Below are 128245 nucleotides of genomic sequence, written 5' to 3'. Positions count from 1 at the left end.
CGATGCTTTGCGATGGGTTATCGATGAAAATGAGGCATTTTGGTGGCAATGCATGGCAGTAACGGCCACTCCGGAGAGTATGGCGAGGTATTGTCTATGTCGTTCATTCATAGTTAGTTGTTGCAGCTCCTCATATCGCTGAACAAGCCGATTCGCGATTTGCATGTGCGGCCGCAGTTAGGGCAGGTTGTTCCTCCTGGAAGAGTTGGTCTGCTTGGGGCTTGCTGCCTTGCTTTTCGGGCCTGTCTCTTTCGAACAGCATCGTCTATACGTTCGGATTCAAAGGTCTCGACTATTTTGGCTGTTGCCCGGCGCCAGGAGGAGCGGTCTGAGGTGAGACTTTCAAAGTCATTTGGCTCGACTTTTCCTTTTTTGAGTTATAATTTCAGAGTGTCTTTGTATCTCTTCTTTTGACCTCCCTGAGAGCAAGTTCCCACCTCAAGCTCTCCAAAGAAGATTTGTTTCGGGAGACGTGTGTCATCCATTCTGGCACAGTGCCCTGCCCAGCATAGCTGGTTCTTCATGACCATGGATTCAATGCTGGTACTCTTTGCTTCTTCCAGCATGCTGACATTTGTCCAATAGTCTTTCCAGGAGATCCCAAGAATTCTTCGTAGGGAGCGTTGGTGAAATTGCTCCAGGGTTTTGAGGTGTCTGCATGGCAATGCATGGCAATATACAGGTGAACTAAAAGTCTTGGTCACACAATAGGTGAACACTTGACTGTCACGCCTTTGCACACTTGAGCCTGGTGCAGCTTGAGCGGCCGCGTGCACTCACGGAGCATGTTGTGAACATGCTTGGGACCCAGTCATCATGGAGAATACCTGATACTGATTTGAGCGTAATCACCATGCACAGACATGGAAGCTGTTTTCACAGAGGCTTTGCGAAGTATTATCATTATCACTGTCTCGTTTGTTTCTAGCCATGTTTATAACTGTTTTAAATACTCTGCTTTCTGTTTTTCTTTTGAAAAAAAAAATTGTAAGATAGCTCTGGACACTTACAGTAATGCATTTATGCCTGAGGACTACAGTTGACTTGCTAACTTTAGGACTGCAGTTGTCATGAACAGTTTTGCACTCAAGTTTCCATCAATGAATAGTTTATAACCTCAACAAAGCAGACTTCATGTTAAAACTGTAATGAAGTTCCTGGTTACACAGTTATACTGTGTGATTATATAGGACACAGTTATAGAAGTGAATTATTTATAATCCCGCTATCTGTTATCACCCAGATGAGGATGGGTTCCCTTTTGAGTCTGGTTCCTCTCGAGGTTTCTTCCTCGCATCATCGCCATAGGCTTCCTCACTGGGGATAAATTAGGGATAAAATTAGCTCACGTTTAAAGTCTTTAATTTTCTGTAAAGCTGCTTTGCAACAGTGTCTGTTGTTAAAAGTGCTATACAAATAAACTTGACTTGACTTAAATATCATACCTGCTAATCAACACTTCCTGCACTTAGATCCGTCTACTTCCATCTGTCTTGTAGTGTCCTGATCCCCAGCTCTTTAATCCAGCCACATATAAAAAGTTGTATGCCCTCCATGCTCTTCCAGATTTTCATCTGTTTATCCATGTAGAACTATGTCTGCAGCACCAGGTAGTTTGAGATGTTGGGGAAATCAATAGATGGATAATTTTCCAACTCGTAGGAAAAATCCTTCTTTGTTAGTGTGTAAGGATCTATCCCATTGAGTGGTTTCTATATCCACTTCTTTTGAGTGTACTTCTTGGTTTTAATAATTTGCTTGTTTTCTGTACACAAACATGACACTAAGTTCTTGTGTCGATGGACCAGACTCCACTTTTGGGTTATTAATCCCTTTTGATTGAGAATGCCCTGCATGCATGTTTTTATGTTGGCTTCTGAAACATCCATGCAGTTTTAATAAATATGTACAATTTTAAATACCTACAATTAAAAACAGTCAATTTGTATTGCATTTATTTAATTCCTGGGCTCCCATCTGTAACAGGGAGTGATGTTGCATCCGATTAAAACACATTACAATAGATTATTAGATTCTAATAGAATAGATAAGCCAAGATAATTGGGGATCTTTTTTTAATGGGCCCTGACTTGTTACAAGTATGAATACTGTAGGTGGACCTTGAGGCAGAAAAGGTTGAGAATCCCTGCCTTAATCAATGCCATTTCCATGTTCAATTGCCATTTCAATTAATTCACTACTTCTCCATATTTTTAAAACATTAAAAGCTGATAGGGATAAGGAAGGAACATCAATTTTACAATACAGCCCCACTCTATAATTTTATAAGACCAGTTTATTGTAGATTTTATAGCTTGTGTTTCAGTGTAAATTAAGGCAGGTTTCTTTATTTTCTTTGAAATGCTGTCATGTCTTAAAACCCTCTACAGGACTTTAAAGAAGAACCTCAGACCACTCGAAAAATCCCACATGTGGAAGCCAGTGAGCATCGGGAAAATAATGTGTACAGGAAGCCTAGACAACAGCTCACGCAGAACAAGAGCTTAGATCCGTCTTTGACATGGAAGATCCTCGGCATGACATCCCCTCAGAAGTGAGTGACAGTCCCCACTGTATTTATTTATTTATTTCTTCCTGTCTGTCTATTTGCCTTTCTTTCTTTCTTTCTTTCTTTCTTTCTTTCTTTCTTTCTTTCTTTCTTTCTTTCTTTCTTTCTTTCTTTCTTTCTTTCTTTCTTCCATCCATCCATCTCGTGACATTCATACTTATTGACATCCTCTGTGTGTGTGTGTGTGTGTGTGTGTGTGTGTGTGTGTGTGTGTGTGTGTAACAGGAGTCTAGGTGGAGGAACAGGAACTGAAGGCTTTAGTGTGAGCTCCTCTGAGAGTGAGGATGATGAACAGACTGAGAGACAAGGGGAGAACCGCACTGACGTTCCCTCTGAGTACTGGCACATTCAGAAACTAGTCAAATACCTCAAGGTGTATACACACACACACACACACACCTCCTTTAAAGCAAATTTAATGTCTGTAAACCACACTTTTTTCCTTGTACAAAGCAACAATCATTATGTTGCTTGACCATGTGTTTTCGAACCATACCTGATCCAAAAGGCCATAAAGTGATGGAAAATCAATAAGATCAGCCGATTTTCACGGAATCTGCCGAGAGTGATCCGGAAGGTCCGAAAGGGGTGTGTGATGTCGCACGTGTAACAAAGATCCTGGTATCAATTTCGTTCATGTGCACAGCAGTGGTTAGACCAGTCTTGATATGGAATCACGTTTTGGAGAGAATTTTGACAGTGATTGGGATTCTTATATGTCGGATGAAGGGGCAGAAGGTTATCAAGGATATTCGAGAGAAAATGGTTATCTTTTCAAGCCCCCAAGATGAGAAACTGCCAGTTCGCTCAGTTCACAACAGTCCCACTCACCGCCAATAGTGCACCACCAGCCAGAGAGAATTGGAAACACAGATTGGTTTGTGGATTTTTATTCTAAGCTGGCCACTGCAAAATATAGGGAAAATATTTATCTGGACAGTACCTCGATAAATGCAGAAATATAATCTTTAAAAAGTACATTTAATCAGTGTAATTACTGAAAGAAAAAATGAAGTGGGTGATAATAGGGGAATCAACAAACTGTCCAAATGTCAGATCAAATGTCATTTATTAAACAAGTGTTGCCAGGCAAAACAAACCTCGCCTGGTAGCACTTATGATGAATATGAAGGAAGATATTGTGAAAAAAAAATTGGTACCTTATGGGTACATGTGGCTACTGCTTATAAATAAAATTGTTTTCTGATACCATGTCCATACAGTAAATATAGCATATATATTTACTCTATGAGGCAGTAGCCACGAAAAATGAAGCGTAATCCAAAAATGAACAATTTAAAAATCACAGAAGTAAAATATACCAAGTGTCTGTACTTTATATTATTCTACTCTTACCTCTTACAGTTTTCGAAACTGAAATCCGAACCAAGGCTGACATACACACGCTGTCGCCATGACTGAAACTCTTATTTCCCGGAAATGGCCCGGTGCTAGAGCTCAGTGGAACGCACTTTGCCTCTGTAATAAGCATAAACATGTCTGAAAGCGATTTCTTTTGTCCATTTATTTCAAATGGTGAACCAAATTGTATACACTCACCAGCTATTTTAATCAGAACACGTGTATGTGCATGCGCAGTGCGCAACTGTTACACTTTTACAGCACAATGACATAGTGGCTAGCACCTCTATATGAGGAAGTAGCCACAACAAAAATGATTTTGACCTTTCTGGTGACCTTGACCGGATGACCCTCAAAATGTTGGAGGTTCTATTTGAGATCAATGTCCATATATCCTGAAAGTTTCATGAAGATTGGTCGAGCTGTTTTCCTGTATATCATTAACAAAAAAACAAAGAAACCAGACCGAAAACAATACCTTGCCCCCTGGTGGACTCTGTCCCGGGTGAGGTAATAAATGGGTTTCTTTTTTGCTCCAGTAATTCCTATGTGGTCGTTCTAGTGGTGATGAACACTTGACGAATCAGATTTATTATTAGTAGGTGACACGAAATCTGCCCGCTTTGTTTGCACAAACCTCACCCACTGTCGCTTTATATTAGTGTCATTTCTTGGAAATTCGTGAACTGAATGCCCTGTTGTATATGGATTTGAACATCCAAACAGCACAGCGCTTTCCCATTGTTATTTTTGTAAGATTCCAACAATAATATCCAATTTCAATGAGTAAATAAGCATAGAGTCATATGAATGGAAATTACCTAGATAACCGGGGTTCCACGTGTGACGTAATGCAAGATTAGCCCTGAGGCAAGGCTGCCTTTTTCTGGCATCTGGATGCTGCAATTTATCGATAGTTTTGTGCTTGATAATAAAATAACAAAGAATTTATATTATTTTCCCCTTGCTTTATTAATCCATTTTGGTTGTTACTAATGATGTGTATTCATTTTAAAGCATTACAATACGGCATTACATACACTTTAACCCGGTAAAATAACAAACCCAGTTCACTTCATCATGTGAAAAAGCCCATGTAAAGGCTTGAGTGCCGTGAGCTGATTGTATGTGACATATTTCCTTTTAAAACAAGAAGTCAGGAAGGGAGCATTGAAGTTACTCTCATTACTCAACAAGTTCTTATGTCACTTGCAGTTTGTCTCTTGTGGGCGTGGTCTGTTTAGCTCTTAGTGAACACTGCAGTGTACAGTTGGGTCAAGGAATTCACTGGAGTGTTTACATCTTGTTAGGGTTTTGCTGGGATTCGAACCTAGTTCGTTGGTGTGATGATCCAGCAAACCCCCACTAGGCCACCAGGGGAATGACTCAAATGCAGAGGCGTGAGGCGGAAGTAGAAAAAGTAACAAAAGGTTTATTTATACTATGTACACTATATACAATCCAGGGCAAAACAAAAAAAACAAAAACAAAGAGTATAATTCAAAAAGAAAAAGGCAAAAATGCAAAAGCTCAGAAGATCCACAAAACACAGTACAAAGGAAACTGGAGATAAACATAACAGCACAAAGACTCCGTGACAAGAGGACTGAACTCAGGGGTATAAATACACAAACTAATTAAGGACACAGGTGAAGATAATTAGGACTAACAGGCAATTAACAAAAAAAAAACACAAAACACAGGAACAGTGGCGGCCTCTAGAGGCCAAAATAAATATGACACGAAAAGGAAATAACAGCGGCCTCTAGAGGCCAAAACAGTCCAAGTCCTAACAGGACCCCCCCCCTCTAGGAGCGTCTCCTGACGTTCCCAGGGCGATCCGGATGGGCCGAATGGAAGTCCCGACACAGTTCTTTATCCAGGACATCCCGAGCAGGAACCCAGCAGCGCTCCTCAGGACCATAGCCCTCCCAGTCCACCAGATATTGCAACCCGCCGCGGACCCGGCAGGAGTCAAGCAGGCGATGCACAGTGAACACAGTCTGCCCCTGGAAGATGCGGGGGGGTGGGGGGTTCCTAGGGGCAGGGGCATACGTAGACGTCAGTACAGGCCGCAACAGGAAAACATGGAAAGTGGGGTTGATCCTCAGAGTCCGGGGCAACTGGAGCCGGTAGGAGACAGGGTTCACCCTGCGCACCACCTTGAAGGGGCCAATGTAGCGAGGAGCAAGCTTGCGGTTCTCCACCCGCAGCGGAAGGTCCTTAGTGGACAGCCAAACCCGCTGCCCAGGGCGGAAAGTGTGTGCAGGTCTTCTATGGCGGTTGGCCTGAGTCTGGTTGGTTCTGGAGGTCTGTATGAGGGTCTTCCTGACCTTGCTCCAGGTCTTGCGACACCGTCTCACATATTGGTTGACCGAGGGCACCCCCGCGTCCTCCTCCTGGTCCGGGAACAGAGGTGGCTGGAACCCGAATTGGCACTGGAATGGCGACAGCTTGGTGGCCGATGACTGCAGGGTGTTGTGGGCGTACTCTGCCCATGGCAGCCAGGTGCTCCACGATGTCGGGTTATCCATAGCCAGGCCTCGCAGGGTGGTTTCCAGGTCCTGGTTGAGCCTCTCCGTCTGACCATTGGACTGTGGGTGAAACCCAGAGGAGAGGCTGGCAGTGGCTCCGATGACCTTGCAGAACCCGTGCCACACTCGGGAGGAGAACTGGGGCCCTCGGTCTGAGACGATGTCCTGTGGAAGACCAAAGACTCGGAAGACATGATTAAATATAAGTTTCGCTGTTTCAAGAGCAGAGGGGAGTTTGCACAGAGGTATGAAGTGGCAGGCCTTGGAGAATCTGTCAACAATGACCAAAATGACCATGTTACCTTGTGACTCAGGGAGACCCGTGATGAAGTCGACTGCCACGTGGGACCAGGGACGCCGGGGAATGGTCAGAGGATGCAGGAGACCCTGGGGACACTGTCGTGGGTTCTTGGTTCTGGTGCAAACCTCACAGGACAGGACAAATGACCTTACTTCCTGCTCCATGTTAGGCCACCAGAAGCGTCTTTTCAGGAAGTCCAGGGTCCTCCGAGCTCCCGGGTGGGCGGTGAGAGGGGAAGAGTGACCCCACTGGAGAACCTTGGCCCGGGCTTGATGTGGGACGTACAAGAGGCCCGGTGGCCCCGTCCCAGGACCGGGGTCCTGGCGTTGGGCTCGTCGAACAGCCTCCTCAATACCCCAGCGGACAGGGGCCACAATCCGGGACACCGGGATAATAGGCCCGACTTCATTCTCCCTGTTAGTGGCAGAGAACAGCCTGGACAGTGCGTCAGGTTTGGTGTTCTTGGAGCCGGGACGGTACGAGAGGGTGAAGTCAAACTGACTGAAAAGCAGGGCCCACCTAGCCTGTCGAGGGTTCAGTCTCTTGGCTTGCTGGAGGTACTCCAGGTTCTTGTGGTCAGTCCAAACCAGGAATGGATGTTGCGCTCCCTCCAGCCAGTGCCTCCACTCCTCAAGGGCCAGTTTGACCGCTAGCAGTTCTCGATCCCCCACATCGTACCGGGACTCCGCAGGACTCAGGCGGTGGGAGAAGTAAGCGCAGGGGTGCAGCTTTCCTTCCGAACGTTGAGAGAGTACCGCGCCGACACCACTGTTCGAGGCGTCCACCTCCACGATGAATGGTTGGGAGGTGTCCGGGAGGACCAGAATGGGTGCCGTGCAGAAGCGGGCCTTGAGGTCTTTGAACGCCTTTTCTGCCTGAGGAGACCAGCCATAAGATCCACCTGTCCCTTTGGTGAGGTCTGACATGGGTGCTGCCACAGAACTGAAGTTCCTGATGAACTTGCGGTAGAAGTTAGCGAATCCTAAGAACCGCTGAACCTCCTTATCGGACTTGGGAGTAGGCCAGTCCCGGACGGCCAGGGTCTTGGCAGGGTCCATTTGGAGTTGGCCTGTCCGTACAATAAATCCCAGAAAGGAGACCTCGGGAACATGAAATTCGCATTTCTGGGCCTTGGCGAACAGATTGTTCTGTAGCAGCCTCTGGAGAACCTGGCGGACATGGTGGCGGTGCTCCTGCACGGTCTTGGAAAAGATAAGGATGTCATCGAGGTAGACAAAGACGTACAGGTTAATCATGTCCCTTAAGACGTCGTTGATTAGGGCCTGAAAAACAGCTGGTGTGTTGGTGAGTCCGAAGGGCATCACCTGGTATTCGTAGTGCCCAGACGGGGTGTTAAAGGCAGTCTTCCACTCGTCTCCCTGTCGGATACGGATGAGGTGGTATGCGTTCCGTAGGTCCAACTTGGTGAAGACGGTGGCGCCTTGGAGCAGGTCGAAAGCAGTGGACATCAGCGGAAGGGGATATCGGTTGCGCACAGTGATCTTGTTCAGGCCCCTGTAGTCAATACATGGTCGAAGCCCCCCATCCTTCTTGCCGACAAAGAAGAAGCCGGCACCAGCAGGTGAGGTGGAGGGTCGAATGAACCCAGAGACCAGGGCATCTTTGAGGTATTCCTCCATAGCCTTGCGTTCTGGCTGAGAGAGGGAAAACAGTCTGCCAAGAGGAGGGGTAGTCCCAGGGAGCACGTCGATGGCACAGTCGTAGGCCCGGTGCGGAGGAAGAACGGCAGCCCTGCTCTTGCTGAATACCTCCTTGAGATCCCAGTACTCTGTGGGAACTTGAGATAACTCGGTGAGATCAGGGGGCTCGGCAGGAGACACAGGAGAGCTAGAGAGCAGACAAGAGGCATGGCATGCAGGGCCCCATTCCACAACCTGGCTTGTTACCCAGTCTATGCGAGGGTTGTGGCGAGTAAGTCAAGGAAGGCCTAGAATAACTGGGAACTCAGGTGAAGGAATCAGGTGCAGGGATATTTCTTCCTTGTGACCTTGAGACTGGAGGAAGACTGGAGAAGTAACTTGAGTGACTCTTCCATCACCTAACGCTTGGCCATCGAGGGCAGACACAGACAGAGGGACTTCAAGAGGTGCAGTAGGTATATTGATGCTTTGGGCGAAGTGAATATCCATAAAGTTCCCAGCCGCCCCTGAGTCTATCAAAGCTTGACAAGAGTGGACAGACTCACCCCAGGAGATGGAGACCGGGATGTAGATTCCTTGGCCAGGGAGTCCGGGAGAGAGGGTAGGCCCCGTCACAACCCTCCCTCGGCTGGACGGGGCGGTCCTTTTCCCAAGAGTTCGGGACATGATGCTCGGAAGTGACCAGGCTTGCCACAGTAGATGCAGCACTTGTCCCTCCTTCTGTGCTCCCTCTCAGATGCGGAGAGGCGAGTACGACCCACTTGCATGGGTTCTGGACAGTCACTGAAGGAGGTAGACGGTCTCCAGGTAGAGGTAGGGAGGCTGGGGGGCCTCAAGGCTTGGTGGCGTTCTCTCATCCTGTTGTCCAGACGAATAGCATGTGAGATGAGGGTTTCGAGGTCACTTGGGCATCCAATAGAGGCCAGACCGTCCTTGATGGGGTCAGACAGACCATGGTGGAAGGCTGACACCAGGGCAGTCTCGTTCCATCCACTTACTGCTGCGAGTGTTCGGAACGAGATGGCGTAATCTGCGACGCTTCCTCCTTGCCGGATGGACATGAGCTTTCGGGCTGCGTCGGTACTGATGTCTGCCTGATCGAAGACCCGAAGCATCTCTTCAGAGAACAGCTGGAAATCAAAGCACTCAGGTCCCTGTCTTTGCCAGATAGCAGTAGCCCAGGCTCGCGCCTTACCAGCTAATAAGGTGATCACAAAGGCAATCTTGCGGCGATCCGTAGTGTAGGTGGTAGGCTGAAGCTCAAAGGTGAGTTGACACTGGGTAAGGAACTCTCGGCACTCACTGTGCTTGCTGTCATACCTCTGTGGTGCAGGAAGGCTGGGTTCGCGAGGTGAAGAAGGCAGCATGGCAGGAGGCACTGGAGCAGGAACTGGATCAGGAGATGCAGGCAGAGATGTCAGCTGTGCCAGGGTTTTCCCAATTTGCTGAAGCAGTTCCTCGTGGCGAGCAAGGGCCTCACGTTGGCTGGTGAGCGTACGTCCATGAGCGTCCATGGTCGCTCCGAAGCGTGTCAAAGCTGCCAAAATTCCCTGAAGGTTGGCCGGGTAGACAGTTGAAGCAGCCTCTGCTGAGTCGGTCATGACGGAGTCTTTCTGTTAGGGTTTTGCTGGGATTCGAACCTGGTTCGTTGGTGTGATGATCCAGCAAACCCCCACTAGGCCACCAGGGGAATGACTCAAATGCAGAGGCGTGAGGCGGAAGTAGAAAAAGTAACAAAAGGTTTATTTATACTATGTACACTATATACAATCCAGGGCAAAACAAAAAAAAAAACAAAAACAAAGAGTATAATTCAAAAAGAAAAAGGCAAAAATGCAAAAGCTCAGAAGATCCACAAAACACAGTACAAAGGAAACTGGAGATAAACATAACAGCACAAAGACTCCGTGACAAGAGGACTGAACTCAGGGGTATAAATACACAAACTAATTAAGGACACAGGTGAAGATAATTAGGACTAACAGGCAATTAACAAAAAAAACCCACAAAACACAGGAACAGTGGCGGCCTCTAGAGGCCAAAATAAATATGACACGAAAAGGAAATAACAGCGGCCTCTAGAGGCCAAAACAGTCCAAGTCCTAACACATCTGTCACTTTACCACATCATATCTCATTTGAAGAAACTTCAAAATCAAATATGTCACCATTCTAAGAATCTCAAATGATTGCCTTTCTCTTGCTCATGTCAATGTAGGCCAATGGATCCAGTAAAGTGACCCGTAAAGAACCTGTTTGTAAGGGCGTTGGAAATGTAACATCATAAATAACTACAATAACGTGAAGGACCTCCATTGCACTTTAAGACTTAAAAAAACCCTTAAAATTCCAAACAAGGCAATTGTTAAAAATACAAGACAAACCCAGAGAACAAAAACAGAGGATTTAGCGTGGCATGCAGGCAAAGGGCAAAGCGCTAACACCAACAAGACCTCACAAAGAAATGGAGAGACCATTTCTGTGTGTATATATATATATATATATATATATATATATATATATATATATACACAGCCTAATTACAAACAAGACTTGGGTGAAGCTAACAAGACACGGGTGCAAAGTATTACAGACTCTAACAGCAAGCCGGAGCACAGTGCAGCAGCCATGTTTTATTACACTGTGCACTGTCTCGTGCTGAGTCAGGATTTTTGTCCATATTGAGGTGCTGAGAATGACCTCATTGTGCCTGCGTGTTTAGTGTGTACAGATATTCCTGACAGGAAAGAGTAAAAAAAAAAACTACCCACATCACTTCTCCAACCCCAATTCCAAAAAAAAGTTGGGACACTGTATAATCACATTAAGGGTTTAAACTGAAGCTGTATCATTTTAAGAAAAAAAATTAGGCAATTTTGAATTTGATGGCAACAACATGTCTCAAAAAAGTTGGGACAAGGCAAAGTTTACTACTGTGTAGCATCCCCTCTTCTTTTAACAACTGTCCGTAAACATCTGGGAACTAAGGAGACCTGGAGTTTTGGGACAGGAATGTTGTCCCATTCTTGCCTGATATAGGGTTCCGGCTGCTCAACAGTCCTGGGTCGTCTTTGTCGTATTTTTAATTTCATGATGCACCAAATGTTTTCAATTGGTGAAAGGTCTGGTCTGCGGGCAGGCCACTTCAGCAACCTTACTCTTCTACTAGGTCAAGGTCTCAAGGTCAAGGCTTTTTTTATTTGTCATTTCAACCATATACTGTTGGTACAGTACATAGTTAAAATGAAATAACATTTCTCTAGGACCATGGTGCTACATTAACCATCACAGGACTACAATCTACAATACTACATAAAGGGCAAGAGTGCAACAAGAGAAACACTGCAGACAATAAACTACACAAACAACATAAAGTGCAGACACAAAGTGCAGAGTTGAGTGTGAATATTGAGGTAGTATATGAAAAGGGAATAAATAAATAAATAAATGTAAACCTTGTAAATGTGAAATACATTGTAAACATTGTAAAGTAATAGTATTATTGTCCACTGTGCAAAGATTGCAGTGTGAGTGGTGTGTTCAAAAGTCAGTGTGTATCAGTCCAGTTCCTCAGAGTTGGAGTCCGATGGCATATGGAAAGAAACTGTTACAGAGCCTGGCTGTGAAGGCCCAAATGCTTTAGTACCTTTTTCCAGATGGCAGGAGAGTGAAGAGATTGTGTGAAGGGTATGTAGGGTTGGCCACAATGCTCATAGCTTTCTGGATACAGTGTGTGGTGTAAGTGTCCATGATGGAGGGAAGAGAGACTCCAATGATCTTCTCCGCTGTCCTCACAATCCACTGTAGGGTCTTGCAATCTGAGACAGTGCCATTCCCAAACCAGACTGTGATGCAGCTGCTCAGAATGCTCTCAATAGTCCCTCTGTAGAATATAGTGAGTATGGGTGATGGGAGATGGGTTTTCATCAGCCTCTGGAAGTAGAGATGCTGCTGGGCTTTCTTGGCTACGGAGCTCTTGTTGAGGGACCAGGTGGGGTTCTCTGCCAGATGAACACCAAGGAATTTAGTGTTCTTGACATTCTCCATGAGTGAGCTGTCAGTGTACACTGGAGAGTGGTCACTCTGTGTTCTTCTGAAGTCAACAACCATCTCTTTTGTTTTGTCCACATTCAGATACAGGTTGTTGACTCTGCACCAGTCCAATAGCCGTTGCACCTCCTCTCTGTATGCTGACTCATTGTTCTTACTGATGAGACCAACCGCAATTGTGTCATTAGCAAACTTCATGTGGTTCGAGCTGTGAGTTGCTGCACAGTTGTGAGTCAGCAGAGTGAACAGCAGTGGACTGAGCACACAGCCCGGGGGGGGGGGGGGGGCAGTGCTCAGTATGGTAGTGCTGAAAGTTCTGCTCCCAATTCGGATTGACTGAGGTCTCTCAGTCAGGAAATCCAGAATCCAGTTGAAGAGGTAGGTGTTCAGGCCCAGCAGGCTCTGCTTTCCAGTTAGCTGCTGAGGGATGATTGTGTTGAATGCTGAACTGAAGTCTATGAACAGCATTCAAACATATGTGTCCTTCTTGTCCAGGTGGCTAAGGAGTTTGCATGTTCTCCCCGTGTCTGCGTGGGCTTCCTCCAGGTGCTCCGGTTTCCCCCACAGTCCAAACCTGTATATACCTTTCAGCATTGATGGTGCCTTTCCAGATGTGCAAGCTGTCCATGCCACAGGCACTAATGCACCGTCATACCATCAGAGATGTAGGCTTTTGAACCGAACGCTGATAACAAGGCAGATGGTTCCTCTCCTCTTTAGTCTGGAGGACGGGCGGCATCCATGGTTTCCAAAAAGAATTTCAAATTTCAGTTCATCTGACCACAGAGGTTTTCCACTTTGCCTCAGTCCATTTTAAATGAGCTTTGGCCCAGAGAAGATGGTGGCATTTCTGGATCATGTTCACATATGGCTTCTTCTTTTGCATGATAGAGCTTGAACCTGCATTTGTGGATGGCACAGAGAACTGTGTTCACAGAAAGTGATTTCTGGAAGTGTTCCTGAGCCCATGCAGTGATTTCCATTGGAGAATCATGCCTGCTTTTAATGCAGTACCGCCTGAGGGCCCAAAGATCATGGGCATCCAATATTGATTTTTGGCCTTGTTCCTTGTGCACAGAGGTTTCTCCAGATTTTTGGAATCTTTTGATTATGTTATGTTCTGTAGATGATGAGATATTCAAAGTCTTTGCAATTTTACATTGAGGAGCATCCCAACTTTTTTGGAATTGGGGTTGTCGTTTTATAGCTTATTTTATACCACACCTTTGTGTTGTTGAATTCTCAATTCTGATTGGTCAGTAATTTTCCATTACAGTAGCACAGACAGTAGTGCAGCTATGAATCACAGGCTTCTATCAATACCCTTGGTCTATATTAATACATTGTCATTTTAAATAATATAGTTACGGCTTGTTTAAAAAATCGTTAACATGATCAAGTTTTCTGTAAGAAGTGTGTTTATTTACCATTGATGGAAGGAGTCTCTAGTGTTGGCACTTTGTAACATTCAGAGGTAAAGAAAGCAACTGTTTATAGCTGCTATAATGTAAGAAAGAATAGGAACTAACTTGTTTTAAGGACTTACTACAATAAGCATGTAACGATATTTGACTTGACAAACCGCGATACAAATTTATGACGATTTGGATCAATAAAATAAAAAAAATGAATTGCGATTATTATCAGACTGATTAACCTTAATTTTTCCTAGGTTTAAATTTTTGTTCAGACATCAGAGGGCGCAGTAACATACAATAGAGGGAATACATATGACTTCACTGTAGGCAGAAGTATATCATATTTTGGCATCCTTCCGTCTATAGGAGACGATAGTGTAGCATCCAGAAATGTTTTTATCTGCATATACGCAAGTGGCTGTGCAGTCCAATTTGTGTTGAGTTGCCTGGTGCAGAATTTGTGGCCTACCTTTTGAGATGGCTTTCTGAGCTCCACGCACCCAATGGAGCAAGCAGGCCATGGCAGGACAGCACCTTACTGGCTGGGGGCTGCCCAGCTTGAGGCGGGCGGTAGCTGTCCAGTGGGATGCGATGATCCCTCCCACTGTCAGAAGTGACCCCTGGCACTCATTTCCTTTGCCAATCGGATGAGCTTAGAACTGGTATCTGCCACTTCCTGTGTTGTGTCAACATCTTGCGATGATGCTGGAGTATCCTCTCCAGTGGAGCTACAAGGCCTGGACAGGATAATATGGAGGATCAGCTGTTGCCCATGCAGCAGGGCCCCCCCATCTCCATGCAGCCTCTGTGGTCCAAAGGAAAGGCAGAAGCCATTGCAGTTTGGCAATGGCAGCGCCACAGGAGTTGCTGGAAGCACTGAAGTTCAGCATCAGACTACCTTAGGGACTCCAGCTACGGAAAAATTAAAAACCAGAGTTTTCCTTCTCGATGGGCTACCCTCCCAGGTTAATGAACCCCATCTGCCCAAAGCACCAGTTTAAGGTGCCAGTTACCCGCCTTCACCCCTTCTCCTATCAGTAGTAGCAGTTCTGCCAGGCTTATATCTAAGCCACATGTGCAGGCTAGGAGCTGGACTTGGTTGTCAGAGGCTATTTGAGACGCACGCCATGAGGAGCTTTTTTTATAGACAGTGGGAGCTTATCCCCATGGCCATCCCTCGGCTATGACAACCTTGGAAGTAAGCAGAAGTACCGCAAATCTAATGCAGCAGAAACACAAAAAACAAAGAGGGAAAGAGCTGCTGTGCGATTGACTGTACAAATGCATTTAGCAAGAAATCAGAGCTCTCTTTTTACAGACTGCTGAAAGATAAAGAAAAGAGAAGGAAATGGAGGAAGTACAAATGTTCATAAAAGTTGATTAAGAAAACGACCATTTGTTATTAACTTTTTCATTTTTAATAAAAGGAATATTATAGTTAATAGGCTAATATATTTTACTCCAACCTTTACAAGCATGGGTAAATAATTAATGTTGGTTATTAAGCAAATAAACAATGTTTTTTTTTTAATTTTATTAAAGAAATATTTAATTCGATAAAGACCAGGAAAATAAATGTTATATTTTTTCGTAATAAAACTTTCTTCATTTAATTTTTTTAAGATCATGACTCAAGTTGAATTGTGAACCAAATATCATGAATTGAATTGAATTGAATTGAATTGGGTGAATTGTTACGTGCCTATTTGATTCTACAACATTATTCCATCCATCCATTATCACTTGTCCTGTGCAGGGTTACAGGCAAGCTGGAGCCTATCCCAGCTGACTATGGGCAAGAGGCAGGGTACACCCTGGACAAGTCATCAGATCATCGCAGGGCAAACACAGACACACAACAATTCACACTCACATTCATACCTATGGTCAATTTAGAGCCACCAGTTAGCCTAACCTGCATGTCTTTGGACTGTGGGGGAAACTGAAGCACCCAGAAGAAACACGCAGAGAACATGTAAACTCCACACAGAAAGGCCCCCATCGGCCACTGGGCTCAAACCCAGAACCTTTTTGCTGTGAGGTGCACCACCGTGCCACCACAGGAGTTTATTTCCAAACTTAAATCAGACATAAGGGGGAAAAGTTTATGGACATATAATATCTGAATTATTTCCTAGCCTCCTAAAATGTCCAGATAAAACTGTGGCATTAAAGCAGATAAAGCAAAGCAGAAGTGTTGTTTTAAGCACCATAAGCACATCCTGTGTGTGTGCATGCATTTCAAGTGGACCTTTAGCAGGATCATCTCCAGTACAACGAGCATTGAATCATTTGAAAGAATGACTCCAGGTATTCCGTATTGCCAGGCAGAGTTTTGTCATAGATATGTTTAGCTGAGCAGAATCTCCGTGTAATGAATGTACATTGCCCACGATGTTCCATTTATCATGTGGGTTTAATGAGCACTGCGGTTAGTCTCAGATAAGCATCTGCAAAGGATTATTTGGGTAAAAATGTGAAGTCTGATCTATTTAAATGATGCACTGATTATTCTGGTGTGTTCATAAAGCAATCTATCTGTCTGGAAACTCCAGAGTTCTTTATTTATTATGTTTATCCAGTAGCACACTTATTATGTCCTTATGATCAGAAGGTAAAACACAACTTTGCCAAAGTAAACATCTCTCTCAATCTGACCTCAGTCTCAATCCCTCTCATTATCTGACCTGTGTGTTAGTATTTAGTAACGGCACCCATTCACGTGTAAAGAAGTTCATTAATTTTGCTGACTCCGTCTGTTCATGCAAATATTTTCACAGCAGTATATTAGCCTTAAATTTACAAATGACACCTCTTAATCCACTTATAACACACTACACAACATGCATTTGTTGTACCGGTGGCTCAGGGAGCAAGGTTTGAAATGTAAATACACACAAACACACACACACACACACAGCTCCATAACCACATGCGTATACATACAGTAGAGGAAACCACAGTCTATTGTCATTACTGTCCATAAAACGAACGGGAATTGTTTCAGTTCTGTGGATATTTCAGAGGAGAATTATTGTAAACTCTAGAAGTTATTATGATTGAAATGTGCAGCTTGTGAAGATGAAAAATGACAGCACTAAAGATTAATAAGTGAGTCTGCCAGGCTGTGAGCTTACCTGTGAACTGTCATGCATTTTAATCCCCTCTCCTGGTCAGACTGAGTACTGCAGCTTTCAGTGGCTTCACTACCTCTTAGATTAGATTAGATTAGATTAGATTAGATTAGATTAGATTAGATTAGATTAGATTCAACTTTGTCACTGTACATGTCACAGGTACAAGGTAACGAAATGCAGATTGCATCTAATCAGAAGTGCATAGCAATAAATGTACAGAAATTACAGGATATGGAATGGTATCATGATATGATGTAGCTATTTACAGTATGTACAAATGTACGATATGAATGTACTATAATGTATGATATGATAAAGATATTTGCCGTAAATACTAAATGTGGTATGAATAAACAATAGTAAAAATGATGATAGTGCAGTAATAGTAATAGTGCAGTGAAGTCAGTTCAAGTCAATTCAGTTTGGTCGGGAGGGTTGGTGAGTGTGTGTGTGTGAGGGGGAGCGGAGTTCAGCAGTGAAACAGCTGAAGGAAAAAAACTGTAACTGAACGTGGTGGTTCTTGAACATTTCTACATTTTGTAGGTGTTAAAACCTGGAACTGAAATGGGATTATGTCATGATACTCCATGATATTGAAGGGGGGGGGGGGGGGGGGGGGGAATATAGTAAATATAATAATATACTATGCAGAATTATTTACAAATTGGCTCCCAGCACAGTGCCAAAATGTATTTCAGAGGACCAAGATGGAAAAAAAAATACTGTATCAGATTTGATGAGGGGACAACACTTGATTCAAGTTTTCACTGAGGTTTCTGTTGCAGATCCTCTGTTGTTGCCAAACACATGCATTTGTCAATTATTTAGCTGAAGGCAATTTTGACATGATTTTACATAGATTTTGAGTCACTTTTGATAAGTTTATGATGATGTAGAGGTGATTTTGAAACTTGTAGAGGATTATGTATGGGTGATTTTTGAGACTTTTGAGGTTATTTTTGAGACCTTTGAGGTGATTTTTGAGACCTTAATTATGTTATGCATGTATACACACATACAATACATATACAGTGGTGCTTGAAAGTTTGTGAACCCTTTAGAATTTTCTATATTTCTGCATAAATATGACCTAAAAAATCATCAGATTTTCACACAAGTCCTAAAAGTAGATAAAGAGAACCCAGTTAAACAAATGAGACAAAAATATTATACTTGGTCATTTATTTATTGAGGAAAATGATCCAATATTACATGTCTGTGAGTGGCAAAAGTATGTGAACCTCTAGGATTAGCAGTTAATTTGAAGGTGAAATTAGAGTCAGGTGTTTTCAATCAATGGGATGACAATCAGGTGTGAGTGGGCACCCTGTTTTATTTAAAGAACAGGGATCTATCAAAGTCTGATCTTCACAACACATGTTTGTGGAAGTGTATCATGGGACGAACAAAGGAGATTTCTGAGGACCTCAGAAAAAGCGTTGTTGGTGCTCATCAGGTTGGAAAAGGTTACAAAACCATCTCTAAAGAGTTTGGACTCCACCAATCCACAGTCAGACAGATTGTGTACAAATGGAAGAAATTCAAGACAATTGTTACCCTCCCCAGGAGTGGTCGACCAACAAAGATCACTCCAAGAGCAAGGCGTGTAATAGTCTGCGAGGTCACAAAGGACCCCAGGGTAACTTCTAAACAACTGAAGGCCTCTCTCACATTGGCTGATGTTAATGTTCATGAGTCCACCATCAGGAGAACACTGAACAACAATGGTGTGCATGGCAGGGCTGCAAGGAGAAAGCCACTGCTCTCCAAAAAGAACATTGCTGCTCATCTGCAGTTTGCTAAAGATCACATGGACAAGCCAGAAGGCTATTGGAAAAATGTTTTGTGGACGGATGAGACCAAAATAGAACATTTTGGTTTAAATGAGAAGAGTTATGTTTGGAGAAAGGAAAACACTGCATTCCAGCATAAGAACCTTATCCCATTTGTGAAACATGGTGGTGGTAGTATCATGGTTTGGGGCTGTTTTGCTGCATCTGGGCCAGGACGGCTTGCCATCATTGATGGAACAATGAATTCTGAATTATACCAGCGCATTCTAAAGGAAAATGTCAGGACATCTGTCCATGAACTGAATCTCAAGAGAAGGTGGGTCATGCAGCAAGACAACGACCCTAAGCACACAAGTCGTTCTACCAAAGAATGGTTAAAGAAGAATAAAGTTAATGTTTTGGAATGACCAAGTCAAACTCCTGACCTTAATCCAATCAAAATGTTGTGGAAGGACCTGAAGCGAGCAGTTCATGTGAGGAAACCCACCAACATCCCAGAGTTGAAGTTGTTCTGTAAGGAGGAACGGGCTAAAATTCCTCCAAGCTGGTGTGCAGGACTGATCAACAGTTACCGGAAATGTTTAGTTGCAGTTATTGCTGCACAAGGGGGTTACACCCGATACTAAAAGCAAAGGTTCACATACTTCTGCCACTCACAGATATGTAATATTGGATCATTTTCCTCAATAAATAAATGACCAAGTATAATATTTTTGTCTCCTTTGTTTAACTGGGTTCTCTTTATCTACTTTTAGGACTTGTGTGAAAATCCGATGATGTTTTAGGTCATATTTATGCAGAAATATAGAAAATTCTAAAGGGTTCACAAACTTTCAAGCACCACTGTATACAGTACGTACATATACACATATATACCTATACTATACACATCCATACGTACACAGACACCCATATCATAATTATGCATGTTATGCTTATATATTATATACAATTATATATATATATATATATATGCGTGTGTGTGTATATATATATATATATATATATATATATATATGGGCGGCACGGTGGTGTAGTGGTTAGCGCTGTCGCCTCACAGCAAGAAGGTCCTGGGTTCGAGCCCCGGGGCCGGCGAGGGCCTTTCTGTGTGGAGTTTGCATGTTCTCCCCGTGTCCGCGTGGGTTTCCTCCGGGTGCTCCGGTTTCCCCCACAGTCCAAAGACATGCAGGTTAGGTTAACTGGTGACTCTAAATTGACCGTAGGTGTGAATGTGAGTGTGAATGGTTGTTTGTGTCTATGTGTCAGCCCTGTGATGACCTGGCGACTTGTCCAGGGTGTACCCCGCCTTTCGCCCGTAGTCAGCTGGGATGGGCTCCAGCTTGCCTGCGACCCTGTAGAAGGATAAAGCGGCTTGAGATAATGAGATGAGATATATATATATATATACACTCACATTTTATATAATATATATATATATATATATATCCGTATGTACCCATACCCACATATCGACACTTATATTATCAATAGAATGTTATTGTCATTCCTCCTCCCTATACCTCATAAGATCTGTTCCTTATACCTTTTTTTGAACTGGTTTATAGTTATACATTTCATGAGCCCCACATTCAAACTGTTCCTTAGCTTTACTCCACAAATAGAAATACTGAACATTTTTAACGTTGTCCTAGCACTGCGAATTTTAAATTTCAATTTCCCCTTAAAATTATAGCCCCCCCCCCCCCCCCCCCCATCCGAGAACATTGTTTGGATATTCCTTGGTACTTTATAATTCCTTACTTTGTACATTATTAAGGCAGTTTTATATTCTATAATATCCCTGAATTTTAAACATTTTGAATTTAAGAATAGTGAATTAGTATGATCTTGGTAACCAGCACTATGAATTATTTTTGTAGCTCTTTTTTGAAGTATAGTTATTGCATGAAGTGAACATTTATACGTATTTCCTCACACCACTGAGCAGTAATTTAAGTACGGTAAGACCAGGGAACAGTAAAGAATGCGGAGTGAATTATAGTCCAGGAAGTGCTTAGCTATACTCAACACAGATATGCTTCTTGATAGTTTAATTAGTATGTATTTTATATGTGATTTCCAATTAATTCTATCGTCTATTATTACCCCAAGAAATTTATTATTAGAAACTCTTTCAATATCAACACCATCTACTTGTACATTTATTGCCCTATTTATTTTATAATTATTAAATAACATGATTTTTGTTATAGACAGGTTTAATAATAATTTATTTCGATCAAACCAACTTTTTAACTTTCACAATTCTGAAGAGATTATGTTTTCTAACTCATGTAAATTTGTTCCAGAACAAAACATATTTATGTCATCTGCAAATAATACCATCTTTAATATCTTTGATACATTGCACATATCATTTATATAAAGAATAAACAGTTTAGGACCCAATACTGACCCCTGGGCGACACCACAATCAATATTCAAATGAGTTGAGACAGAGTCACCCAACTTCACAAATTGTGTCCTGTTGCTCAAATAACTTCTTATCCAATTTAATACAACTCCCCTTATCCTATATTGTTCCATCGTATTAATTAATATATCATGATTAATAGTATCAAAAGCTTTTTGAAGATCAATAAATATCCCAATGACATATTTCTTGTCATCTATAGAGTTACTGATTTCTTCAATTGATTCCATTAGTGCCATCTCTGTTGATCTATTTGCTCTAAATCCATATTGACTATCACTGAGTAGTTTGTATTTTTCAATGAATTTATCTAATCTGTTATTGAATAGTTTTTCAAGAATTTTGGAGAATTGAGGAAGTAAAGAAACAGGTCTGTAATTTGTGAAGTTGTGTTTGTCCCCAGATTTATACAATGGAATTACTTTTGCTATTTTCATATTGCTTGGAAATGTACCGGTTTGAAATGACAAGTTACAGATGTATGTTAATGGTTTAGAAATCCCCCCCAATAATAGTTTTCACTAGTTTCATATCAATATCATTACAATCTGTGGATATTTTATTACTACATTTATTAACTCTATCAATAATTTCCTTCTCATCTACTGGTGTAAGAAACATAGAACAAAAATTCCTCTTTATAATATTATCTATACAATCATCATTTGTTACCGGATCAGAGATATTTTGAGCTAATCTTGGTCCAAAATTAACAAAAAAATTATTAAAACTATTAGCAACTACATCCATGTTATAATTTTCAATACTTTTGTCATTAAAGTATTTAGGGTAATGTATTTGTCCAGAGCAATCTTTAATAATGCTATTTAATATATTCCATATTCCTTTAATATTATTTTTGCTATTATGTATTAATTTACCATAATAAGCCTTCCTACATCTCCTTATGACACTCGTTAACTTGTTTTTATATTTTTTATATTTATTTTCTGCCTCTGGTTGGTCATTATAGTTTTGTTTTGTACTATATTGCTTCAGTGGGCAATTTTTATCATATAATAATTTGAATATACTTAAAAAGTTATCATATGCTCTATCAATGCTATTCTCTATATAAACTGATTCCCAGTCTTGCATTAATAAATCATTATTTAATGCAAACATGGCTTCCTCAGTCCTAACTCTTCTATACTTAAGTTTATGGTCTGTCACATTTCTCTTATGATTACAGTCATAAATTGTAAAAACTGGTAGATGATCACTAATATCATTGATTAATATTCCACTTATAATGTTATTATCTATATTATTGGTAAATTTTTGAGACATTGAGTTGATTTTGAGACCTTTGAGTCAATTTTGAGGTGATTTTGAGACCTTTGAGTTGATTTTGAAACCTTTGAAGTGATTTTTGAGACCTTTGAGGTAATTTTAAAGTGATTTTGAGACCTTTGATTCTATTCTGAGGTGATTTTGAGACCTTTGAGGTGATTTTGAGGTGATTTTGAGACCTTGAGTTAATTTTGAGACCTTTGAGGCAATTTTGAGGTGATTTTGAGACCTTGAATTGATTTTGAGACCTTTGAGGCAATTTTGAGGTGATAATTGAGACTTTGAGTTGATTTTTGAAACCTTTGAAGTGATTTTTGAGACCTTTCAGGTAATTTTAAAGTGATTTTGTGACATTAGATTAAATTTTGAGGTGATTTTTGAGACTTTTGAGGCAATTTTGAGGTGATTTTTGAGACCTTGAGTTCATTTTGAAACTTTTGAGGCAATTTTGAGGTGAATTTGAGACCTTTGGTTCGATTTTGAGGTGATTTTGAGACCTTTGAGTTGATTTTAAGGTGATTTTTGAGAATTTGAGTTGATTTTGAAACCTTTGAAGTGATTTTGAGACCTTTGAGGTAATTTTAAAGTGATTTTGAGATCTTTGAGGCAATTTTGAGGTGATTTTGAGGTGATTTTTGAGACCTTCGAGTTGATTTTGAGACCTTTGAGGCAATTTTGAGGTGCTTTTTGAGACCTTCGTGTTGATTTTGAGACCTTTGAGGCAATTTTGAGGTGCTTTTGAGATGTTTGAGGTGATTTTGAGAGCACTTTGATGCAGTTTTCAAATTGTCTTATTTACAGCATATTCTCAAATGAACCATTAATGGTTAAGTGTTAAAACTTAACTATTGTCAATGTTCATTCATGTCATTCACTTACCCAGACCTCTGTACATAAGGAATTTTATGCAACTGGACCTTCACCAACCCCTATAATGGATGTGGTATCACAGATCCCATTACTGTACACTGCAAAAAATGGCCTTTCAAAAATAAGAAATAAAAGATTAAAACAAAGCGTATTTGCTTGAATCAGGTGAAAAAAATCTGCCAATGGAACTAGTCAAATTTGACTTGGTAAGATTTCTTAAAGTAAGATGAAAAATCTAACCTGTTTTTAGATGAAATAATTCCAAAATAAGATTGGGGAACTTATTATGCGAGATCTGATTAACTCAAAATAATCAAAATTGTTCTTATAACAAGATCGTACTTCTTACATTTAGCCATTCAAGTCATTTTTATTTATTTCATTTTAAGGGTATTTCACTTAAATTCATGACAAAGTCTTAGCAGTAAAAACTGAATTCAAGATAAATATACTAATATTAGGATTGTTAAATTCTACAACTAAACATTGCTAGCTTAAAAGACTCTCCTTTTGTGACCTGTAATTAGTAAAATACTCTCGATATGAGACCAGAGACTATCTTGAATCAAGTTGACGACACGTGTAGCATTGCAACAAGTTTTTTTTTCCCATTTCAACATTCAAACATTAAAACATCTCTTAAGATTCCACTTCCCCAGGACCTCAGGCACCAAAAAAAAAAAAAAATTTTTTTTTAAAGTCTATGCATTTTGACTTACAGTGCTTACACAATACCAAAGCAACAGTGCAGTGTACGAGGGGTTTACAAGATCAGGCACAAAAAAAAAGTCTACGCATTTTGACTTACAGTGCTTACACAATGCCAAAGCAACAGTGCATTTTGGGGGCACTGATATGTTTTGAAATGTATGAATTGTAATGAAAGATTCAAAGATTTCAGTAAAGTTCATTTATTCCCAAAAACAAGCATCCTTTGTTTTTGTTTTTCTTGAAACAAGATGAACCGCATTTGACAAATGTCCAAAATGTACTTACTTGTTTAAAAAAAAACCTTGTTTTATTTTCAAAGGTGCTCCAAATAAGACTTTTTCAAGACATTTTGTCTATACAAGATTTTCAAAATGGACTGTCTAAAAACTAGCCTTTCTAGCTAAATGAGGTTTTGCTTGTTGGGCAATTATGTCTTATAATAAGGGTGGCTATGTTAGGGTTTTGCTGGGATTCAAACCAGGTTCACTGGTGTGATAATCCAGCAAACCCCCCACTAGGCCACCAGGGGGATGACTCAAATACAGAGGCGTGAGGCGGAAGTAGAAAAGTATCAAAAAGGTTTATTTACAATATTTACAGTCCAACAAGTATAATCCAAAAAACTCAGAAGATGAAGGGAAAAATAAGAAATAACCAAAGTACAAAACAAAAACCAGAAAAGAAAAGGCAAAAATACCAACGTTCAGAAGATCCAAAAACACAGTAAATACTAGGTCCAAAAAGAAAAGAAAAGTGCAAAACCAAAAAGACAACACGGTACAGAGGAAACTGGAGCTAAACATAACAGCACAAAGACTCCGTGACAAGAGGACTGAACTCGGGGGTATAAATACACAAACTAATTAAGGACAGGGCGGGGCAGGAAACAGGCAATAAGACAAAAACAAAACACAGAACACAGTGGTGACCTCTAGAGGCCAAAACAAACATGACCAGAAAAGGAAATAACAGCGGCCTCTAGAGGCCAAAACAGTCCCAGTCCTAACAGGACCCCCCCCCCCCCCCCCCCAGGAGCATCTCCTGACATTCCCAGGACGATCAGGATGGGCCGAATGGAAGTCCCGACAAAGTTCTTTGTCTAGTATGTCCCAAGCTGGGACCCAGCAGCGCACCTCAGGGCCATAGTCCTCCCAGTCCACAAGATATTGGAGACCCCCGCGAACCCAGCGGGAATCCAGCAGGCGGCGCACAGTGAAAACAGTCTGACCCTGGAAGATGCGGGGGGGCGGGGGGTTCCTAGGTGCAGGGACATACGTGGACGTCAGTACGGGCCGCAACAGGGAAACATGGAATGTGGGGTTAATCCTTAGCGTACGTGGTAACTGGAGCCGGTAGGAGACAGGGTTAACTCTGCGTACAACCTTGAAGGGGCCAATGTAGTGAGGAGCAAGCTTGCGGTTCTCCACCCGCAGCGGAAGGTCCTTGGTGGACAACCAAACCCGCTGCCCAGGGCAGAAAGTGTGGGCAGGTCTCCTATGGCGGTTGGCCTGAGTCTGGTTGGTACTGGAGGTCTGGATGAGTGTCCTCCTGACCTTGCTCCAGGTCTTACGACACCGTCTCATGTATTGGTTGACCGAGGGCACCCCAGCGTCCTCCTCCTGGTCCGGGAACAGAGGTGGCTGGAACCCGAATTGGCACTGGAACGGCGACAGCTTGGTGTCAGATGACTGCAGGGTGTTGTGGGCGTACTCAGCCCATGGCAGCCAGGTGCTCCACGATGTCAGGTTATCCATAGCCAGGCCTCGCAGGGTGGTTTCCAGGTCTTGGTTGAGCCTCTCCGTCTGGCCATTGGACTGGGGGTGGAACCCAGAGGAGAGGCTGGCAGTGTCCCCGATGAGCTTGCAGAACCCGTGCCACACTCGGGAGGAGAACTGGGCCCCCGGTCAGAGAAGATGTCCTGTGGAAGACCAAAGACTCGGAAGACATGATTAAATAGCAATTTAGCAGTGTCAAGGGCAGAAGGGAGTTTGCACAGTGGTATAAAGCGGCAGGCCTTGGAGAATCTGTCCACAATGACCAAAATGACAGTGTTACCTTGAGACTCAGGGAGACCCGTGATGAAGTCGACCGCCACGTGGGACCAGGGATGCCGGGGAATAGGCAGAGGATGCAGGAGACCCTGGGGACGCTGTCGCGGGTTCTTGGTTCTGGTGCAGACCTCACAGGACAGGACGAATGACCTTACTTCCTTCTCCATGTTAGGCCACCAGAAGCGTCTTTTCAGGAAGTCCGGGGTCCTCCGAGCTCCCGGGTGGGCGGTGAGAAGGGAAGAGTGACCCCACTGGAGAACCTTGGCCCGGGCTTGACGAGGGACATACAGGAGGCCCGGTGGCCCCGTCTCAGGATCAGGGTCCCGGCGTTGAGCTTGTCGAACGGTCTCCTCGACACCCCAGCGGACAGGGGCCACAATCCAGGACACAGGGATAATCGGCCCAACTTCACTCTCCCTGTTGGTGGCAGAGAACAGCCTGGAAAGCGCGTCAGGTTTGGTGTTCTTAGAGCCTGGGCGGTATGATAGGGTGAAATTGAAACGGCTGAAAAACAAAGCCCACCTAGCCTGTCGTGGGTTCAGCCTCTTGGCTTGCTGGAGGTACTCCAGGTTCTTATGGTCCGTCCACACCAGGAATGGATGTTGTGCTCCCTCCAGCCAGTGCCTCCACTCCTCAAGGGCTCGTTTAACTGCTAGCAGTTCCCGATCCCCCACATCATAGCGGGACTCCGCAGGGCTCAGGCGGTGGGTAAGCGCAGGGGTGCAGCTTCCCTTCTGAGCGTTGAGAGAGCACCACGCCGACACCACTGTCCGAGGCGTCCACCTCCACGATGAATGGTTGGGAGGTGTCTGGGAGAACCAGAATAGGTGCCGTGCAAAAGCGGTGTTTGAGGTCTTTGAAAGCCTTTTCCACCTGAGGGACCAGACATAAGATCCACCTGTCCCTTTGGTGAGGTCCGACATGGGTGCTGCTACATAACTAAAGTTCCTGATAAACTTGCGGTAGAAGTTAGCAAATCCTAAGAACCGCTGAACCTCTTTGACGGACTTGGGAGTGGGCCAGTCCCGGACGGCCAGGGTCTTGGCTGGGTCCATTTGGAGTTGGCCTGTCCGTACAATAAAACCCAGAAAGGAGACCTCAGGAACATGAAATTCGCATTTCTGGGCCTTGGCAAACAGATTGTTCTGTAGCAGCCTCTGGAGAACCTGGCGGACATGGTGGCGGTGCTCCTGCACGGTCTTGGAAAAGATAAGGATGTCGTCGAGGTAGACAAAAAAGTACAGGTGAATCATGTCCCTCAAGACGTCATTGATTAGGGTCTGAAAAACAGCTGGTGCGTTGGTGAGTCCGAAGGGCATCACCTGGTATTCGTAGTGCCCAGACGGGGTGTTAAAGGCAGTCTTCCACTCGTCTCCCTGTCGGATACGGATGAGGTGGTATGCGTTCCGTAGGTCCAACTTGGTGAAGACGGTGGCGCCTTGGAGCAGGTCGAATGCTGTGGACATCAGCGGAAGGGGATAGCAGTTGCGCACAGTGATCTTGTTCAGGCCCCTATAATCAATACATGGCTGGAGCCCCCCATCCTTCTTGCCGACAAAGAAGAAGCCGGCACCAGCGGGTGAGGTGGAGGGTCGAATGAACCCAGAGGCCAAGGCCTCCTTGATGTACTCCTCCATGGCCTTGCGTTCTGGCTGAGAGAGGGAAAACAGTCTGCCACGAGGAGGGGTAGTCCCAGGGAGCAAGTTGATGGCACAGTCATAGGCACGGTGCGGAGGGAGAACGGCGGCCCTGCTCTTACTGAAAACTTCCTTGAGATCCCAGTACTCTGTGGGAACTTGAGATAACTCGGTGAGATCAGGGGGCTCGGCAGGAGACACAGGAGAGCTAGAGAGCAGACAAGAGGCATAGCAAGCAGGACCCCACTCCACAACCTGGCTAGTGACCCAGTCTATACGAGGGTTGTGGCGGGTAAGCCAAGGAAGACCTAGAATAACTGGGAACTCAGGTGAAGGAATCAGGTGCAGGGATATTTCTTCCTTGTGACCTTGAGACTGGAGGAAGACTGGAGAACTAACTTGGGTGACTCTTCCATCACCTAACGCTTGGCCATCGAGGGCAGACACAGACAGTGGGACTTCAAGAGGCGCAGTCAGGACATTGATGCTTTGGGCGAAGTTGATATCCATAAAGTTTCCAGCCGCCCCTGAGTCTAACAAGGCTTGACAAGAGTGGATGGACTCACCCCAGGAGATGGAGACCGGGATGTAGATTCCTTGGCCAGGGAGTCCGGGAGAGAGGGTAGGCCCCGTCACAACCCTCCCTCGGCTGGACAGGGCGGTCCTTTTCCCAAGTGCTCGGGACATGATGCTCGGAAGTGATCAGGCTTGCCACAGTAGATGCAGCACTTGTCCCTCCTTCTGCGCTCCCTCTAGGCTATGGAGAGACGAGTACGGCCAACTTGCATGGGCTCTGGACAGTCACTGGAAGAGGTAGACGGGCTCCAGGTAGAGGCAGGGAGGCCGGGGAGGCTCAGGACTTGGCGGCATTCTCTCATCCTGTTGTCAAGGCGAGTAGAATGTGAGATCAGAGTTTCGAGGTCACTTGGGCATCTGATAGAAGCCAGACCATCTTTGATGGGGTCAGACAGACCATGATGGAAGGCTGACACCAGGGCAGTCTCGTTCCATCCACTTACTGCTGCGAGGGTCCGGAACGAGATGGCGTAGTCTGCAACGCTTCCCTCCTGTCGGACAGACACGAGCTTCCTGGCTGCATCTTTACTGATGTCTGCCTGATCGAAGACCTGAAGCATCTCCTCCGTAAATAGCTTGAAGTCAGAACACTCGGGTCCCTGTCTTTGCCAGATGGCCTCGTGCCTTACCAGCTAACAAGGTTATCACAAAGGCAATCTTGCAGCGATCCGTAGTGTAGGTGGTAGGCTGGAGCTCAAAGGTGAGTTGGCACTGGGTAAGGAACTCCCGGCACTCACCGTGCTTGCCGTCATACCTCTGTGGTGCAGGAAGGCTGGGTTCGCGAGGTGAAGGAGACAGCGTGGCGGGAGGCACTGGAGCAGGAGCAGGAGCCAGATCAGGATGAGGAGATGCAGGCAGAGGTGTCAGCTGTGCCATGGTTTTCCCAATTTGCTGGAGCAGTTCCTCGTGGCGAGCAAGGGCCTCACGTTGGCTGGTGAGCGTACGTCCATGAGCGTTCTGAAGCGTGTCGGAGCTGCCATAATTCCCTGAAGGTTGGCCGGGTAGACAGTTGAAGCAGCCTCTGCTGAGTCAGTCATGACAGAGTCTTTCTGTTAGGGTTTTGCTGGGATTCGAACCTGGTTCGCTGGTGTGATAATCCAGCAAACCCCCACTAGGCCACCAGGGGGATGACTCAAGTGCAGAGGCGTGAGGCGGAAGTAGAAAAGTATCAAAAAGGTTTTTTTACAATATTTACAGTCCAACAAGTATCATCCAAAAAACTCAGAAGATGAAGGGAAAAATAAGAAATAACCAAAGTACAAAACAAAAGCCAAAAAAACAGAAAAGAAAAGGCAAAAATACCAACGCTCAGAAGATCCAAAAACACAGTAAATACTAGGTCCAAAAAGAAAAGCAAAGTGCAAAACCAAAAAGACAAGGAACATGGTACAGAGGAAACTGGAGCTAAACATAACAGCACAAAGACTCCGTGACAAGAGGACTGAACTCAGGGGTATAAATACACAAACTAATTAAGGACAGGGCAGGGCAGGAAACAGGCAATAAGACAAAAACAAAACACAGAACACAGTGGTGACCTCTGGAGGCCAAAACAAACATGACCAGAAAAGGAAATAACAGCGGCCTCTAGAGGCCAAAACAGTCCCAGTCCTAATAGGCTCGATGTTTTGACTTGAAAATAGACAAATAAACTTCCTAAGAGTTTTATTTTTTGCAGTGTAGACGTCATATACCGTAATTAGTTGAACAGAGTGTTTAATAAGCCTGTGTGTGATTAAAAGTGTCCTGTGATCTCAGTATAAATACACTTGTGGTTATAATCTGCTCATAAACAGGTGATTAGCCAGAGAAGCCACCAAGCAGTTATGTGAAAAGTAGAACTTTAGAGTAAACTTTAGAGTAGGCCTGTTTGCACCGTGGGTCAGAGAGGACTGAAATTTCATCTGTGCTGTTTGTCGAGCAAGATATGTTAGTAAAACCACATGGATGCTGCTGTTTTGGATCAGCTCTATCTACTCTGTCTCTCTGGTCTGGTTTCGATTTCTCTCTCTCTCTCTCTCTCTGTTGCTCTCTTCTTTTCATTCTCTCTCTCTCTCTCTCTCTCTCTCTCTCTCTGTGTATACAGGAGCTTTTATCTCACACAGGAGAGTTGGAAGCTGTATAATTGAGGATAAATAATGAGCTCTTCTCTAAATCACCATCATAAGCAAGCTTTAATGCAAGTGCTGTGTCACCGTCAGCTCGCTTTAAATGCCAAGAGCAGCTTTCTCTTCTTTCTTTTTCTTCTTCTGAATCTTTAGCTCTGCCTCTCATGTTCCTTTTTGTCTTTCTTTTTCGCCTTTACCCTCACACTGTCATTACAATTATAGAATAAAGATAAAGATAGAGGGAATAGACTGATCAGCCTGATTCATCTCCATCTTTATACATGCCATGCCTGATTCCTGTCTGTCTGTCTCTCTCACTCTCTCACTGACTTTCACTTTCTAACTGTTCACCTCACAATGAATGTGAGGTGATCTTGAGACTGTATTGAGGCGATATTTGAAAAAGGTGATTTGAGACTATATTGAGGCAATATTGAGACTATATTGATCTGTATTGAGGCAATTTTGGGACTGTTGACTGTATTGAGGCAATATTGAGGCGATTTGTGACTGAAGGGATTTGAGACTGTATTGATGTGATTTGAGACTGTATTGAGATTGTATTGGGGCGATTTTGAGACTGCTGAAATGGTTTTGAGGTTCTTTGAGGCCATGCTGAAATTATTTTGATGAGTGAGGTTATTTTAAGACAAACTTGAGATTATTTTCAGCAATTTAACCCCTTCAATGCCCTTGGACAAGTCACGTACATCATGAAATATTTTACCGCTGTGCCTTATGACGTATGCTACTCGTCATAAACACTTCCTTTTATGTACCTTACATGGCACATTACTTTTAGTTCACAGTGGCATATTACTATGAGTTGGCCTAGTGGTTAGTGTGTCTGTCTCTCAATCGTGAGTTCTGTTCACGGTCAGGTCATACCAAAGGCCATCATAAAAATGGTACCCAGTTACTTGGTGTACATTATGTTTTCAAGTACTAGTAATTCATGTTTATGGACAGGTTCTCATTGACAAGACCCGTTGTCTTGGTTTTTTTTTTTTTTTGGTTGTTTTTGATTACTAAAGTTATATTCACTCTACAACTGTTTTTTTGTGATTTTTCTATACAAATATTAAAAATATAAAGTTCTGAACAAGTTAGAGAAAGATTATCAAAATATCCCAATTTTGACCTATTTTTGCCCTATATACCCACACATTACAATTAACTATGTGTGGCAGCCAAGGGGTTAAAACTGGTTAGGTGATTTTGAGACAATTTCAATTGTGAGATGATTTGAGACAAGATTTTGAAGTGACAATGTGAAGGTGATTTTGAGATTTGTGAGACAATTTGAGTATGTTGATTATGCTGGGTTTTTTTTGTAAATATCATTCAAATACATTTAAAATATGAATTTTGCTTTTAGAACCTAGAATACCCTCCCACCCCACACTGTCCATCAAGTACAAGCTGGCAGTATTGGCTGTAAACCGAGCACTATTTTGAACCCCGCCGACAGTAGTCGGAGGGGTTATTATTTTCACCTGCGTCAGTCTGTGTGTGTGTGTATCTGTCTGTCTGTCTGTCTGTCTGTCTGTCTGTCTGTCTGTGTGTCTGCAAGATATCTCAAGAACCAATGGATCGATTTGGACCAAATTTTGTACATGTGTTGCCAATCACCCAGGAAGGAAACCATTAAATTTTGGAGGTCAAAGGTCAAGGTCATGGCAGAACTTCGAAATTTTCGCCCAATGTATTTTAATAGGGAAAAGGCGGGGTTTGCACTCGTTAGAGTGTCCCTGTCTAGTTAGAAGTTTGTGATGTGAACACTGAAGAAGGAGAGAATGGCACAGCGGATTCACTGCTACTACTGGTTCACATTTACTCCAGGATCATAATATGGACAACACATGCTCCATCTTTCTCTCTCTCTCTCTCTCTCTCCGTTTTATTTCTCTCCCTATGTCCTTCCATTACAGTAAGCACATCTCAACATATCAGCTCCTCTCATCTCACTGCAGGGGCGGAGCTAAGTGGTGGCCGGGGGGGGGGCGTGGCCACCCCAGGGCCGGACAATAAAATTTATAAAACCGATATGTCCCACGAAATGTTAGTTCCGCCTGCTGGATTTTTCTTCCGCCTATTTGGTTTCTGCAGGGATGCATATTACCATAGCACATAAACATTTCGCGCGTTCAAGCAGCAGGTAGTATCAGATAGTCATGCTCTAGTCCGATAACACAACAACCTACGAACTACGTGAACATGCGATTAATTTGGGATGTAAGTTATTCATCTCTTATACTCTCTTCAAGTTTTCTCACTTTGTAGACATACAGTTACAATTCTGTCCTCAGACAATTCAGAGTTTCCAGAAATCTCCCGAGTTTCCAGAAGTCTCCACTTTGCCCGTGGTTTTCGAAAGTATCCGTTTTCAGTGACTGAAACCTTCGTTTACATGTAAATGCAACCGTATAGATAAATATGCGTCTTTATAGATATCCGGCTACAGTGGGATTTGTGCTGTGTGCACATATAGATAGATACTAGATAGATAGAAAACAAAACGTTGGTGGTTTTCGATTGTACGACCCAAAAGAGAAAATTACATCGGCAAGTTAGCTGTCTGTGAATCACTTTGCTCACTCTAACCACGGAATACAACTTTTAAAGTTAATGTTTGTTACATGAAAATATAGAGATGTTGTGTGTTACTGGTGGGAGTACACATTGATTAATAATTGTCACACTCATACATACACAACACTCATGCATTCTCTCAACACACACTCTCCCCCTACCCCTCTCATGCACCACATTTCTATATTTACGTGTAACACACTCACTCATACACAACACTTATGCACTCTCTTAACACACTGTCTATCTCACTCTCACACACACGCACACAATTTGTGCACTACATTTCTATATTTACATGTAACATTCGTACACTCTCAACACAGACACACAACTCATGCACTAAATTTTTATATTTAAATGTAACACTCATGCACTGTCTTAACTCTCTCTCTCTCTCTCTCACTCATATATGAACACATACAGTTTGAAATGCTTGTATGTTATGTCTTGTGTTTAGTGTGGAATGTTTGTATGTTATGTGTGTCCAAGATGTTTGGGTGTTTTGTATGAGCAGAGATCACTTGACTGCAAACCAAATCTACCTTTGGGTACTAATAAAGTCAACTAACTAACTAACTAACTAACTAACTAACTAACTAACTAACTAACTAACTAACTAACTAACTACTTCATTCTCAACACACACTATGTCTTTCTCTCACTCACTATAAGATACAACTCATGCACTCTCAACACACACCCTCTCTTACACACACACACACCACTCATGCATGATGCACTACATTTCTATATTTACATGTAACATACTCACTGGTATACACAACACTCGTGCACTCTCAACACACACCACTCATGCACTCTGAACACACACTCACCCACACACCACCCATGCACTACATTTCTATATTCACATATAACACACACAACACTCATGCACTCTGAACATACACTCTCTCTCACACACACACACAACTTATGCACTTCATTTTTGTATTTACATTTAACATATCTTCACACACACACAATTCATACTACAGCTCATCTATATCTACATGCAGTGCACATACTTTCCCCCTCTCTCTCTCACACACACACTACTCATGCACTACACCTCATCTATGTCATGTGTTACATCAGTGTAACACTTTCACTCACTCACACACGCACACAAACAAACACATTTTGTAACTCAACACATTTAGTTTGTACAGTACTTACAATGGACAATATCACAACATGTTGTAAGTGTTTACATATGTTGTATGTATGAGTTAAGTATCCAAGTATTTTCCTTTTCCTGAGCAAAGCACTCTTTTTTCAAGCCTGACTAATATCCTTACTACTTCCCAGGTGCCTGGGACAGGTGATCTTTTATTTTTTACTTTTGCATTTTAGTAGTGATCATTAAAATCCTGATGCTTAACTAGAGCAAACAAGTTGGATGGTTTCTTTGTTTTGCAGATGCTTTATGTTATATAAATAAATTAATACATTAATTTCTGACCTCTTGGCTCACATAGGTTTTGTTCATGAGTTAGGCACCAAATATGCCACCAGATACATCAGAATACAGGAAATCAAATCTAGCTAATTCAAAATTTCCTGGGGGAGGACCCCCGGAACCCCCCCATTTAGTCACAGCATGGCCACCCCTTGTATATCCTTGGCGCCCCTTTGGCCACCCCATGTAAAAAATCCTGGCTACGCCACTGTCTCACTGTCTCTTATTATACCTCCACTCCTCACTTATCTCTGCACACCTTCTTCTGCTTCTAACCTACCATTATCTCATTTCACCAAGATGTTCCTTTTTGTCCTTTTTTCCTTTTCTTCGTGTGTGTGTGTGTGTCCGTCCCTTGGCTTGCTGATTCAGTGTGGGATGGAGCTCATTTGTCTCCTGTTGTGTGTGTCTTCCATGCTCTGCTTTATCAGTCCATCATTAGGAGAGAGAGGGAACAACGGATAGAAGGGGAGGGAGACAGACAGATGGAGAGAGTCAGAGAGAAAGAGAGAGAGAGAGAGAGAGAGAGAGAGACAGAGTGATTGTTTACTCACCAGTGGATTTAATGAGAGGATTGTAGAGTCACATTTCAAAACTCCACTTATGTTGCTGATATTCTAAAAGCTCAGTCCACACTGTACACTGTATCCAGCTTGGGTCTGACTGAGAGCTACTCGTGTGAAATGTGCAGATGTTCCAGCTCAGCACATCTGTCTGCTTTTCTCCTGCACAACACAGCTGGCTGAAGCAAGGGTCAGAAACAGGCCCAAATAAACAACAAAACTGTTTGTTTATTACAGCAAAAGTTTCATGATTTTGAGTCACTGCTTACTAATTGCACACATGCCTTCACACACACACACACACACACACACACACACACACACACACACACACACACTTTTGAAGGTGTGTGTGAGGACATGTGTGCATGTGCCTTCATACACAGTTTCATACACACCCTTTTTTCTCTTTTTCTCTATATCCATTTCTTTCTTTCTTATTATTTAATATTTATTAATTCTGTTTTTGTGTGTGTGTGTGTGTGTGTGTGTGTGTGTGTGTGTGTGTGTACAGGAAGGTAATCAGACAGTCACAGTGCTTGCTCTGTGCTTAATGCGAGACTGTAACCTGGCTCAGGAGGTGTGTCAGCTGGTCATCAGAGACCTGGGGGGGCTGGAGATCCTCCTCAATCTGCTGGACACCGACGAGGTCAAGTGTAAAGTGGGTTTTTATAGGGAATAAAAAGCACCAGAGAGTTTAGTTTTAATGATGACTCGTTCTGCTCAGTGTGACCTTTCTTATGTCTCAGATCGGTTCCCTGAAGATCCTGAAGGAAATCAGTTGCAACTCTCAGATCAGACAAGCCATTGCTGATTTAAGGGGACTGCAGAGCATGGTGTCCATCCTGGACTCTCCTGATAAACAACTGAAAAGCCTGGCAGCTGAAACCATCGCTAATGTAGCCAAGTTCAGACGAGCACGCCGGACTGTGAGGCAGTACGGTGGCATCCAAAGACTGGTGAGTGGCAACCCAATAGGGCGACAGTGAGGGGTGCATAAATAAACATCGCGCCCGCACACACACACACACACACACACACACTACAATGGTATAGAATTCACGCACCTGTTTCTGCACACACTAACCACCCCGCTTACATTAAAGGTCAGGCTCTTCAGGCAAAAAAGATCAAATGTTGGGTCGCCCCTCAGCTTAACACGCGTGTTTATTTGATTTTTTTATTTTATTTATTTGCACATGATAAAAGAAATTTACAAAAAAAACCATAAATGGAACAAAAACAGAAAACTTGCTGGGGGAAGAAGAAAAGCCTCGATGGCTTTGTTCTAAGTCTTCCCCCATTTAAATTAACAAGTAATTAATACAAATATAACAAATTAGAGAATAACAATATTAACAATAGTAAATAATAACAAATAATAACAAATAATGATAACAATAATAATATGATGTTGATAACATGAAATTATACATTAAACTATAACTGATATCATAACTGAAATAACATATATAAACAAAATATCAATTGCAGATAACAAAATATAAATTAATGAGTGAAAATAAGAAATGAATAAAATGTAACCTAGGATCTATACATAAAATAAAAAAAAGTATAATTAATTGATTTCAAATGGTGAAAAAATATTGTACTAATAACAGAAGCCTGGTGCATGGTGTAGTGTAATATTTTACAATTTGATTCAAGACTGAACTTTAATTAAAGATAAAGGTCAAGTGTGGCTGGGGAATGAAAATAGGTGGTTTTTTGAGATTATGTTTAAAACTAATCATGGATGTAAAACTTTTAAGGTGGAGGGCGAGGTTATTCCATTCAATTACACATTTGTATTGTACACTCTTTTGGCCTAGGGATGTTCGCACTAGGGGGATATGTAGTTGGTCGCTTTGTCGAGTTTGATAAGCATGAAATTGGGAATTAAGATTTAGAAAACTATCAAACGTGTCTGGAAGAGAATTTCTAAGAAATTGGAAAGTGAAGATATTTAACTGAAGTCTATTGATCTCATCTCATCTCATTATCTCTAGCCGCTTTATCCTTCTACAGGGTCGCAGGCAAGCTGGAGCCTATCCCAATCTGACTACGGGCGAATGGCGGGGTACACCCTGGACAAGTCGCCAGGTCATCACAGGGCTGACACATAGACACAAAGTCTATTGATATCAAAAATATTTAAAATCTTAAGCTTCGTAAATAGAGGTAAAGAATGGGCATAAAAACTGGATCCACTGGCCATACGAACAAATCTTTTTTGGAGTAGTATTAGGGGCTGTAGTGTAGTCTTGTAGGCACATCCCCAAACAATATTTCCATAGGTCAGATATGGGTATATTAAGCTATTATATATGGTGATAATGGTTTGTTGAGTAAGAAGATGTTTGATTTTTCCCATAAGTCCGATAGTTTTAGATATTTTTTTTACATAACATGGCTATATGTGGTTTCCAGGTCAGTTTTTCATCTATTATTACGCCTAAGAATTTAGCTTGACACTCTTGAGAAAGGGACATACTTTTTAGTAAGATTTTTGCAGTATTTCTATTGTAGGTTTTATTTTTAATACAGAAAATAAGGAAGTATGTTTTTTTTGGTATTGATAGATAATTTGTTAACCTCGAACCAGATAAAAACTTTTTCTAATTCTTGATTAGCTAATTTTATTAAAGTATTAAAATTTGAGTGCGAAAGGAAAAGATTGGAGTCATCTGCAAATAAGATAAAGAAGATGATTGTGGAAGCTTGTGCAAGGTCATTGATGTAAATTAGAAATAGTAAAGGTCCTAAAATTGATCCCTGTGGTACTCCGCATTGTACTGTTTTAAGTGTAGATTTAGTGTTGTTGATTGTTACACATTGTTGTCTGTCAGACAGATAAGAAGAGAACCAATTTAATGCAGAGTCACTTATGCCATATCGTTTTAGTTTGCTTAGTAGAATAGAATGATTTACTGTGTCGAATGCTTTAGATAAATCGAGAAAAATCCCTATGGTGTACTCTGTTGTTTATAGCTGAGGACATTTTGTCCATTAACTGAATCAGTGCCATAGAGGTGGAATAGCCCTTTCTGAAGCCATATTGGTGTTTGTATAGGATGTTATTATGATCTAAATGTTTCAGAAGATGGTTATATATTAGTTTTTCAAGAACTTTAGATATACAGGGGAGGACAGATATGGGTCGATAATTGTTGATATTAAGTGGATCACTACTTTTAAAGATGGGAGTAACCTTTGCAACTTTTAGTGAGTGAGGAACAACTCCATTTTGCAAGGAAAGAGTAAGAATGTGTGTAAGAGGGGCAATGATATAGGGCAGGGAAAGTTTTAGAACTTTAGCGCTTATTTCACCATGCCCAGCAGCTGAATCTTTTAGGTTTTTGACGATGTCTGTGATTTCAGCATTAGTTGGTGGTATAAAGGTCGATAAATTAGATTCTACTTGTAAGGTAATGTAGTTCAGAGGGTCCTGTGGTCCTTTTTGTATTTTGCTTTCTAATGAAGGCCCAATATTGACCAAAAAAAATCATTGAATTCATCACATAGTTCTTTATTTTCAATAGTTTTACTTCCAATTTGAATTTTGTTTGGACCGGGTGTTTTCATTTTATCACGATTTAAGATGTCATTTATCATTCTCAATGTTTGTTTTATATTGGAAGTGGCTTCAGTAAACTTTCTGTGATAATATTCTTTCTTTGTAGTTCTAAGGAGATGATTTAGCTGATTTCAGTACTTTTTGTAAACACTGTGGTTAAGGGGTGTAGGGTTCTTGACGTACTTAGCATAAAGTTTGTTTTTTCTGCGTATTGACTTTAATAGTCCACTACTTAACTAAGTTTTTTTCCGAGAATGGTTGAAAATTTTTGCGCTTTTCTTAGGAAAACATTTTTCAGATAAAGATCCGTATGTTTCAAGAAACTGATTGTAAGCTTTCTCTGTGTCCGCCTCGCTAAGTATGTTGTCCCAAACTATACCTGATAGGGATTCTGTAAATTTCTGGATGTTTGTCATGTTAATGAGATGGTAAGATATTTTGTCTGTCTTCCTAGTTGGTTCCACTAAATCAGATATAAGAAATATCGGAAAGTGATCCAATATGTCTGTTACCATAATCCCAGCCGTGTAGTCGATGTTAAGTGTGTTTGTGTATATGTTATCAATTAGGGTAGCAGAGTGTAGGGTAATCCTGGTAGGCTTGTATACAAGAGGGAAAAAGGAGTTAGAGAAAATGTTATTAATGTGATCACTAGTAGGGGAATGTGAGATTTTAAATAAGTCTATGTTATAGTCTCCAAGAATGTAGCAAGTACTCTTTTCTTTGTTGATGTTATTCAGGCATTCTGTCAATTGGTTATTAAACTGTTGGATGTCTGTATTAAGAGGACGATATACGCAGCCAATGACGACTTTTTTCCCCTCATTACCATTTGAAAACAGTTCAACAAAAATACACTGTGTGCCCAATTCATCGATTTCAAATTCCAAGTCATTTCTTTCTATACAAGATAAATCATTTCTTATGTATACAGAACCCCCCCCCCCACCTACCTTGTTCAGCCTACAGTGATGAATGCTTTTATAATTGTGGACTATATTTTCAGTTAGCCAAGACTCTGTGAGAGCAATTACTGAGAACCTATGTTTTATAGAGTATAGGTATTCATTGAGCTCCTCGAAGTGGCGCGGAAGGCTCCTTACATTTAAATGAAACATAGAGAGAGAATTGCTTTTTCTCGATTTACATGTATTGATGAATGAGTCAGTGTTGTAATACTGTGAAGTGCTCTTAGAAGAATTATAGTAGTTATTAAAGAAATTTAAATCAGGGTCGAGAAATGAAAAGTGTGATTCACAAACATTTTCATTTAAGTCAAAGGGGTTAAAAACTAAAGTACTTAAGTCACTGTTACTTGTTTTTGAAAGTAGAGATGGCTGTTGTTCAGTAGTGGAGTTCATGAGGTTTGATTACTGGCGATGACTTAGTCGAGTCTGGTTTCTTCATGTGTTATCCTTCCTTGGTGTGTCTCTCGGTGGGTGCACGACCAGCCGATCGTACCGTAAGTATGCCACGTTTCCTCTCTCTCTTGCTGCCCGCATTTCCAGTAGGAGTTCTTTCCTCTTTTGGCGTACTGCTTCCGAAAAGACTTTGTTAATGTAGATGTTCAATCCTTTGAGGTACTTTGCTCTCTGCATGATGGCTTCTTTGTCTTTGTATCAGAGAAGTTTCGCAACAATGGGTCTTGGCCGGCCATCTTCCTGGAAATTTTTTTTTTCTCCCCCTATTTGAACTTCTACTTCATTTTATTATTTTATTTCTACTATTGTTTAATTCTTATTATATTTTTCCCATTTATTTTATGTAATTTTATTCTCTATTGTTTACTGTTTTGCTTTTACTTCTGTAAAGCACATTGAACTGCCACTGTGTATGAAATGTGCTATATAAATAAACTTGCCTTGCCTTGCGCTGTTCGCGCTCCAAATCAGCAATAGGTGTTTGCAACAATGAATCATCCCAAGGGCGCACACACTACATGCTCTGTGCATGTGAACATGAGCAGGGTGCTCAAGCTGCGCCAGGCTCGAGTGCATGAAGGAGTGACAGAACCCCCTAAAGAGCTCCCTCTGGGAGGTAAAGTCCTCCTTGGGTGGCCTTGGGATAAAAGGCTTGCCATCCTCAGAGCTCCGCTCAGGCTCTGGACAGACGTGACAATGGAACCTGGGCTTAGGTAGGGGCTTGGGCTCGGGTCAGGCCTTGAACAGGGGCAAGGACACAGATGGAGGTTTAGGTTCCAGTCGAGCCCTAAACAGGGGTATGAGGATACTCGGGGGCTTAGGCATAGACATGGACTGGGCTTGAACTCGGGCTCTGGACTGGGCATAGATTTGGACTCAGGACTAGACATGGACTTGAGCTCCAGACAGGATATGGACTCAGGCTCCGGACTGGACTTGGGCTGCAGACTGGGCATGGACATGGATCCAAGCTCCGGACTAGACATGGACATGGATTTGGGCTTCAGAAGAGGCATGCACATTGACTTGGACTCAGGCTCCAGACTAGGCATGAACCTGGACATGGACTCTGGACTAGGCATGGATAGGATTCGGCATAGATATGAATTCAGGCATGATTCTGGGCTTGAGCATGGGCATGGACCCTGGCATTGGCATGGGCATGAAGTCAAACATGGGCATGTACTCAGGCATGACTCTGGGCTTGAGCATAGGCATGGACCCTGACATCGGCATGAATTCAAGTATGGGCATGGACACAGGCAGGAGTTTAGGCTTGATCTCTGACCTTGGCATGGACACAGGCATGGGTACTGGCATTAACATGGGTATGGACTTGGACAAGGGCTTGGATCTTGGCATTGGCATGGATTTGGACAAGGGCTTGGATCTTGGCATTGGCATTAACATGGGTATGGACTTGGACATGGGTTTGGATTTTGACATGGGCACTGGAGTTACAGCGTCCTCCCTGAAGCCCAGTAGTGGGGCGAAGAGCTCATCCCCATTGAAGCCTGGCAATAGAGCAACGACATCTTCAAAGCCTGGTGGCGGAGCAATGATCTCCTCAAAGCCAGGCAGTGGAGCAAGCAGTGGATTGGAAGCTGCCCTTTTGGCCTTCCGAGTTTCAGCCCCCCCAAAAAATTTTATGGGGGTCCTTCTCGGTCTTGGTGTGGGATTGCACAACGCGCCTGTAACCTCCCACTACATCCATCATTTGGCGAAATAAGAAATGAGGCATAGAGACAGATGTAGGTGCAGGGAAGTTTTATTTTACAGGCACACGATATACAAAATCATGAGGCAAGGCCCGAGAAACAAACTGAAACAAACGAAAATGAAACATAGTCATAAACAGAACAAAAAACAGAGTACTTAAACATGTCTAGGAGTGAACATGAACATAGATACAGAGATACACAAAACAGTGTGAACACTTCATGCCGTGTGTATAGCCAGCGTCCCTTTATGCACGCACTGATCATGCTCCAGATCAGCAACAGGTGTTTACAGTGATTAATCATCCCAAGCACATGCACGCTACATGCTCTGTGTGTGTGGATGTGAGCGGGGTGCTTGAGCTGCATTCGCCTTAATCTTTAGGTTACTGTACTAGCAGTCAGTGCCGAGTGTAATTATAATGTAATTGTATTTATACAGACTTTTTCATGCTAATTTAACACATCTGAGGAAAATGTTAATATTCCAGATTATTTTTGATTTCTACTAGACCTTTTATAGTGTTAGTGTTACTACAATGCACATGGTAGCTACAGTTATTAACTGTTAGCTAAACACACAGTGTGTATACTCTATGTAGGTCACTGCTGTATACATTATATTTTGTTTTAATTATAGTTGCTGTCTCTGTGCTTGTGTGCTGGCCACACACACACACACTAGCTATTACAAACCACAAGCCAGAAATCAGTATATGAGTAACCAGTGTGTCAGGGTGCAGGCACTTACAGATGCAAACACAGGGGAGAGCGGGTGCATCACAAACTGGTAACCAAATCCAAATCAGCAATCAGAAGAAGTGCTGAAGCGATGCAAGATGGCTGATGGTTGCTATAGCAAAATCACTAGCTTGTTTTCATATGAATGTGTGTCTTCTCCACCAGTGTTCTTATATTGCTGTGAAAACATCAAACTAGCAACATTAGGATTTAAACGTCCATTTGTGCGTGTCGTGTTTCAGTCACATGTCTTTATAGAAACGGATCATTCCACTGTGTTGTAAAATGGGAAGACCAGGAAGTGTTGCATGCTGACAGTAAACGCTTTATTTTCATTATAAAGAGCAAATTTCTCACTGGAAAATAGTTGGTGATTGCTTAGAATACACAGTATTTACCTCACATGTAAGTGTGGATTATTACTTTATCACGTTTTCAAACACGACAACTGAAAATACCCATGGATGAGCACATTTAGTTTATTAAGATTTTTACATTTCGCTCAGATATGTCAAAATCGCATTGTATTTCCACCATTGTATATAAGCTCAATAAAGCTTGGACTTTCGCTAATGTTAAAAGCTGTTGCTTACATGGCTAATATTGTTGTTGTTGGGTTTTTTACATGGATTTTAAGAATAACGGTTGCTGGTGCTGCATTGGTTCGTGTTCAACCAATCAATGTACACTTGTGTCTGGATCAGTTGTCGTACACTTGCGTCACACATGGTTCCACTTGTGTTGAGATAGTACCTACCTTGACGTATGTGCTAAAAAATTCCCTCAAAACTGCATTCTAAGATCTCTGTTCTCATTTCCTGCAGTGTGGACACACACAAAATGGGAACTTCCTCCAACAATTCTAAGACCTATGGAAAAGTTCTGTCAGTCTAACAGCACCTGTCGCCTCATCGTCCACGTTTTCTCCCCAAAGGCTTCATTTTACTATCTTGGATTTGAAATTTTACAAAGCTCTTTATATTTATTCATTGAGAAAACAGCACTCCATCCTCCAATTTGTGTTTTTTTTTTCTTTGATTGCAGCCTGGTTTGCAGCCTGATTGTTGGGGTCTGATTTAAAGGGTGTTATTGAAGGGAAATTGCTTAAGGTTCCTCAGGATTCTTGTGTAGGTGAAATATATGCTGGTGATGAGTGGGCTGGTATAAAATGCTATGTTAAGGACTTGTGAGGAATGACTTTGTGTGTGCCTGTCAGGTGGAGCTGCTGCACTGCGTTCCTAACTCAACGACACTGAGCGCGGAGCAGGAGATGGATGTGGAGGTGGCACGCTGTGGTGCTCTGGCTCTGTGGAGCTGCAGTAAGAGCCGCAGGAACAAGGAGGCCATCTGGAAAGCTGGGGGGATCCCTCTGCTCGCCCGCCTACTTAAATCCCCCCAGAAGAACATGCTCATCCCCGTGGTGGGCACGCTGCAGGAGTGCGCCTCTGAGGTCTGATTCTGAGGACATAAACTCTCACTGTGAACAATGCACTCAAAATCTGCATCATAAGACTGACATAATCATGTCATAAACATGTCCTATTTACATCAAGTGACATAAGCATGATAATGATATTATGTCACATGCTAATTGTTACTCTACTGAGCATAGTGTTTTATGACAGATTTTCTGATGCACACCTCATTAAAACGGCCATGAAGGAGTTTAAAACCATGGTCACAAAGAATACTTGTTTCTGATTGAACGATGGTTTTAATTCTTCTAACCTCTCAGACTTCTTAGATTTCATAGTAGACTTGCACTTCATCAGTTCAAGGTAAGGATGTGAAAACTTTTGCATTAACTCTGTTAACTAGAGCATTCCAAGAAATTAGCAGAAAGTCATTTCTTTAATGATATAAAGTATCTTTTTCATCAAGTAAAACATAATAGAGCACCAATTAACATGTGAGATAATGCCCTCAGAGATGTAGCCATAGAAACAATTATAGAACTGCACATGTATTATATATTGCTAAGATTCATCATGGTACATGTATGATATATTGCTAAGTAACCATGATATAAGCCCCTTGAGATGTAACCTTAGCAGCAGTTACACAACAGTACATTTATAATGCTAAGTAGCCATCATGATAGCCAGATAATGCCCATGCCTATTTTTGTCTCATAAATTATTTTCTTACTCATTTGTGGGTGGCTTCATTTATGGGTGAGCATAATCTCTTGCACATGGTGGTGGTGGTAGCAGTGGTGCTCTCATGATAAACATTATTACATATGAAGGAACATCTACCACGATATGCTTATGGCATTGTTTTGTCAGTCTTGATTACCTTGCACACCAAATCAGAATTTTCTGATGAAATATTTGCATGAAATCACACAGGTCATTAAATGTGTCTTATTAGTCTTTAGTGTAATTTCAGTGTGATGGAAAATAAATTGGGATCAGTCTCGTTTGTTGCAAAATTTTGCATGGGTTATCAGAGGGATGTCAAATAAGGCGAGTTTATATGAGCTGACTGGCTACCCTGCTAAAAGTGTTGTTTCAGTGAGTCACTTACAACCCCAATTCCAAAAAAGTTGGGACAAAGTACAAATTGTAAATAAAAATGGAATGCAATAAATTTACAAATCTCAAAAACTGATATTGTATTCACAATAGAACATAGACAACATATCAAATGTTGAAAGTGAGACATTTTGAAATTTCATGCCAAATATTGGCTCATTTGAAATTTCATGACAGTAACACATCTCAAAAAAGTTGGGACAGGGGCAATAAGAGGCTGGAAAAGTTAAAGGTACAAAAAAGGAACAGCTGGAGGACCAAATTGCAACTCATTAGGTCAATTGGCAATAGGTCATTAACATGACTGGGTATAAAAAGAGCATCTTGGAGTGGCAGCAGCTCTCAGAAGTAAAGATGGGAAGAGGATCACCGATCCCCCTAATTCTGCGCCGACAAATAGTGGAACAATATCAGAAAGGAGTTTGACAGTGTAAAATTGCAAAGGAGTTTGAACATAACATCTACAGTGCATAATATCATCAAAAGATTCAGAGAATCTGGAAGAATCTCTGTGCGTAAGGGTCAAGGCCGGAAAACCATACTGGGTGCCCATGATCTTCAGGCCCTTAGACGGCACTGCATCACATACAGGCATGCTTCTGTATTGGAAATCACAAAATGGGCTCAGGAATATTTCCAGAGAACATTATTTGTGAACATAATTCACCGTGCCATCCGCCATTGCCAGCTAAAACTCTATAGTTCAAAGAAGAAGCCGTATCTAAACATGATCCAGAAGCGCAGACGTCTTCTCTGGGCCAAGGCTCATTTAAAATGGACTGTGGCAAAGTGGAAAACTGTTCTGTGGTCAGACGAATCAAAATGTGAAGTTCTTTATGGAAATCAGGGACGCCGTGTCATTCGGACTAAAGAGGAGAAGGACGACCCAAGTTGTTATCAGCGCTCAGTTCAGAAGCCTGCATCTCCGACGGTATGGGGTTGCATTAGTGCGTGTGGCATGGGCAGCTTACACATCTGGAAAGACACCATCAATGCTGAACGGTATATCCAGGTTCTAGAGCAACATATGCTCCCATCCAGACGACGTCTCTTTCAGGGAAGACCTTGCATTTTCCAACATGACAATGCCAAACCACATACTACATCAATTACAGCATCATGGCTGCGTAGAAGAAGGGTCCGGGTACTGAACTGGCCAGCCTGCAGTCCAGATCTTTCACCCATAGAAAACATTTGGCGCATCATAAAACGGAAGATACGACAAAAAAGACCTAAGACAGTTGAGCAACTAGAATCCTACATTAGACAAGAATGGGTTAACATTCCTATCCCTAAACTTGAGCAACTTGTCTCCTCAGTCCCCAGACATTTACAGACTGTTGTAAAGAGAAAAGGGGATGTCTCACAGTGGTAAACATGGCCTTGTCCCAACTTTTTTGAGATGTGTTGTTGTCATGAAATTTAAAATCACCTAATTTTTCTCTTTAAATGATACATTTTCTCAGTTTAAACATTTGATATGTCATCTATGTTCTATTCTGAATAAAATATGGAATTTTTAAACTTCCACATCGTTGCATTCCGTTTTTATTTACAATTTGTACTTTGTCCCAACTTTTTTTGGAATCGGGGTTGTACGTTCACCTGTGAAGAAAAGGGGGTATCATGCCCTCCAGGAATCATGCTTGAGCCAAGTTTTAGTTACTGATGGATGATCAATCTTTTAATAACGTAATCCATAAAATCCACTTCGTTCATCTTTCATCCACCGTCAAACTGACAGTACAAAACACAACACAAAATCAGTAGAAAAATCATAAACCCAGATATAAGACGCAATATAAATCAAAAACAGCAAGACAAAGAAACAAACATACCTCGCTGGCTGCGTATAACTGAAGAGGGAATGAGACTTAAAGCTTAAAACACAGCATCAAACATTTCAAACTAGCCCGCGGCTTGTAGCATGGCCGCGAGCATAGTCAAGTCCATCACCTAGGCGAGTGGTACGGCACCTAATAATGTCTGTGTGCAACACCTGACATCGCCTGACCCAACATGACCCAGCATAAATATCAAATTAAACACAAACATATTCTTGGACATTACAGACATGATATTTAATGAAAACAAAAAATAACAAAACAAACTACGACAGTTACACTCCCACCAAATCACATATTAGTTGATTTCACACAACATTAAAAAAAAAAACAAGCATTTAATATGAAACTCAATTATTCTGCTTCAATTAAAACAACTACCTTGTGCACAGGTTTATCAAGATAAAGGGGTTTAGAATTACATCTTCCCTCATGGTTCAAGGTGGAATCTCCTACCAACAGTTTAACCCTTCTGACTCTCCCATCAGTGCTGGGATAAACCTCAGCTACTTTAGCCAATTTCCATTGATTCCGAGGAGAGCCATCCTCTTGTAAGATAACAATGTCATTCACCTTTATATTTCTCCTTTCTCGGTGCCATACTTGTCTCTGTTGTAAATTAAGGAGATACTCCTTCTTCCACCTGGTCCAGAATTCATTTGCCAAGAACTGTACTTGACGCCATCTTTTGCGCAAATACAGATCCTCACTCATGAAATGGCCAGGAGGTGGCGACAGAATACCAGACTTCATTGTAAGGATGTGGTTTGGTGTCAGGGGTTCAGGGGTTGTTGGATCATTAAGATATTCAGTTGTTAGCGGTCTGCTATTAACAATGGCCATAACTTTGTACAAAAAGGTTCACAGTGAAGCACTGTCGAGTCTTTTGCCAGACTGGTCCAAAATTGCTGACAGAACACTCCTGATGGTTCTTATCTGTCTCTCCCATACCCCCTCCCATATGGCTTGATGATGGGGTGTTCATCACAAACTCACATCCATATTTCTTAATCTGCTCCTGATCCAGGTCTTTCATGGCATTTAGAAATTCCCTCTTTGCACCTACGAAGTTGGTACCTTGATCACATCTTAATTGCCTGACATTTCCCTGTATTGCTATGAATGCACGCAAAGCATTAATGAATGCATCAGTGGTAAGGTCATCCAACATTTCAACATGTATAGCTCAGAAACACATGCAGGTGAAGAGAAGACCATACCTTCTCAGCTCTTTCCTTCCTTTCTTCACGTGGAATGGTCCAAAGCAATCTAAGCCACAATACATGAAAGGAGGAGTCAATTCTGTTCTCTCTGGTGGCAAATCTGCCATCCTTGGTTTCTGTATGTGACCCCGTGCTTTCTGCACATTGTGCATTTGTAGATGTGAGACCCGACTGCGCTACTACAGCCAGTGATCCAAATTCCATTGGAGCGCAACTCATTCACCGTCATTTCTCTTCCTTGGTAGTGCACCTTTTCATGATAATGCTTAATAAGCAAAGAGGATACATGACTGACCCTTGGCAGAATGGCAGGATGTTTGATGTGTGGATGAAGAGCTGATTTTGCCAGCCGTCCCCCAACTCTAAGTAGGCCATACTCGTCTATAAATGGACTTAATTTGTACAGTTTATTTACAGGGTCTTTGAGTCTTACTTCACTGCATTGCTGAATGCTCTTGATTTCATGAGTGAACGCTTCACCTTGGACCAACTCAATTATGAAAAGTTCTGCCTCTTGCCTTTCAGCAATACTAGTACTATTAAGTTCATCATTCACACCCTTTAATTATCTAGCATAGCGCTTAAGACAAGCAACAGCCATCACTGCTCTTTTCCAGTCAGAAAACTTTGAGAGACGGTCTAACAGTGTCCTCTCTTCTTTCACCGTAGTGCTGAGCACCTGGACTCTTCGAAGTTCCGGATCATCGACGTCAAGCTCTCTCACCGTCTTGTCTTCCAGTGATAGCTGCTCATTCCATAGGAAATCTGGACCAGAAAACCAATTTGAATTAACCAGTTCTTTTGCCATTAGGCCTCTTGAAGCGTGATATGCAGGGTTATCTTTAGATCGCACAAAGTGCCATTGCTTGGCATGTGTAAGAGACTTAATCCTCTGTATTCTATTTGTGACAAAGATGTGAAAACATCTGGCATCATTATTGAGATATCCAAGAACTACTTTGGAATCAGTCCAGAAATGTTCTTGGAGACAGTCTAATTCCAGTTCAGTTTTCAACATGGCACTCATTCTTGCTGCCACTACAGCTGCACATAGTTCGAGTCTGGGTACTGTAGTTACTTTAGTGGGGGCAACACACGACTTCCCCATAACTAGTGAGCAATGAACATCTCCTTTGACATTGGTTACTCTCAAGTAGGTACATGCTCCGTAACCTGTGACGCTAGCATCTGCGAAGTGATGAAGCTCATAATACTGTACATCTTTAAAGTCTGCTGGGACAAAGCTACGTTTGATTTTTACACTGCAGAGGTTTGGAAGATCTTGTAACCATAATGTCCACAGTGTTCCAAGCTCTTCTGGGAGTGGCTCATCCCAACTCACTTTATCTCGGCAAAGTTGTTGTAGGATCTGCTTTCCACAGAGAATGAAAGGTGCTAAAAACCCCAATGGGTCGTAGATGGAAGCGACAGTGGCCAACACTCCCCTTCTGGTCATTGGGCGTTCCTTGACCGTAACCCTGAACTGGAAGTCATCAGAAGATACGCACCACTGCACACCAAGAACTCGTTCCATGTGTAGCTCTCCAAAGTTCATGTCAACATTCTTAATGCTTGGGGCACGGTCCTCCTCTGGGATTGACTTCAGGACTTCCATACTGTTAGAAGTGAACTTGTGCAAATGCAGCTTGCCTGTACCACACAACTCCTTTGCCTCCTTAATGAGTCGGATTGCTTCAGTATCAGAGGTTACACTAATGAGCCCGTCATCTATATAAAAGTTTCTCTTGACAAACTTAATTGTGTTCTGGTCAAACTGACCCTGGGCTTTAAGGGCTAGGTGTTGAAGGCCAAAGTTGGCACAGCCAGGTGAAGAGGCTGCCCCAAAGAGGTGGACTTTCATTCGAAAGATTGATGGAGGAGACTGAAGGTTGCCATTCTCCCACCAAAGGAATCTCAAGTAGTCTCTGTCGTCAGATTTCACGTGGAATTGATGTAACATTCGTTCTATATCACATGTGATGGCAATAGGGCCCTTGCGGAACCTGCAAAGGACTCCCAGCAAGGTATTTGTAAGTTCTGGCCCAGTGAGAAGGTGGTCATTTAAAGATACATCTTGGAATCTAACAGAACAATCAAAGACAACATGTATTTTTCCAGGCTTTTTAGGGTGATAGACACCATGATGGGGAATGTACCAAGCTGGATCATTGTTTACTTCCTCTTTTGGGACCTTTTCTGCATCGCCATGACTAATGAGATCTTCCATAAAGTTAATATAGTCAGAGCAATATTGCTGATCCTTCCTCAGTCTTTTGCCTAAACACATCAAACGCTGGATGGCACAGGACATATTGTTAGGCAGCTTTGGCCTTTCTCGTTTGAATGGAAGGGGCATTTCAAGATGTCCATCCGGCTTGTGTCTTATTCCATCCTTCAGCTTAGTCAGAAACAGAAAATCTTCCTGGGAAAATGTTACATCTTCTACTTGTTCACTGAAATCGGCTTCCAGCACTTTCATGACATCTTCAGGAGTGACCATTTCCTTGACCTGGGTCTTGAGAACAAAGTGAACTTCAGTTTTAAGCTGAACTGGTTGCTGTAACTGTCCTTTTAGATGAGCTGATGATTTGGGTTCAGGGATTACTTGCTTCACTATGATGCGATGACTCACTCCAATTGCGTCACAGCCATGCTCAGAATGTTGGACATAGTTCACTATACTCCAACCTAGGTCTGTTCTCTGAGCAAAGGGTTGATCTCCTTCTCCACATACTACTTCCCTTGGCATTAAGGCTTGTGGGCAATTATACCCTATTAATAGGCCGATCTCACACTTCCTTTGTGGAGAAATGTGTGGCGCAAGATGTTTCAAGTGCGGCCATGCTCTTGCAATCTCTGGAGTTGGAATATATGATCGATTGGCCGGAATGAACTCACGAGTATAAGCTGTTGGCACTGTGATCTTTTTGGATGAAGACAGCCCCCTTATCTGCAGTCCCTTAAGCCTCTTACAAGATACGATGGTTCCCCTTGATGACATTGTTGACACCTTAAGCTTTACTGGTTCGCCTTCCAGCTCCAGTGCAGCAGCCACTTCTTCTAAGATAAAGGAAGAATCACTCTGAGTCTAACAACGCATAAACAAGGAGTTCCTTATCTGAACCATATGACACATACACGGGTACTATTGCTGACGTCTGCATGCTATGGTCATCCTGCATAACCCTGTTAGATGTGGCTTCTGCAATATCATCTTGTAGTGTTGACAGCAACTGTTCTTCACTGGAATTTACCACCTCAAACTGTTGTCTTTGTTGTTGTGGGCGATCTTCATGTAACGAGGTAGGGTGGAGTCTTGAACAAACATCACAAAACATCCTTCTGGGACAGCTCTTGGACTGATGGCCAGGGTTTAAACAGCCAAAGCACAGCCTTTCGTTCTGAACAAATTTTATTCTGCCAGCAAGTGGCCTTTCTAAGAAAGTTTGGCACTTCTGTAGGCTATGACCAGTTATCTTACAAAGAACACATGTGGTGAACCCCCCTTCATTTGTACTGGTGTTAAAGGTCTTTGCACTGAAGGTTTGAGTGTTGGAAACGGCTGTACTTGTATTCTTATTCTTAGCCTTATCAATCTCACAGGGCCGCAATGCTTCATGGGATGTTATCGGGTTGCAAGCTATAGCAGCCTCCATTGAAAGAAACGTAATAAAGTAACTTAAATTGGGAAAGCTGCCATGCTCTAGCTGGTACTGTGTGGCTTTCCGATTCCATCTCAGGCTCAGACAATCAGGCAACTTGGCAGCAAGTTTTTGATTTTCCATTGCATCATTAAGTACATGTAGGTTCTCATTCTCGTTCATAGCACAATTACAGCTGCGCAAAAAGTCCACAAATCATCTTAATTCTCTACTGTCTTTATTGCTTATTTTTGGCCAGGCATACAGCTTGTCTCTAAATGCTTTAGCAATGACAAATGGCTGACCATATTGATCATCGAGCAGTTCCCAGGCTGAACTGCAAGAGTCCTTTGAGCCAAGCAGAAAGTTACCCTCCAGGGCTTCGCTGACAGTGCCTCCCACATATCTTTGAAGAAAGAACATTTTCTCAGAAATTGGTATGTTCTTTCGTTCTATTAGCGTTTGAAATGAGGACTTCCAATGGCTGAACTTAAGTGGATCACCACAAAAGATGGTGGGCTCTGGAGTAGGTAGCCTGTTCACAGAGATGGCTTCAGCCAAAAGATTGACCAGATCGGAGTTATCTGTCTGAATGCTTCTAGAAAGCACATCACTCACAAGCTGTAGCTGTAACTCTGATCTAGCAATTTTGTTACTTGTATGCTTAACATCTAGAGGCTCAGATACAAGGACTTGTTGCAAGTCAGCATCACCTTCGTCATATACCTGAAGTCTCGGTTTGGCAGCGTTCAGAGATTTTAACTTTTCTAAACGTTCAATCTGTCTTTTCAGGGTCTATACAGACTGCCTTCTGGCCGCTCTCTCCTCTTCTTGCTTCTTTAAGAGTGCTTCCTCTCATTTTTGCTTCTCAATCTTGCGTTCAATTTCTTCTCTCTTCTTCAAGGCGACGGGACTTTGCTGCTGCTTCTTGTTCTGCTATCTTCTTATTCTCTGCATCAAGTGCTTGTAGCTCCTCCTGGCAACGCTCTTGTTCAGCCATTATTTTTAGTACTGCCCTAGTGTGAGCATACTCAGCGGAAGCTTCTTGACGTTTTACTGATGCACAAGAATGAATGGAATTACCATCACAGCCATTGTATACAGGAAGTGAGATGCTGGAAGCAGTTGAGGCAAAAACAGAGTCAGCATCAGGCCAAATGATCTGTTCGAATGCTCCTTGCATTTGAGCTGCAGCATTTTGTCTTACAATCTGTGTAATTGCTGTGCTCTTATCCAGCTTGCAACGCATAGCATGAGGTGGAATATCAATAGCTCTGTATGTTTCATAAAGATTATATAGTTCTTCTTGCTCCTTCTGCATACGAATAACATTGTCTTGTAGAATGTCATTTGGATCATTCCTTGTGACTGATTTTTTCACTACTTTAGCAAGAACCTTCCAGCAGTCATAAGCATCCTCAAAGCGAAGAAGCAATGTTTTTAGTTTTCCACTCTGCAATTCCCTGCCCTTTTCAGTCAGCGTATGGGCTCTATCGCTCCTGCGAGGCTCCTCAGAGTGTACGGCTTTCTGAGCATTAGACTCATTTTCCTGCTGTGACTCTCCAGCTTGCTCTTTAGGTAATTCAACTTCTTTACTTGGTTCAAACATTTTAAAAAATTGTGTTCGATATATAATTAAGCACTAGGTGAAGTAAGCCTTAGTGAAGACAAGTTAAAAATGTGATCATAAAACAACCAAATTCCGCCACTGTCCCTCAAAGTGTACATACACACTATGCAGGACTTAAGCATAAGCTTATGCATGAGCAATACACAAGGGGTAAGCTATGAAATGGTCAACCAAAGGTTAAAAAATAATAATAACTTTGCTTCTTAAATGTGCAAATTCAAATTACCAGAAATGTGCAATACTTTCATATAAAAAGATCACTTTTCTGTGCAAATTAGGCATTTACTAGGTGCAAAGCAAACTTTCACAATATAAAATAATGCATTCACTTTCAGAGAAAATTAAGCTTACTGGTGTGCAAATTGTCCGTCAGTAACACAATATTGTCCACAGACTATATTTTGACCAAGAAAACACTCTAAATCGAGTCATTAAGCATATATCACGTTTAAGGAACCTTCAGTCAAATGCAAAGAGAGAGTCTTAAATGATTAGCTTATCTGTTTACGTCCTCCGGCACGCGCAGGTTGAGCAGTTCGACATTCCTTTTTCTTTCGTAGTACACGTCCGAGCCCGTTTTAAGTCCGCAAAAATCCAATGACTCCAGTCCGTACGGTAATAAGTCCGTTTCGAAAGTTCACAGACGAGCTCAGGTAGTTCGGATGAGTGAAGATTTGCCAACACAAATTCGTGCAGGGCGTACTTGGGAATTAAAGGAGGCTGCAGACAGAGCAGACTGAATTGGCTGCAGATCCGCCTGGACTTACTTGCAGGTCGAGTTTGACTATCATGCCCTCCAGGAATCACGCTTGAGCCAAGTTTTAGTTACCGATGGATGATCAATCTTTTAATAACGTAATCCATAAAATCCACTTCGTTCATCTTTCATCCACCGTCAAACTGGCAGTACAAACAACACAAAATCAGTAGAAAAATCATAAACCCAGATAAAACGCAATATAAATCAAAAACAGCAAGACAAAGAAACAAACATACCTCGCTGGCTGCGTATAACTGAAGAGGGAATGAGACTTAAAGCTTAAAACACAGCATCAAACATTTCAAACTAGCCCGCGGCTTGTAGCATGGCCACAAGCATAGTCAAGTCCATCACCTAGGCGAGTGGTACGGTACCTAATAATGTCCGTGTGCAACACCTGACATCGCCTGACCCAACATGACCCAGCATAAATATCAAAGTAAACACAAACATATTCTTGGACATTACAGACATGATATTTAATGAAAACAAAAAAAATAACAAAACAAACTATGACAGTTACAGGGGTATTCATCTATGGAAATGATCCAGTTTTTCATAATTATCCAGTTTTTCATGGGGGCAAAATATAGAAAGTTGTTTTACCTCAGACACTCTGCCATGCATTGTTCAGGCTCAATGAGCTCTCTAGTTTGTATGTAGCTTCCTCAGGTGAGGAGCCAGGATACCTGAGAGAGGCTCAAACTCTTCCACAGTCATCCCAAAATATTGTCAGAACCTGTCATCATACAGCTTTAACTCTTGAATAAGATTATGACACTCTTCTTGTTGTCATCTCCATTCCAACAGGTGTACTCAAAACTTTCTCTTTCTTTAGAGCATGTCTATAATTATTATGACTTCTTCACTGCTAGACAACTCCATCAGTGACTCAGGACACTACGGACAGTCATGGCACAAAACCAGCGTGAAATGAGCATGAAATAGAAACGAAATTTTTTTTTTTTAAATTCACATCAAACTCTGTGTAGGAAAAATTCACACACATTCTTCACATTGTAATTTTGTGTCATATCTGGTGTGTAAAGGCCTTTATGATGCAGGGATTAAGTAAAGTTTTACAGTAAATTTAAGTAAACTGTTCATCTTACAGTGCCGTAACTATCAAAGTAACTATACAAATGTAGAATGGAAAAATCTCAGTGCCTGTAAACTAGAGACGCATTGATATCAATGATAGTCTCTCTAGTTTGTATGTATCAGTCTAATACTATACTTATGTACTCATAATCCTAAAAAAAATTCTGATACCAATATCTGATACAGGTGATACCATGTCATGCCATGTCTTGCATACATTATTGCATTAATGTAATAAAAATAAAACTCAGAATGAGAACATGTCTACCGACAGTACAAGATTCAGACACACACACAAAAAACCCTAAAAAAAACCACCTCAAATCAATCCAAGCTTAGTTATTTAGCTAACTAATACATGTAAAATTAACTCACTAGCATAAAGAACAGGTCTACAACTCCAATTCCAAAAAAGTTGGGACACTGTAAAACATAAATAAAAACAGAATGTGAAGATTAGCAAATCATAGAAACCCTATATTTCATTGAAAATAGTATGAAGACAACATATCAAATGTTGAAACTGAGAAATTTTATTGCTTTTTGAAAAATATATGCCCATTTTGAATTTGATGTCAGCAAAACATTTCAGAAAAGTTGGGACGGGGCAACAAAAGACTGAAAAAGTTGTGTAATGCGAAAAAAAACCTAATTTGGTTAATTGACAACAGGTCAGTAATATGATTGGGTCTAAAAAGAGCATCCCAGAGAGACGGAGTCTCTCAGAAGTAAAGATGGGGCGGGGTTCACCGCTCTGTGAAAGACTGTGTGGGCAACCAGTGCAACAATTTAAGAATAACATTCCTCAATGTAAAATTGCAAAGAATTTGGGGATCACATAATCTATGGTACATAATATCATTAAAATATTCAGAGAATCTGAAGAAATCTCTGTATGCAAGAGATAAGGCTGAAAATTGACATTGGATGCTTGTGATCTTCAGGCCCTCAGGTGACACTGCATTAAAAGCAGACACGTATCAGTAGTGGAAATCACTGTATGGGCTCAAAAACACTTCAGAAAACCATAGTCTGTGAACACAGTTCATTACTGCATCCACAAATGCGAGTTAAAACCATATATAAACAATATCCAGAAACATTGCCACCTTCTCTGGGCCCGAGCTCTTTTACGATGGACTGAGATAAAGTGGAAAATTGTCCCGAAGTCTGATGACTCAAAAGTACAAATTCTTTTCAGAAATCATGGACACCACGTCCTCCAGGCTAAAGAGAAAAAGGACCATCCAGTTTGTTATCAGTGCACAGTTCAAAAGCCAGCATCTGTGATGGTATGAGGGTGCATTAGTGCACAGGACATGGGTAGCTTGTACATCTGGGAAGGCATCACTAATGCTGAATTATATATATATATACATTTCAGAGCAATATGCTGTCATCCAGAGAAAATCTTTTTCAGAGAAAGCCTTCCTTCTTTCAGCAAGACATTGCCAAACCACTTTCTGCACATATTAAAACTGCATGGCTCTGTAGTAAGAGTCCAGGTGCTAAACTGACCTGCCTGCAGTCCAGATCTGTCTCCCATTTAAAACATTTGGCGCATTATGAAGCACAAAATACAACAAAGGAGACCCTGAACTGTTGAGCAACAGAGATTGTATATCAGGTAAGAAGGGGATAACATTTCTCTTTCAAAACTACAGCAATTGGTTTACTCAGATCCCAAACATTTACAGAGTGTTCTTAAAAGTAGAGTTGATGCAACACAGTGGTAAACATGCCCCATCCCAACTTTTTTGAAACATGTTGCTGACATCAAATTCAAAAGGAGCACATATTTTTCAAAAAACAATACAATTTTTCCGTTTCAACATTTGATATGTTGTCTTTGTACTATTTTCAATGAAATACAGGGTTTCCATGATTTGCAAATTAACACATTCTGTTTTTATTTACAGTTTACACAGCGTCCCAACTTTTTTGGAATTGGGGTTGTATAAGCCTAACTCGCATGTGTGTGCTTTTCATGGCCATTATTTAAACCAGGGAAACATCAACAGAGCTAAACAGTGTTCCATGACGTTCCTGACTGATTAGGTTACTCATTTCAGTATTTGTATTGATGAATATAAAAACAAACAAACATGGACTCATTATGAAAGTAATCACTCGTGTAAACATAACTGAAAATCTGATTCAAAATCCCTAAAAAGCTGTAGTTGAAATAGCAGTTGGTCATGTTATTTGAGATGCAAAAGCTGCATGGTGAAGGATGTTCTTTCATTCTCTTGGGCAGCGGAGCTACAGGATTGCCATAGAGAGTGAGGGAATGATCAAGGATTTAGTCAAGAACCTTAGCTGCGACAACCAGGAGCTTCAGATACACTGTGCGAATGCCATCTTCAAGGTAACCTTCATGCTGCCGAGCACTGTGACCGATGGCCTTTCAGCACTGCTAAAGTGCTTTTACAGCTGCACACAGCCTCTTTCTCACTCCTCTGAAATGGAAAGGGTTTGAAATAAATAGCAGACATATGTATCTCATCAGCTTGGGGCTGATTTGAAGTTTGTGTTTAGTGTGCAGAGGAAAAGCAGACACGGGACCTGGTGCGGCAGTACAATGGCCTGCAGTCGCTGGTCACTTTGTTGGAAAAAGCCAACAACAAGCAACTGCTTGCTGCGAGCACTGGTGCCATCTGGAAATGTTCCATCAGCATGGAGAACGTGGCCAAGTATGCCTGCATTTTATTGTTTATAATCCATGGAGCGTTATAGATATCTAATAACACATTTATAAATTATGGAATGTGCTATATGTGGTTTGTACAAGATAAACAAAATCATTTTAACAAATGTTTGTTCTTAATCAACATGTATTCCAAAATTAATTTAGCATTAGGAAAAATTACATTTCCTGAGCACTGTTTAATCCAACTTTGTCATCATTTGCACTACTTGGTTCATCAGATATTGAATGTTGAAACATCCACCATGCTCCTGTGCCATTGTGGATGCTCCATTCCATTATCGTCAAAACAGAGAACTCCGTACAAATGAATTAAAAGATGTTAATTACAAAATATCCACCAGATCAGAAATGAGTGAATCAATTAGCAAATAATGAAGCTATTATTTTCCTCACCAATGTTAGCATGAACATAGATCAGTGTAGAGATGATGAGACGATGAGGCTCCTCGACCGACTTTCACCTCAGGTAATGAGATGATTCAGCATTAATGCTGCTGTTCGCTCAATAGAGTCGGTCATTGGTTGTCAAAGTGGGGTACAGGGATCTGTGAAGCATAGCCAGGGGGCCAAGTGCCAAAGTAAACTCATAACTAATGTGTTCTATCAATGGAAAGTTCAGTAATAGAAAGAAAACATTAAAATGTTATTTGACTAATTTAAATAACGTTCCTGAAATAAATTCTTAGTGAGATGGTCCTTGGAATTTTATTTTGTAGTTAAAGGGGTCCCTGGATTGAGAATTCACTGGATTAGGTTATAAATGACAAGGAAGGTGTGGAAACAGAATGAAATATTTAAATGTAAGAATCATGCAAAATACATTTTTCAGTTCAGAGCAGGCTCTAGTTTTCAGAACTGTACATTTTCAACGAAATAGTTTAATTCTCTTTTACACTCGTTGAAGTAGGAGCTAGTCTAGGTTGTTGGTTAGAATTATGAATCCAGTCAAGTTAATTTTTTTGAGAAAATTTTCAATCTTGAAGGATTTCCTGCAACAGGTTAGAGCACTGTTTAAAAATTGCATGTGATTTTTAGGATTAGTAGATTTTCAACCAAGTGCCAATCAGAGTGTGTAAATGAAAAATAGTGGAGTGCAGAGTGTGTGTTACTGACATGTACAGTATATACTCAGGTGCTGTTGAAGGCTGTAATTGGCTGCAGATTGGCCAATCAGGTCTGTACTCATGCCATGAGAGCAAGGAGGACACTGAGGATGTGCAATCACTTGTCATGTCTTTATGAAATGTCTCATTTGTTCACATTGCTCAATTTTTCCACTGCTCATTGCTGCCTGCCTCATCCATCTCTGCACTAAGGACATCCAGAAGTCATTATTCCAACCAATTGCAAACATTTTTCTCCACTCTGATCTTTTAGGATGATTGTTCACCAGAGGAATGTGTTTACTCTTTTTACACCCATGCCATTAATGAAAGAGTAGGTTAAGATTGGCACTTGAGCAAAGCATGGTGATGAGTTAGTCAAGAGAATTAGCGGATTTGCCCTCCAGTTGCGTGTGCTTTAACAGCCTAGCGCGAGCTTTTAAATGACCTTTTAAAATCATTTGTCACAATGGCATATGTGGAGGACATCAGCCTCCATTCCATTTCCCTCACCAAGCGTGATGATGCTCCTCGAGGCTTTCCTGTTGTAATTTTTCTGCCACTGGATGTTTCTGAAATAATTTTTATTCAAATTTAAATAAGGCAACTTCTTGCTCTTCATCCCACTGTTTGTAGCTGTTAGGACTGGGACTGTTTTGGCCTCTAGAGGCCACTGTTATTTCCTTTTCTGGTCATGTTTGTTTTGGGCCTCTAAAGGTCACCACTGTGTTCTGTGTTTTGTTTTTGTCTTATTGCCTGTTTCCTGCCCCGCCCTGTCCTTAATTAGTTTGTGTATTAATACCCCTGAGTTCAGTCCTCTTGTCACGGAGTCTTTGTGCTGTTATGTTTAGCTCCAATTACCTCTGTTCCGATTTCCTCGCCTATGTCCTTGTGTTCTTTGTATTTTTGCTTTCTTTTGGACTTTGTGGATTTTGTTTTTGACTTTTTGGATCTTCTGAGCATTTGGATTTTTACCCCTTCTTTTCTGGTTATTGGCTTTTGTATTGACTTTGAACTTTTGGATTTGTTCATTTTTTCCCTTATATCTTCTGAGCGTTTTGGATTATACTTTTTGGATTTTTTGCATGTAAATATTGTAAATAAACCTTTTGATACTTTTTCTACTTCCACCTCACGCCTCTGCATTTGAGTCATCCCCCTGGTGGCCTACTGGGGGTTTGCTGGATTATCACACCAGTGAACCAGGTTCAAATCCCAGCAAAACCCTAACAGAAAGACTCTGTCATGACCGACTCAGCAGAGGCTTCTTCATCTGTCTACCTGGCCAACCTTCAGGGAATGATGGCTGCATTAACATGCCTCGGATCCACCATGGACACTCATGGACGGACTCTCGCAAGCCAACATGAGACCCTTGCTTGCCACGAGGTACTGCTTCAGCAGATTGGGAGAACCCTGGCACAGCTGACTTCTCTGCCCCCATCTCCTCCACCTGATTCTGCTCCTGCTCCACCATCCGCTCCTGCTCCAGTGCCTCCTGCCATGCTGCCTTCTTCACCTCGCGAACCCAGCCTTCCTGCACCACAGAGGTATGACGGCAAGCACAGTGAGTGTCGAGAGTTCCTTACCCAGTGTCAACTCACCTTTGAGCTTCAGCCTACCACCTACACTATGGATTGCCGCAAGATTGCCTTTGTGATAACCTTGTTAGCTGGTAAGGCGCGAGCCTGGGCTACTGCTATCTGGCAGAGACAGGGACCTGAGTGCTCTGATTTCCAGCTGTTTACTGAGGAGATGCTGCATGTCTTCGATCAAGCAGACATCAGTAAAGACGCAGCCAGAAAGCTCATGTCCATCCGGCAAGGGGGAAGCGTCGCAGACTATGCCATCTCGTTCCGGATGCTTGCAGCAGTAAGTGGATGGAATGAGACTGCCCTGGTGTCAGCCTTCCACCATGGTCTGTCTGACCCCATCAAAGACAGTCTGGCTTCTATCGGATGCCCTAGTGACCTCGAAACACTGATCTCACATTCTACTCGTCTGGACAACAGGATGAGAGAATGTTGCCAAGTCCTGAGTCTCCCCGGCCTCCCTGCCTCTACCTGGAGCCCATCTACCTCCTCCAGTGACTGTCCAGAACCCATGCAAGTGGGTCGTACTCACCTCTCCGCATCTGAGAGGGAGCGCAGAAGGAGGGACAAGTGCTGCATCTACTGTGGCAAGCCTGGTCACTTCCGAGCATCGTGTCCCGAGCTCTCGGGAAAAGGACCGCCCCGTCCAGCCGAGGGAGGGTTGTGATGGGGCCTACCCTCTCTCCTGAACTCCCTGGCCAAGGAGTCTACATCCCGGTCTCCATCTCCTGGGGTGAGTCCGTCCACTCTTGTCAAGCTTTGTTAGACTCAGGGGCAGCTGGAAACTTTATGGATATTCACTTCGCCCAAAGTATCAATGTCCCAACTGCACCTCTTAAAGTCCCACTGTCTGTGTCTGCCCTGGATGGCCAAGCCAAAGGTGATGGAAGAGTCATCCAAGTAACTTCTCCAGTCTTCCTCCAGTCTCAAGGTCACAAGGAAGAAATATCCCTGCACCTGATTCCATCACCTGAGTTCCCAGTTATCCTAGGTCTCCCTTGGCTTACCCGCCACAACCCTCGTATAGACTGGGTCACTAGCCAGGTTGTGGAGTGGGGTCCTGCTTGCTATGCCTCTTGTCTGCTCTCTAGCTCTCCTGTGTCTCCTGCTGAGCCTCCTGATCTCACCGAGTTATCTCAAGTTCCCACAGAGTACTGGGAACTTAAGGAAGTTTTCAGCAAGAGCAGGGCCGCCGTTCTTCCTCCGCACTGTGCCTACGTCTGTGCCATCGACTTGCTCCCTGGGACTACCCCTCCTCGTGGCAGACTGTTTTCCCTCTCTCAGCCAGAACGCAAGGCCATGGAGGAATACCTCAAAGATGCCCTGGTCTCTGGGTTCATTCGACCCTCCACCTCACCCGCTGGTGCCGGCTTCTTTGTCGGCAAGAAGGATGGGGGGCTCCGACCATGTATTGACTACAGGGGCCTGAACAAGATCACTGTGCACAACCGATATCCCCTTCCGCTGATGTCCACAGCATTCGACCTGCTCCAAGGCGCCACCGTCTTCACCAAGTTGGACCTACGGAACGCATACCACCTCATCCGTATCTGACAGGGAGACGAGTGGAAGACTGCCTTTAACACCCCGTCTGGGCACTACGAATACCAGGTGATGCCCTTCGGACTCACCAACGCACCAGCTGTTTTTCAGGCCCTAATCAATGACGTCTTGAGGGATATGATTAACCTGTACGTTTTTGTCTACCTTGACGACATCCTTATCTTTTCCAAGACCGTGCAGGAGCACCGCCACCATGTCCGCCAGGTTCTCCAGAGGCTGCTACAGAACAATCTGTTCGCCAAGGCCCAGAAATGCGAATTTCATGTTCCCAAGGTCTCCTTTCTGGGTTTTATTGTTTGGACAGACCAACTCCAAATGGACCCAGCCAAGACCCTGGCCGTCCGGGACTGGCCCACTCCCAAGTCCGTCAAAGAGGTTCAGCGGTTCTTAGGATTTGCTAACTTCTACCGCAAATTTATCAGGAACTTTAGTTCTGTAGCAGCACCCATGTCGGACCTCACCAAAGGGACAGGTGGATCTTATGTCTGGTCTCCTCAGGCAGATAAGGCATTCAAAGACCTCAAGGACCGCTTCTGCATGGCACCCATTCTGGTCCTCCCGGACACCTCCCAACCATTCATCGTGGAGGTGGACGCCTCAGACAGTGGTGTCGGCGCGGTGCTCTCTCAACGTTCGGAAGGAAAGCTGCACCCCTGCGCTTACTTCTCCCACTGCCTGAGTCCTGCGGAGTCCCAGTATGATGTGGGGGATCGAGAACTGCTAGCGGTCAAACTGGCCCTTGAGGAGTGGAGGCACTGGCTGGAGGGAGCGCAACATCCATTCCTGGTTTGGACAGACCACAAGAACCTGGAGTACCTCCAGCAAGCCAAGAGACTGAACCCACGACAGGCTAGGTGGGCCCTGTTTTTCAGTCGGTTTGATTTCACCCTATCGTACCGCCCCGGCTCCAAGAACACCAAACCTGACGCACTGTCCAGGCTGTTCTCTGCTACTAACAGGGAGAGTGAAGTCGGGCCTGTCATCCCTATATCCCGCATTGTGGCTCCTGTCCGCTGGGGTATTGAGGAGACCGTTCGACAAGCTCAACACCGGGACCCTGATCCTGGGACGGGGCCACCGGGCCTCCTGTACGTCCCTCGTCAAGTCCGGGCCAAGGTTCTCCAGTGGGGTCACTCTTCCCCTCTCACCACCCACCCAGGAGCTCGGAGGACCCTGGACTTCCTGAAAAGACGCTTCTGGTGGCCTAACATGGAGAAGGAAGTGAGGTCATTCGTCCTGTCCTGTGAGGTCTGCACCAGAACCAAGAACCTGCGACAGCGTCCCCAGGGTCTCCTGCATCCTCTGCCTATTCCCTGGCATCCCTGGTCCCATGTGGCGATCGACTTCATCACGGGTCTCCCTGAGTCTCAAGGTAACACTGTCAAATTGGTCATAGTGGACAGATTCTCCAAGGCCTGCCGCTTTATTCCACTGTGCAAACTCCCCTCTGCCCTTGACACTGCTAAATTGTTGTTCACTCATGTCTTCCGAGTTTTTGGTCTCCCTCAGGACATCGTCTCTGACCAGGAGCCCAGTTCTCCTCCCGAGTATGGCACGGCTTCTGCAAGAGCATCGGGGCCACTGCCAGCCTCTCCTCTGGGTTCCACCCCCAGTCCAACGGCCAGACGGAGAGGCTCAACCAGGACCTGGAAACCACCCTGCGAGGCCTGGCTATGGATAACCCGACATCGTGGAGCACCTGGCTGCCATGGGCAGAGTACACTCACAACACCCTGCAGTCATCGGCCACCAAGCTGTCGCCGTTCCAGTGCCAATTCGGGTTCCAGCCACCTCTGTTCCTGGACCAGGAGGAGGACGCTGGGGTGCCCTCGGTCAACCATTATGTGAGACGGTGTCGCAAGACCTGGAGCAAGGTCAGGAGGACACTCATCCAGACTTCCAGTACCAACCAGACTCAGGCCAACCGCCATAGGAGACCTGCCCACACTTTCCGCCCTGGGCAGCGGGTTTGGCTGTCCACCAAGGACCTTCCGCTGGGTGTGGAGAACCGCAAGCTTGCTCCTCGCTACATTGGCCCCTTCAAGGTTGTACGCAGAGTTAACCCTGTCTCCTACCGGCTCCAGTTACCACGTATGCTAAGGATCAACCCTACATTCCATGTTTCCCTGTTGCGGCCCGTACTGACGTCCACGTATGCCCCTGCCCCTAGGGACCCCCCGCCCCCCCGCATCTTCCAGGGTCAGACTGTGTTCACCGTGCACCGCCTGCTGGATTCCCTCCGGGTTCGCGGGGGCCTCCAATATCTTGTGGACTGGGAGGGCTATGGCCCTGAGGAGCGCTGCTGGGTCCCAGCTCAGGACATACTTGATAAAGAACTTTGTCGGGACTTCCATTCGGCCCATCCTGATCGTCCTGGGAACATCAGGAGACGCTCCTGGGGGGGGGGGGGGGGGTCCTGTTAGGACTGGGACTGTTTTGGCCTCTAGAGGCCACTGTTATTTCCTTTTCTGGTCATGTTTGGTTTGGGCCTCTAGAGGTCACCACTGTGTTCTGTGTTTTGTTTTTGTCTTATTGCCTGTTTCCTGCCCCGCCCTGTCCTTAATTAGTTTGTGTATTTATACCCCCGAGTTCAGTCCTCTTGTCACGGAGTCTTTGTGCTGTTATGTTTAGCTCCAGTTACCTCTGTTCCAATTTCCTCGCCTATGTCCTTGTGTTCTTTGTATTTTTGCTTTCTTTTGGACTTTGTGGATTTTGTTTTTGACTTTTTGGATCTTCTGAGCGTTTGGATTTTTACCCCTTCTTTTCTGGTTATTGGCTTTTGTATTGACTTTGAACTTTTGGATTTTTTTATTTTTTCCCTTATATCTTCTGAGCGTTTTGGATTATACTTTTTGGATTTTTTGCGTGTAAATATTTTAAATAAACCTTTTGATCCTTTTTCTACTTCCGCCTCACGCCTTTGCATTTGCGTCATCCCCCTGGTGCCCTAGTGGGGGTTTGCTGGATTAGCACACCAGTGAACCAGGTTCGAATCCCAACAAAACCCTAACAGTAGCTACAACATGAACACTGGTTCCTATTGTGGAAGTGTTGGTTTTACCATGAACACACACTTAATACCATTTATCAAGCACTAATACATATGTGCATATTACTCTACAGAGTGTTGGTATGTGTTACAAAGTATGTTTATTCTTGAGTCAAGGATTTTCAAAAAATTTTTTATATCTTTTAGTAGATCTAGTTTGGACATGGGTGGCATGGTGGTGTAGTGGTTAGCACTGTCGCCTCACAGCAAGAAGGTCCTGGATTTGAGCCCAGTGGCAGGCAAGGGCCTTTCTGTTGTTCTACCTGTGTCTGTGTGGGTTTCCTCCAGGTGCTCTGGCTTCCCCCACTGTCCAAAGACATGCAGGTTAGGCTAATTGGTGGCTCTAAATTGACTGTAGGTGTGAATGTGAGTGTGAATGATTGTCTCTATATGTTAGCCCTGTGATGACCTGGCAACTTCTCAAAGGTGTACCCCGCCTCTCGCCCATAGTCAGCTGGGATAGGCTCCAGCTTCAGAGGCTCCAAGTTGGGAAATTGCAAAGACGGAGATTCTCCCTCTCTGTGAGTAGCTCGGAGGGAGACAAGTTTGAGCGCCATAGGTGCGAAGGCGAGTTTTATATATATAATATGTGTGTGTGTGTGTGTGTGTGTAATGATTCACCACATTTCGTGTCAATTAAATCTTATTAATAGTAACAGATCTAGATAAATCCGGTGACTACAGACCAAACTTTAATATGCCTAAAGTCAATGTTAATGTCAATAATGACTATTATAAATTGCCAATGGTAGACCCTCTGATGATAATGTTCTTCTAATAATATTCTATTTCTAAGTTAGTAAAAAAGTCAGACAAGTTTGTTAGAATCTAACGTCTGGTCTGGTGATCTAACCTTGTCAGATATAGGGTCGTCTTGCTGCTGTCCAAAATAGTCCGCCATTCGTCCCTGGCGACCATTGCGACGGGCGATCTGAACTTTATCTTGGTGATTTTCTGATATTTTTTTCTTCGTAGTTTGACTTTCGCCATTTCCACCAACGGAACTTCGTTTCATTATCTCATTCAACAGAACATAAAGTTAAAGACGATAAATGCAGACGAAATGCAGACGCAAAAAAACAAACAAAATGGTTGAGTGTCACAGGTTTTCACGTTCTCTCGCGCGTATCATTAATAGCGCCATCTGTATGCTTTATCGGTAACTGCTAAGACATTGGGTGGCTCAGTGTGACCTCGTGGCACACCGAATTCCGCTCGATTCATATGCGCACTTGATCTGCGCGCACATGCCTCCGGCATTCACTCCAATCCCCCCATTACACCAATCGGTGTACCACAGGGTACATGCTTGAGTCCACCCATACAGTGTCAGACACACGAAAAGCGGAAAGTCAACTATTAATTTTTGTCAACATAAATGTATTGAGTTCAGGGCTGTAGCCAGCATTTTAAAATCACTGAGGTCTGTGATGCGCGCGCAAAGCATGCGCTGAAAAATTTGCAACATATTTAAATAAGAGGGGTAAATTACACGTCACACAAGAGATCTATTCCTGAAATTACTTTTAATGGTGTTTGAACTGAATATCATCAGTTTTGAAAACAAAAAATCATGTATGTGGCAAGAGTAAGAATAATTTAAGCTTGTTTAATGGTTTGATCTGGCCCAAGCAATGAGGACAAAACTGCGCTGCTTCGAAAATGTAAATTTAACAGCTTCATGAAAGTGCGCTGATGGTTACCATGAAAAAAATGTGTCTACTGCACTGCATCCCTCCCCTGAGTCATGCACTCATTCATTTTTGTGTTCTTGGTCTCAGAGCCACGCGCACGAAACAGACACAGAACACAGAATCAACATTTAACATAATTAACAATGCACTTTTTACGGAGACATTTTAATGTTATTCTTTTTTTTTTTATCCAGTTGAATATTTACGTAGAGTACAAACATATTTTCAGCTCTTAAAAATGACCGAGGTCCGGACCGAGGTGGCCTTATAGCTGGCTATGGCCATGATCAAGTTACAGTGCCTTGCAAAAGTATTCATACCCCTTGAACTTTTTCACATTTTTCCACCTTACAACCATGAACTTAAAAGTTTTTTATTGAGATTTCATCTGAAAAATGTGATGTGCATTAGTATTCAGCCCCCCTGCATCAATACTTTGTAGAGCCACCTTTTGCTGCAATTACAGCTGCAAGTCTTTTGTGGTATGTCTCTACCAGCTTTGCACATCTAGACACTGAAATTTTTGCCCATTCTTCTTTACAAAATAGCTCAAGCTCAGCCAGATTGGATGGAGAGCATCTGTGAACAGCAATTTTCAAGTCTTGCCACAGGTGCTCAGTGAGATTTAGGTCTGGACTTTGACTGGGTCATTCTAACACATGAATATTCTTTGATCTAAACCATTCCATTGTAGCTCTGGCTGTATGTTTAGGGTCATTGTCTTGCTGGAAGGTGAATCCCCTTCCCAGTCTCAAGTCTTTTGCAGCCTCCAACAGGTTTTCTTCCAGGATTGCCCTGTATTTAGCTCCATCCATCTTCCCATCAACTCTGACCAGCTTCCCTGTCCCTACTGAAGAAAAGCATCCCCATAACATTATGCTGCCACCACCATGTTTCACAGTGGGGATGGTGTGTGCAGGGTGATGAGCAGTGTTAGTTTTCCGCCACACATAGCGCTTTGCATTTAGGCCAAAAAGTTCAACTTTGGTCTCATCTGACCAAAGCACCTTCTTCCACATGTTTGCTGTGTCCCCTACATGGCTTCTTATGCCTGTCTTTCAACAATGGCTTTCTTCTTGCCACTCTTCCAAAAAGGCCAGATTTGTGGAGTGTATGACTTATAGTTGTCCTGTGCACAGATTCTCCCACCTGAGCTGTGGATTTCTGCAGCTCCTCCAGAGTGATCATGGGCCTCTTGGCTGCTTCTCTGACCAGTGCTCTCTTTGCTCGCTCTGTCAGTTTAGGTGGACGGCCATGTCTTGGTAGGTTTGCAGTTGTGCCATACTTTTTCCATTTTTGAATGATGGATTGAACAGTGCTTCTTGAGATGTTCAGAGCTTGGGATTTTTTTTATAACCTAACCCTGCTTTAAACTTCTCCAGAACTTTATCCCTGACCTGTCTGGTGAGTTCTTTGGTCTTCATGATGCTGTTTGTTCTTCAGTGTTCTCTAACAAACCACTGAGGCCTTCACAGAACAAGTGTATTTATGCTGAGAGTAAATTACAAACAGTAAGACTCTAACTAATTAGATGACTTCTGAAGGCAATTGATTGCACTGGATTGTATTTAGAGGTATCAGAGGACAGGGGGCTGAATACTAATGCACACCACATTTTTCACATTTTTATTTGTTTAAATTTTTGAAGACCATTTATCATTTTCGTTTCACTTCACAATTATGTGTTACTCTGTGTTGGTCTATCACATAAAATCTCGATAAAAAACTTTTAAGTTTGTGGTTGTAAGGTGGAAAAATGTGAAAAAGTTCAAGGGGTATGAATACTTTTTCAAGGCACTGTATATATTTTTTTAACTAATCATGTGTAGTAAGGGTGGGCGGGAGATTTTTATGTTGTCAGCGCAGGGCTCGAAATTCATTTTTTTTCACCAGCCAGCCGGACTAGTTACCTTCCAAAGTAACTAGCCAAACAGAAAATCAACTAGCCAAAATTTGTTCATGTATGAATTTTACTTCTGTCAAAAATAACGCAAAAGAGAGTAGTTACCATTGTTCATGACTAATGTGCATTTATTTCAAGACCCGAGTATTTTGATATTGTTGTTAAATACATAAATGAGAACAACACAGAGCACCATAATATAATATCAACAAATAATAATATATTGGAAAACTTGGCAACTTGGTGTATGAGTATTGAAACCAAATATACTTACTATCATGACTATAGCACCCAAAATATGTCTAACATGCTTTCTGTATTTAACCATTTATGAGAGAGAAAGCATTAGGAGCTTCATACTGACTAGGAATCAACTTGAAAAAAATTAATTATTCCATAAAAATCGTATCGCAGCCAAGGCCTACCCTGCTCCCATGTTTGCTTATAAGTCCTTTGTCATTTCTCCTCTTCAGACCGAGGTCGCTTTGTCCCCGTCTCTGGCGGTTTCTATACACCTTTCAGAAAATTCCACATTGCAACGTAGCTTTGGCAGATGTAGATGTAAACAACAAAAAAATGCGTGTTTAAATGGGCAATAATGTGGCCACATCTATTGAATTTGATAACATGATGTGGCAGCAGGGGCGTGGCCAAGCGTCGGTCTGTGAATGGAGGGCAGAGTCAGGGAAGATAAGTGGTGGAATCATTGCACCTGATGGGGATTAACCTGTGTTTGTGTCTTCCCCAGTGACCGCGCCCTTTAAAAGGAGAGGAGAGCAGAGAAAGGGAGCTCTCCCCAACCAGAACGTGTGTGTGTGTGTGTGTGTGTGTGTGTGTGTGTGTGTGTGTGTGTGTGTGTGCGCATGTGCGCGGCTGGGAAGTGATAAAAGGCTGAAAAGCTAGCGATAAATAGTTCATTGAGAACTCAGTTCTGGCCTGCTGTGCTTCTGTGCTCCACCCACCTGGTCCAATACTGCACGTGATTACCGCGATATTCAACGAGATGCATTATATGCATGCGCAGTAGTGAAAAAAACGACAGCCTGACTCGTACACGATATGATTCGGAATTCTTCGGTATTTTCCGTCCTGCCGATAAACACATCGATTAACACAGACACGGCACACGCTTAATATGTGGCGGCTTTAGTTGGCGGTGTGTCTGAATCTTCACTTCATATATATTTTTTATTTTCAACAAGCCAGCCGGGCTGGCTAGTGACAGGAATTACCCGCCAAATGACAAATTAAGTCGCCTCGGGCGACCGGACCACCGCAAATTTTGAGCCCTGCAGCGGGAGGTTGGGAGGATTTTCTAAATGTTCCCTAAAGCGGGAGATCTCCTGCCCACGGTGGCAGAGTTGGAGCCTCTGCAGCTTGCCTGTGACCCTGTACAGGATAAGCAGCAACAGATAATGGATGGTTAGTTTGGGCATTTTTCCTCTTCATTACTGTTTTACTCGCATGAAAATTTTTGTTGGACTATGACCAAAACCAAGTGACCTTGGACACACTCTTTGATCTCTTTCAGGATGAGAATGCCAGAATCTGTAACTGTGAATAAAAAGACTCATAAATTTAATCGTACATCAGAGGTTTGTTGAAGCTGTCCATGACCGTGGTATATCCATTTTAAAATGTTTGCTGTAGTTTGTAAAGCTCTTGGCAAACGAAGTCAACTTTGCAGCAAAAACACTCTTTCTCCTGTTCCAAGCCAAAGAAAATAATGGTCATTGAGAGTAAGTGTGTGTCGTGAAACATGTGGGAAACAGTACAGCACTGCAGTCACCTGATTTTATCCATACTCAAGAATCCCACTACCAACTTCCTATTATATGCTTGAGGTTTTACAATCAAGTTGCTAGATAAAGAGAGGATTTTATTTTCTTTTAGCTTGGAAACCAATTTGAGATTTTGAAGTTAACTTCAGAATGACAATGTAGCATTTTAATATTTAAAGCTGTTTTGATTGCTGTGTTTTTCAGATATGTGATCAAACATCTAAGCATTTGATAGCTTGTATATATGATAAACAACATAACAGCTAAAGCAAAGCTGTAAAGATGCAGGCCCATATGTCATTGCTTTAGGCTCTGTTATAAATTCAGTAGACAAGAATAAGTAAGTAATTACACATGCTGTTTTCACAATCCACGATGAGGTACAGTGGTGCTTGAAAGTTTGTGAACCCTTTAGAATTTTCTATATTTCTGCATAAATATGACCTAAAACATCATCAGATTTTCACACAAGTCCTAAAAGTAAATAAAGAGAACCCAGTTAAACAAATGAGACAAAAATATTATACTTGGTCATTTATTTATTGAGGAAAATGATCCAATATTACATATCTGTGAGTGGCAAAAGTATGTGAACCTTTGCTTTCAGTATCTGGTGTGACCCCCTTGTGCAGCAATAACTGCAACTAAACGTTTGCGGTAACTGTTGATCAGTCCTGCACACCGGCTTGGAGGAATTTTAGCCCATTCCTCCGTACAGAACAGCTTCAACTCTGGGATGTTGGTGGGTTTCCTCACATGAACTGCTCGCTTCAGGTCCTTCCACAACATTTCCATTGGATTAAGGTCAGGACTTTGACTTGGCCATTCCAAAACATTCACTTTATTCTTCTTTAACCATTCTTTGGTAGAACGACTTGTGTGCTTAGGGTCATTGTCTTGCTGCATGACCCACCTTCTCTTGAGATTCAGTTCATGGACAGATGTCCTGACATTTTCCTTTCGAATTTGCTGGTATAATTCAGAATTCATTGTTCCATCAATGATGGCAAGCTGTCCTGGCCCAGATGCAGTAAAACAGGCCCAAACCATAATACTACCACCACCATGTTTCACAGATGGGATAAGGTGGTTCTGCTGGAATGCAGTGTTTTCCTTTCTCCAAACATAACGCTTATCATTTAAACCAAAAAGTTCTATTTTTGTCTCATCTGTCCACAAAACATTTTTCCAACAGCCTTCTGGCTTGTCCACGTGATCTTTTGCAAACTGCAGATTAGCAGCAATGTTCTTTTTGGAGAGCAGCGGCTTTCTCCTTGCAACTCTGCCATGCACACCATTGTTGTTCAGTGTTCTCCTGATGGTGGACTCATGAACATTAACATTAGCCAATGTGAGAGAGGTCTTCAGTTGCTTAGAAGTTACCCTGGGGTCCTTTGTGACCTTGCCAACTATTACACGCCTTGCTCTTGGAGTGATCTTTGTTGGTCGACCACTCCTAGGGAGGGTAACAATGGTCTTGAATTTCCTCCATTTGTACACAATCTGTTTGACTGTGGATTGGTGGAGTCCAAACTCTTTAGAGATGGTTTTGTAAACTTTTCCAGCCTGAGGAGCATCAACAACGCTTTTTCTGAGGTTCTCAGAAATCTCCTTTGCTCGTGCCATGATACACTTCCACAAACATGTGTTGTGAAGATCAGACTTTGATAGATCCCTGTTCTTTAAATAAAACAGGGTGCCCACTCACTCCTGATTGTCATCTCACTGATTGAAAACACCCGACTCTAATTTCACCTTCAAATTAACTGCTAATCCTAGAGGTTCACATACTTTTGCCACTCACTGATATGTAATATTGGATCATTTTCCTCAAGAAATAAATTTTCTCATTTGTTTAACTGGGTCCTCTTTATCTACTTTTAGGACTTGTATGAAAATCTGATGATGTTTTAGGTCATATTTATGCAGAAACATAGAAAATTCTAAAGGGTTCACAAACTTTCAAGCACCACTGTAGTATGATATAAAGTTGATTATTTTGTCCCAAAGTGTTTTATTCCTTTAACATGGTCCAGATAATTTATGTTCATTTTAGGGATGATGTAGAACTTCCAGTAGCACTTCTAACTCACCCACAGTCAACCTTTTCTTTACACTTTCATGACATTCAGATATTCAATGTGAATAAGTATTGTGGGTGAATGAAGGGTCTAATAAAATCCTTTGGAACTTTCAAATATTTTTATTCATGTTCTCTCTCACTGTCTCACAGGTTTGAGGAGTACAAGGCAGTGCAGATGCTGGTGGCTTTGCTGTCAGATCAGCCCGAAGAGGTGTTGGTCAATGTGGTGGGGGCTCTCGGAGAGTGCGCCCAAAGATCAATCAACCGTACCACCATCCGAAAGAGCGGTGGCATCCCGCCCATGGTCAGCCTGCTCACTGGAACCAACCAGGCTCTGCTAGTCAATGTCACCAGAGCTGTGGGAGCCTGCGCCATGGATCCAGAGAACATGGCGTAAGTCCTCACAGGAGTCAAGCTTCTTGAAAGTAGCTCATACTGGGAACCATCACAATTCACTGTAACAGGTTCTTCATTATGATGTACATTCCAGAATCTCGGTTTAGCTCTGACTCTGGGGCCCATGAGTGATTTTTTTTTTAATCCACAAAGTAAAATTTCACTTTGTTACTTTTGAAATTTCATAAATGTGACTGTTTCAAAAAGGATTATTCCAAGCACATAATGTTCCAAGTTGGAAAAATGTCTTTGGACCAAAAGTACTCAGTCATGATTTTAAACTCTCGCTGCTGATTGTCTCTCTCCATCTTGGTAAAAAGGGAAGGGTACAGGACCATTCTACTTCAACATGACCTCTCCTGTGATATAGTATATCCAATCATTTTCTAACCACAGCCCAGAGTAGATTTTAAGTCAAGCATTTTCTGACAGTAGCATACAGTCTTACATTGCTGGCAGCAACAACTGTCCAACAAGCCTTTAAAATGATTCCTCTACCCTTGGCTTGGTTAGGGCTTAGAGGAAACTACAATGTTGCTCTGGATGAAATATGCTTTTGCCACCAATTTCGTACTGTAAGTCAAGTTCTGCTCTTTCTTGGATTTAAATTGGTCTTTGAACAATGCTTTAGCAGTGTACAGTGCAGAATATTGTAATATGTCTCTGATGTGGGTGGAGTACAGAAGCAAAGCAGGTGAGAGATGATGTTCACACTTATTTCCTTAATGCTTTTCAACTTTAATGTTTGTTCTACACACACACACACACACACACACACACACACACACAGTTGTGTTCTGGTCTGGGAGCTCCCTTCTCTCTGCTCTCTCCCTATGTTCCACCATCACTGCAACAAACACACCCCCACACACATTAATTGACAACAGGTGTAATGACTTGGCCATCTCCTTCCCTGACCCCACCCTCCATTCACAAACTGACACTTGGCCACGCCCCTGCTGCCACATACCCCCACCGCCCAACTCAGGCCAGGGAGCCGTCTGGCCTGCAGCAGCCCCCCCCGACGGAACACGAAGTCCACCACTACCATCTGCACTCCTGGCCTATGGACCACCTTGAATTTAAACAGCTGGATGGTGAGATACAGTACCAACGGGTGATCCGTGCATTGGCATCCTTCATGCAGTTGAACCACTGGAGGGGTGCATGGTCCGCACAGAGGGTGAAAGGGCTCCCCAGCAGGCAGTATCGGAGGGCAAGGACCGCCCACTTGATGGCCAGGCACTCCTTCTCAATTGTGCTGTACTTACTTTCACGCATCGAGAGCTTGCGGCTGATGTACAGCACGGGACGCTCCTCACCCTCCACCTTCTGGGAAAAAACAGCCCCCAGCCCTCTGTCCAATGCATCCATCTGTAAAATGAAAGGGAGAGAGAAGTCAGGGGAGTGTAGAAGTGGCCCCCACATAGTGCAGGTTTTACCCTAGTGAAAGCCTGTTGGTACTGCTACATTCACTGGACCAGATCTGGTGCTCCATTTTTAGTCAGATCAGTCAGCAGGCTGGTGACATCTGAATAATTAGGTATGAACCTACGATAGTAGCCAGCCAGCCCCAGGAACTGTCTCACCCCCTTTTTGGTCTTGGGCCTCGGGCAGGCCGCAATTGCTGCAGTCTTGTCAATTTGGGGATGCACCTGCCCATGACCCAAGTGGAAACCCAGATACCATACTTCCATCTGCCCAATCGCATACTTTTTCAGGTTAGCTGTGAGACCCGCACATCTCAGTGACTCAAGGACAGCCCTAAGGTGTTCCAGGTGCTGCAGCCAATTATTGCTATAAATGATGACGTCGTCGAGGTAAGCTGCCGCATGGGTGGCGTGAGGGCAGAGGATCTTATCCATGAGCCGCTGGAATATAGCGGGAGCCCCACATAACCCAAAAGGAAGTGTGAGAAATTGGTGTAATCCAAACGGCGTGGAAAAGGCTGTTTTCTCTCAGGATAGAGGAGTCAAGGGGATCTGCCAAAATCCCTTTGTTAAATCCAGTGTCGAATAAAAGCGAGCAGCACCTAACCGATTGAGCAACTTGTCAGTGCAAGGCGTTGGGTATGCATCAAATTTAGACACTGCATTGACTTTTCAAAAATTCCTTTTGCAACTTGGCAACCTCCATGAGTTGGGCCAGTGAGAGGTGGTCTCCACAAAGGACCAGAGCAGTTTGAGAGGTTACTTTCTTTACCTCTGGTCCCAGCTCCGCTTTCTCCGGAACTACCAATGCCAACACCACGGGGACCCCCTAATTCCAACGTTTTAACAGATTGAGGTGGTAGATTTGCAGTGCCCACCCCTATCCGTTTGCCTCACCTCATAGTCGACGTCCCTGACTCGCCATGTGACCTTGAAAGGCCCTTGCCACTTGGTGATTAATTTGGAGCTCAACATGGACAATAATATGAGTACCTTGTTTCCCAGTGTGAACTCTCTAAGGCGCATACCCCTGTCATACAGCCAGACTTGATGTTCTTGTGCCTGCCACAAATTCTCCTGGGTTAAGTGCATGAGGGTGTGGAGTTTTGCATGCAGATTGAGAACGTACTGAATTTTGTTTTTAATGGGTAAAGGTCCCACCTCCCAATTCTCATAGCACGTACAAAATGCCATGCGGCTTACGCCCATATGTGACCCCTCACTGAATCCAGGGACACATGTCGGCTGAAACGAATCCGAGATAATCGCAAAAGAAGCATTTTTTTTCGAAATTTGTGATTTTTCTTTTTTTCCATCATGTGCAAGTTGAGATCTTGAAGAATGCAGTCAGTATTTCAGATAATAGATTGTTTTGTTGGAAAAGCATACATTTTTTGTTGCAAATTGTCTCGTTTTTGTCAGGACTGTAGCCTGCTGGGGGGTGTGGGTAAATTACCATATGGGCCATTCACATGATGATTTAGTCTTTTTTTTTTTTTCCCCGAATCAGCTGTATGATCTGAGTTGAGCGCATGGCTACTTAACCTGCATATAGGCGTGTAATTTCACTATGGAATGAGTTACTAAACAGAGCGCAGAGGAGCCGACACACCGCGAAGCAAACAGACACACGGTATTTACATCGGAGATAACACATTTCTAGCAAAAAAAACGCAACCTCGTTTTCCAGATTGAATGGAATACTTGAATGATCGGATGATACACGGACCATTCTAGGACTACATTCCATCGGAGGCATTGGTGTGTGCAAGGTGCCGTTTCTCTTTCTGATGGGGTAAGTTTATTAATCTAAGGCTGTGTGGTTAATTTTGCATGTAACGGAGAGTGTTGTGGTTTGGTTAAGCCTAGGTCACAACCGGACGTACGATTTTTTGGCCGTGTGATTTTTGGCGTTTCCCAAATCGCTGCGGGTTTTTTTGTTCACGGAGAAAGACGCGCATTGGCCGTAAGTTTGTCTTGCAACCTGAAAAAAACCGTAAGCGCCCGTAGAGTTTGTTTGACATGACAAAGAACCTCTGTGGCCGGTCTGCGGCTCGAAAATCAGCACATCACACGCGCACTCTCGTGCTTTTCACACGCGCACTCTCGTGCATTTCATGCGCGCTCTCCGTGTCTTTCTTGCGTTTTTTGCATGTAGACTGGCTGTAGGAGCACATACGGCAGGTTGTGACCGAGGCTTTACATGAAACTAGTGTTGTGTTAGTTGTGTCATCATTGTGCTATCTTTCTTTCTTACAGTGTGAGTAATTTTTCAACCACAAAGCGTTAAAGTATACTTTAGGACTTATTTTTGTACTTCATAATTGTGTTGGGCATACTTTGCATGGAAGGAAAACTGACGTGGTGATCTTTGTTTACATGAAAGTAGTATCGTGCTAGCTCGTAGGGGGTAGAGCTTTCCTTAATGTCATGCAGATGAGCACCATTATGTGCCCGCCCTACACCCAGAGTAGCTGAGATGGAAAACTTTGAGGGCGATTTTCTCCCTTTTCTGTTTTAAGAAGTATACACTTTCAAAAGGCCACACATTCTTCAAATATTGTCAGATCTCCACATGGAAGGCATCATTGGAAAGCTTAGAAACTGTACTTTCTGAATCTGTCAATAACTCAAAATGCCCCCGGGCAGACATGTGTCCCTGGATTCTGTGATCTGCCACATATAATAACTCAAATGGTGAAAAATCCAGTGGAGGCTTGCGAGACCTCACGTACTGCAAATAACAGGGGCTTGAGCCATTTATCTCAATTACATGCATCTTCACTTACAAATTTCTGAATTAAATTTGAGTGTCTGATTGAATCGTTCCACTAAGCCATCTGTTTGTGGGTGATAGGCACTGGTGCGGATAGATTTAATTCCCGATAACCTATACAGTTCGCGCAGTGTGTGTAACATAAATGTAGTGCCTTGGTCCATCAGAATTTCTTTCCCTACCCGGGAGATAACACGGAAGAGTGCTTTTGCCATACTGTGCCACTTAGAGGCACCACTTCCAGATATCGCGTTGCATAGTCCACCAGAACTAAAATAAAGTGATTTCCTCGTGCTGACCGATCTAATGGCCCAACAAGATCCATACCAATTCTCTCAAAGGGGGTATCGATTAGAGGGAGAGGGCCCAAAGGTGCTTTTGGAGTGGCCATGCGATTTAATAATTGGCAATTGTGGCATGCTGCACACCACTGATGAATGTCCCCGTGAATCCCTGACCAATAGAACCAGGCCATTATTCGGGCTAGTGTTTTATCTTGCCCTAAGTATCTGGCCATGGGATTAAAGTGAGCCCCATGGAATACGAGTTCCCTATGGCTCTTTGGGACTAACAACTGTGTTATCTGTTCACTGATTTGAGTGTCTTGCATCACTCGATACAGCCTATCCTTGATAAAAGCAAAATATGGGAAGGAGGGTGTCGCATTTGGCTGGAGTGTTTGACCATCGATTACTCTCACTTGGTCTAATGCATGATGCAGAGTCTTGTCTTGTGACTGCTCTAATGGGAAATCCTCAAGGGAATTCCAGAGAGAGAGAAGGGGAGAGCAGCTCCTTACTCCTTGTATCATTCTGACGTGGGGCTGACAGAGACGGGTCTGTGACAGCTTCCCCAGTCAGTTTCACACTGGGGTCTCCCCATGACATACTAATGCAGGACCCATCCCTTACTATGTGTTCCATCAGTCCTTTGAACCCTGGCCAATCAGTCCCCAAAATCAGCAAGTGGGTGAAACAAGGATTAACTGCTGCCTTTATTCTATGCTTTTCTCCCTGAAATAGAATGCGGACGGACACTAATAGGTAGTTGTGAACATCCCTGTGTGCGCACACAACCTTCACCACTTGTGCTCTCCCCAATGCCTCACCTTGCACCAGGCTTAGGTGGTTGAGGTCTGATTACAGACGGAATCCACCAATGCATCATATGTATCCCCTTGCACACTTACTGGTCTACGATATGCTCCGGCCTGACTGGGGGCGGGCTCTGGCGTGATGGGAAGCCGAACCACTGCTCCCACCTCCATCATGGAGCATTGACTCTGTAAATGTCCCGGCTCCCTGCAGCGCCAGCACACTGGCCCAGGCTTCCCCTCTGCACTGGTGTTATGGGTGTCACTCACCTGAGGGGGAGAAGACAGACATGGAAGGGGAAGATGGGAGGACACCACAGGTGTGACGGGCCGACTGGGGAGGGAGCCAGCCCACACCTCCGCAGTGGGAGAACAGGGTGGGGAAGGGAAGAACAGAGAAAAAGAGATGAGGTGACACATCCGCCTGCCATAGGAACCACCGCCAGATGATTCTCTGCCAATTTGATGGCTTGTTCCAGTGACACTGGGCAATGACACTGGACTGACTTTGCCATTCCTTCTGGAAGTCACGCAATGAACTGTTCCAGTGTCACCAGGTCGATGATTCTCTCAGCTTCGCGGTCGTCCGCCTTCAACCACCGCCAGCCGGTGTCCCGGTGCTGTTAGCTGAATGCAAACAGCCAGCTGACCTCCTCCAATTTCAGAGTCCAAAAGCACTGATGAGGTTGTTCCGGGGAGTGTCCGACGTGCTGCAGGATGGCTTGCTTCAAGTCAGTGTATACGAGCTGGCTGTCAGTGGGGAGCTGCAGCGTGGTGAGCTGCGCCTTGCCAGTCAATAGCAGAAGTATGCGTGCTGCACACTGCTCAACCAGTCACCCCACACTTCGGCCGCTTGCTCAAAGAGTGCTAGAAAGGCTTCCAGATCATCATGCGGGCCCATCTTTGTGAGGGTGACATGGGGAGGGTCCACTGCGGTGGCAGTCAAGGACCCTGCTGACGCGAGCAGGTGCCAGAATGCCTGGCGGTCTTCCTGCTGGATCAGCATCAAGGCTTCGAAGTGTTGTTCTTGCTCCTTTTGGAGGGCGACCAGTGCTTGATGCTGGTTCTGCTGAGAGGTAGCGAGGGCATGGATGAGATCTTTGAACGGCGAGGACTCCATGTGGTGGTTCCCTTCCATACTCCTGGGTTTCAGCACCACTGTAATATGTCCCTGATGTGGGTGGAGTACAGAAGCACGGCAGGTGAGAGATGATGTTCACACACACACACACACACACACACACACACACACACACACACACACACTTATTTCCTTAATGCGTTTCAACTTTAATGTTTCTTCTAGACACACACACACACACACACACACACACACACACACACAGTTGTGTTCTGGTCTGGGAGCTCCCTTCTCTCTGCCTCCTTTTTTCTCACCTTCCCTGACCATTCACAAACTGATGCTTGGCCATGCCCCCGCTGCCACAAATATCACTATTTTGCATCAATTCAAATAACTCCACTGTGGTAGCAAATTTGTGTTTTTAGGTGTCTATGGCTATAAAACCTTTCATAACTGTTGGATGAACAAATACCATAATCAAGCCAGGTGACTTTTGGCCCTTTTCCACTACCCTTTTTCAGCTCACTTCAGCTCACTTCAGCCCGACACGACTCGCGTTTCGACTACCAAAAAACAGCACGACTCAGCTCGCTTCAGCCCTGCTTAGCCCCTAAAACTCGCACGGTTTTGGAGTGGGGCTGAAGCGAGCCAAGCCGTGCCGAGTGAGGCTGGGGGCGTGAGCAGACACTCCCCTGTGCACTGATTGGTGAGGAGGCGTGTCCTCACATGCCCACACACGCCCCGCGAGCACGCTGGGATCTGTAAACACCGTAAACCCGGAAGGAGAAGAATTATGAATTACGAGAATTATGAAGCCTTATGCGCCTCGCCTCATCTATACGCTCTTGCCAGTATCTGTTGGCGTTGTCGGCAACAACAAGCCACAGCACCAAGACCAGCAACACTAACGACTCCATGTCCTCCATGTTTATTGTTTACTATTCGGGTCGTGAGACTACCACTTAAAAGCTCACTGATGTCACTGTTTGCGCTGCTTAACGACATCACGTGACGTCCACCCACTTTCGCTAACTCCACCCAATGTGTCCACCCACTTCCAGCCAGCACGGTTCAGCGCGGTTGTAGTCGAAATGCAACTCCAACAGCCCCGCTCAGCTCGACTCAGCACGGCACGGCTCAGCCCGACTCAGCCGCGTTTGTAGTGGAAAAGCGGCATTAGTTGTTTCAACTGTATACAGCTGGTACCAAGTGAGACAACACCAGACTCCACAGGACGACAAAGTGCACATGTGCAAACATCACAAGACAGTACAATAATTACTAAAATAGGGCAATAGTTAAAAGTTTTAAAAAAATGTTAAACTGAAATGGTTAAAGTATACTGTCCCAGTATGAATAAAGCAATGAGATGCATTTCTGTTTTCACAAAATGAGGTGAGACCCTCTAGCTGAATAAACTCCTGATAAGTCATCTGCTAGAGTTGGTTGTAGGCCAGTCTGTTGTCCAGGAACTGCCACTCCTTCCACCACCTTCCCCCCCCCAAAAAAAATCCCTCTCCCCTTCCCCTGTCTTCTGCATGAGAATGGATCAGCTGTTGCTGATTGGCTGGACTATTGTTGTGTGGCTCAATCTGAGCCACTGTTTTGTTTTCCATTTAAAGAGCCAGGGCTGTATGTAAACACCCACAGACCAGACAGCTAGCAGACTGTGAGGAGATACTTACTGAATTTTTCAGTGTATTGGTTTAGAATTGATGACTGCACCTTTCATAACACTGCTTTTACACACTTGTATCCATCCTCATACAGTTGCACTTTACCACAAAGTGCTGTACTCCCTCAAACACACCAAATCTTTCTCTCACCCTCAGGATTATTGATCGTCTGGATGGAGTGCGTCTGCTCTGGTCCTTGCTGAAGAACCCAAACCCTGTGGTCCAGGCCAGTGCTGCTTGGGCAATCTGTCCTTGTATAGAGAATGCAAAGGTACAGTTATGTCAAGTGTGTTTTACTGTCAATACACAGTTATTATCTAATACTATCTAAAATTTTTATAGTAGCTGCATATCAAGGGTAAAAGAAATCCGCATTTTAATGCTCCACATTTCTGTTGCTAAAACTCAAATATAGCAAGTTTGCACAAATACATAATTGTTTTGTTAGATAAGCGACACACAAACAGGCTAATCTGTGAACAATCTAAATATGCATGTAGATTCTACATCTGTTGTTTTTGACTTCCACCCCACCCCCACACCCCTGTCAGTACTGAGAATTTTAAAAAAGTTGAGCTCACACTGAGGATTTAAAAAACAGAGCTGAAAATGGAGTCGTGATGGAGTTTAACTGTGTTTTTCTGACATTTAAAGCATCATTTTTTTGTGACTTTGGAAGTTTAGTGACAGGAACAATACAAATATTGGAGACACAGCAGAGACCCATGTGGCTTGAGTTAGCAGCTAAAAGGCAGGTTCAGGAGAAGCATGCTAGATGAACAGCATGGAGAAACCCGTGACTGCTGCAGAACACACACTTAGACACATGAATCCACATGTACTACAAATCTGTAGATGTTATAACGTACTATTTCATGATCAGACCTTAACGGAAACCACGTTTAATATAAAAATAATCATAACACATGATTAGCATCTGTAATTTTACAGGTCCGTAGCCTGGAGTCAAGCAGCTAGATTACATCAAAAGTGTCTTTATTTACACATCACTTCAGATTTGTGTGAATTTTTCCAGATTATGCAGGTAGACAAGTCTTTTGTCTCTGTCTCTTTTCTCTCTGTTCTGCCTCTGTTTCATTCAGTCGTCACTTATTTTCCTTTTTTCTCTTCGCTTTTTACATACAATTCTTTCATGATGCACTTGATTTTTACAATGTGGAAACGTACTCATTTTAGTATTTCATTTTCTCACACACACACACACACACACACACACACACACACACACACACACACACACACGCGTGTGCTGGTTGGAGATGTTTTTGTGAGACGGGATTTGAAAGGAATTCTTAGTGACCCACTACAGCTGGTGAGTTGAACACGCTTCTGCCATCTCTCCTTTACTACTTGTTCTCTCTCTGCCTGGATTCATCAGTATTCCTGTGTTGCCATTTCCTGCTCCTCTACTCTACTTTTCTCGGCTCTCTTTTGCCCAAATTCACCAAATGTCAAGCTTATTCTTTGGCATGACTTCTAACAAAGGTTGCTCTCCTTTCCTCCCTCCCTGTCTCTCCCTCTCTCTCTCACCTTTCTTCTGCTGTCCTCCCTCTTTTCGTATACAGTGGTGCTTGAAAGTTTGTGAACCCTTTAGAATTTTCTATATTTCTGCATAAATGACCTAAAACATCATCAGATTTCCACACAAGTCCTAAAAGTAGATAAAGAGAACCCAGTTAAACAAATGAGGCAAAAATATTATACTTGGTTATTTATTTATTAAGGAAAATGATCCAGTATTACATATCTGTGTGTGGCAAAAGTATATGAACCTTTGCTTTCAGTATCTAGTGTGACCCCCTTGTGCAGCAATAACTGCAACTAAACATTCTGGTAACTGTTGATCAGTCCTGCACACTGACTTGGAGGAATTTTAGCCTATTCCTCCATACAGAACAACTTCAACTCTGGGATGTTGGTGGGTTTCCTCACATGAACTGCTCGTTTCAGGTCCTTCCACAACATTTTGGTTGGATTAAGGTCAGGACTTTGACTTGGCCATTCCAAAACATTTAACTTTATTCTTCTTTAACCATTCTTTGATAGAACAACTTGTGTGACCCACCTTCTCTTGAGAGTCAGTTCATGGACAGATGTCCTGACATTTTCCTTTAGAATTCGCTGGTATAATTCAGAATTCATTGTTCCATCAATGATGGAAAGCTGTCCTGGCCCAGATGCAGCAAAACAGGCCCAAACCATGATGCTACCACCACCACGTTTCACAGATGGGATAAGGTTCTTATGCTGGAATGCAGTGTTTTCCTTTCTCCAAGCATAATGCTTCTCATTTAAGCCAAAAAGTTCTATTTTGGTCTCATCCGTCCACAAAACATTTTTCCAATAGCCTTCTGGCTTGTCCACTTGGTCTTTAGCAAACTGCAGATGAGCAGCAATGTTCTTTTTGGAGAGCAGTGGCTTTCTCCTTGCAACCCTGCCATGCACACCATTTCTGTTCAGTGTTGTTCTGATGGTGGACTCATGAACATTAACATTAGCCAATGTGAGAGAGGCCTTCAGTTGTTTAGAAATTACCCTGGGGTCCTTTGTGACCTCGCCAACTATTACATGCCTTGCTCTTGGAGTGATCTTTGTTGGTCAACCAATCCTGGGGAGGGTAACAATGGTCTTGAATTTCCTTCATTTGGACACAATCTGTCTGACTGTGGATTGGTGGAGTCCAAACTCTTTAGAGATGGTTTTGTAACCTTTTCCAGCCTGATGAGCATCAACAACGCTTTTTCTGAGGTCCTCAGAAATCTCCTTTGTTCATGCCATGATGCATTTCCACAAACATGTGTTGTGAAGATCAGACTTTGATAGATCCCTGTTCTTTAAATAAAACAGGGTGCCCACTCACACCTGATTTGTCATCCCATTGATTGAAAACACCTGACTAATTTCACTTTCAAATTAGCTGCTAATCCGAGAGGTTCACATACTTTTGCCACTCACAGATATGTAATATTGGATCATTTTCCTCAATAAATGACGAAGTATAATATTTTTGTCTCATTTGTTTAACTGGGTTCTCTTTGTCTAATTTAGGACTTGTGTAAAAATCTGATGTTTTAAGTCATATTTATGCAGAAATATAGAAAATTCTAAAGGGTTCACAAACTTTCAAGCACCACTGTAGTACAGGAAAAACATTCAATCTGCCACGGAGACTGATTCAAACTGGGTTCTTATTTAAATAAATAAATAAATTTAATGAGCTTTTCCAGGGTTCATGCACAAGTCTGGAAATAAAAATACCCAAAGGACTTTTCCATGCACTTTGGGATGAGAACCCTTCGACTGGTGCGGGAGTATTAGAGGAGTTCCAGAAAACTGGCAGACTACAGAAACCACCTGCATTTCAACCTGAGATGCCGACAATCCAACATTATCCTCACTAGCCTACGCCTGTTTTCAACAGTCAAAGGACACAGAGCTGAAAAAATCCTCCAGAAAGCCCAGAAGCAGCTTCTCAACGAGAGGGTTAAACAAGTACATTTCACCATCGATGCTCTCCAGAACAAGACTGAACTGATGTTTGAAGAATTCACATTACTTCTTCCCAAGGAAGTTTTGGAACGAGTCTCTGAGCTCACTGAGAAGGCACAGATTTCACAACATACCAAAGGCAAGGAATGACAGATGCACAAATTTCAAACTTTGCTGTCCAAAACCACCTCCTCCAGCAAGGCAGAAGTGCTGACTTGGAGGAAGAAATCTGACCAAGCTACACAACCGGACATAGAAGAGATATGGGTGAAGAACTTATCCGACAGGGTACTCACCCAACCAGAGAAAGCTGTTCTATCCAAGGGACTTAACTTTGCAGTTTCACCAGAGCGGATACCAGTGGTAGACCTCATCACAGCCACAGAGTCAGCCATCAGAAACAACAATCTGACCAACACAGAGGCAGAACAACTTAGACTGAAGATATCAGCTGCTCTGTCCAGTGCGAAAGCACCCCCGTCCAACCTCACCATCCAAGAAAGGAGGGCTCTTACATTGCTTCAAAGAGACCGGAACATCACCATCCTTCCTGCTGACAAAGGGAGATGCACAGTGTTGCTAAACACAGCAGACTACCACTCCAGGATGACCAGTCTCCTCAGCGACACTACCACCTATGAAACCTTGAAGCGGGACCCCACAAGTTGTTTCAAAAAGAAAGTTGTTAGCTGCCTGCAACAACTAGAAAAGGACCAAGCCATCAACCGATCTCTGTACTACAGATTGTACCCTGGGGAAGCCGTTCCTCTCATATATGGACTTCCCAAGATTCACAAGGAAGGAGCTCCACTCAGACCTATCATCAGCAGTATAAACTCTGTTACTTACAACATTGCCAAACACCTGGCCACCATCCTGGCTCCTCTCGTTGGGAATACGTCACATCACGTCAAAAACTCCCGAGATTTTGCTACTAAAGTTGCAGACCTCAAACTAGATGCAGATGAAACCATGGTTTCCTACGATGTCACTTCTCTGTTCACCTGCATTCCCACCACAGAAGCAGTTGAATCTGTTAGAAAACGACTCCTTCGAGACAGCACCTTATTGGATAGAACAAACCTCACCACGGACCAGATTTACACCCTGCTTGACCTCTGCCTGACTACCACTTATTTCCAGTTTAATGAAAGTTTCTACAGACAGAAGCATGGATGCGCCATGGGCTCACCGGTATTCCCTATTGTGGCCAATCTTTACATGGAGGAAGTGGAACATAAAGCTTTGACCACTTTTTCAGGAGTTGCTCCCAGCCACTGGTTCAGAAATGTGGATGACACCTGGGTTAAAATCAAAACCCATGAGGTGGAAGCCTTCTCTAAGCACATCAATGCAGTGGATATTAACATCAACTTCACTCGGGAGGATGTCAGTGGGGATAATCTAGCCTTCTTGGATTGTGATGTACATATTAGACAAGACAGAAGCCTGAGCATCGAGGTCTACCGGAAACCCACACACACAGACCGGTACCTACTCTTTGATTCTCACCACCCACTGGAACACAAATTGGGGGTCATTAGGACCTTGAAACACAGGGCTCAGAATATCCCTACAACGATAGAGGGAAAAGAGAAGGAGCAGAATCACATCAAGAAAGCACTTCAGAACTGCAGGTATCCCAACTGGTCTTTCCTCAAGAGCAGAAAAAGGAACAGAATGGACAAAGAGGATAACAGGAACAAATGCAAGAACATTGTCATTCCCTACATTTCTGGTCTATCTGAGAAACTCAGGAGGATCTTCTACAAACACAACATTCCGGTACATTTCAGACCTAGTAACACTCTAAAGCAGAAACTGGTCCACCCTAAGGACAGAATACCCAGACACAAACAGGACAACGTAGTGTATGCCATTCAGTGCAGTGAGGAATGCACGGACACATATATTGGGGAGACAAAGCAACCGCTTCACAGGCGCATGGCTCAACACAGGAGAGCCAGTTCCTCAGGCCAGGACTCTGCTGTCTACCTTCATCTTAACAACAAAGGACACTCATTTCAGGATTGCAACGTACGCATTTTAGCCAGAGAGGATCGTTGGTATGAGCGAGGAGTTAAAGAAGCCATTTTTGTCAACCTGGAACGGCCATCACTGAACAGAGGTGGGGGTCTAAAGGCCAATTTATGCTGACAACCCAGTCCTCACAGATAGAGTTGCAGATAGCGTCTGCGTAGCCCCCCCACCTTCGCAGATGCTCTGCGCGCACCTCCCAAAAATTGTGACCACCGCAGAAGCCTCGCAGACAGCATCGCAGACAAGAGGGCTCTGATTGGTCCACTCTACATCTGCTGTACACGCACTTCCACTTCCCTACTTTCCCGGTTTGGTTTGTTTTCACTACCGCCATTTTTAAAACACGAGCGAAGATGGAGCAGCATGAAGAGCGGTTGATCGAGGAAGTGAGGAAGTACGTACATCTATACGACTCCAGTTATAGTCATTATAAGTAACCGGAGGATAAACACTCCACTAACCACACCCACCAACTACTCCTAGCGATTTCGCGACTTCGCGCCCCCTTGCGTTGTGGCGGTGAATAACATCGCGCACGCCTATTACTCCCCGCTCAACGATAAATTACAACTGTCTGCGAAAAGCTATCTGCGAAAGCCTTGTCGCAAGAGCATGCAGAGGCCCTAAGACATCATTTATCAGCCACCTACAATGCAGTCCTTGGCACACTTCCCAGACAACTGAATGCATACCAAAACCCAGCTGTTTTCAGTGTCTCACAGGAGGACAGAGAGAATCAGCATTCCATTGATCACCCTAACAGGCAATCCATTGATCATCCTAACAACTCTCAAGGCCGTTCACAACCAGCCCCCAGTTGACCCACACCAACAGGAGGACTCAGTGACACCTTAGATGAGCTTTTCATCCATGAGAGGATAAATACCTGATGCTCCCTACCAGTCAGACAGAACTGAAGAAGCCTTTCGGATGAGAGGTGAAACATCTTCAAGAATCTTCAAGCAAGTCCAGTTGCTCTCTTTTACCACCCACAGTTTACCATGACCTGGATGACTGAGAATCTTCACAGACACGACTTTTCAAGAATTAATGCAGGCTGAACACTTAATGTACAGAGAGCTTTTTTTTGTATTGTTTTGTTTTTTTTAGTCCAAGTTTAGAGAGTTGCTTTTATTTCTTATAATTTCTCTCTTTACATTCTTTTTTCATTTCCTTCCTTCCTTCCTTCCTTCCTTCCTTCCTTCCTTCCTTCCTTATCTTTTCCTTTCCTCTCCTTTCATTATGTGGTTGTTTTCAGGCTTAAACCATGATCAATCCCAGTGTTAGCATAGTGCATGTTTCTGTATGTTGAAAAGAGCAGAGCGATTGCTATTGTATTTACCTGTTATCTTTGAAGTGCCCTGAAGCAGTGCATACCTGCTAGCCAATCAGAAACGAGTACTTTCCATGGTGTGCATAACTGACTACAGTAAATGAGATTAGTCTGAGGTTAAATAGCAGTGTGTATTTATTGACTCAAGCCCTCACTTTCTACATGTTTGCAAAATTGTTCATTTCTTTAAAATAGAAATGTATTTATATTTACTTTACAGGTACAGTTATAGCGTTTGGCAGATGCCCTTGTGTTAGTGTCGCACCATCCAGTACCTAGGCTATAATAGCACGTCTTTGTGCTGTCATTAAAGTTCTCTCACTGCTGTTTTCTAATGATTGGAAACAGACTTGTGCCATGTAGGTTTTGTGCATGTTACTGGCACCACAGAAAGGGCTGAGTGGCTGAACAGTTGCCACGGAAGGTGTGTGTGTGTGTGTGTGTGTGTGTGTGTGTGTGTGTGCGCGCATGCACGCACACCCATTCTTCCACTGTGGTTGTCCTCATGCCTTCAGTTTAAGCTGCTATGTGTCTCAGAGTGGCAGACTCCTTATTTGCAGTTTTCACTGACAGACCAGATACAGCACTTTTTTTTCCTAAACTATTTACTTAAACATAAATCCAAGAGAACTTATAAACATTGGAATAACCACCAGTAAAGTTTTTTCATCGGTTTTCATTGATCCGGAAAGTTTTCCAGAGCTACTTGTTGGAAGAGCAGCAGCTCTCTATGGATTACGCCAAGGACACCAGAGACACCGGGGAAAGCGAGCCGGCGCACTCGTCAGGCTGAGGCAGCGGGGTTTTCGCACTGCGCTCCCGTCTTTTCAACTGGCTAACGTCCGCTCTCTGGCCAACAAGATGGACGAATTGCTGCTCCTCAACTCAGTTAACACTGATTTTAAAAGATCTGCTGCCTTGTGCTTCACCGAAACCTGGCTTGGTGAGCACATCCCAGACTCTTCTCTCCATCTGCCTGGATTTCACCTGCACCGAGCGGACCGCGAAACGGAGCTCATGGGGAAAACGAGGGGAGGTGGAATCTGCTTTTATATTAACGAAGGTTGGTGTATTGATGTCACAGCTCTAAACAAATTGTGCAGTCCTCATCTGGAGTCATTATTCATAAACTGCAAACCGTTTTATGCTCCGCGAGAGTTTTCCTTGTTTATTCTGGTTGGAGTTTACATCCCTCCTCAGGCGTGTATTAATGAGGCGGTGTTAAAGGACTCATACCACTCAGTCCCAAGGCTGCACGGGGGACAATCTGATCACTGCATGGTTCATCTTATCCCGTCCTACAGGGAGAAGCTGAAATCTGTTAAGCCTGTAGTTAAGACGGTGAGGAGATGGTCCGATGAGGCCAAAGTGGAACTACAAGCCTGCTTTGACTGCATTGATTGGAGTGTTTTTGAGGCTGCAGCCTCAGACCTGCATGAACTGACTGATACTGTGACATCTTACATCAGTTTTTGTGAGGATGTGTGTGCCTACCAAAACCTTCCGCATATACAACAATAAACCCTGGTTCACTGCAAAACTCGGGCAACTTCATCAGAACAAAGAGGCTTACAAAAGTGGAGACAGAGTTCTGTATAATCAGACCAAAAACACACTGACAATGGAGGTGAAAGCAGCTAAGAGGAGCTATGCTGATAAGATTAAAAACAGCCTTTCAGCAAACAATCCGACATCAGTGTGGAGAGGCCTGCAGAATGTTACTAACTATAGACCCTTTTCAGTCACATGACCTTCGTAAACGTGACCGCCATTTTGGACATGTAGTGGACTTCGGCTCGAATCAGTTTGAATGCGAGGAAGGCGACAAACGAAAAACATAAAAGAAAAAGGAGCGAGATGCAGAAAACACCTTCACTATCCAGCGATGTAGGGCATTTACAGGGCGAGCAGAGGGAGAGGTATTTGCAAAAATTGAGGTTAGCAGGCTTAGAGAACGACGTTTACCTGCTTCCACCAGGATTGTTCACTGACGTACGGAAGTACACAAAGCCCTTGTCTTTACCTGACTTCGGCCCACATGATCTGTATACCTATGTCGTTAAAAACCCATCGCCATACACATACACGCCAACGTCCAAGGTTCCGGAGCGCGCTCTGGCTTGCTCCAGGAGTGCTCCGGCCGAGGTTCCGGAGCACGCTCCGGCTTGCTCCCCCTCAAATTAAGCAGCGGGCTCTGGCTTGCTCCGGAGCAAGCCGGAACGCGCTGCTTAATTTGAGGGGGAGCATGTCGGAGCGCGCTGCTTAATTTGAGGGGGGGCAAGCCGGAGCGCGCTGCTTAATTTGAGGGGAACCTCAGCCGGAGCGCACTCCGGAACCTCGGCCGGAGCACTCCGGGAGCAAGCCGGAGCGCGCTGCTTAATTTGAGGGGAACCTCGGCTGGAGCGCACTCCGGAACCTCGGCCGGAGCACTCCGGGAGCAAGCCGGAGCATGCTGCTTAATTTGAGGGGGAGCAAGCCGGAGCGCGCTGCTTAATTTGAGGGGGAGCAAGCCGGAACACGCTCTGGAACCTCGGACGTTGGCTCCGGCAGCTATTTACACTGGATCCGGTGTAAATAGCTGCCGGATCATAATTACAGTAAACTAGTAAATACAGTAAAGGAAAAACTTGAGACTGAAAGGTTTTAACAGTCATCCAATTGACTGAACGTAAACATTGCTACAATAACATACCAGCTACTTGTTGACATTAGCTAGTCAACAATAGCTACTACAGAAGAACAAAGAGGTTACAATGGGTTATTTTAACCTATTTGGTTACACACTCGCCGCCACAGAATGTTAACAGCAATGTAATGCCTTTTCTGGCTAATTTTATTCGTCTTACCTCCAACAAAGTGGTCACTACACAAGCGTTGGTATGCCGAGGGCTGCCAATCTTTCCTGTTAATGGCCGCTATCCAGCTTCTCCATCGGGATCTGATAAAATGATAAACCTTGGCTTGTTTGTTGATGGTTACTACATCCAGGTGCACGACAATATAGTGGCATGATGGAAGTCCTGCTGAAAGTAAAAACTTTCTTTGCTGCCATTCCTCAATGTTGGCTGTGGTAAACTACTGGTAGTACATGTCCAAAATGGCGGCCGCGTTTGTCGTGACGTCACGTGAAAAGGGTCCATAGGAGACCATCCACCAACACTGCAGTGAACCATCAACTGGCTGACGAGCTGAATGTGTTTTACTGCAGATTCGACACATTCACACCTCTCCCCCCTTCAGTCATTAAAGACCCATTTATGCCCCCTGCCATTCTGCCACCCCCTGCCTCTGACCCCCCCACCAGCACTCAAGATCTGTGAAGAGGATGTCTGTCAGCTTTTCCACAGACAGAAGATCAGGAAGGCACCTGGCCCAGATGGTGTGTCACCCTCTTGTCTGAAGGTCTGTGCTGACCAGCTGGCTCCCATCTTCACCTAGATCTTTAATAGATCCCTGGAGCTATGTGAAGTCCCCTCATGCTTCAAATGCTCCACAATAATCCCGGTTCCTAAGAAAACCAATATCACAGGACTGAATGACTACAGGCCTGTTGCCCTCACATCTGTAGTCATGAAGTCCTTCGAGAGACTGATGTCATACCTGAAGGACATCACAGACCCCCTGCTGGACCCCCTGCAGTTTGCCTACCGGGCAAACAGGTCAGTGCATGATGCAATAAATATGGGTCTACACTACATCCTGCAACACCTTGACACTGCAGGGACGTATGCCAGGATCCTGTTTGTGGACTTCAGTTCGGCATTCAACACCATTGTTCCAGACATCCTCCACACCAAGCTCACCTAGCTCATTGTGCCCTCCTCCACCTGTCAGTGGATTACAAACTTCCTGACTGACAGGAAGCAGCAGGTGAGGATGGGGAGCATCATATCCAGCACTCGGACTATCAGCACTGGCGCCCCCCAAGGATGTGCACTCTCCCCACTGCTCTTCTCCCTTTATACCAATGACTGCACCTCAAGAGACCCATCTGTTAAACTCCTGAAATTTGCAGACGATACAACGGTCATCGGCCTCATCTGAGATGGTGACGAGTCTGCATACAGATGGGAGGTTGAACGGCTGGTCTGGTGGTGCGGTCAGAACAATCTGGAACTGAACACGCTCAAAACTGTGGAGATGACAGTGGACTTTAGGAGGAGCCCCCCCCCACTCTGCTGCCCATCACCATCACCAACAACACTGTGACTGCTGTTGAAAGCTTCAGGTTTCTGGGTTCCACAATCTCTCGGGACTTGAAGTGGGAGACCAACACAGTCACTATCATCAAAAAGGCTCAGCAGAGGTTGTACTTTCTGCGCCAGCTCAGGAAGCTCAACCTGCCTAAGGAGCTGCTGACACAATTCTACTCTGCCATCATTCAGTCTGTTCTTTGCTCTTCCATCACTGTTTGGTTTGGATCGGTCACCAAACAGGAGAAGAACAGACTGCAATGGACAATAAGGTCTGCAGAGAAAATTACTGGTGTCAACCTGCCCTCCATCCAAGACCTATACCTGTCCAGAGTCAGGAAATGGGCAGGTAACATCTCTGCGGACCCATCACACCCTGGTCACAATCTGTTTAATCTTCTCCCTTCAGGGAGGTGATATAGATCACTGTATGCAAAATCAACCAGACACAAGAATAGTTTTTTACCCTAAGGCTGTCTCTCTGATGAAAAGCTAAAATCCAGATTTATATATCAGTAATATCACTTGCAAATATCTGCACACTCATACTGTCATTCTGTGCTCACTGTTACTTATATTTATATTTACTATTTCATCTTTGCACTATGCACCATATTGCACCAAAAGGGAAAATCCTTTCTGTGATGAACAGCTAAAATCCAGATTCATATATCAGTAATATCACTTGTAAAATATCTGCACACTCATACCGTCATTCTGTGCACACTGTATACTTTATATTTATCTATTTCATACTTGACATACTTGGATTACTTTGCACTATGCACCTATTGCACCTTTTTTTTTGTTTTGCTTGTTTGTTTTTGTGTATATGCTTTTTATCTGTTTTGTACTATGAGAGCTAAGTGAAACCGGAGTCAAATTCCTCGTGTGTGTCCACATACCTGGCAATAAAAGTGATTCTGATTATTAAGGCCATTGTAGGAATAATATATATATATATATATATATATATATATATATATATATATATATATATATATATATATATATTATGGAGCTGGGGGAGAGTGGGTAATACTCCAGGAAAGTGTCATTTCTGAGATTAAAGTGAAATTTACAAGAAAAAAAAAAAATTTCCGAGATTAGTTTACAAGAAACAAAACTCTGAAAAATAGTTTTATACCCAACTATCCTCCTAAATTTCCTATAACTCAGTTATGACGTCTGTGGTGTGATGTTGATCCAACCTTGCAAAGTGAAGCGAACTGGTTACTTGACGCAAAAAAAGCCCCCACTATTTTTCTGAGTTTTGTTTCTTGTAAATTTGTGATTTTTTTCTCTCATAAATTTGTGACTTTCTCACAAATTCATCATTTCACAACCTCGGTGAATATCTGAGTTTTTTTTCCTTTGTGTGTGTGTGTTTCAGGATGCTGGGGAAATGGTGCGTTCCTTCGTAGGCAGTTTGGAGTTGATTGTTAATCTGCTGAACTCACCGAATGCAGAGGTGCTGGCCAGTGTGTGCGCAGCCATATCCAAAATCGCCAAAGATGAGGAGAACCTGGCTGTCATCACTGAACACGGAGTCGTCCCCATGCTGTCCAGTCTCACCAACACTGTGAGCTGTAACACACCCCTCACACTTCTATATAAAGAATAAAATACTCAGAGCTATGCTGTAAAAGGAAAATAATCACGGGTGGACTGATGTGAGGAAGTGGAGTTACTGTTATGACCTTGAAGCTGATTTTTCTTGTATGTTATTCCTTTTGTCAGCAGTTTTTATGCCTCTGCCACTAGGTGAGTGTTTTGGGGTTGTAGGGTTCATATGTAAATCTCAGTTAGATTTTGGAATTGAGCCAAACAGGGTCAAGGTCACATGTCTGAAATAGAGTTTAAGGGTACACGAGACAAACACGAGTAAAATTAAGGACTATATTTGATGGCGGTGGAGACATCCCCATCAAGTTCTACTTTTTATTAATTAAAAGAGAAACATCATACTTTATTTATAGTTACATTTGCTTTCCTTTCACTTTCCCTTCCTTTCCTTTCTTTCTGCTTTCCTCTTCCTTTACTTCCACTTTTCCTTTTCATTTCCTTCCATGTATCCTTTGCTTCTACTTTTCCTTTCACCTTCCTTACACTTTTCCTTTCCTGTATGTTAAAGGTATATGAGACATGTACTTTAGTAAAAAGAAGGACTAGATTTGTTGGCAGTGCAGGCATCAGGCATCCCCGTCAAGTTCTACTTTATCACAATATAGTGTCTTGCAGAAGTATTCATCCCCTTGGTGTTTGTCCTGTTTTGTCACATTTAAAGCTGGAATTAAAATGGATTTTTGGGGGTTAGCACCATTTGATTTACACAACATGCCTACCACTTTAAAAGGTGCAAATTGTGGGTTTTTTTTAAATTTAATTTAATTTTATTTTTTTTATTGTGACAAACAATAATTAAGATGAAACAACAGAAATCTGGAGTGTGTATTCACCCCTGAAAACCAATACTTTGGAGAGCCACCTTTTGGTGCAATTACAACTGCTAGTCTCTTGAGGTATAGTGGTGCTTGAAAGTTTGTGAACCCTTTAGAATTTTCTACATTTCTGCATAAATATGACCTAAAACATCAGATTTTCACACAAGTCCTAAAAGTAGATAAAGAGAACCCAGTTAAACAAATGAGACAAAAATATTATACTTGGTAATTTATTTATTGAAGAAAATGATCCAATATTACATATCTGTGAGTGGCAAAAGTATGTGAACCTTTGCTTTCAGTATCTGGTGTGACCCCCTTGTGCAGCAATAACTGCAACTAAACGTTTCCGGTAACTGTTGATCAGTCCTGCACACTGACTTGGAGGAATTTTAGCCCATTCCTCCGTACAGAACAGCTTCAACTCTGGGATGTTGATGGGTTTCCTCACATGATCATTTTCCTCAATAAATAAATGACCAAGTATAATATTTTTGTCTCATTTGTTTAACTGGGTTCTCTTTATCTACTTTTAGGACTTGTGTGAAAATCTGATGATGTTTTAGGTCATATTTATGCAGATATATAGAAAATTCAAAAGGATTCACAAAACTTTCAAGCACCACTGTATGTCTCTATTAGCTGAGCACACCTAGCCACTGGGATTTTTGCCCATTCCTCAAGGCAAAACTGCTCCAATTCCTTCAGGTTAAATTGGTTGTGGTGTTGTAGAACAAGCTTCACATTATGCCACGGATTCTCAGTTGGATTGAGGTCTGGGCTTTGCCTAGGCCATTCCAAGACATTTAAATGTTTCCCTTTAAACCACTCCAGTGTAGCTTTAGCAGTATGTTTCGGGTCATTGTCCTGCTGGAACATGAACCTTTGTCCCAGTCTCAAACCTCTGGCTGACTCAAACAGGTTTTCCTTGAGACCTGCCCTGTATTTAGTGCCATCCATTATTCCTTCAGTCCTGACCAGCTTCCCTGTCCCTGCAGATGAACAAAAACAGGTGTGAGTGGGCACAGTTTTATTTAAAGAACAGGGATCTATCAAAGTCTGATCTTCACAACACATGTTTGTGGAAGTGTATCATGACACGAACAAAGGAGATTTCTGAGGACCTCAGAAAAAGCATTGTTGATGCTCATCAGGTTACAAAACCATCTCTAAAGAGTTTAGACTCCACCAATCCACAGTCAGACAGATTGTGTGCAAATGAAGGAAATTCAAGACCATTGTTACCCTCCCCAGAAGTGGTCAACCAACAAAGATCACTCCAAGAGCAAGGCATGTAATAGTCGGCAAGATCACAAAGGACCCCAGGGTAATTTCTAAACAACTGAAGGCCTCTCTCACATTGGCTAATGTTCATGAGTCCATCATCAGGAGAACACTGAACAACAATGGTGTGCATGGCAGGGTTGCAAGGAGAAAGCCACTGCTCTCCAAAAAGAACATTGCTGCTTGTCTGCAGTTTGCTAAAGATCACGTGGACAAGCCAGAAGGCTACTGGAAAAATGTTTTGTGGATGGATGAAACCAAAATAGAACTTTTTGGTTTAAATGAGAAGCGTTATGTTTGGAGAAAGGAAAACGCTGCATTCCAGCATAAGAACCTTATTCCATCTGTGAAACATGGTGGTGGTAGTATCATGGTTTGGGCCTGTTTTGCTGCATCTGGGCCAGGATGGCTTGCCATCATTGATGGAACAATGAATTCTACCAGCAAATTCTAAAGGAAAATGTCAGGACATCTGTCCATGAACTGAATCTCAAGAGAAGGTGGGTCATGCAGCAAGACAAGGACCCAAAGCACACAAGTTGTTCTACCAAAGAATGATTAAATAAGAATAAAGTTTATGTTTTAGAATGGCCAAGTCAAAGTCCTGACCTTAATCCAATCGAAATGTTGTGGAAGGACCTGAAGCGAGCAGTTCATGTGAGGAAACCCACCAACGTCCCAGAGTTGAAGCTGTTCTGTACAGAGGGCTAAAATCCAGGCCAAGCCAGTGTGCAGGACTGATCAACAGTTACCGGAAGCGTTTAGTTGCAGTTATTGCTGCACAAGGGGATCACACCAGATACTGAAAGCAAAGGTTCACATGCTTTTGCCATTGACAGATATTTTGAATATTTGATCATTTTCCTCAATAAATAAAATGACCAAGTATAATATTTTTGTCTCATTTGTTTAACTGGGTTCTCTATCTGCTTTTAGGACTTGTGTGAAAATCTGATGATGTTTTAGGTCATATTTATGCAGAAATACAGAAAATTCTAAAGGGTTCACAAACTTTCAAGCACCACTGTAAAACCTTTGTTCTGATTTATTAGTAGAGTTATTGTACAACATCTAATGAGCTCTAATGGGACACATGCTGTTTTTGCCTCCGCCTGCAGAAGGATGATAAGTTGCGAAGGTATCTGTCGGAGGCCATCTCACGCTGTTGCACATGGGGTTCTAACCGCACGGATTTTGGCAGGGCCAGAGCTGTAGCTCCTCTAGTGCGCTACCTGCGCTCTAAAGATCCTGAGGTGCACCGGGCCACGGCTGAGGCCCTGTTCCAGCTCTCCAGAGACGATAACAACTGCATCACCATGCACCAGAGTGGCGTTGTCAAGGTACAACACCTCACATACCTGACACACACTGACTTATTTACATCTGGATGATCACAATTATTTAGCCCTAGTTGAGCTTTGTTTTTTCCCCTGGCTGGTGAGAAGAGAGAGCATAATTGACATGTTGTCAGAACGCACCACTTTTTGAAGAAAACAAACAAAAAGTTAGTGACATCACACACTAGATTTTTGAAACCTAAAAAGACCTGAAACACTTTACCAATAAACAATGCATCTCTTACAGTACCAATTAATAAAACCTAAAAACTTATTTGCTAGGTACGGACCTAGCATTTATCTTTTACATTATTATATTGTTAATTATTGTACATTTATTCTTTTATTGTTTTCTTATTTCTTTATTTCTGTTTTTTTAATGTTTTAAGTTGCTATTTAGGTTTATAATTATGAATAGTATTAATAATTAGTTCACAGCTTGTTAGAGTATTTTAGGCTAAAATATTGTTCAGAAGCTGATTAAAGAAACAGTGTAATTCCTTCAGGTGTTTCACTTTACAATTTACAAACATAACAGCTATGAAGGGAGGAATGTACAAGTTATTTTACCACAATTTCTTCACATATTTTGTTTTTTTAGGGATGATGCAGTAGCTCTTCTTATACAACACAGTTAAATTCTATTGTAAACTTCATTTATTTACATAAAATTAATATTTAAATTAACACATAATCCATAAACTTTAATACAAAACACAGTTAAATTCTTGAATGAGAATTAATACACTTGTTCTAATACGTTATCGGTTCTATAGCAAGAGCTCCTTCACAGGAATGTGTACGGTGGACACTCCAAGCATTAAACAGGTTTAAAAAAAAATCAAAATTAAAAAAAAAAAAGTGTGTGTGTGTGTTTGACAGTTATTCCATGAAATCTAGTTGTACATGAGGTGAGAGCCGACAAGGTGTGTAGTGCCGAGTTGGCTATAAGCCATGTACGATGAGATTGAGTGGAATAATTGTTTTATTCTAGCTACAGTCGTTGGATTTTGAGAAACAGAGCCTTTTTATTTGTTGCAAATTCGATAAATTTTTTTTAAAACATCCGACAAAATAATTTCCACTTAGAATGTAAACAAACCGGCGAAATGACAGTAGCAATGAGTGAAAAATGCTGTATTAATAATTCTTGAAAAATAAAAAAAGATAAAGTTCTTACTGTGGCCAGCAAGGTGGTGTAGTGGTTAGTACTGTCGCCTCACAGCAAGAAGGTCCTGGGTTTGAGTCCTTTCTGTATGGAGTTTGCATGTTCTCGCCGTGTCTGTGTGGGTTTTTTCCGGGTGCTCCGGTTTCCCCCTCAGTCCAAAGACATGCAGGTTAGGCTATTTGGTGGCTCTAAATTGACCATAGGTGTGAATGGTTGTTTCTCTCTATGTGTTAACCCTGTGATGACCTGGCGACTTGTCTAGGTGTACCCCGCCTCTCACCCATAGTCAGCTGGGATAGGCTCCAGCTTGCCTGCGACCCTGTACAGGATAAGTGGGCTACAAATAATTGATGGATGGAAGTTGCTACTATCAAATACTTTTATTCCATATTTTGTTTGTTTTTTTGTAGTTTTTGGGGTTTACGTCTTCTTTGTTAAGGTTTTTTGGCAGTTGGCAAATAAGCTTAAAGGTGGATTACCACCACTGTCTTGGCTGGAGTGTGGAACAGGAGATATTTGGGGGGGTATATTATTTTAGCTTTTCTGTTAAAACCTTGATAAATTTTGGGATTTTGTTTTCAAGTTGAGTTTTTATTTCATCCTCAGTTGGTTCAGCAACACGCTCTGCCATTTTGTTTTTCATTATTCACAGTATATGAGCTGATAGCCTAGTAGTAGAGTACACAATCAGAGTAAGTGGTTGCTCATATCCAGTGGATTCAATCAATCAATACACACACACACACACACACACACACACACACATGCTATCTTGCAAAAGTATTCATCCCCCTTTGTGTTTGTCCTGTTTTGTCGAATTACAAGCTGGAGTTCAAATGAATTGGGGGGGGGGGGGGGGGGGTTAGCACCATTTGATTTTGACAGCATGCCACCCACTTTAAAAGTGAAAAAAAAGGAAATCTGGAGTGTGCATAGGTATTAATCCCATTTAAAAAAAAAGGGACAATACTTTGTAGAGCCACCATTTGCTGCAATTACAGGCAATTCTTGGGGTGTGTCTCTATTAGCTTCGCACATCTACCCACTGACATTTTTGCCCATGACTCATGGCAAAACTGCTCCAACTCCTTCAAGTTAGATGGGTTGCGTTGGTGTACAGCAATCTTAAAGTTATGCCACAGATTCTCAAATTGGATTGAGGTCTGGGCTTTGACTAGGCCATTCCAAAACATTTAAAATGTTTCCCTTTAAACCACTCCAGTGTAGCTTTAGCAGTATGTTCAGGGTCATTGTCCTGCTGGAACATGAACCTTCACCCCAGTCTCAAACCTCTGGCTGACTCAAACAGGTTTTCCTCAAGAATTACCCTGTATTTAGTGCCATCCATTATTCCTTCAGTCCTGACCAGCTTCCCTATCCCTGCAGATGAACAGTATCCCCACAGCATGATGCTGCCACCACCATGCTTCACTGTCAGAATGGTGTTCTCAGGGTGTTGGGTTTGTACCATACATGGCATTTCCCATGATTGCCAGAAAGTTCCATTTTTGTCTCATTTGTCCACTGAATCATCTTCGATGTGTTTGGGGAGTCTGCCACATGCTGTTGGGCAAACACCAAAAGTGTTTTCTGAAGCAATTACTTTTTTCTGGCCATTCTTCTACAAAGCCCCACTCTGTGGAGTGTATGGCTTAAAGTGATCCAATGGACAGATACTTCCATCTCTGCTGTGGATCTTTGCAGCTCCTTCAGTGTTCTCTTTGGTGTCTTTGTTACATCTCTGATTCATGTCCTCCTTGCCTGGTCTGTGAGTTTTGGTGGGCAGCCTTCTCTTGTAAGGTTTGTAGTGGTGCCATATTTCCATTTTGTTTTCATGTATTTAATGATGCTCCCTGGGATATTCAAAGTTTTGGATATTTTTTTATAACCCAACCCTGATTCATACTTCTTCACAAGTTTGTCTCCGACATGTTTGGAGTGCTCCTTGGTTTTCATGTTGCTTGCTTAGTAGTGTTGCAGAGTCAGGATCCTTACAGAACAGGTTGATTTATACAGACATCATGTGACAGATCATGTGACACTTTGACTGCACACAGGTGGATCTTAATCAACTAATTATGCGACTTATGAAGTGAACTGGTTGAACCAGCTCTTATTTAGAGGTTTCATACGAAAGGGGGTGAATACCTATGCGCACTCCATATTTCTGTTTTTTTATTCTTCATCTTAATTATTGTTTGTGTTACATTAAAACAACGATTTTCACCTTGGAAGTAGTAGGCATGTTGTGTAAATGAAATGGTGCTTACCCTCCAGCTGTCCATTTTAATTCCAGCTTGTAACGCAACAAAGCAGAACAAACACCAAGGGGGATGAATACTTTTGCAAGACACTGTGTGTATCGATCCATTATCTGTAGCCGCTTATCCTGTACAGGGTCGCAGGCAAGCTGGAATCTCTCCCAGCTGACTATGGGCGAGAGGCGGGGTACACCCTGGACAAGTCACCAGGTCATCACAGGCCTAACACAGACAAACATTCACACCTATGGTCAATTTAGAGCCACCAATTAGCCTAACCTGCATTTCTTTGGACTGTGGGGGAAACTGGAGTGCCCAGAGGAAACCCACGCAGACACTGGGAGAACATGCAAACTCCACAGAGAAAGGCCTTCGGCGGCCAATGGGCTCAAAACCAGGACCTTCTTGCTGCAAGGCGACAGTGCTAACCACTACACCACCGTGCCCCCTCCCCCCCCACACACACAGGTGCTTGAAAGTTTGTGAACCCTTTAGAATTTTCTATATTTCTGCAGAAATATGACCCTAAAACATCAGATTTTCATACAAGTCCTAAAAGTAGACAAAGAGAACCCAGTTAAACAAATGAGACAAAAATATTATACTTGGTCATTTATTGAGAAAAATGATCCAATATTACATATCTGAGTGGCAAAAGTATGTGAACCTCTAGGATTAGCAGTTAATTTGAAGGTGAAATTAGAGTCAGGTGTTTTCAATCAATGGGATGACATCAGGTGTGAGTGGGCACCCTGTTTTATTTAAATAAAAGGGATTGATCAAAGTCTGATCTTCACAACATGTTTGTAGAAGTGTATCGTGGCACGAACAAATAAGATTTCTGAGGACCTCAGAAAAAAAAAAGTGTTGATGCTCATCAGGCTGGAAAAGGTTACAAAACCATCTCTAAAGAGTTTGGACTCCACCAATCCACAGTCAGACAGATTGTGTACAAATGGAGGAAATTGAAGACCATTGTTACTCTCCCCAGGAGTGGTCAACCAACAAAGATCACTCCAAGAGCAAGGTGTGTAATAGTCAGCGAGGTCACAAAGGACCCCAGGGTAACTTCTAAGCAACTGAAGGCCTCTCTCACATTGGCGAATGTTAATGTTCATGAGTCCTCCATCAGGAGAACACTGAACAGCAACGGTGTGCATGGCAGGGTTGCAAGGAGAAAGCCACTGCTCTTCAAAAAGAACATTGTTGCTCATCTGCAGTTTGCTAAAGATCACGTGGACAAGCCAGAAGGTTACTGGAAAAATGTTTTGTGGATGGATGAAACCAAAATAGAACTTTTTGGTTTAAATGTGAAGCATTATGTTTGGAGAAAGGAAAACGCTGCATTCCAGCATAAGAACCTTATCCCATCTGTGAAACATGGTGGTGGTAATATCATGGTTTTGGCCTGTTTTGCTGCATCTGGGCCAGGATGGCTTACCATCATTGATGGAACAATGAATTCTGAATTCTACCAGCGAATTCTAAAGGAAAATGTCAGGACATCTGTCCATGAACTGACTCTCAAGAGAAGGTGGGTCATGCAGCAAGACAACGACCCTAAGCACACAAGTTGTTCTACCAAAGGATGGTTAAAGAAGAATAAAATTAATGTTTTGGAATGGCCAAGTCAGAGTCCTGACCTTAATCCAATCGAAATGTTGTGGAAGTACCTGAAGCAAGCAGTTCATGTGAGGAAAACCACCAACATCCCAGAGTTGAAGCTGTTCTGTACAGAGGAATGGGCTAAAATTCCTCCAAGCTGGTGTGCAGGACTGATCAACAGTTACCGGAAATGTTTAGTTGCAGTTATTGCTGCACAAGGGTCACACCAGATACTGAAAGCAAAGTTTCACAAACATTCAAGTACCACTATGTGTGTGTGCGTGTGTCTATATACACACCCACACACACACAGTATATGAAATAATCATTGATGTGAAGGTAACATTTAGGCCTTTAGGAAAGGAGTCTCGAGTGTCAGCACTTTGAACTTTTTTTTTTTTTTTGTCTTAACATCAAGAGATGCTGGTGAGGGAATGACTGTTTATAGCTCCTATAATGTAAGTGAGAACAGGAACTAACTTGTTTCACAGACGTTCCACAACCTTAAATGTAACCATTTATTGTATTTTTTTATTATTCACTATTTAATGTTTGATCTCAAATGCATTAAGAAGGCAAGAAATTCCACAAATTAAATTGACCATGTACACCTGTTAATTGAAAAGCATTCCATGCAACTTCCTCATGAAGCTGGTTAAGATAATGACACGTGTGTGTATATATATATATATATATATATATATATATATATATATATATATATATATATAAATAAAATGACTTGCAATTGATACAGGATAAAATCAGAGCATAGATGAGTGTTAAACTCCTGGGATTTGAACCCAGAATCATCCAGTCTAACGGCAGGCTATTTTTTACTGCTACAAATTATCCATTATTGCACAAATACCAAAAAAATAATTATTTATGCATATTCACTGAGCGTGTAATCTGCTTGTTTGGAATTATTTAGATACTTGTCTAGTATGTGTGTAGAACACATTTTTGTGTGCGTGCACACACACACACACAAGCTGTAATGTACTTCAGGAATATTTGTAGAGTCTTCGACAAAATTTTGCTCAAACATTCTTCACTTTCCTACAATTGCACATCTCAAGATTCGTTCTTTCAATCCTCCATTTTGAAAATGTCTGAAAACCTTAAGTTACAGCTTTACCTCTGACTGTTCCTGCAGACCCCTTCTGTAAATTTTAATTCAGCCTCTTCTTCCAGAAAAATTCATGTCAGTAATTATGCATGTTTTTTTTAAACCTGTATATACTGTATGCAGTGTTCACTGTACAAGTCCCTGTGAGCTGTTACTATGGAAACAATAGCATTAGAGCAAGCACATTTAATATAACCCTGTGACCTGCTGTTAGAGAAAATGAATCACTACCTTCTGACCAATCACAATCCAGAATTCAACAGTACTGTGGTGTAAACGTTGATACAGAAACCTAGGGCTTTAGTGTAATTCTGTGTGTCTGATGAAACAGTGGTTATGGTTTTGACATGTTGGTTTGTGTCACAGCCCCTCCTCCGCATGATGGGATCGACAGATGAGATGCTGCAGGAGGCAGCAGCCAGCTGTGTGGCTAATATCCGCCGACTGGCACTGGCCTATGACAAGGCCAGGTATGGGTAATAAACAACATGTGCATCTGTTCCTGCAGACATGGTACAGTGTAACTTGTGAATGTATAAATCTGTCTGTGAAAATATTAATCTTTGTGTCTTCTTGTTGGAGTGAAATAAAAAAAAAATTTAAACACTTCTGCAGCTTGTGATCGTATCAAAGGTTCAATTCTTTCTTTGCTCTGAAACACCCCCCCACAACAGGAATTGCTCATGTTCTTGTGTACAGATAACAAGTGCCACTGTGTCTTAAACCACATCAGCACCTCTTTGTGACATCAGTGGGCATCTGCAGTGACATGCACAGATAGACACGAGGTGGTGCTCAAGCACCTGCCCCTCTGCCCTCTGTCCAAAAAAGTGCCCTTTTGATTTTTTTTTACAGTTTACTGAGGCCAATGTCGACATGATCTTTTAGAAAAGCCGCGGCATTAAAAGCGTGTGTGAAAATAATGTCCCGATGTGTGCCCTCTCCGCACACACACCGGACCTCTGTCTCTCTTGCTCTGTCACGTGAACAAGCGTGCAGTGCATTCAATGTGAGGTTGCAGCAGCATAGCGTCCTAGAAGCCACGGCCTTGTCATAGCGCAGACAACACATCGGGCAGTCAGTCAGCTCTTCCCCTGCCCCACCAGCCAGGTAACACATGAATTGAGTGAAAATGTATTGTTTGCCCTCTAAGCCCAAGCTGTAATTATTTTGTCGTGAAGTAGCCCGTCGCATACAGAAACAACTGCACATAAGTATTATATTTTTTGCTAGACCATTTTCAGATTTAGGAAAACAAAAATTTCTTTTTCTATTTTGTTCAACTAGAGATTCCTGGCAAAGTCAAAAAGCCTTGATGTAATAAATTAACATTAAGTGGTTATTTTACACCTTTAAAAACTAAAATGGGTCAGTGGCAACCCAAACACAAGAAGAGGGTTAAATCTCAGACTTTTATAATAAGGTGTTCCACATGCGCAAAAAAGTGCCCTTTTTTCCCCCCAGAGCACTTGCCCCCCAAAATGTCTGTGCACGCCACTGGGCATCTGGATGTGGTTTGAGTGTCATATTTACAAAATATCGTAGATAATTGATTACAGTGTGTCTGAGTGGTGATATAGTGCATGTTTTGTATCCATGTTCCTTTAGGTTTGTCTCCTCATGTCCATTCCTCTTACACACAGGCTTTCTCTCTGTCTGTCTCTCTCCCTCTCTTTTCTGTTTTTCTTCAGTCTCTCCCTCATTCTCTCCCTCTCATTCTGTTTCTCTTTTTCTCTCACTCTGGCTGTATCACTCACATTCTCTGTAGGTACAATACACAGTCCGTTTAAGAACTACAACAGTCCCTTTAAGGACTACAACTCCCATCACCAGCTTCCGCGTTGACCTGCGTCACGTGGGGGCGAGATCACCAACGTCACATCCTCCATGAAAGCATAAGAAACCCGGGAACTCCTAGCTCCTCCTCTTTTGGCACCGTGATTTCAACACGGACACAGGGAGGAATCGCTCGCTCCGCGAGCAAACCCAAAAAGACGTCTTTTCTTTCTTGCAAGAATCAGAGTTTCGTGCTTTTCTTTGTTTACCTTTGGCCATGGTAGACTCTAAGATCGCGCGATTTCAAACTCAGCTTGAGTTTACAACCGGTTTTTCATTTGTTCCTTATAAGTACGTACAACACTGCAACAAGGCAGTTATTTTAAAGTTAAGAAGCGACTGGATCCTTTTTAACTCAAAAGCTGTGCACATTGTTTAATCAGAGACTTTCTTTTCATCACGAGCGACCACGCGTCGGATCAAGAAGTTCTCTGCGCCTCACAGAAGCGACTCACATGCTCCGCAACGGCGAAACTCCAAAAGTCTCGGAACATCTCGTCATAATCTTGCTAGAGGCAAGATACTGAGTAAGACTTGGCATTCGGGCAAAACCTAGTCTTAGGAATTAGCTTTTATTGAAGTAGTGTGAATTTAAACTCAGGGATGGTTTATTACACTATAGACACGCAGCGTGTTGAATTGAATTGATTGTTCTGTTTTGTTTTAATCTCTCAGTTGTTTTAATAGATAGGCTGTGCATGCTTCTCTTTATTTCTGACTAACACTTTAATTTCCTTATCACACATTTTGACCTTATCAAGGTTTCAGTGGATTCAGTACTGTTATAAGCTAGTGAAATTAGCCTACGGCTAATTTCTTTTGTCCCATTAGCATCCAAAGCTAAGTGTATTGTCTTAGAAACATGAGGCTAATCTAGGCCTACACGAACACGTGGTCACAGGCCTCACAAACACACCTCAGTTAGCATCCCACGCTAGCTTCTTTCTTTTGCTAGGCCATAGGCCTTACCACGTGGTCAACTCCTCCCCCACAAACACATGTGGAGTTAGCTACACAGAGCTAATCTTTTGTCTCTAACACGTGGCGGTCCTCCCCCACACACACAAACACACTTTTAGCTAGCAACCAGAGCTAAATCCTTCGTTCTCAAACCCCACGTGGTGACACACCCTCCTTAGCTAGCATTCCTTTGTCTTAGCCACATGAGGTTAATCTAAGCACACACACACACACACACACGTGGTCACCAGGCCCCACCAGGCCTGACACACACAAACATACCTAGCTAGCATCCCATGCTAGCCTTCTGTTCAGGCCATAGGGCCTTTCACACACAGGCCACACACACAAGCACACATTAGCAACACGTGCTAATCCTTTGTTTTACTTAGATAACATTCCTTTGTCTTAGCTAGCAACCAAGCTAGGCCTCACCAGGCCTGACACACACAAACACATCTTAATTAGCACACAAAGCTAATCTTTTGTTTTCACCACAACACACTCACACCCACACACACGTGCTCATTAAGTATATCTCACTGTTTGTATATATTTCAACTGCCATTATCCATTTTTATTTTTGCTATAATAAATTCATTTATTATTGAAACTCAGTGTTTATTTGTGTTCCAATATTTATGAGGTCACACAATCTCCCAAAAAATTCAAAAAGGTGCATATAAGTTATGTAATATGGTAAGTGATCATAATAAAATTTGGAATATACCATAATTTAGCTGTTTGGTAATTTATTATTAAGCACCAAAATGAATGGTATTAATTAATGAGACTGATTCAATTTAATTATTAACCTTCAGATTTAATGAGACTGATTTAATGAGATTGATCACTTAATAATTACCAAATGCACCTACATCTCTCTATTTCTCTCCGTCTCTCTCATTGTTTCTCTTTGCCTCTCATTCTCTCTCTCTGTGTCTCCATTTCTGTTTTTCTGTCTCACGCTACTTCTCTCTTAATTCATCTCTCTCCTTCACCTTTGTCTCTGTCTTTCTCTCTGTCCCCCTCGTCTTTCTCTTCATCTCATTCTGCTTCTGTTTCAATTCACTCTCTCTCACTCTCTCTCCCCCCGTTCTGCTTCTGTCACTGTCTCAGTTCAATTTCTCTCTCTGCACATGTAGGGCAGGAGAATGAGTGTGGCGTGTAGAGCAGGGGCGTATCAAGCTTTCCAAAAGTGGGGGTGTTCTGGAATGGGGAAGCCATATCATTAGAAATCGGTTTATGGCTATGTACATGCCCGGCGCGGCATGGTGGTGTAGTGGTTAGTGCTGTCGCCTCACAGCAAGAAGGTCCGGGTTCGATCCCCGTGGCCGGCGAGGGCCTTTCTGTGTGGAGTTTGCATGTTCTCCCCGTGTCCGCATGGGTTTCCTCCGGGTGCTCCGGTTTCCCCCACAGTCCAAAGACATGCAGGTTAGGTTAACTGGTGACTCTAAATTGACCGTAGGTGTGAATGTGAGTGTGAATGGTTGTCTGTGTCTATGTGTCAGCCCTGTGATGACCTGGCGACTTGTCCAGGGTGTACCCCGCCTTTCGCCCATAGTCAGCTGGGATAGGCTCCAGCTTGCCTGCGACCCTGTGGAACAGGATAAAGCGGCTAGAGATGATGAGATGAGATACACGCCCGGCGTGTACACTGTGATGTACTGTCAATGACCGATATGGAACTTTTTCATACCCATGGTCCATGGATGCAAATGAAAGGGAGGACAGCAGAAAGCCTATAAATCCAGTTGACTCCAGCCAAGTTCTGCATTTCATGCAGAAATCTATCATGTTGGTTTTTGGTGTTGTTACTGCCAGGGCTATTTAATTATTCAGTAAATGAAGGCAAAAAGTATTGAGTGATAATTCTAGGTAACAGGATACTGTTGTGATGTTCTGCTTAATGTTTATTATAGCCCCGCCTACTCTGCTGCTTGTGTCTACTTGTGTTTCTTTTTGCAGATAATGGACTGCAGGTGCGCTGATTGGACGGGGTATAAAATGGCAGCGTTCCTGTCTATCGGGGGCCTCCCCTTTTCGTGTCTTTGGCGTTTTGGTTTTTGGCACTCTTAGACATCTTTGCATACACTCTCATATTTGCTGATCTTACACCTACATTTTTCTTTATTATACTTATTTAATAAATTGAACCAAACGTAATTCCGTCCGCGTGTGGATTCCTTTTTTATGTTACATTGCCTTTGAGCTAGGGTTTGTAACATAAATTGGGGGCTTGTCCGGGAGTTAAATCCCATAGTATGTACTTGTCTATTTTGAATTAAGTACATTTTTTGTTGCAAATTTGAAATTGGTAATTTGTATTTATGCCGACGGGTGTCGGGAGTTGTAGAAAATTTTTTGGGGGGGATCCATACGCGGACTTTAGTTTTGATTTGAATAGTACGATTTTGGTTCGATTTTTGTTTTGCCAAAGAGAGGGGAGGTCACTTTTTTTTGGGCCGCTACTTTTGGTTGTGTGAGTCAGGGCAGGTTGTCGGTATCCGTGTGCACGGGAGGATTAGTGGGCGGGTTTAGATCTGCCAGAGCTAAAGTGAACCCCCGCCGCAGGTAAGAGCGCCTAACGCTGTTTGTTTTTTTGCCTTTGTTATTTTGTTGTTCTGGTGTGTCGAACGCAGGGGGACTGCTTGCGGTTCAATCGTATGAGGGCACATGAAGACTAGTTTAAAGTAAGCAGGGCCTCTTTTCTATCCTGTAGGTAGATGCGGGGCAGCTCTAGTGTGTTTGTAGCTCCTGTGTATGCGAGATACCTGCACCGGCACGGCTCCACAAGTTGTTGGTGTTATTTGTTGTTTTTGGATAGTATAAATTGTAGCTTTGGTAACTGATACGGTCGTTGTTGGCACTTGTGCTTGGTATTGGTGAAGTTTGTATTCGTTGTAGTTGATCATGGATGTGTTGTCTGGCAGTGATTTGAATAAAATGACAAAGGATGAATTACGTAATGTTGCAGGCCAGTATGGTTTGGATGAGTTGCCTAAAACACTCAGAAAAGTTGAGTTGAAGGATTTGGTCAAGAACAAATTGTTAGAGATGGGCGTTTTGTCCGAAGAATCGGCGAATGGGGCAGGCCCAATGGGCCAGTCAACGCCATTAAAGTCTGGTTCTCCTCAGCGTAGCGCTGCGCTGACGTTTGAGCAACAAAAGGAATTGTTAAAAATTCAGACAGATCAGAAACGATTAGAGATGGAGCAGAAGCGCTTAGAGGCGCTGGAACGTGAGAAAGAGAGACAGTTGGAATATGAGCGATTGCGGCAGAGTGAGCGATCAAGTGAGTTGGAATGGCAGAAGTTTGAGCATGAGAAAAAGCTGGCAGAGAGAATGAATACTTCTCCAAATAGTGAGACGGGAAGAACTGGTGAGGTGAACCTGTCTCAAAATGTTAAGTTGTTGCCAAAGTTTAACGAGAGGGACCCAGACATTTTCTTCTCGTTGTTTGAGAATGTTGCTGTTGAGCGAGGCTGGAGTGATGGGGAGCGCACCCTGCTGTTGCAGAGTGTGTTTACTGGGAAAGCCCAAGAAGCTTTCATAGCTCTTTCTGCAGCTGATCGAAAAAAATACGCCGCTGTTAAAGAGGCGGTGTTGCGTGCCTTTGCTTTGGTTTCTGAGGCGTACCGGCAACGGTTCAGGAGCTGGAAGAAAGGTGATCGACAAACCCATACGGAAGTTGTGAGAGAACTTTCCAGTTTCTTTAATAGATGGTTGGCAGCCGAAGAGGTAAAAACGTTTGAACAGTTGTGTGAGCTCGTAGTGTTGGAGCAATTTAGAAACATTGTGCCTGAACGTGTGGCTACGTATATAACTGAGCAGAAGGCAAAGACTGCTGCAGATGCCGCTGTACTGGCGGATGAGTTTATGCTGATCCATAGGAGAAGGCAAAAAGAGTATGGGCAGAATTATGATGACAATAGGCCAGCTCGTTATCAGCGTGGCACTGGCGGCCCTCCTGCATTTAGGTTGGATCAGTTAGCTCGCAGTAAGGACTCTCAGAATCAATGCCATTATTGTTTAGAAAATGGGCATTGGAAAAACGAATGTCCTGTCCTGCGTGGCAAGAAGAAAAATCAAACTCGTCCCGCATCTCCTAAAATTGTGTGTTGTGCTGCACCTGTCACTCATTCTGTCTGTCCTGCAGATAAAACTGTTGCTCCATCTGGTCTTGGCTTTGCAGGCGTATCAGGTTGTGGGGTACCTGGTGTGCTGGCTGCTGTTTCGCCTTCTGTTGAAGATGGCCGTAAGGAACATGTGGATGACCGCTATGGTCCGTTTCTTATGAATGGGTTTGTTTCACTTACGAATGATTCAGAGAAAGTATCTGTGAGAATTTTACGTGATACGGGGGCCTCTGAAACATTTGTTAAGGAATCTGTTTTGCCCTTTTCTTGTAGCTCCAGCACGGGAAAGTCCGTTTTGATTCGGGGAATTGGTATGAACACCTTATCAGTACCTCTGCACAGGTTAGTGTTGCACTCCGATTTGGTGCAGGGCGAATCAATTGTAGCTGTCCGCCCATCGCTACCTGTAGAGGGGGTGGATATAATTCTAGGAAACAACTTGGCTGGAGGACGAGTTTGGCCTAGTGTTCCACCTCCTCCTGTAGTTTGTTTTGTTCCCGTTGAGGCAGGGGAAAATGATTGTGCTGTTGAATTTCTTGAGGTTTTCAGTGCGTGCGCCATAACAAGGGCGAAAAGTCGCGCACTGTTGGATACGTCATCGGGTGTAGTAGTTGATACACGTACTGCTACGGTTAAAAAGTTGCCTGTATTGCCAGAGTGTCTGAATCATGATGAATTAATTGCAGCTCAGTGTAAAGATGAGCGTCTGTCTGAATTAATTGCTAATGCTTTGCCAGCTGATAACATGAAAAATGCAGAGCTGGGCTACTTTGTAGTGGATGGTGTACTGGTGCGAAAATGGGTTCAACGTGGTGAGTTGGATGTTGATATCTTACAGGTTGTGATACCTGATTCATTTAAGGCAGTAGTGCTAAAAACTGCTCATGGGGATGTAGCGGGTCATTTTGGTGTCCGAAAGACCTATAACCGCTTATTGCAGCATTTTTACTGGCACTGTATGAAGAAAGATGTGGCCGCGTTTATTAAGATCTGTCACATTTGTCAAATAGCAGGCAAACCAAACCAGGGCATTAAGCCCGCACCGCTCCATCCGATTCCTGCAGTTGGTCGTCCTTTTGAACGTTTGATTGTTGATTGTGTTGGCCCATTGCCTCCGTCGAAAAGTGGTGCTGCGTATTTGTTGACTGTTATGTGCCAGTCTACCCGATACCCAGCAGCTTACCCGTTGAGATCAATTACCACCAGATCCATTGTAAAAGCACTGTCACAATTCATCTCTATATTTGGTATTCCCAAAGTCATTCAGAGCGACAGAGGGAGTAATTTCATGTCTAACATGTTTGCGCAGGTGTTAAAGCAGCTTCATGTTAAACATAGCTTGAGTAGCGCGTACCATCCACAAAGTCAAGGCGCGTTGGAGCGGTTCCACTCCACTTTTAAGTCTTTATTGCACGCTTACTGCTTAGAGCTTAATCATGACTGGGAGGAGGGCCTTCCCTGGCTTATGCTGGCGGCTCGAGAGGTCACTCAAGAAAGCACAGGTTTTAGTCCCAATGATTTAGTTTTTGGACATAAAGTTCATGGTCCTCTTTCTCTTTTGAAAGACTGTGTTAATGAAACTGAGCTTCCAATGAATTTGCTCGAATATGTCCAAGGGTTTCGCCGTAAGTTGTTTCTCTCTTGTGAATTGGCAAATAAAAACTTGTCAAAAGCGCAAGGCAAGATGAAAAAACTGTTCGATTGTGATGCAGTAGAGCGAGTTTTCAGCCCAGGTGACCAAGTCTTGGCGTTGTTGCCGTCACCGGGTTCGCCTTTCAAAGCTCGTTTTGCTGGTCCATATTCTGTTGTTCGACAGGTCACAGAGCTGGACTATTTGGTTGCAACACCTGATCGAAAGAAATCCTCCCAACTTTGTCACATCAACATGTTGAAACCTTATTACAGCCAAGGGTTTACGCTGGAGGTTTCTGATGGTGAAGTGTCTGCTGCGTTGACTACAAACGGGGTGCATTGCGCGCCTCCTCAGGTGGCAGCTGGGGAGGACGAGGGTGCTCCCGATGACTCGGTATTGTTACCCAGATTGAAAAATTCCGAAATGTTGAAAGATCTAGATGCTCTGTTGACTCATATGTCATTGGAACAACGACAGGAATTAAAGTCTGTCATTTTGTCTTTTCCTGCACTGTTTTCTGACACCCCTGCATGCACCGACTGGGCACAACATGACATTGAACTGGTTGGTGATATTAAGCCCATCAGACAACGTTTTTATCGTGTTTCACCCGAAAAAAGAAAGTTTCTTGACGCTGAGGTTCAATATCTTTTGGATAATGGTTTGGCAAAACCATCTTATTCTAGCTGGGCGTCCCCGTGCTTACTGGTAGGGAAACCAGACGGTACTTTCCGTTTTTGTACCGATTATCGGAAGTTAAATCTGGTAACCAAGCCTGACTCCTTTCCACTCCCCAGAGTTGACGACTGTGTTGATCTTGTTGGTTCTGCTCGCTTTGTCACAAAATTAGACCTCTTGAAGGGGTATTATCAGGTACCAGTAACACCTAATGCTCAAGAAATATCTGCTTTTGTGACCCCATCCAGCCTGTTTTCTTATAACGTCATGAGCTTTGGTCTTAGGAATGCACCAGCTACTTTTCAAAGGCTCATGAATCATGTGATTTCTGGTCTTGACGGATGTGCAGTATATTTGGATGATTGCATCGTGACAGGTGACACATGGGAACAACATGTCAGCAGGTTTCATGCTCTTTTTGCCCGTTTGGTGGAGGCAAAGCTCACAGTAAACCTGGCAAAGTGTGAGTTTGCACAGGCAGTAGTTGTGTATTTGGGGAAAGTTGTGGGGCAGGGGCAGGTTAGGCCTGTGTGGGCTAAAGTGTTGGCCATTGATTCTTTTCCACATCCTACCACAAAGAAAGAGTTGAGGCGTTTCTTGGGTATGGTGGGGTATTATAGGGGTTTTTGCTCCAATTTTTCATCTGTTGTTGCTCCTCTTACAGACTTGTTAAAAGAAAAAGCCATGTTCACCTGGTCTCCTCTTTGTCAACAGGCATTTGAACAGGTGAAAATGCTGTTGAGCACTGCACCTGTGCTGGCTGCATCAAGGCTTGATCAGCCTTTCAAATTGCAGGTGGATGCGAGCCATGTTGGGGCAGGGGCTGTGCTCTTACAGGAGGACAACCAGGGTGTTGACAGGCCTGTCAGCTACTTTTCCCGGAAATTTAACAAGCACCAACTTTGTTATTCCACCATTGAAAAGGAGGCCCTGGCACTGGTGTGGGCTCTGCAGTATTTTGATGTCTATGTGGGGGGTGGGTCTCATCCAGTGGTGGTGTACTCTGACCACAACCCACTAACTTTTTTGCATTCTTTGCAGAGCCCAAACCAACGCCTGGTGAGGTGGGCCTTGTTTTTGCAGCCGTACAATTTGGTTATACACCACATTTGTGGGGTTGCTAATGTAGTGGCAGATGCCTTGTCACGCATCCCAGGTGGGGAGGTGTGATCATTTGTTAGCCATGTCTCGCTCTTTCCTGCCTTCTTCCCTGTCCTTCTTAAATTGCTTTTCCAGGCGCCGGAATTGCTGGAGTTCAGGGGTGGTAGGTAGGGAGGAAGTGGGTCTGGCTGTGTGGCTGTATCTTTTCCTGGGGATGGCTGGGGTTTTTCTACAGTATCTGGTGAGGGTGGTTATTTTGTAAGGCCCATATTGTAACGCTTCTGTTTGTGTTTTGTTTGCTACTTATTACAGAGTCCCATTAGTGGGCCTCTGTCTTAAGGGGGAGGGTGTGACATTCTGCTTAATGTTTATTATAGCCCCGCCTACTCTGCTGCTTGTGTCTGCTTGTGTTTCTTTTTGCAGATAATGGACTGCAGGTGCGCTGATTGGACGGGGTATAAAATGGCAGCGTTCCTGTCTATCGGGGGCCTCCCCTTTTCATGTCTTTGGCGTTGTGGTTTTTGGTTTTGGCACTCTTAGACATCTTTGCATACACTCTCATATTTGCTGATCTTACACCTACATTTTTCTTTATTATACTTATTTAATAAATTGAACCAAACGTAATTCCGTCCGCGTGTGGATTCCTTTTTTATGTTACATTGCCTTTGAGCTAGGGTTTGTAACACTGTTCTATAACAGAGATGTCAGTATTGCTGCCTACACTGGTATACACTGATATAAACAAAACCAAAAACTTCACATAGCCCAAGAAGTCATACACAGTGTACAGATCATACACCATCATGCATAACAGTTTGGACTGGGATCGCTTTGTGTGAGCAGGAGGCATGGCTAATCAGTTCATGTTGGAGAAGCGCAGCATCCTGGAAGGACCTCTTTGGTATAGCATTCAAATAAGACGGGGCAGTTCCTGCTTTTAATGTCTTTAATTATTCAAACTCGTGTACAAAACTTGTTTGCATCATGCATTACATCAGGTTTAATGCATAAAATTTGAAAATGATGCAATAGACTACACATACAACAAACACTTAATGGCCAAATAGCATTACTGTACAACAATTATTGAACATTCATTCGATTTGAAATGCCTTTAAATCTCAACTGAAAAAATCTTCTAAAAAGTGATAAGCAGTTATAATGCATGAAAAGTAGACTTGGTACAAACACACACACTTGTAATAAAAAACTTGCCTCAACTGACTTTACAACTAGTAACTACTATTAACACAATCTTTTAGGGCATGGCACCTGGGACAACTGTTTGAACGACGGCATCGCAAGCGCTTTGAGAAGGGTCTGTCTGCAGAGCCGCAGAGCCAGGCACAGTAAGCACCGCATGCGACGTCAAACCTGGAATGGTGAATCAGGAGCGGTAAAACTGGTGTTGGCTCTGCAGCTCTGCAAACAGATACTGTATTATTGAGCGCTTTCGGCACGCTACGCAAACTGGCTATTATATTCACGCAACTGCTGATTGGTCGGGTGAGAAAAACTGTTCCGTTGCGTGGCTGTTTTTGTCTAACGTTATGGCAATAGTTTACTTCCTTGTTACACATTTTATAGTAGCTGTATAATTTTCATAATGATGTCATTTTAATCTGACAAAAGTGCGGGGGATGAAATTGTGTTTCAACAAAAGTGGATGAAACGTATGCATCCCCCGCGGGTGATACGCCCCTGGTGTACAGCATATGAGAGCAGTTGGCATTTTGTCAGCTTTTTTTGCTATTTAATGAGCTTTTTTTTTCTGTGTAACATCTCGGACTAAAGGCCCGGTCCCACTGCACTTACGGATGCAAAGAGGATGTAAAACGTAAAAAAATCTTTGCCATCCGTTGGAAAACACTATGCATCCATTGTGTACTCATTGCATACGTGCTTCATACGCTCTATCCATCGAGCATCCGTCCACTGTGATTTCATCCGCGCAAAAAGTTTTGAGCTGCACAAAACTTTTAGAACGGATGAACTTTCCGCCGTGTACGATGTAAATCCGCGACATATACGAGCAACAAACGTTCTATGTCCGTTATCATCCGTTAAACGTCTGCTGTATCCTCTCTGCATCCTCTGGGCATCCTCGCAACTCACATCCGCTGCAGCTGAAAACGGAAAGAGGGAGGAAAGATAAGGTACATGAAACGTCTATTCATCATTAGTAGCACGGAAATAGAAAGGATGTAAGCGTATGCATCTCGTATATAAAGTATTCAAAATGGACAAAGCGTTTATATCTGGGATGTATCTCGTATATTGAGGATGTCTGGAGTATGTCTAGAGTATGTAGAAGGACAACTAGCGGACAATCGGTCTGCATCCGATATACATCCACGCAACATCCCCTTCGTTTCCGTTAGGCGTACATGATGCATCCCCTTCATCCGCTATGCATCCGCTCTTTCTGCTATGCGTCCGCTTCTCAGTTATCACCGGTAACCCCTTCGGAGCTGTCATCCACTTCCATCTGCTTTCATCCGCTAGGCTTCCTATGAACATGCGTTTAACATCCCCGCTATATACTACCCACGTCCGTTCTTTTCCGTTCTGTTTTCTCAAATTTTCGCCAATTTTGTCCATTTCTGGAGCGGATGAAAACGGATAGAGCCACCCCCGAAATTTTGCTCGTCCGCTGTGTCCTTTTTGCATACGTTTTGTGTCCATCAGCCAGTGGGACCGGGCCTTTATCGCGATTTTTGTGTGAGCAAGTACCTGTGGTGGGGGGAGTGAGCAGCGTGTTGGAGGCGCATGGTAACTCACCAGCACAGTGTTCATACTGTGTGGGGCGAGTGTAGAGGAGTATGTTGTAGCAGTTGGAAACGTGGTGGGGCATGAGAATATTGTCTCTGCCTCCTGCATGCACAGTGCAATTGTGTTCCTGAACAATGTAAACAGAGTGAGCAAGCTAATACAGATAGTGATCAATTATGAGCTTATACTGGTTTCTCCCCCAAGTTCCCCCATCAAAAAAGATTATCCTGTCTAATGTCCCTCCCTTCATCTCTGATTCAGCAATCTTAAAAGAGCTGTCGAGATATGGACAACTGGCCTCTCCCATTTAAGAAAATCTCCTTTGGTTGCAAGTCGCCCTGGTTAAACACCTGCTGTCATTTAGGAGATATGCTTTTTATGATACTTAAAAGATGGTGTTGAAGAAATAAATCTTGTGTTTAAATTCAGGATAGATGACTACAGTATCTAAATGTGTAAAGGCAGATCATCTTGTCTGTGCCTGTCCTAAAAGATGGGGTGAGCCTGGTGTTTCTGAGCGGCCAGGGCAGGGTCCACAGCTGGGTCTGCTGTGGTCATTGCCCCTGTGGCTGCAGTGTGTCCGACTGTTGAAAACCCCGGAGCGGCTGCTGCATCAGAGAGAGCCCAAGCCTAGCCTGTAGCCCAGGAGTCCACTGGAGCTGTGTTGACCCCCAAGAGACCCAGCTTGGCCAAGCCAGTCCCAGAAAAGCCTTGCTGAGCTGAATCAGATCAGGAAAAGCCCTGCTGGGTGGAGAAAGATATAGTGGATCCTAGCGCAGTGCTGGAGCTACTTGCACTAGCAGAGGCAGAACCATTGCTCAGAAGCACCCATCACTACATTACTCGGGGTGGGGGGGGGATTGGGAGATGGAGGACGAGCCCACTTTTAAAAAGTATCAAATTGAACAACAAGGTAAGGGACAAGGGAACAAAACAGGCTTTTTAAAAAAAAGAAGGTGGATGAAAGAGACAGTGATGAAATGTCAGATTCTGTTCTTTACTATGGCTCTCAAGATGAATGTTTACCAGTTGTTTACTCTGCTGAGGATATTAAAAAGTTTTTAAGAACTACTAAATGGCAGAAAAATATTGTTAGAGAGGAATATTTCCCAGATCGTAAACAGTTTATCCATGACATCAAGTATTTTAGAAGAGAAGGGGGTTTTATTGTTGGATAAATTTTTCATCTAAAGAAACTGATAAAGGTGAATAGAGAAACCTCTGATCACATGTGCAAAGTGTTGCGTTTTATATTCTAGAGCTGTTCTCATCTGGTTGTTTTATCTACATATTCTTTTCATGAATAGGAATCATGTTGTGAGCTTAAATATCAATGGAGCAAGAAAATATGAGAAGAGAGTTAAACAGATATGTAGGCATATCAGATGCTCACTGGTCATGCTGTGAAAATTATGCTCATCTAAATTTTCAAATCTGTTATTGCTTAACTCAGTTCTGAATTCAATGAGACCAGTTTCAAGCAATTTGGATTGAATTTCCACCTGATATGCCGACCATATGAGCTAGTAAAACAGAAGCATGTTGATGCTATGATGTGGCAAGAGACACACAGTGATAGCAATGCAGGAGTGCCACCCACCTGTCCCACGGTGGTGCAGTGCTTAGCACTGTCGCCTCACAGTAAGAAGGCTCTGGGTACGAGATCAGCGGCTGACAGGGGACCTGTGTGTGGAGTTTGCATGTTCTCCCTGTGTCTGCATAGGTTTCCTCTGGGTGCTATGGTTTCCCCCACAGTTCAGACATGCGGTTAGGTTAACATGGGGCAGCCTTGGGCTGAAGTGCCCTCAAACAAGGTACCTAAAGCCCAACTGCTCCCCAGGCGTGTAGCATAGCTGCCCACTGTGGGGTGTGTGTGTGTGTGTGTGTGTGTGTGTGTGTGTGTGTGTGTGTGTGTGTGTTCACACTTGTGTGCATGCATGTGTTCAATGCAGAAGATGAATTCCACTGTGCATGTGACAAATAAAGGCTTCTTCTGTTGTTAAGTCATCATAATGTATCACTTAGTGGTGGGGTTGCCTTACCATTTAATCACAATTTTATCCCTAGCTCTTACACCGTAGAAGAGATTTTAAATGGAAGGATTTTAAAAGTAAAAACTCTTCAGATTAGGGATTAGATTAGGGATAAATTTAGCTCATGTTTTAAGTCGTTCAAATTCTGTAAAGCTGCTTTGTGACAATGTTTATTGTTAAAAGCGCAATACAAAACTTGACTTCATGAGAACGAGGTTGTTTTTATCATCCGTCCCATCCGTGTTCGTCCGTCCACGTCTCTCCCCATCCGTGTCCATCCGTCTGTCCATTAGGCTTGGGCGGTATGGTGAAAATATCATGTACCGCGGTACGACAAAATACCAGCGATATATTTTTAATACCGTCAAAAATAAATATTTTTGTATTTTTGTCCAGCTTACTCGAAATGACTGTAATGTCATTTTATTATAGTACAACCGTCTTTGGTACAGTGCGCGCATGCCACTAGATGGCAGTTTGCGGGTCAACAGCAAAGATTCTAGAATCTTTGGTCAACAGGCAGCAGCGACAGTTGGCCCAGTCATAAGGCCCAGTCAGTGCGTGAGGATGGCGACTGCAAATGATGGCTGTGTGGAGTTAGTCAAAAAGGCCAATGCCTCAGCCGTTGTCTGGAAGCATTTTGGTTTTCTGCCGAATGATAAAGGTGAGCCGAGCGGAGCGTGCACAGGCAGAACAGTATATGCGCAAGAGGACACAATCCATGCTGAAGAAAACCCGCTTGAATGGTGGAAACTGAATGAAACACGTTTGCCAGTGATGTCAAAAGTTGCCCGCAAATACCTCTGCGTATGTGTGACAAGCGCTGCATCTGAGTGCATATTCAGTACAGCAGGAAATACGGTCACACCACAGTGATGCCAAATGAAGCCAGATAAAGTAAATATGCTGGTGTTCTTGGCAAAGAATGTTTGATAGAAATTAAGAATTGCTTGTGGCCTACCACTACCAGAAATGTAAATTTAAGTTAGCGAATTATTTTCATTTCAGGTATTGGGAGCATGGGGCCCCATGTATGGTTTCTGTTCATGCTTGTTGTTTCTGCCTTGGATTGGCTATTGCACAGAATTGCATTATGTTTCGAGTTCTCTCCAATCACTCAGCTAAGGATGCTAACCCGTTTGCTTTGCATAAAGAGGCTTTTAGTGCATTCCTAATTTTCTTCTAAATGGGCACAACCTACTAGCAGCCCGAAATAGCTTTATTTCATTATTTGTATAACCTATTTGCCTGTTTGAGTGGAAAAAAGCTACCTGTTATTGCTTGAATTAGGCAAATTATTTTCTTTTGATTTACAAAAGATGTTATTTGAACTTGCATGCAATGTTTTGTTTTCTGCTGGCTTTGTTGGCGTTTGCACTTCTTATTTTTATTAATGTGTGTTTTTATTTCCAACATTAATATAGGCCTACTTGATTGCTTGGCACTGAGTTCAACAAAGAAACATAAATTACTATAGAATGTGAAGAAGATATGAAATAAAGCCTACAATAGTATATATAAAAAAACACACAAAACATAATGTGCCGGGGTATGAAAAAATGGATACCGCCCAAGCCTACTGTCCGTCCCCGTCCCGTCTCCATCTGTCCTTCCTTGTCTGTCTCCATCCCCCTGTCCATCTGCTTCCCCGCTTCCATGTCCGTCCTGTCTGTGCCCCCATCCATGTCTGTCCCCTCCTTCCATCTGTCTCCTTCCCTCCCTCCATCAGTCCCTCAGTGTCCCCCCTCTGTCTGTCACCATCCCCCTGTCCGTGTCTCTCTCCCTGCCTGTCTCTATCTGTCCCACCCCATCCCCCTGTCCGTCCGTCCCCCTATGTCCATCCACTTCCCCCTTCCATGTCCAATCCCCTCCCTCCATCCATCTCCCAGTGCCCCCCCATCCCCGTCTCCATCCCCCGTCCATGTGTCTGTCTCTCTCCCCGTCTCTCTCCCTGCCTGTCTCTAGCCATGTCTTCATGCCTCTGCATTGTTTTAGTGGGGTAACAAATGCAAGAAGGGACTGAGAAAGCAAAAGAAAATAAGTCTGTTGAAAAATGTCAGTGAGAGCTCAAAGGCACACACTGCAGATCAAAATATTGTTTTGGAGAATAGTGAGTGGGAAGTACCTGCAGATCCTAAGGTAGTGAGCTCAGTGCCTGGATAAGATCAAGCCAGTGCTGAGAACACCAATTTGAAAGTGACACCAAGCAAAAAAGAAAACCTTTATAATGATAATGGTTCTGATGACGCTTTGATTTTTCATACATGTCTGAAAAATCACAGGTTTACTTGTTAGAAGAATGATTTTTTTTTTTTTAATCACAGTTTTGGCATAAAGATTGATGTCCAGGAGTTTTTCCCTCAGATGCAAAACGACTTGAAACCTCAATACTTTATTGGCAGTGGAGAGTTGGCAAAGAAATTGAGCAAAAGGAAGAGATTCCACTTGAAAAAAATCTTAAACTACACAAAGGGGGAAACCCCACTGAAACAAAACTCAGTAGTCACTTAATGTAAGAAATACACAGGGTTTGTTCTTTTTTCTGGGCTTTCTTTTCTGTTTCTCTCTATGCTCCTTACCTTTACTTATGGAGATTGGAAGAGTGAGCTCTTTAAACATTTATGGAGGAAGAGACAAGAGCAATGATTTCTGAATTTGTTAACTTAAAATGTTCATGTCATGTTTTTGCAGGAAATGCAGACAGGCTACCATAATGAACGAGACTGGACAAAGGGGTGGGAAGGGGAATGTTTCAGTCATGGGACAAATGTGAGTGCACGTGTAGCTGTCCTTTTTTTTCAAAATATCTAGATACAGCGGTGGCTACAATTATCAACACCTTAATCTTTTGGTCATTGCAAAAGTAGAAAAGACTTTCAATACGTAAAATTGTGCATGAATAATTTCTCAAATTTCCACTGGGGGGAAAAAAATGAGTTGATCCCTGATTACTTAGCGTATCAGATCACATGACACCGTTCCACAGTTGACATCCAGATTTTATTTATAAATAATGTCTACTGATGTAATATGTGGTAGATATTTACAAACTGCAAAAAATGTTTTCTAAATGGAATAGAAAAGTTTGAATGTTTCAAGCATGTAATTTTATATGCTAAAGTTTTAATTCTGGTCTAATTCCATTTATTGCAATAGGATTCCAAATACTATCACACATTCGGTTATGAATCGGAGGGGGGAAAAGTACTTTTTTTTAAAGTACTTAATCTACTTCAACAATGTTACAAAGATTGATACATCAGTTGTAAATGTCACAAGGTGTCGATAACAGTGGACACCACTGAAAGTCATCACTATTATCGACACCTCAAGTGACTTCTCAAACGCACATTTCGATACAAAATGGCGACTGTCAAATTAAAGGGTAAGAAACAAAGTAGGTTGACAAGGATGATATGAAATATCGGTGAATTTGATAAGTATTGAAGATGGCGCCGCAAGAGTGGCAGCTAGTTGCAGTAGCTCCGAGCATGTTTATGTGTTTTGGTATGTTTTTCTACTTTTTTCGTGTTTCTTTCTGCACTTGTCTCAGTCAGAAGTGTGCACCTTGGGATGTATGGTACTACTCATGAGACGGTGCATTTGTATTTTTCTCTTTTTCTTTCTGGGGCTAGTTAAATCGGCATCAGCGGACCCTTTTAGCCACGGCTCCATTGTTTACACTCGGGAGCAGCTGTTAGCACTGCGCAACACCAAGGTACTCCCCGTGGAAAGACCGGTGATCCCCGCGGAATTAAGGAGAAGGAGAAGGGGATGCAGAGCTGGAATGAAGTGCCGGGAGAAGAAAAGACGGTATAAGCCATGTATACTGTCTGTCATCATGGGAAACGTAAGATTTCTCCCTAATAAGATGGCTGAGCTAACGGCGCTAACCAGGCTGCAGAGGGAGTACCGGGAGTGTAGCCTTATGTGCTTCACAGAGACTTGGCTGAATGAACTCTCACCTGACTCACACGTCACTCTGGACAGATTTCAACTCATGAGAGCGGACAGGAAAGCCAAGGAGAGCGGTAGGAGGAAAGGAGGGGGTATAGCGATGTTTGTGAATGACAGATGGTGTAATCCAGGGCACATCAGGGTAAAGGAGCAGTACTGCAGTAAAAACATTGAACTGTTAGCGGTTAGCATTTGGCCATATTACCTCCCGAGGGAATTCTCGCACGTGATCACGATAACTGTGTACATCCAACCAGCAGCCGATGCTGCTGCAGCCTGTGAGCTCTTACACAGTGTCAAAGCTTAAGACATTGCACCCCCAGTCCCTGCTACTAATCTCCGGTGATTTCAATTATGCTTCCCTGTCCTCCACTCTCCCAACCTTCACTCAGTATGTGAAATGCTACACCAGAGACAAGAGAACTTTGGATTTAATGTATGTGAACACCAAGGACACATATAGTTCATCACCCCTCCCCCCGCTGGGCCGTTCTGACCACAATCTGGTTCACTTGTCCCCTACATACATACCTATGGTGAATAAACAACCACCCACCAAGAGGTATGTAAGGAGCTGGTCTGAGGAGACCAGTATGGCACTGAGGGACTGCTTTGACACCACAGACTGGGATGTGTTGTGTGAACCTCATGGGGATGACATTGATAGCCTGACAACCTGCATCATGGATTACATTAACTTCTGTGTTGAAAACACTGTGCCAGTCAGGAAGGTACGGTGTTTTCCCAACAATAAACCCTGGGTGACCTCTGAACTAAAAGCCCTATGTGGCAGCGGGGGCGTGGTCAAGCGCCGGTCTGTGACAGGAGGGCGGAGTCAGGGAAGGTGAGTGGCAGAATCACTACACCTGACGGCAATTAACCTGTGTTTGTGTGTCTTCCCAGTAACCGCGCCCTATTTAAGGAGGCAGAGGGAGAGCAGAGAGAGAGCTTCCCTGGAGGAGACTGCAGTGTGTGTGTGTTTGTCTCTGTCTCCTGTTTGAAATTGTCTACTGAAAAGTGTGGCAATAAAGCCTGAATTGAATCCTGATCTCTGTCCTGCCGTCCTCTGTGCTCCACCCACCCATAGGGAACTTACCACAGTGGTGCCGAAACCCGGGACAGTGGAGCACCAACTCAGCAGCCCCATGGAATCCTCCCTGTTTGCCGACCTGGTCCACGCCCTCGCCACGGCTCAGCAAAGCCAGCACCAGGAGCTCGTCACACTCCGAAAGGAACAAGAGTGGTGCTTCGAAGCCCTGGTGCTGGCCCAGCAGGAAGATCGCGAGGCATTCCGGCATCTCCTCGCGTCGGCGGGGTCCACCAGCGCTCCGGCCGCGGGCCTGTCTCCCCTCACTGTCACCAAGATGGGCCCGCAGGACGACCCCGAGGCATTCCTCACGTTGTTCGAACAGGTCGCCGAAGCCTCGGGGTGGCCGATGGAGCAGCGCGCGGCACGCCTCCTCCCCTTGCTAACGGGAGAGGCACAGCTGGCCGCGCTACAGCTCCCCGCCGACTGCCGGCTGGCCTACGCGGACCTCCGCCGGGCCGTCCTCCAGCGCGTGGGGCGCACACCGGAACAACAGCGCCAGCGCTTCCGCACGCTGCGATTGGAGGAAGTCGGCCGGCCGTTCGCGTTCAGCCAGCAGCTCCGGGACGCCTGCTGGCGGTGGCTGAGGGCCAACGATCGCGACGCCGAGGGAATCGTCGACCAGGTGGTACTGGAACAGTTCATCGCCCGCTTACCAGCCGGAACCGTGGAGTGGGTCCAGTGCCACCGCCCGGCGTCGCTGGATCAGGCAGTCGAGCTGGCGGAGGATCATCTGGCGGCTGTCCCAGTGGCAGGACAGCAGATGGCAGCTTCTCTTCTCTCCTCTTCTCTCTCTATCTCTCCCCCTCCTCCTGTGTCCCGTCCTTGCCCCATTCCCCCACCGCGTAGGCGGCGGCCGGCACCACCCCAGCCGGCCCGCCGCACCCGCGGTGCCCTCCTGTTTCTCCCTTCTGTGTCTGTCTCTCCCCCACCTCAGGTGAGTGAGCCCCAGATCACCGGTGCAGAGGGAAAGCCCGGGCCGGTTTGCTGGCGCTGCGGGGAGCCGGGCCACATTCAACAGCAGTGCACAGCAATGGAAGTGGGTGCGGTGGTTCGGATCCCCGACGCGCCAGAGGCCGCCCTCGATCGGGCCGGAGTGTATCACATACCGGTGAGTATCCAAGGGGCTACATATCAGGCGTTGGTGGATTCTGGTTGTAATCAGACCTCAATTCGCCAAAGCCTGGTTCAAAACGAGGCATTGGGGGGAGCACAAGGGGTGAAGGTGTTGTGTGTGCACGGGGATGTTCACCGCTACCCTTTGGTGTCGGTCCACATTATTTTCAGAGGGGAAAAATTTATAGTGAAGGCGGCGGTTAATCCTCGCCTTACCCACTCTTTAATTTTGGTGACTGATTGGCCGGGATTTCGGGGTTTAATGACACGCCTAGTAGAGAGTTGGTCCTGCCATTTGACAGGGGGAGGTCCCGGTGTCGCTTTGGCGGGAGGAGCTGTCACAGAGCCGTCTACGTCATCTCCGCGTCAGAGTGAGGAGCCGCCGGCTCCTCCTCTCTCTATTGGGGAATCCCTTGCGGATTTCCCATTAGAGCAGTTGCGAGACGAGACTCTGCGGCATGCGTTTGGCCAAGTGAGAGTAATCGATGGTCAAACGCTCCAGCCGAACGCCACCCCGTCCTTCCCCTACTTCGCAATTATGAAGGATAGATTATACCGAGTGACGCAGGACACTCAAACTAAAGAGCAAGTCACGCAGCTTTTAATTCCGAAGAGCCGCCGGGAATTGGTATTCCAGGCGGCTCACTTTAATCCCATGGCTGGACACTTGGGGCAGGATAAAACACTAGCCCAAATAATGGCCTGATTCTATTGGCTGGGGATTCACGGCAATGTCCGTAGGTGGTGTACGGCATGCCGCGAATGCCAGTTAGTAAATCCAGCGGCCATTCCAAAAGCGCCTTTGCGCCCTCTACCGTTAATCGAGACCCCGTTTGAGAGAATTGGGATGGATCTCATCGGGCCATTAGATCGGTCAGCACGAGGGTACCGCTTTATATTAGTTCTGGTGGACTATGCAACGCGATACCCGGAAGCAGTGCCTCTGCGCAATATCTCAGCATGCAGTATTGCAGAGGCACTCTTCCGCGTCATCTCCCGAGTTGGAATCCCGAAAGAGATTCTGACTGATCAAGGCACCTCGTTTATGTCACGTACACTGAACGAACTGTATGGGTTGTTGAGGATTAAGCCGATCCACACCAGTGTGTATCACCCACAAACGGACAGTTTAGTAGAACGGTTCAACCGCACCCTCAAAAATATTATTAAAAAATTAGTGAGTGAGGACGCACGTAATTGGGATCAGTGGCTCGAACCCTTGCTGTTCTCAATGCGAGAGGTCCCCCAAACCTCCAAGGGGTTCTCCCCGTTCTAATTATTATACGGGCATAAGCTGCGCGGCATCCTAGATGTGCTGCGGGAAAATTGGGAGGAGGGACCTTCACAAAGTAAAAACGAAATCCAGTACGTTATGGACCTGCGCGCAAAACTCCACACACTCACCCACCTAACTCAGGAGAATTTGCGGCAGGCCCAGGAACGGCAAGCCCGCCTGTACAACAAGGGTACGCGCCTTAGAGAGTTCACTCTGGGAGATAAGGTACTCGTACTGTTGCCCACATCGAGCTCCAAATTGATCGCCAAGTGGCAAGGACCCTTTGAGGTCACACGGCGAGTCGGGGACATCGACTATGAGGTGAGGCGAACGGACAGGGGTGGGGCGCTACAGATTTACCACCTCAATCTGCTTAAACTCTGGAACGAGGAGGTCCCCGTGGCATTGGTGTCGGTAGTTCCGGAGAAGGCGGAGCTGGGGCCGGAGGTTCAAAAAGGGACATTGGCATCACGTACCTCTCCGGTCCCCTGTGGAGACCACCTCTCCCCGACCCAACTCACAGAGGTCGCCCAGTTGCAGACCGAGTTTTCGGATGTGTTCTCGCCCCTGCCCGGTCGCACTAACCTCATAGAGCACTACATAGAGACGCCCCCGGGGGTGGTAGTGCGTAGCTGCCCTTACAGACTACCCGAACACAAAAAAAAGGTGGTTCGGGAAGAACTTCAGACCATGCTCGAAATGGGCATCATCGAGGAGTCCCACAGTGACTAGCACAGCCCGGTGGTCTTGGTACCCAAGGCCGACGGGTCGGTCCGGTTCTGTGTGGACTATAGAAAAGTCAACGCGGTGTCTAAATTCGACGCGTACCCAATGCCTCGTATTGACGAGCTGCTCGATCGACTAGGCACGGCTCGCTTTTATTTGACACTGGATTTGACGAAGGGATATTGGCAGATCCCCTTGACTCCATTATCCCGGGAAAAAATGGCCTTTTCCACACCGTTCGGCTTGCACCAATTCGTCACACTTCCTTTTGGGCTGTTTGGGGCGCCTGCTACGTTTCAGCGGCTGATGGACAGGGTCCTCCGCCCCCACGCCACCTATGCGGCCGCATACCTGGATGATATAATCATTTATAGTAACGACTGGCAGCGGCACTTACAACACCTGAGGGCCGTCCTTAGGTTGCTGAGGCGAGCGGGTCTCACTGCCAACCCAAAGAAGTGTGCGATTGGGCGGGTGGAAGTACGGTATCTGGGCTTCCACTTGGGCAACGGGCAGCTGCGTCCCCAAATTAACAAGACAGCAGCAATTGCGGCCTGCCCGAGGCCCAAGACCAAAAAGGGGGTGAGACAGTTCCTGGGGCTGGCTGGCTACTATCGTAGGTTTATACCTAATTATTCGGACGTCACCAGCCCGCTGACTGATCTCACTAAAAAGGGGGCACCAGATCCGGTCCAGTGGATGGAGCAGTGCCAGCGGGCTTTCTCTGAGGTAAAGGCTGCACTGTGTGGGGGGCCACTATTACACTCCCCTGACTTTTCTCTCCCTTTTGTGTTGCAGACCGACACGTCGGACAGAGGGCTGGGGGCGGTGTTGTCCCAGGAGGTGGAGGGGGAGGACCACCCCATCCTGTACATCAGCAGGAAGCTGTCGGTGCATGAGGGGCACTACAGCACCATAGAAAAAGAATGTCTAGCGATCAAGTGGGCAGTCCTCGCCCTCCGGTACTACCTGCTGGGGCGCCCTTTCACCCTCTGTTCGGACCACGCGCCCCTCCAGTGGCTCCACCACATGAAAGATGCCAACGCGCGGATTACCAGTTGGTATCTGGCACTCCAACCCTTCAATTTCAAGGTGGTCCACAGGCCGGGGGCGCAGATGGTCGTGGCAGACTTCCTCTCCCGTCAAGGGGGGGGGGAGTCGGCTGCAGGCCGGACGGCCGCCCGGCCTGAGTCGGGCGGTGGGGGTATGTGGCAGCGGGGGCGTGGTCAAGCGCCAGTCTGTGACAGGAGGGCGGAGTCAGGGAAGGTGAGTGGCAGAATCACTACACCTGACGGCAATTAACCTGTGTTTGTGTGTCTTCCCAGTAACCGCGCCCTATTTAAGGAGGCAGAGTGAGAGCAGAGAGAGAGCTT

General features: G+C 43.7%; 1 protein-coding gene across 1 annotated transcript; it reads left to right on the top strand.

The window, feature by feature from the left end:
- The first annotated feature begins 35663 nt into the window (after positions 1–35663).
- Positions 35664–104035, top strand: LOC132897517 (outer dynein arm-docking complex subunit 2-like). Its single transcript, XM_060938782.1, has 10 exons — positions 35664–35786; positions 35875–36084; positions 43799–44032; positions 57576–57686; positions 57857–58011; positions 72947–73189; positions 81405–81519; positions 93718–93906; positions 97171–97392; positions 103922–104035. Exons 1-10 carry the CDS (start codon positions 35679–35681, stop codon positions 104033–104035), a joined length of 1701 nt encoding a protein of 566 aa, XP_060794765.1. The 5' UTR covers positions 35664–35678.
- The last annotated feature ends 24210 nt before the right edge of the window (positions 104036–128245 follow it).

Source organism: Neoarius graeffei, chromosome 14 (assembly GCF_027579695.1).
Source record: "Neoarius graeffei isolate fNeoGra1 chromosome 14, fNeoGra1.pri, whole genome shotgun sequence".
Lineage (NCBI taxonomy): Eukaryota > Metazoa > Chordata > Actinopteri > Siluriformes > Ariidae > Neoarius > Neoarius graeffei.
The sequence above is the reverse complement of the archived record's forward strand: the minus strand, read 5'-3'. Positions and strand labels throughout refer to the sequence as shown.

Bases quoted from the DNA above. Each gene is read 5' to 3' on its own strand.
- LOC132897517 (XM_060938782.1), top strand. From the start codon at position 35,679: ATGCGAGACTGTAACCTGGCTCAGGAGGTGTGTCAGCTGGTCATCAGA. The intron at 73,190-81,404 runs GTAAGTCCTCAC...TCTCACCCTCAG, and splicing joins ATGGATCCAGAGAACATGGC to GATTATTGATCGTCTGGATG. The intron at 93,907-97,170 runs GTGAGCTGTAAC...CTCCGCCTGCAG, and splicing joins TGTCCAGTCTCACCAACACT to AAGGATGATAAGTTGCGAAG.